Genomic DNA, 144,179 nt, shown 5'->3' with positions numbered 1-144,179 from the left:
GGATTTCGTAGACTTACAAGGCACATGCACAATATATACAAAATTGAAGCTTAATTAACCTAATCTAATGCTTGAAATTGAAGCACACGACAAAAATTAAACACACAACTGCATTTAAAAACATGATTGAAATTGGATTTCATAAATTAAATTAATCTCGATATATGAAATTGTGAAAAGAAACAAAGGACAAGTAACAAATAGCAAAAACAAACACGTGTGAGCTCATATTAACAATAAAGAAATCTCAATATATTACATCAAAATGACTTACAATCCTCTCCAACCATAACATAACATAACATAAAATAACATAACATATTCAAATAGAAAGAGAGCACTCATATTTATACGTGAGTTGCTTTAACAAGGAGATAAGAAACTCGTAAATACAACTCCACTTTTTTCTCAACCAATTTGACACATATCCCTTTATCCATGATTTTTCTCTCATGAAATATGTTTGACACCTATCCCAAATCTTCTTCAATCTTGAAGAGAATTCGAAATTGATCTTTGGAGGCCACATAAGAGTGTCTTGGAAGCTTCCAAATCACCTACACATATCACCAAACTTATTCCACCTTTAGGTATAATTAAATACATGTTATTTTTTTAACTTTTAATCATAAATTAACTTAAAATGCATGAAAATAAATAAAATGGAAAATAATAAGGGAGAACCATATTTAACATGAAAATGGTGTGATAAACGGTGAATGGAGAAATATAATATGGATAAATGTGAGGAATAATGGAAGGAAAAGAGGAAAAATATGACAATTTTGATGAGCACCATTATTGCAGCAAGGATGCTACAGTTCTTGGGCTACCAACTTTACTTTATCAACCCGGGGTTCGTACAAACTTGGAGGTGACAATGTTGTATAGACAAGTAAAAGTGATGGTTTTTCCTGTTGTCATTGTTTAGCTGGTGAGATACCACTGGGGTTTGAACCAAGACTTCTATAGAGTCAGAAGAAGCTTGATTTATTGATGGAAGAAAGGTAAATCTACTCTAAGAGAGAGCTACTCTACTACAACAATGGAGAAGGTTGAAATTTAATGCTAAATCACACCATTTCCTAATTAACTGCTAAGAAACTATGCTTTGCAGAAACGCTAAATCAACATGAACCAAATGCTACTATCTAAGTTATAGAAGCAAGAAGCATCAAACATCACTAATGTGCAAGTAAAGGGACTGAACTAAATCTGTTTTTTCCTTTTCCTCTTTTCATGCAAAATCAAGTATGCAAACTAATTTCTTCTGTTGATGTGGCATATGAATTAAATATATTTGAGGGTGGCTGGAAGGTTTATGAGATGGTTGGATGGTGTGGGATACCCTTGGGAGGATTTTGGTGACTTGCTATAGGTTTTCCCTCAATTCAACCTCAAAACAGGCCATTTCAAGAAAACCTACAGGATGTACTAGAAACCTACAGGATTCCCTGTAAACCTATAGGATACAGCCAAGAGCAAAATGTGAGGTTTTGGAGGTGATGGAAGGCCTTGGAAAGGTGTTTGATGGGTGGAATGTAGTGGCAAAAGGACTAGGATCACTTGGAAGTCAACCACAAATATAGGAGATGGTTGGATTCGCTCAATGTGCTTGGAAGAATTTCTATGAAAAATGATGAAAACTAGTGAAGGTGATGGTAAAAATAAGGGATGGATAAGGTGGATGGAATGGAAGGTGGCTGTTAGCTATAAATTCTTAGTCTCCTCCTAAAGCACCTACTCTGCATAAACCATGTATATCTTCCAAAAAGCTATGTAAAAAATAAACATTCTCATAAACTAGAAAAGCAAAATTAATGAACTAATTGCCTTCATTATGCATGAGGAAAGTTGCTGAAAGGAATGAAAGCATAGATGAGATATACTACAAAAATGAAGATGAAAAGGATGGAAATTGAATCCTACCTTGCAAACTAACCAAATACTATTTTAAAGACAATAAAATCCAAAGCCCATAAAAGAAATAGAAATATGTGTTTTTGGGGATGCTTAAGGGTCCCTTCCTCAAGTCGTGATTCCAGAGGGAGGAATTTAGGCCAAGACACCTGGTGAAAACCTTATGATGATCCTTTTTATCCCTACTAACCTACTACTGAAGTAAGGCACAAATGGAATCAAACTAATAAATAACCAATCCAATCTACACTATCTGCAATGGAAATGCATCTAAAACCAAATTAACAATGAAGCTATGAAACTACACTATACATACATGTAAAAGAAAGAGGAGCCTTGGCTGCTAGGGTTGGGTCCTAACCCAAGAGCTTTAGCCCTCTGAATTAACTCAATGCTGGCTCAAAATAAAACTCATTCGTATTACCAAAACAACAAACTACATCAATAAAACCTTCACAAGTCTGGAGCTCAAAATTAGCTTAGAGTTTTACAACAAAAATCCAAATCCTAACAAGGATCTAGGCTTCTCTACTTATACAATTTAAGTCCCCAATGACTTCCTTGAAATCAGGGAGGATGATCTCCTGAAATAGAGATAAACTAACTCTTTGTCTCTCACTTGCTCAGTTGCCTTCTAATCCTCATGGCTTGGCTGCTTACACTCTGATCTAGTATGATGGATGGAGGAATATTAGAAAGGGAGATAAGTAAATGAGGAGGATTTACCTCCTACAATCCCTCTCCCTTCTCCCATGTGAGTTTGAACCTTAGTATTTGCAAAAATTCCTTGATTTTGTCCTTCAATCCTACATTCAATGTGCATTAGTCCACTAGGCATAATATCCAACTCTAACCCATCTCATAAACAAAATATAATAAAAAAATGTAATAATTTGTTAGAAAAGTTGGTTTGACTGAACTAGGAGGTGAATTAAGGCCCATATAATTCCCCACTGATGAGACTCATCATCAACTCCTACTGAAAGTTTTGCTCATCCTTCGAAAAACTCAATCAATATCCATATCCTTCATAGCTCTAGTGGCCTTCCTGACATCCCATGCCTCTGCTATGGTTTCCTCTTCTTGTTCATAGAATCTTTCTTTCCTTTCTACCTCCTCTCACTGCCTCCTTTCTTCTTCTTCCTTCCTTTCTTCTAGCATTCCTAAGAGTTGTGGTGGACTGAGTTTCAAGCCAATCCAATGACTTTCAGCCTTTGCATAGATTGCTTGTACATGAGTATCATTTTTTTGCTTCTCCTAATCTTTCAGGAGAGTGGTACTCTCTTATCTTTAAGCTGTATGGAAATGTGTTGCATCTCCTTAGGCAAGCATGTATGCTATCATCCCCTAGTAGCCTGAAAATTTCCTCAAAATGTGAAATTTCTTGCTCTTGAATAGAAATATATCTAGGTGCAAGTTGAGGATCATTTGCAATCAAATTATGGGTACTGATGAGGGCCATGGGATCTAATTGTTCATCTCTGATCATAAGAGGTTGAATTTGTTCTCTTTCCAAAATCTTTTTCATCTCTATAGCCCTTGACTCCTCATGGGTCATGCATGATGCCAAAGTCATCAAATGTAAATATCCTAGCTTGGAGTTAGGGTCCCATACATTCATGTCTGTTAGGGCCATGTTGTGCAAAGAAAAATCAGCCATATTGGCCCTATCATCTAGTGTGCCATGATCACAAAGATCAATGAACTGTCTGTAGTCCCCAATGGAATGGTGCCTCTCCGTGCTAGGGTCTTGATCTAGAACTGTAACCTCTATTCCTTGAGGTATAGGGCATAAAATTTATCTAGCATCCTACACTTGATTGCTTCCCAAGAGAGATTGACCATACATGCCAATTGATTCTCTCTTTCCTAAAGTTGTCCTCTCAACCATGGATTTTCTATCTCTAGTTAATTTTTCAATATGGCCTCTCTATCTCTCAAGCTAGTTAGCTCTCTGCCCATATCCTTGAGCTTCTCCTCCATGTGCCCAACGACATCCATCGGTGAGTTCTGGCCCTTTCCTTCTCAAGCTCAAAGAATAGTGGAATAGCAAATTTTTTAGGTATGAGCCTGTTTCCTTCAATAAACCTATAGAAGGAGTCAAGGTTAGGTTGGGGGCTAGGTTCTTTTGTCTTTGGGTCCTCTTCTTTAGTTTCTTGCTACTTTTGTACCTCCCTTTCCAATTTTTGTGCCTCCTGTAGGTTTAGCAGAGTATCCTGTAGGACTGCTTCTACTCCTCTAGATTCTATTGTGTATCCTATAGGATTTCTTTTCCCTTGGAGGAGGTTGATCTAGTCATGGGCTTTGTCACATAGGTGATAGGAGACTTAGGGGAAGGAATTTTCTCCTTTTGTTTAGGGGAGTCTTCAATCACAATAGGAATTTTTTGGGTTGTGTTATATTCATTCCACGACTAACCTACGTAGTGAACCGGGGGGTTAGAGGGGGGATGGAGCACCCCCTTCGTTGTGCCGATTGTATAGTAGGGGGGTAACAGGGGGGTTATAGGGGGGCAGGTAGCCCCCCTCTACAAGGTCTAGGGCACCACCCTGAGAAAAATATTTTTGGACCCTATATTAGGTTGGGTAGACCTACCTATGGTTTTTCAGCCCATGGTTTTTGGACGTGATGGTTTTCAGTCCATGGTATTGGATGCTTCGTCATGTATAAATATGTATTGTAACATTGAAAGGAATAATAATGAAAAATCAAGATGGTAGTCCTGGTTTTGGGATCCAGGGGAAAATCTCTGTGTATATGTGTTTTATGTGTTATGCTCTCGCATTGTTTATTTTCTGTGTTTTAGAAGTCATATGCAAGTAATTTGTGTATCCTGTAGGATTGCTTTTCCCTTGAGGAGGTTGATCTAGTCATAGGCATTCTCACATAGGTGATAGGAGACTTAGGGGAAGAAATTTTCTCCTTTTGTTTAGGAGAGTCTTCAATCACAATAGGAAATTTGGTTGGTGTTTGGGGTTTCCCCTATCTTACTCTTGTGCTTTTCCTTGTCCTGAAATATAAGGGGGTCTGCCTCTATCTTTCGTATTTTTGCTTGATGGGGGTTCTAAGAGCAGTGAAGGCATTTACTGCCTCCCTCTCAGCGGGTTCTGTAGACACCCTATGTGACTCCTCCTTGTTTTCTGTCCCCTCTTCTCCCTTGCTTTCTTCACCTATGTCCTTCCTTTCTTATTCCTCTTGTAGATCCTCAACATATTTATCAGTTTCCTCCTTAACATACTCCTTTGTTTATTCATCCTCCTCATTTTCTTCTGTCTCATCTCCTTTTTCATCCATCTCATCTTCATCTCCTTTTGTTTCTTCTTCTTCTTTCTCTACTTCTTCTTCCTCTGATTTAGTCTCTTCCTCTTCCTCTTCACTAATAGTAGGACTAACATCGTGTGTGAGAGCTTTGATGTCTTCCTCTGCCTGCATGTCTCCGAAAACTAACCATGTTAGAGGAATTCTAAGCTTCTGGAGGGCATCTTCTATAAGGATTCTAATTAACCCATGGTGAGCTAACTATTGGGAATTTCCCTCTTTCACTTTGATGCTTGAGTCTATTAGTGATTGCAACAGGAAGTATGATATGTTGAGCCTATTGTGAGGCGGTGTTTCTGCTCCAAATCTCAATTATTCAAGAAGCCTAAAATGATAGCCATATACCACACTATACCTACACTCACATGAAATGTATTTGATCAGTTGGTAGCTTACCTCGTTCTAGGGATATGGCAAACTTACTCTCCTTACTCCATTTTTTTCCTTAGTGGGTTCCTCACCTTCTAAAAAGAATTTCCTTTTGGCAACTTGGTTATCTCCTTTGTCTTCCTTCCTCCATGGTATTCCTAGGGGAAGTGTGGTAACTTTGCTGATGAGTTCAAGAGTGAGTTCTATGGAGAGGCCTCTTACCACAACAGCAGCATGGATTCTGGTGTGTGGAATGAGGGAGAGAGAAAAATCTTAGGCCACCTCATCATCATACCCTCTGATTTTTTCGAAAAACCCAATCCAATTATACCTAGTGAAGATTTCTATTACATGAGGATGTTGTTGGATTCTCACAGTGTTTGTGGGCTCCCTCTTATTAAACCCTCCTGTCATCTTAGTTGGTGAGGTTTTGAGGAGATGAGATGGTTGATACAATGTAGAAGTAAGAAATTGAGATGACTGTGTTGACAATTCTCTTGCATAGCTACCAAATTCACTTCAAACTAGAGGTTTTTTTTATCAATTTACTTGGAATGAGGAATATAATTACAGAGCCTACCTCCTCATAATGTTTTTTGTGGTCAAACCCCAAGATTTCCCCAATGAAACTCCTCTCGACCTATCCTGTAGACTGTCTCTATTTATCCTGTAGGAATTCCTGTGCACGATCCTGTAGGAATTCCTATGCAATCCTGTAGGAATTCTTGTGCAAGAAAACAATGGATTTTTTATTTCGGTAGGTTGCCTAGCTATGAGAGTGACCTGTGAGAGCAAGATTCGAGGAAGTGAATGCATGAATGCATGGGGATGATGATTATTTCCTCTTATGGTCATTCAGGGTGAGGTGGTTTGCTAGCAGCAGAGGTGTGTTTCCATTTTTGGACCATTGGTACCCACTACCGCCTCATCACTCCCCACTCCTTGTAATCATCTCCCACCATATGCATCTGTAGCTTTAACTTATTTTTTCCTTCTCCTTCACTGTTTTTGATTTGACTACTGCCATGTGTGAGAGAACATCCTGTTTTGTCTTTGTTGACTAAGCGAAGGTTGCCAAGTTAACTGGCCACCTTTTCGCTTATAAACCAACTTCCTCGTAACCTTTACATTTTTTTTACTACATGATGCATATGAGAGCGCGAGCGGGATACTTACCTATGGTTCCAATACCTTGTTGAAGTTGTTGAATACTAGAGGTGCTTGTTGTGTGTATTGGCTGCATGCTATTCTTCTTGTTGGCAGCTTTATGATGATCCTTTTGTTTATGTAGGTAATTGTTGTTGAAGATGGTGGTGGTGTTGTTGCTTTGGTGCTCCTTCTACCCTTCGATCATCATGATGGAGTCTTTCTGTTATTATGATTTGTATTATGTGGGATAGGATGCTACAAGATTTCCTACAGGATGTCCTATAGCTACTTCTCCCTCAGAACTCTTAATCATACACTTTTCTGGGGTTGTGAGGATGGTGACATGGATGGAGAGAAAGACTAGGAGTGTGGATAAGAAGGAATACTCAGGTGATTCTCTCTATTCCTCCCTGTTTCCCTTCTTTTTGAAGACTGTAAAAAAAAAAAAAATGAAACTAATTTTTTTTAAGGGTGAATAGAGGGGTGATGGAATGATGGTGAGTAACGTATGGTGATGGAATGATGATGAAGGGGGTGCTATTTCCTTGGCATAGAAATTCATTTCTTCTTTAGGGTCACTTCCTGTAGGATTTCTAGGTCACTGTGATTTCTATAGGATCATCTTGTAGGTTTTCAGGGGATCCTGTAGGCTCACAAGGGATCTTATAGAAAACACATTCTCCTTGTAAACTGAAGGAAAGGAGTGGAAAAAAATGAGAGAAATGGTAGAGTGACAAGTTAAAATGAGTGGAAAAATAAAAAGTTAGTGGAATAGGTATCTTGGTGATCCTACTTTTCTTCCTGATCATCCTTCTTGCTGACCTGTAAAAATAGAAATTTTCATGATTTTCCTCTTCTTCTTTTTTTTTGAAACAACGAGGCTCCCTCTGAGAAGTTTTCATCCTAACTATTTGCCCTAGGTGCCTCAAGAGAGGTTTTCACCTAGGGATTTTTTTATTCTCATTTTTTTATTTTTCTTATTTTTTCATTGACACTATTATGCTGCCCCAAGAGGTTTTGAACCTAATAGTGGGACTCAGGCACCTCATGGAGGTTTTAACTTGAGCCCTTATTTTTTCTCAATGATTTGATGAGGCAGGAGCTGAAACTTCCTCCACTATCATCACTATTTTATTGATATCATCAATGAACTCTTGTCTTGACAAAGATCTCTTGTAGATTTTCAATCAGTGTCCATTAACAAGTAAAGGAATGGCCTCTTCATCTATAGTTTTGATCTACACTGAACCATTATCATGGCATCTTTCTACAGCATAAGGTACTAGCCATCCTGTCCTTAACTTACCTTTGAAGTCTTTCTACCTAGAATCATATAAAAAATGCCAATCACCTTCTTGTAATTGCTTTTCCTTGATGTTCTTATCATGCTAGATCTTCCTCTGTAGTTGGATTGCCTCTGTATGTAGAAGGGCCTGCATTTTGAACTCATCCAAACCATTCGACTGGAACAATCTCTCTTTTTGTGTGCTGCTGAGATTTAAATCTAGTTGGGATTCCATCCTTAATGTGTTATACTCAAACTCAATGGACAACAAGGCCTTTTTCCCATAGACCAGCTCATAGGGTGTGAATCCAGTGGTGGTCTTCCATGTGGTATTATAGGCCCAGGTGGCCTCAACTAGTCTATCTGCCCAATCCTTCCTGCTGTTGCTTACCACTTTGGTCAAGATGCCCTCTAGTTCTCTGTTGGTCATGTCCACTTGCCCATTAGCTTGTGGATGATAGGGAGTGGGGGTTCTATTCTTGACCTTGTGCTGGCTAAGCAAGTCTTCAATCATGTTGGAGGTAAACTAGATGCCTTTGTCTGTGACCATCTCTCTAGGGTACCCAAATTTGTAGAATACATTCTCCCTTAGGAACTCAGCCACCCTCTCCTCTATTGCTACCTTAATTTCCTTGCTTTCAGCCCACTTAGTCAAATATTCATTGCACACAATGATGTACTATTTTTTCTTGGAAGGAGGGTCAATAGGCCCAATGAAGTCCATGCCCCGCTTGTCAAATGGCTCGAAAGTCACTTAAGGTTGCAGAGGCATTTCATCTCTTGGAGTAGGACTTCCCATCCTTTGGCACCGATCACACTAACTATTATATATTTTCACATCATGATGAAGAGTGGGCCAATAATAGCCTACTTGTAACACTTTGAATGTTGTCCTCTTTACTACAAAGTGACCTCCACAAGGCCCATCATGATAGATCAGAAGGATGTCAAAGACTTCCTCCTCACTGACACACATTCTCAAGATTTTATCTTGGCCAAGTTTGAAGAGATTTCCCCAATCCAATTGAAGGGGGTGCTCTTCCTTACTATCTTTCTCTTTTCTTAGGAGGACAAGTTCGGTGGAAACTGTGTCGATACCAAATAGTTTTCTATATCAGCAAACCATAGAGAGAGAATTGAAATAGCAAATAAGTGCTCATTTGGTAATTGGTCATCAACCATTCCTTCTTCACCTACATGTAGATTTAACCTGGACAAAAAGTCTGCAACAACATTTTCCTTACCAGGCTTATCAACAATCGTTAGATCGAACTGCTAGAATAAAACTAACCACCTTATAATCCAAGCATTCATATCTGGTTTATTCATTAAATATTTGATTGCAGCGTGGTCAATATGCATGAATGTTTTATAGTCTATAATATAATGCCTGAATTTGTTCAATAAATGCACAATAGCTGGTAGTTCCTTTTCAATCACTATATAATTTAGTTTATCCTTTGACTGATTCTTACTGATAAAATAGATAGCATAAGGAAATTTTTCATCCTATCTGACCTAGGGCTGCACCTATGGATTTATGTGAGGCACCAACATGAATATGAATGGGGAGGGCCCGATTTGGGCCTCGGATAATTAGTGCAGTTGTTAACTTGTCCTTTAGGATGTCTAAGGCCTCTTGACAACTTTTTGACCATATAAACTCAGAGTTCTTCGCCAACAAACCAAATAAAGGAGAGGCTAACTTTCTGAAGTCCTTTATGAACCTTCAGAAGTATCCAGCTAATCCTAGAAAAATTTTGACATCTCTTTGCTTTTGAGGAGGTGGAACCCTTTGGATGATAGCTATTTTGTTTGGGTCCACTTGCAGTCCTAGCTGAGATATTGAATGACCTAGCACAGTCCTTGCAATCATTAAGAATTTACATTTTTCGGGACTTAGAGTCAGGTTCATTTTAATGCATTTGTGCATATTTTTCCTAGGTTAGGCAAAGCTTCTTGAAAATCACAACCATAAGGTGTAAAATCATCCATATAAATTTCCACCGCGTTATGGACTAATTCAGTGAAAATACTCAGTACTGCTTTCTGGAAAGTGGCAGGAGCATTGCATAGGCCAAAAGGAAGGACCCTATAGGCAAAAGTACCCTAGGAATGAGTGAAGTTGGTTTTATCTTGGTCTTCTAGGCTGATCTGGATTTGGTTATACCTATTGAATCCATCTAGGAAAGAGAAAAACCTTTTCCCTGCTAGGCCATCTAGCACTTGGTCAATGAAGGGTAAAGGGAAATGGTCCTTGTTTGTGGCTTTGTTCAAATCCCTCCAATCGACACAAATTCTCCACCGACCATTTTTCTTTGGAACTAACACCGAAGGAGAGACCCACTCACTGTCAGAGATAGGGTAAATGAATCCTGCATCTAGAAGTTTTTGCAGTTCTTCTTTGACTAGATCTTTAAGAGCTAGATTCATCCTCCTTTAGGGCTACCAGACCAGCTTGCAACCTTCTTTGATGTATACGTGGTGAGTACACACTAAGGGGTGTACTCCCTTTATTTCTTTGTAACTCTAAGCAAAGGCTTCTAGATTTTCCCTAAGCATGTTGCATAACTTCTCTTCTTGGAGAGTAGAAAGAGATGGATTGATTTTCAAGGTTCTCTCAGGGCTGAATTCTATGGTTTTTACATAGAGTGTGTTGGAATAGGCCAAGCATAAGTCAATTGGATGATTTTTCTAGGTTTCCCTTACTACATCTTCTAAGGGAAATGAACTGGTAGTTGGACTTTGAAGTAGGTGTTCAATCAAATCATCCTCATCCTATTGTCCTCCTCCCATGGTTGTTTCGAAAGTATAAAGTTTGGTGGAATAAAATTCATGTTCTTCCTCCTCCTCCAACCATAAAGGTAAATCATGCTCTAGAGATGGCTAAGATGGAGGGTATAGGACTGATTGCTTGGACATATGCCCATTCTTAATGGTCATATTCCCGACTCTACAGCTAATGTAAGCATTGGCAGTGGCCAACCATGGTATCCCAAGGATGAGAGGGTAACCAGTAAGCTTAGACTTAGGTTGGATAATTAGGAAATTTGTAGGGTACTCCCAAGAGTCAATGGAGACCATCACATCCTCCACAATCTCATTTAGGGTTATTGTGGAACAGTCTGCAAGTTGCAGAACTGTTGTGGTCTTCCTCAATGAAACTTGGAGGTTGAGCTTGTGCATGGTTTCCTTGGTCATCACATTAATGGTAGCCCCAAGATCGATCAAAGTGTGTGGGACAATGGTACCATTGATGTGCACATCTACTACAAGGCTTCCAGGGTCCAAATATTTTGGATAGATTACCTGCCCCAGCATTAAGTCGGATAGGTTTCCAATAACATTAATGGTAGGGGCATCCCTTATTCGCCTCCTTGGATGATTGAATCACTTCTCATTATTCAACTTATTGTAAATAGGAACATATTTTATTGCTTGGAGAAGTGGAGTATTTACACATAGATTTTTCAATCCTCCCAGAAGTTCAGTCTCTTCTGGGGTAGGCTAGAGTGGTTCAGTTAATCTCTCAGGAAAGGGTGGATTCACTTTAAGAATGATTTCCTCTCTTTCTTCATCAACCTCCCTAGGTGTAGGTGGAGGTTGTTTATCCGAGAGAACTCTCCCATATCTCATGTTAATCTCCTGCATTTCCACAGCATAAGCTAGATATGATGTCTCTCCACTGTATACTTGTTGAGCCTCTCTATTGTTCGGGTTCGCATTTAGCTGGGTAGGTATCTGGGGTTGCTTGGGTGGAGCAGAGAGTGTAGTAGTTGTGGTTGGGTAGGTGGTGGAGGTAATAAATCTAGAGCATTATTGTATTGGGGCCACCACCCCTGGGGCGGTGCATTCCACTGAGGTTGTGGTGGAGCATAAGGTTGAAATGATTGGCTCGCTAGCTGGGAGTGATATTGAGATGCAAAGGACTAAGGAGGGGGTGTAGACCAAGAAGGATGAGTAGGGGGTCCCAAGGAAGGTATAGTTGTGGTTTGGTTTGGGTAGTAATAGACATGGGACGACCCTTGCAGGCCCTGCTGGTATGGTCAAGGCCCATGAGGTCTCCTTTGGTTTATATAGCAGAGTTGCTCAGTGACCCCTTCAGCTCCTTGATATACAACTTTGAGTCTAGGAAAAGAATGGAACTTGTCCGTGGAGTGGTTTTCTTCACAAACTGAGTAAATTTCAATAGAATTCAATGGACATTCATTCCTAGGATGCCTCCTGGTGTATCTAGGAAAAAAAATGGCCAAGGCTCTCTATTATTCCTCCTACTTTCTCTTAATGTGCATAGTATCCATTTGCAAGACACGGGTTTGTGGCATCTCACTTTTGAAATCTTCCAACATGTTTCCAATTTCACCCTTGATGGATGAGTTGGAAGAGGATGTACTGACGATAGGTTTAATACCCCTACCCTTCTTCCTAACTGCCCTACAATGGTTTCTAAAGACAGTGTTGGGTTGTATTATTTTCTTTCCAGATAGTTAACAGGGGGTTTGAAGGGCACCCGTAACCCCAGTTTATGGGGTCCAGGGCACCACCCCAGAAAAATTTGGTTTTGGACCCTGTGTTAGGTTGGGCGGACCCACCTATGGTTTTGTGCATGATTTTGGCACATGTTTTTTGGATGCGATGGTTTTCAGTCCATGGTATTGGACACGATGGTTTTTGGTCCATGGTATTGGATTATTTGGCATGTATAAATATGTAATGTAACATTGAAAGGAACATAATGAAAAATCAAGCTGGTAGTCCCGGTTTTGGGATTCAAGGGAAAATCTCTGTGTATATGTGTTTTATGTGTTATGATCTTGCATTGTTTATTTTCTGTGTTTTAGAATTCATATGTAGGTAATTTCTGTACAGGGTTAAAAACTGTATACAGTCTTGATATACTCATAGGATAATTGGTAGATATCTCCTCCTGCTAACGTGCAGGGTATCCAGAATATCTTCCCTTACTCCACTAAGCAGGACCAACTTTAGTGACTTAGGGTAAAGTGTGTGCCTAGCCCTTTTGTAACTAAGCTGGAATCTTTCTTTGTAATCCTCTAAGGATCCATCATTGTGTTAGGGTCCAACCATAACCCCCTTATTTATGTAATAAGGTTGATCCATAGTTATATCTAGTTAAAGAGTCAATAAATCCCATATTAATGATTGTAAGTGGTTGACCTGCATTTAAAGAAAGGGACCACAATTAGTTGCAAATGGGCAATGGTATTAGATAGACGGTATTAATAGAACCATGGTACTGACCCATGGTATTGCATGTATGAATCCTATATAAAGGATAACAGAGACTCCCCATTGAGGAGCATCGTGTCTTATTCTGTAATCAAGCCCTTCTTTATTGGAGGTTTCCCCCTCGAAGAGGCAAGTGAACATTGCTTTCATCTCTGAATAATAAAATACATGTTGTTATTTCTCATTTTGTTCTATGTTCAGGGTTGTATTTCTTCACATATTTGGTATTCTAGCATCTTCTTGTAGGTCAAGAGCATAACAAGTGGTATCAGAGCACTTTCTAGGGTCGATGGTATCTCCTTTTGTAGTAGAATTTTATTTTTTGGCTAGAGACGCGTTATGGCATCTTTAAACCATGAGATCTATCATTGAGCGCATAAACCTGCGGATTTGGGGAGGCATGCACGCAGGAAATACAAGAGGTGTTCACACTTGTTGGACTCCATTGTAACCCATGTTGGTACCCCTTCAAGTAGTAGCACATTAGACAGAACCACGCATGGACTGTCTTCCACGTACCCTATGGGTATATTGGAAGCCCCCTAGGCTCACCTGAAACCTCGTCGTAGATAAACCGTTGACCATCTTGCTACTATAGTACACCAAGAACAACACTCTGGGAGATTACTCATGCATACGATAGGGTAGTCGGGTAGTACGGCTAAGGGTACGGTTAATCCTCCTTAGTTAGTGCCCTGAAATATTGGGCGGAGTACTATTATTGGACCCTTATGTATATTGTGATCTGTAGCACCTGACACTCCTTGAGACCATAGTTCCCTTATCTCTCTGAAGATCTCCCATCATCTTATTTTCCAAATCAAATCTAGCAGTTTGGGTTCTTCGCCGCTGCAACAATCAGATCCACCAGAATACCATTCACATCTAGTAGTGGGGGTTCAGTCGCTGCAATGTTCCTACTCACACTCTGCAGTTGAGGGTTTCGCAGACATATCTGGCCATTATGACATTGGGAAGGATTAACTTTTCTGGGAATCGGCTACTACAATATTGATAAGAGGGGAGTAAAACTCCTTTCAGAGACGCTTATAAGAGACTTAGCTCATAAGATTTAGGATGACGGGTTGAGCAAGGTGATACCATTCTCTTGTCAGCTTCAATTTTCGAGCAGTCCCAAATTTTTTCACAGTGACAACAAGTGAACTGAATTTGTGTATGGTAGGAACCAAAGTTCAAGCTATGGCCAATGACAAGATGGAATCCCTTGAAAAATGGTTGGAGGAGTTAACGAGGTAGATCCAAAACTTACAAGACACATTCACGAAGGGCAAGTCAGCATTACAATCAGAGGCATATGCTTTTAATGAAGACCATGAATGAGAATCTAGCCATTCTCTTCACTTCCATGGAAACCACCAACATTCCCACCCTTGACCACCCAAGCTGGACATGTACAAATTTGATGGCTCTAATCTGGAAATATGGATATCACAAATGGACCAATATTTCATGTTGAATCACATTCGAGATGATGAGACTAAGCTACATGTGGGGTACCTTTAATACTTGTACCAAGAAAGATGGCAATGGTGGTAGTGGCATCAAAAATGCTATACAAGGCCAATTACTTGGCAGGCATTCTCAAAATCCCTTTGTGACCACATTGAATGTGAAATCAATTTTTTGGGTTTTCTTACTAAGCTCAGATAGACAGGTACATTACATGACTATATCACAACCTTTAAGGCATTAGTCTTCCACACAGGAGGTCTGGCAGATGAATTATACTTGAAATTTTTTATCAGTGGTCTCAAAGAAATCATCCAAGCTCACATCTGGATGTACCACCCACCCACATGGTTGGAATCTTGCACAATGGCTCGCGAAGTGGAACGCGCTTTAGCAGCCCAATTGCCTCATCCAAATTTCATAGCTAAAGGACACCCCACCTAGGCTCCAGGCACTACCCAAACACTTATGGTTCAAAAGGTGCCACCTGCAGAAATGGCGGAAAGAAGAAAGAAAGGATTGTGTTACTACTGTGATGAAAAATACTCACCAGGGCATAAATTCAAGGAACACAAATTATTTCAAATTGATGCTATGGATCATAGTTCATCTAAGGAAGCCCCATCCTTTAAGGGACTGGAGGAAGAAGATGAGGACAACTAGCAGGACAATGAGCTCCCGGCTACACCAGAAGAACCAGTTATCTCACTCCATGCTTTGGCAGGCATTTATTCTCCCCAAACTCTCAAAATCAGAGGTTTTATTAAACATCGCCCTGTAGTAGTCTTGATTGATAGCGGCAGCATGCATAACTTTATCCATTAGAGAGTCGCAGAAGTCGTGCATTGTCTTATTATAGTAGTCTCTAATTTCCACGTACAGATTTTTGATGGATGAAATGTGACAGACACTGTGAAAATTTCAAACTTCAGATGGGAGATTACCACCTAGACACCCACATGTTTGTCATCAACATGGGTGGGTGTGACATTGTCTTGGGTGCTGAATGGCTCCACACACTCGGCCTAATCATAATGGATTTCCAAGAGATATATATGAGCTTTAACCAAAATGACCACACGCATACCCTTCGCAGACTCCAAGCAGGTACTCCTTCTATCATCATATTGCATTGGATCAAAAAGTTGTTAAAAAAGGGCCACCATGGAGTTATCACCCAATTTAATGCCATTCAGGCCTTCGAGCCCCATACTCCTCATATTCATCTAGAGATGCAACAGGTCTTAAACAACCATATGCAGGTCTTTGACAAACCTCATGAGCTTCCACCATCGAGAGGAGAACATGATCATAGCATTACTTTGGTCCTAGGGGCACAACCACCGAATGTGCCCCCATATAGATACCCTTCCGCCCAAAAGAAATAAATTGGAAAATCATCAAGGAACTCATGGAAGCCGGTGTTATTCATCCTAGCATTAGTCCTTATTCATCGCCTGTGGTCATGGTGCTCAAGAAAGATAGGGAAGGGCATATGTGTCCAAACTTCAGAGCCCTTAACAAGCTAACGGTCAAAGATAAATTCCCCATCCTAGTTGTAGATGATTTTCCAGATGAACTAAATGGGGCTCAGTTCTTTATTAAGCTAGACCTTCGCTCGAGCTATCACCAAATTCGCATGAAATAAGTAGACATTCCAAAGATTGCTTTCCAAACTCATGAAGGCCATTATGAATTCTCGGTCATGCCATTTGGTCTCTGTAATGCCCCATCCACTTTTCAGAGCCTCCTGAATCACCTGCTCAAACGATATCTCAGAAAATTTGTCCTTGTTTTCTTTTATGACATTCTAATTTACAACCTCATCAGGGAAAAAATCTTTAGCATGTAGACCCGCTCTTGCAACTGCTCGAGAAGCATAAATTATTTGTCAAATTTTCCAAGTGCTCTTTTGGCATGAAATAAGTCAATTATTTGGGCCACATTATGGGGCATGAAGGTGTCAGGGTGGATCCCAAAAAGATCTAAGCAATGCAGGATTGGCCCCAACCAAAGACCTTGAAGAGCTTGAGAGGATTGTTGGGTCTCACCAGCTACTATCGCAAATTTGTATGCAATTATGGTCACATTGCTAGACCCCTCACTCACCTTCTCAAGAAAAATTCATTCCTCTGGAATGATGAAGAATAACAGGGGTTTATAGCTCTGAAACATGCCTTTTGTTCCACTCCCGTATTGGCACTACCCGACTTCATAAAATATTTTGTGATTGAATGTGATGCTTCAGGTATGGGTATTGGGGCTATCTTAATGTAGGAAGGTCAACCCTTGGCCTTCACTAGCCAAAAACTAAGTGGGAAACATCTAAGAAAATCTACCTATGAGAAGGAGATGACGGCCATCTTACATGCGGTGGATACCGGGAAACCATACTTATTGGGGCAGCACTTCCAAATTCGCATAGACCATCAAAGACTTGAATATTTTTTGGAGAAACGCATATCCTCGCCACATAAAAATAAATGGCTAGCCAAAATTTTGGGATATGATTATGATATAATTTACAAGAAAGGGCATGAAAATGTCGTAGCAGATGCTTTATCACACCGATTTGAGGAGGACAACACCCTGCTAGTGATCTCTTTTCCCATTCCAGAGTGGATTGAAGAAGCTCGCAAGGAATGGTTTTCACATCCTTTGCTATCCCAACTCATTCATAACTTGCAAGCAAATCCAAATTCCATAGCATGCTACTCTTGGAAGGATGAGATTCTTCTCTACAAGGACAAAGTATTGATATCACTGACATCCACCCTCAAAAGGTACATTTTGGCAGAGTTGCACTCATCTCCCATTGCAGGCCATTCAGGCTTTCAGAAGACTTATGCTCACACAAGTCATTCCTTATTTGGGATAGGCATGAAAAAGGACATTCTTACTTTTGTAGTTGAATGTGATGTGTGTCAGTGCCATAAAGGAGAAAAAATCAGGTACCTAGGCACTTTACAACCATTGCCCATACCTACCTCAATCTAGGCAGATGTTTCTATTGATTTCATTACTGGTCTTCCAAAGTCAGGCAACAAGTTAGTCATCATGGTGGTTGTGGACAAACTTTCTAAGTATGCTCATTTTTGTGCCCTACCCCACCCTTTTACACCCACTTTGGTGGCTCAATATTTCATGGACCAGATCTTCAAACTCGATGGCATGCCCATTTCCATTGTGTCTGATCGTGACTCAATCTTCTCTAGTAACTTTTTGCAGGAACATTTCAAGCTACAAGGAACCCAACTCCAACTCAGTACTTCCTATCATCCCCAAACTGATGGACAAACTGAAGTAGTCAACAAGTGTTTGGGGACCTACCTCAGGTGTTTCACTTCAGAAAAAACAACATCTATGGGTATATTGGTTACCTCTAGCCGAATGGTAGCATAATACTAACTATCATGCCACCACCAAGATGACTCCATATGAAGCAGTTTATGCTCAACTTCCCCCTTCACCTACTTCTTATATCCCTAGATGCTCTAAGGTACAAGCATTGGATCAACTCCTATAGAACCATGTAACCATGCTTTCCCACCTTAAAGATAATCTCCATCAAGCTCAGAATCGCATGAAGCAATAGGCATACCAACATCATTCAGAGCGCACATTTCAAGAAGGGGATCAGGTATTCTTAAGGCTGCAACCATACAAGCAAACATCACTCAAAGACAAGGATCATTAGAAATTATCTCCAAAATTCTATGGGCTATATCAAATACTTCAACGCATTGGAGAAGTAGCCTACAAGCTAGCCTTGCCACCCACTACAAAAAACCACCCCGTCTTCCATGTCTCATGCCTTAAGAAAGTGGTAGGGAACAATTATAGAATTCGAACTAGTCTACCGGAATTGGATGAAGAAGGTTCAATCTGGCACCAACCTGAATAGGTTCTTAACACACGAGAACAGCACTTGCGTAGCTGCACAATCAAGGAAGTCCTCGTTAAGTGGAAGGACACCTCTCCAGAAGATGTAACCTGGGAACCAACCACTATTCTTCATCAGTTTCCACAGCTTCAGCCTTGAGGACAAGGTTGTTTTTATGGGGGAGGGCATGTTAGGGTCCAACCCTAACTCCCTTGTTTATGTAATAAGGTCGAGTCATAGTTATAGTTAGTTAAAGAGTCAATAAATCCCATATTAATAATTGTAAGTGGTTGACCCACATTTAAAGAAAGGGACCACAATTAGTTGCAAATGGGCCATGGTATTAGATAGATGGTATTGACCCATGGTATTGCATGTATGAATCCTATATAAAGGATAGAGACTCTGCATTGAGGAGCATCATGTCATATTCTGTAATCGAGCCCTGCTCTATTGGAGGTTACCCCCTCGAACATGCAAGTGAACATTGGTGTCATCTCTGAATAATAAAATACATGTTGTTATTTCTCATTTTGTCTTGTGTTATGGGTTGTATTTCTTTGCATATTTGGTATTCTTCCATCTTCTCGCAGGTCAAGAGCATAACACATTTCCTATGGTCATCCTAAAAATTTCCTCTTTAGTATCCTTTGACCAACATTAGTATCCATATTTGTTGTTAAAGGCATGATGCATCTAAGCCCAGGTTGTGATGTTATCCCCAGGTAAACCAATGAACCAGTGCAATGTTTCTTCCTTGAGGGTGGATGGAAATAGTTTTAACTTCTGCTCATCATTTGTATAGTCACAGGTTCGGCATAGAACAACGAACTCAAATAGGAAAGTGTTGGAGTCCTCTGTGGTCAAGCCATAGAAGTGAGGTAGGACAGAGGGGCTTATATTTTTCATATTAGTGTCCCCATTTGTTTCCCTAATGGGGAAATCACCCTCAACTCTCTCCCTATTCCCTCTATCATTTGTGTTTTTAGCCATTGGTTCACTAGGAATGGGTTCTTCTTCTTCTTCTTCCCCTGTAGGTTCTTCAAATATATCAGGTTGCTCACCTAAGGCTTCCTCTAGTTCACATCGATAGAAGAAGAGGGAAGGTTAGTTGTTTGATGCAGTGGGGGTATTTGGCAGAAAATTCTCTACGTTGTCCCTATTCCTACGTGGCATGAAAGTAAATGTTTTTGGTTTGGTTTTGTGTTTTTTTTTTTAAAACTTGGAAAGTACTTTGCAGAATTGAAATTGTTGATTGAATGAAAACTACTGAATGAATGAAAAATCTAATTGCTAAATTGAAATATTGCTTGCAAAATGGAAAGGAAAGAAGAAAATGGAAAATGGAAAAAAGGAAACAACTAAATTAATTTTGCAGAAATAAACTAATCATAGAATATTGAAGACAATAAATAGAATAAAAGAAAGTGGTAATCACATTTTACTCAAACACCTCCCCATCAAGGGCACAAAAAATTGATGAGTGCCAGTATTGTAGAAAGGATGCTGCAACTCCTGGGCTACCAAATTTACTTTATCAACCCAAGTTTCGTACAAACTTGGAGGTGACAGTGTTGTATACACAAGTAAAAGTGATGGTTCTGCCTGTTGTCACTATTCAGCTAGCAAGAGACCACTGGGGTTCAAGCTAGACTTCTATGGAGTAAGAACAAGCCTGATCTCTTGAAGGAAGAAAGGTAAATATACTCTAAGAGAGAGCTACTCTACTGCAATAATGGAGAAGGTAGAAATTTGAGGCTAAATCACACCATTTCCTAATTAACTGCTAAGAAACTATGCTTTGAAGAAATTCTAAATCAACATTAACCAAATTCTGCTATCTAAGTTATATAAGAAGTTTCAAACATCACTAATGTGTAAGTAAAGAGACTGAATTAAATCTGTTTTTTCCTTCTTTTCATGGAAAATCAAGTATGCAAACTAATTTCTAATGTTGATGTGTCAGGTGAATTTTGGTGTGTCAGGATGTTTGTGGATGGTTGGAAGGGTTATGAGATGGTTGGATGGTGTGGGAGACCCTTGGGAGGATTTTGGTGACTTCCTAGAGGTTTTCCCTCAATTCGGCCTCAAAACAGGCCATTTCAGGAAAATCTACAGGATGTACTTGAAACCTACAGGATTCCCTGTAAACCTACAAGATACAGCCGAGAGAACAATGTGAGGTGTTGGGGGTGATGGAAGGCCTAGGAAAGGTGTTTGATGGGTGGAATGGAGTAGGAAAAGGTCTAGGATCACTTAGAAGTCAAAAACAAAGATAGGAGATGGTTGGATTCACTCAATGTGCTTGGAAGAATTTCCATGAAAAATGATGAAAGCTAGTCAAGGTGATGGAGAAAACAAGGGATGGATAAGGTGGATGGAATGGAAGCTAGCTATTGGCTATAAAGTCGTAGTCTCCTCCTAAATCACCTGCTCTGCATAAACCATGTATAGCTTCCAAAAAGCTATGTAAAAAAGAAACATTCTCATAAACTAGAAAAACATAATTAATGAAGAAACTACCTACTTTATGCATGAGGAAAGTTGGTGAAAAAAATGAAAGCATGGATAAGATATACTGAAAAAAATAAGATGTAAAATATGACAATGGAATCCTACCTTTAGAAACTAACCAAATACTAATTTAAAGACAACAAACTCCAAAGCTCATAAAAGAAATAGAAATCTATTTTTTGGGGCTACTTAAAGGTCCCTTCCTCAAGTCATGATCCCAGAGGGAGGAACTGAGGCTGAGACACCTATTGAAAACCTTATGGTGCTTCTTTTTATCCCTATTAACATACTACTAAAGTAATGCACAAGAGGAAGCAAACTAATAAACAACCAATCCAATCTACACTACTTGCAATGGAAATGCATCTAAAAGAAAACTAACAATGAAGCTATGAAAATACACTAGACATACATGTACAAGAAAGAGGAGCCTTGGTTGCTAGGGTTGGGCCCTAACCCAAGAGCTTCAGCCTTCTAAATTAACTCAGTGCTGGCTCAAAATAAAACTCATTCATATTACCAAAACAACAAACTACATCAATATAACTTTCACAAGTCTCGAGCTCGAAATTAGCTTAGATTTTTACAAAAAAAATCCAAATTCTAAGGAGGCTCTAGGCCTATCTACTTATACAATTGAAGTCCCAAATGACTTCCTTGAAATCGGGGAGGCTTAGCTCCCAAGCTCGAGATAAACTAGCTCTTTGTCTCTCACATACTCAATTGCCTTCTAATCCTCATGGCTTGGTTGCTTGCACTTTGATCTAGTATGATGGATGGAGGAGTATTCAAATGGGAGATAACTAAATGAGGAGGATTTACCTCCTACAATCCCTCTCCCTTCTCCCATTCGAGTTTGAACCTTAATATTTCCAAAATTCCTTGATTTTGCCTTTCAATCCTATATTCAATGCATATTAGTCAACTAGGCATAATATCCAACTCTAACTCATATCATAAATAAAATATAATAAAAAACATGTAATAAGTTGTGATAAAAGCTGGTTTGATTAAGCTAGGAGGTGAATTAAGGCTCGGATAATTATCCAATGATGAGGCTCATCAAATTCAAAGCCTCATCAATAATATTAATATTAGGGTTTATATTCATAGGGTTTAATATTAATCTTAGGATCTAATGTTATTCCCTTGGGTTCCCTCGAGTTTTTCATATTAACTTAATGGGTTTAGTAATTCCTTGGGTTTATAATATCGTTCCTAGGTTTCTAATATTAATCTTAGGGTTTATATACTTAAGGTTTAATATTAAGAATATGGTTTATAATATTAATCTGAGTGTTTAATATTAATCCCTTTAGTTTATAATCCCATGGTTTTATAATATTAATAACTTTTTTTATTAATATTAGGGTTTATGTTCCTAGGATTTAATATCAATCTTAATATTTATTGTTATTCCCTTGGGTTTAAAATCCATTTAGTTTTTAATACTAATCCATTGGGTTTATTAATCTAAGGCTTCATATTTCTAGGGCATAATATTATTCATAAGGTTTATAATATTAATCCTAGTGTTTAATTTAAATATCTTGGGTTTATATACAAATTCCTTTAGTTTATTAATCACATGGTTTAGAATATTAATATCTCAGGTTTAATATTAGTATTAATCTCTTGGATTTATTTCAGTTTAATATTAATCTCTTAGATTTATAATTTGTAATATTAGGGCTTGTTAGCCTCCTGTTGCAACAGGTATTCATCTTTCATGATCGACATTTTTACATGCCAAATATGTCATACTTTGCATGCTGCAATGTTCCATATTTCCTTAGGAGGCCAAAGAAGAGGCCATGAAAGTGTGCTAGTCTAAATGCCACTGCTGTACTCCAATTTTGATGAGTCATTCCATTTTGAAGAATTTCCAGTTAAGGGAAGGCCAAACAGTTTAATCCTGGCTTCCCTAGGTTTCAATTTCTTGTTGTAGAACATAGAGAATGGATATCTGTCCAAACAGCTTAAGCTTGGCAAATCAGTAGCTAGGTAGAGAAATAAAGGAGCCCAACTGCTTAATCTGGGCCCTTGGAAGATATAAGGGTACATTTGGATAGGAGGGTAGTCAAAAGAAAAGAAGATAATCAGGGTCTACAAGTCTAAGTGCACCCAAACCAAAAAGAAGAAAAAATGTTAGGTAAGTAGGCTGGGTAAGTAGTTTTTGAGGTTGCAGAATGAATAAGTGTGATCAATTTTGTATCCCAAAGTGTTATTTTACTTCAGATCACAAGTGCAAGGCAATTTTCCCTTGGAGCAGCTCAAGCGAGGCATGACTAACTCCCCCTTATTCTTGTTCCCAAAATCATTCCCTAACCTCCCCAAAGAGGTCAAGATCTACTTGATATCTCTTAAGTTTCATCATTTGTCATATCATTGCCTAAGTAAAGATCTGCTTTGCTTAAGGATGCTTATATTTCTTATATAGGTCTGGTTTCCCCTTTAAAGCCTAAGATTCATATCCTTAGCGCTTTCTTCACAAGATTCGTATTAACTCTTAACTCTATTATGTAAATCCCTCCTTATTTCCCCTTCCCATACTAAAAAATATAGTAAAAATCCCCATTATTTACATATCCCCTCCTCTGGTTGAAATATAACCATAAATATGCTTGGGAATTACTAAGTTTGCCTGAAACTTAAGTAAGAACCCTTAGTTTTTCTTCCTAAACTCCCTCAAAGTGTCTTTGGACTCCTTCCAAGGCTTGAAGTCCCTCTTTTTTGGTTATCAGACCCCTTCCGAGGCCTCAAGAACCCTTCCAAAGCTTTAAAAAGCCTTTTCTGATCACATAAAGCATCCTCCGATTGCATTAACCCTCCTCCGATGAGTTTTCCTCCCCACCGACGCGATATCGCTATCGGAGGTCGCAGCATCCATTCATCGGCCCCCTTTTATAACTCCCCGATATCATTTCGTCGATCACGATATCGTGATCGGCAGTCGCAAAGTTTTTGTACCTATATACATATGCCCCCCTCTCATCCGCCGATGCCATATTGCTATCACACCCGAAAGCATATCGCATCACGATCCACTCATTATCGCAATCACATCATTTATCCATATATTCCTCTACTTCCCTGTAAAACTTGGTTATATTGCAAAACTTAAGTTTTGCCGCTAAACTCATTTTACCTCAATATATGGCATTTCCGTAAATATTTCCCATCTTTCGCACAGCCGCATGCCTTATCGCTTTTTTGATATCGGCGATCGATCCCATCGAATCACATATATAAAAGCCATTGTCCCTTGTCCCCGCCGATTGACGATCACCGATTTAATCCCTACTGTACTCCCACATCACCTTGCCACGTCACTGCCGTACCGGGACCCCCCGCTGACATCATCACTGAAAGAAGGCACGAAGGGCGAAAATCGCAACAAAGAGAGCCCAGAATGTAAAACAGAGGCAGTTTTCCATGCGTGATTAGAGCTTAGTGCTAATCGCGCATCATTGAGAAAAAAGGACCAAAATGGAAGGCTTCATATCGCTTGGCTACTAGCAAGCCCGAAAATTCGCAGTTTTGACAGGATTTCTTCTTTTATGTTCGTATTCAAATCAGCCAGCACCAGTAGCATTCCAGAGGCCACGGAAATCATTTACAGCAGCCATTTTTACCTTGAAAGGACAGAAAAGGGGTGATTTGACAGTTTCAAGCATATCAGGTCGAGAGAAAGTGGCCCGATTCAAGTATTAAAGAGTATCAGAGGAAAGATAAAGCCCAAATTCAATTAAAGAGTATCAATGAAGCGGCAAAGTGTATCAGGTCAGCAATACCAAAGCGGGTGAACATTAAAGGCCCCCAAACAAAGTCAAAGAAAGCGGTGAAGCCATTTAAAGGCTCTCAGATCATAGTTAATGCACATCAAAACCACTCAAGAGCAGGAGATCAAAGCCCAAAGCACAGTTATGGCTAAATGAACAGCACAGAGCCATAAGGACACCATATTAACTCATTTTGATACAGCTGCCTCCAGCGCAGCTCAAAGATATTTTCTTGCATTAATTTCAGGGAAAGATTAGGTTAAAGAACTCATTTCCCTCAGATCTGTTTAAGGTCTGCTGTAATAGATATTTCTAGATATTTTCCCTATACAAACCACCCTAATTCATTAATTAAAGGGTGGGTTGGTTGATAATCTTCATTCTGGACTTGCACTGTATGTTTGAGAATTTCCATAATCAAAGACTGCTGAAAAGCTTGGAGGATGGACTTTCTATTGTGTTATTAATGGCTGAAGAGTGAAATATAGAATTCTTGCACTGCTACATGGCCTAATAAGTGTTTCTTACCTCTGTTTTCAATTCATATATGTTTAGACCATACACATATCACCATCTAAGTTACAGAAAGAAATATTAGCTTAGAATTTGCCTGGCTGCACTCTATGCTCAGTTTCTGTGACTTCTATATGTTTTCTTCTGATTTAGGCATAAATATGAATTCCTCATGGCTCATATTTGCTCTATTTCATTCATGTATGACTGTTATTTAGGAATTCTTGACTGCTCCTAGATATAGTTCACTCACCTTCCCTCTGTTAAGCTGAATGAGAGATTCTTAGTTGCCCTTTGTTCCTTAGCCTTCATTTCATCCTTTTAGCTTGAATGATTGTTGCATGTGTAGCTATCCTGCTCTATATTCCTCTTGTGACCAAGAAAACACACCAGCAACCCAACTCCATGACTCCATGCCCAATGGTTTGAACCTCTCACACGATGCATGCCTCCCTACTTGAAAACATCAATCATCCCACCAAAACTTAAACAAAATCCAAAGAAGTCCATAACTAGCCTAAAATCAACCCAAAAACAAAGTTAAATCAGAAAGAGAGAGCCCTCTCTGATTACAGGTAGGCTAGGACCTGCAGTCCAAAGATTGGTTTGTGGTTACCTCGGCTGTATCCCTTAAGGAGCTAAGGGACAACCTCAGTGATAACATCATTGGCGACTCCACTGGGGAACTTATTCAGAAAATTCCAAAAAACAAGTTAGAAGCTGGCTCCTAAGAAGAAAACACATAATACCAAGTCAAACCTAGACCCAAATCCACCAGCTGTTTTTGAAAATCCCAATTTAATCTCTAGAAGCCTCAGCAAGCAAAAACAATGAGAGCTTGTTGATTCCAGTCCTAAAACAGTTTAGCCAAGCCGTTTTCCAGCCCCAGTTAAAGTTTTGTTTCGTTCAAACCCCACTTCCCCTTGTTCATCATCCACTTCTCCAAGCACCTCTTCCACACCTCCATTCACTGTGCAGACTACCACAACCACCACTGTTATTATAGCTGTCCCAGCTATTTCAGTCATTCCACTTATCCCTGTAAATATGGCTAACAGATATGCACCTTTACAGTTACCTGCAAATCCAGGGGCTATGCCTCAGGATTATGAAAGTAAAATCACATATTTTTATGCTACTGGTTCTGGCATAGCCCTGTAACATACCAATAAAATGTAGGACTTTTTTGAGAGTTATGAAATAGATGATGATAGTGTAACAATGAAGATATTTGTCCAAAGTTTAACAGGAGATGTAAGGCCTTGGTTTAGTTCACTTGCTGCAAATTCCATAGCTAACCCGGAGACCCTTTACCAACCATTTCTTAACAGATGGGAGAAGAAGAAGGACCCTCTGCACATATTATCTGAGTATGACACTATCAAAAGAGGCCCTCAAGAAGCTGCCTTCGACTATTGTGCCAGGTTCAACAATGTTTACAACGCTATTCCACAAAACCTTAGACCTCCACCTGATCTTGCTTTATACAAATTTCCTAATGGATTTGATTCAGACATGGCTTATCAGTTAAGGGAAAGAGCCCCTCAAACCTTATCAGACATGCAGAATGTAGCTGTTAGCGTGGAGGCAAATCTGATTGCCAAGCGAAATAGAGCAAGAGCTGAGAGAAGAACAACTTTCAAAGATGAATCTTCAGCCTTTGAGCAAAAATTGGACACAATCATCAAAGGTATGGACAGCTTTGAAAATAGAATGGGGACATTTGAAAGAAAAGCCTCATGGGAAGGACAGCAAAACAACCCTATCAAAAATCCAAACTTTAGAAAAAATCAAAACCCCAACGTTGGAAGGGCAAGTCCTGACCATGATATAAGACCTCCTTTTCATGAAAACTATGCTGAAGCATCCACATCTAGCGAGCAGGTAGAGGACACTCACATAAACTTGATGGGTCTGAAAAGTGAACAACAAGTATTCCTAACCGAAGAAGACCAAGATGACCATGATATAGGTCAATTTCAAACCAACTCTGGAGATTCATTTGACTTCAAACAAGGCTATGATTCAGCTGTCTATGAGGTCCACAAATAGTATAAACTGAGAACTAGAACAATTGATGTGCCCGAGACCATCAAACAGAAGGAATCAAAGAAGCCTAAGAAGATCAAAGAAAAGGTTGCCCTCATAGAAACTGCTAATAAAACAGTCCCAAATCCAAAAGAAGTGACCATAGAGGATATCACAGATGTTCAGCCCTCGGAGAATCAGCCTTTTGTATCTTTTCCCTCAAAGGAAAACATAAACAACACTCTTGAAAGCCTTTCCAAGTCAAAAATAGTTCAAGAAATCAATGAAGAACAAGAGTGAATCACTGATACTCCCATGGAAAAAGGGAAGCCTGCCTATCACAACACTAAAACCCAATCACAGAGAACATTTGATTTAGAGGCAGAAATAGGTAAACTTAAGATATCCATCCCTCTATCTAAACTTGCTAAGCATGATGTATATAGGCAACAAATCCAAAGATCACTTCAAATGCCAGAGAGCAAGGATGATGTTAATGTCTTAGATAATCAACCTGAATTACTTTTTGGTCCTGAAGTCAATGGTAAATCAGGACATGGAGCTGTTCTACCCTTTTATGTCAGTTTGCATATTCATGATAAAGTGTTACACAATGCTATGTTTGATTCAAGTGCTTCACACAATCTGATGCCCAGAGCTGTAATGGAGAAGCTAAACCTTGATGTCACTAGACCCTACAAAGACTTGTTCTCATTTGATTCTAGTCAGGTCAAGTGTTTAGGCTTAATGAAAGACCTTTGTGTGTCTTTAGTCCAATTTCCCAACAAAACGATCCTAATGGACGTGGTGGTTGCTGACATTCCACCAAAGTACGACATGCTCTTATCAAGATCTTGGGGAGCAAAACTCCAAGGATCTCTCCAACTAGACCTCTCCTATGCCACTATTTCAGTCTTTGGACAACCAAAGAGACTGTACAGAGAAACGCTGATGAAGTATGTGGTAAGTAGTGAGGAAAAACCCCAAAACTTTCCCATTTACTCAGTCCATTCTGATATGGATTCCTTTATATTGTTCAATGATAATAGTTTCCCTCTCACTAATGAGGTGCCTTTACCTTTAGAACAAGAAACATGCATAAATCAAGAATCGGTTGCCCAGACCCGTGCAACTATTAGTACAACCAGCATACAAGAAGAACCACATGAAGCACAAAACCAAGGTCCACCCAATCGTAAAATGACTGAAACTCTTAATACGAACCACAAGCAAGAAATCACATGGTATTTAGAGTTTGATGGTTCTGTTAACAAGCTAGGAGCAGGGGTAGGAATATGGATTCACAATACACATAAAAACCATGCAGAGGGTCGTGCTTACAAATTAAACTTCAAATGTACCAATAACATGGCAAAGTATGAGGCTCTCTTATTAGGCCTTAAACTGCTCAAAGCTCTAGAAGCTGCAAAAGTGTCCATTCTAGGTGACTCCGATTTGATCATTCAACAGATAAAAGGTGACTTTGTTACTAATGACAATAGGCTGAGAGCTTATAGGTCTGCTGCCACAGAAATACTAAATTCCTTCACCGAATCCAAGCTTGCCAAAATTTCTAGAAGCCATAACATACATGCTCACAACCTAGCCACTTTTGCTAGTACATGCAAGCTTCCCTTTGAGCCAAATCACCATTTCACTGCTGAGATAAAACAGAGGCCTGCTGTCCCAAATAATGTTAAAGATTGGCAAGTGCTCGAAAATGATACCTAGATTAACAATTTCCTCACTCTTGAGCATGAGTTTTCAAATATTAACATTGACATGGATGCTATGACAGATGAACAACAACAAACAAATGAAAATCAGAAGGCTGTAACAACTGTAACAGCCAAACAAATGCTAAACCCAACTGTTTTTGACAATGCAAACATAGAAGAGCTGAAACAAATGCATTTGGAGGAAATATCCAAAACAGAGGTCGAGATCATTGATCTAAAGGATAACTTTCTCCCTGCTATCCTCACTCCATTAGAAGATATGTTTGATGCAAATGATGTTCCCAGAAAGCCAAAAATGTAGCCCTTAAACGCTGCTATAGAAGAACAAAACATTGGGACAACAAAGAAGCCCAAAATGACCAAACTATCTCAATCCTTGCCACGTGATCAAAAGCCCAAATATGTTGATTTGTTCAAATAATTCCAAGATGTATTTGCTTGGAGTTATGAGGACTTGAAGTCCTATGACACCTCAGTGATCCAACACACCATTCCCTTAAAACCAAACCAGAAGCCCTTCAAACAAAAAATAAGGAGAATCAATCCTGTGCTTCTTCGTTTAATTGAGAAGGAATTAAAGAGAATGTTTGAGGCTGGCATAATAACACCCATCAGATTTTCTGAATGGGTATCCAATCTTGTTCCCACCAGAAAGAAAACATGTGAGATTAGAATTTGTGTAGATTTGAGAAACTTAAACCAAGTCTCCCTAAAAGACCACTACCCATTGCCAAAAATGGACCACATCCTACAAAGAGTAGTGGGGTCATCTAGAATCTCTTTGCTAGATGGCTTTTCAGGTTTCAACCAAATATTTGTTCACCCGGATGACCAAGACAAGACAACCTTTACAACACCGTGGGGAACATTTAAGTATGTGAAGATGCCTTTTGGCCTAAAGAATGCAGGTGCTACCTTTCAAAGGGCAATGGACATTGCCTTTGCCAAGGAAATCCATGATTTCCTGGTTGTCTATCTTGATGACCTCACCCCTTTCTCCAAATCTGATCAAGAGCACCTAAAACATTTGAGACAAGTGTTCCTAACATGTAGGAAATATGGCATTTCCTTGAACCCCAGGAAGTCTTTATTTGGCCTTGAAGAAGGAAAATTACTAGGCCATATCATTTCAAAAGAGGGGATTAGAATTGATCCTGAAAGAATTCAAGCCATCCTTCAAATCCCATATCCAAGAAACATAAAAGAGTTGCAAGCATTCCTTGGAAAGATCAATTTTCTTAGGAGATTTATCCCAAACTTAGCTGAACTAATAAGAATGCTAAGCAACATGTTAAAGAAGGATGCCAAGGTAAAATGGTCTCTTGAAACCAAGCAAGCCTTTGAGAGTATCAAAGCTACCTTAACCCAAGCCCCTGTCCTCACCAGTCCACAATTTGACAAAGATTTTATCATTTTTTCTTTTGCATCTGATCACACCATAGCTGCTGTCCTTTTACAAAAGGATGATCAAGGAAATGAAAAGCCAATTGCATTTTTTAGCCGAGCCCTTAGGGATGCCCCTTTGAAGTACCAAATCATGGAGAAGCAGGCCTATTCCCTTGTGAAAGCAATCAAAGATTTCAGAGTTTACATTTTATATTCACGTGTGATTACCTATGTCCCAAATGTTGTTGTAAAAGACATATTAACCCAAGAGGGATTAGAAGGCAAAAGAGGTAAGTGGATTGCTAATATCCTTGAGTATGACATTGAGATAAAGCCAACCAAGATCATAAAGGGACAAGGTTTAGCCAAACTGATGTCCGAAACAAATTTTCAGGCCCTAGACATTAACCAACTGGACAATGAACAGGAGCTGGCGACTCCACAGATCAATGAAACCTTCTTGCAATCCCCATGGTATGTTGATATTTGTTTTGTACTTTTAAACCTGTTTGCTCCTCCAGGGTTGTCCAGAACCAAAAATATATTTTTAAAGATGAAAGCATAAAAGTTTTGTGTCTTAGATAGTGCCCTGTTTTGGAAAAATCATGAAGGAATATTGCTGAATTGTCTAACCATGAATGAAACTAACAATGTCATGAAAGAATTCCATGCAGGGGACTGTGGAGGGCACTTATACTGGAAGTCCACTGCTGACAAGATACTCAGGGCTGGTTTCTATTGGCCCTCTTTGTTTGTTGATGTAAAGAAGTTTGTTGTTTCATGCCACAAATTCCAAATCTTTGAGGGCAAAAGAAAGCTATTGCCCTTGCCCCTTAAGCCCATCTCAACCGAAAAGCCTTTTCAACAATGGGGTCTTGACTTCATTGGAGAAATCCATCCCTCTTCCTCAGGCCAACACAAATGGATTCTAACAGCCACAGACTATTTCACCAAGTGGATTGAGGCCATCCCATATAGGCAAGCTAATGACACCACCATTATCCAATTCCTCGAATGCAACATCCTTTCTAGATTTGGCTGCCCTGAGAAGATAATCACTGACAACACTACTGCCTTCAAATCCAAAAAGATGATCAATTTTTGCCATAAATTTCATATCACCTTAGGCCACTCTACAGCCTATTACCCTCAAGGTAATGGCTTGGCCGAATCATCCAACAAGAGCCTGATTAATATTATCAAGAAGATATTAGAAGAAAACAAGAAGAGCTGGCATAAAAATCTCACAAATGTCCTTTGGGCAGATAGACTTTCAACAAAGAGATCCATTGGTATGAGCCCTTATGAGCTGGTGTATGGCATGGAGGCCAGGTTTCTGTCTTCTTGGGCATTTCCATTATGAAGCTATTACAAGAGATTCAGGCAGAACCAAATGATATTCAACGAAGAATAAATCAGACCATCCATCTTCAGCAAACCAGAGAGCAAGTGTATGACAGGCTCAAATTGTGCAAGAGAGGCTAAAGAAAGCATTTGACAAAAGGACCAAGGCTGAGGATTTCTGCATTGGCGACAAAGTTCTAAGGTGGGACTCACGAAGAGAAGATAAGGGAAAGCATGCAAAATTTGATTTTCTATGGAAAGGCCCATTTGCTATCAGCGTTGTGCAAGGCAATAACACATATTTTCTCAAATCTATAGATGACAGCATAGTGGAAGACGGCCCTGTAAATGGCCGAATGTTGAAACATTATCGAGATCCCTTTTAAGGGATACAATGCCCCTGTGTATATATTTGTATATTAGTGTTTGTATATATGTCAGCGCTTTCCTTTTTATGTTTGTATAAGCAATCTGATTGCTTGGAACCAAGCAGTGCTGTTATATCAAATCAAATTCAGTTAGAAGTGCTACAATCAAGCTTCCCACTTCAGTCAATAGTATCAAAACAAAGGAGCGTTTTAGGTTTCATATCAGCACCCTTGGTCAAAGGAAAAATAAGGGAAATACATCAGTTTTGATCCATTTTTTGAGACTATTTCAAAAGGGCAGTGCTCAGGCAACATTGTACATAACATTAAGCACGCAGAAGAAAGCAGGCGATGCTATATAGTTCACAGTAATTCAGTCGAGGAGAGTGCTGTTCAAATCTCAAAATTCCAGTCTTTTAGCAGCCAACGAAGAATTGTTTTCAGTTCCACAACAACAATAGAAGATCAAGGCAGTTTGACCTGCTGTTCTTGGCTTTTCACAAGGAAAAGTCATCCCCAAGTGGAGCCACTGTTAGCCTCCTGTTGCAACACGTATTCATCTCTCATGATCGACATTTTCACATGCCAAATATGTCATACTTTGCATGCTGCAATGTTCCATATTTCCTTAGGAGGCCAAAGAAGAGGCCATGAAAGTGTGCTAGTCTAAATGCCACTGCTGTACTCCAATTTTGATGAGTCATTCCATTTTGAAGAATTTCCAGTTAAGGGAAGGCAAAACAGTTTAATTGTGGCTTCCCTAGGTTTCAATTTCTTGTTGTAGAACATAGAGAATGGATATCTGTCCAAACAGCTTAAGCTTGGCAGATCAGTAGCTAGGTAGAGAAATAAAGGAGCCCAACTGCTTAATCTGGGCCCTTGGAAGATATAAGGGTACATTTAGATAGGAGGGCAGTCAAAAGAAAAGAAGATAATCAGGGTCTGCAAGTCTAAGTGCACCCAAACCAAAAATAAGAAAAAATGTTAGGTAAGTAGGCTGGGTAAGTAGTTTTTGAGGTTGCAGAATGAATAAGTGTGATCAATTTTGTATCTCAAAGTGTTATTTTACTTCAGATCACAAGTGCAAGGCAATTTTCCCTTGGAGCAGCTCAAGCGAGGCATGACTAACTCCCCCTTCTTCTTATTCCCCAAATAATTCACTAACCTCCCCAAAGAGGTCAAGATTTGCTTGATATCTCTTAAGTTTCATCATTTGTCATATCATTGCCTAAGTAAAGATTTGCTTTGCTTAAGGATGCTTATATTTCTTATACAGGTTTGGTTTCCCATTTAAAGCCTAAGATTCCTATCCTTAGTGCTTTCTTCACAAAATTCATATTAACTCTTACTCTATTATGTAAATCCCTCCTTATTTCCCCTTCCCATACTAAAAAATATAGTAAAAATCCCCATTATTTACATATCCCCTCCTCTGGTTGAAATATAACCATAAATATGCTTGGGAATTACTAAGTTTGCCTGAAACTTAAGTAAGAACCCTCAGTTTTGCTTCTTAAACTCCCTCAAAGTGTCTTTGGACTCCTTCCAAGGCATGAAGTCCCTCTTTCTTGGTTATTGGACCCCTTCCGAGGCCTTAAGAACCCTTGCAAAGCTTTAAAAAGCCTTTTCCAATCACATAAATCATCCTCCGATCGCATTAACCCTCCTCCTATGAGTTTTCCTCCCCTCCGACGCGATATCACTGTCAGAGGTCGCAGCATTCATTCATCGGCCCCCTTTTATAACTCCCCGATATCATTTCGCTGATCGCAATATCGCGATCAGCAGTCGCAAAGTTTTTGTACCTATATACATATGCCCCCCTCTCATCCGCCGATGCGATATTGCTATCACACCCGAAAGCATATCGCATCGCGATCCACTCACTATCGCAATCACATCATTTATCCATATATGCCTCCACTTCCCCATAAAACTTGGTTATATTGCAAAACTTAAGTTTTGCCGCTAAACTCATTTTACCTCAATATATGGCATTTCCGCAAATATTTCCGATTTTTCCGCATGCCTTATCACTTTTCCAATATCGGCGATCGCTCCCATCGCATCACATATATAAAAGCCATTACCCCCTGTCCCTGCCGATTGCCGATCGCCGATTTAATCCCTGTCGTACTCCCACGTCACCCTGCCACGTCACTGCCATACTGGGACCCCCCGCTGATGTCATGCTGATGTCATCACTGAAAGAAGGCGTGAAGGGCGAAAATCGTAGCAAAGAGAGCCCGGAATGTAAAACATAGGCAGTTTTCGATGCGCGATTAGTGCTAATTGCGCATCGCTAAGAAAAAATGACCAAAATGGAAGGCTTCATATCGCTCGGCTACCAACAGGCCCAAAAATTCGTAGTTTTGATAGGATTTCTTCATTTATGTTCATATTCAAATCGGCGAGCGCCGGTAGCATTCCAGAGGCCATGGAAATCATTTGCAGCAGCCATTTTTGCCTTGAAAGGGCAGAAAAGGGGCAATTTGACAGTTTCAAGCATATCAGGTCGAGAGAAAGTGGCCCGATTCAAGTGTTAAAGAGTATCATAGGAAAGATAAAGCCCAAATTCAATTAAAGAGTATCAGTGAAGCGGAAAAGTGTATCAGGTCAGCAATACCAAAGCGGGTGCAAAGTCAAAGAAAGTGGTGAAGCCATTTAAAGGCTCTCAGATCACAGTAAATGCACATCAGAACCACTCAAGAGCAGGGGATCAAAGCCCAAAGCATAGTTATGGCTAAATGAACAGCACAGAGCCATAAGGACACAATATTAACTCATTTTGATGTAGCTGCCTCTAGCGCAGCTCAAAGATATTTTCTTGCATTAATTTCAGGGCAAGATTAGGTTAAAGAACGTATTTCCCTCAGACCTGTTGAAGGTCTGCTGTAATAGATATTTCTAGATATTTTCCCTATATAAACCACCCTAATTCATTGATTAAAGGGTGGGTTGGTTGATAATCTTCATTCTGGACTTGCACTGTATGTTTGAGAATTTACATAATCAAAGACTGCTGAAAAGCTTGAAGGATGGACTGTCTGTTGTGTTATTAATGGTTGAAGAGTGAAATATAGAATTCTTGCGCTGCTACATGGACCAATAAGTGTTTCTTACCTCTTTTTTCAATTCATATATGTTTAGACCATACACATATCAACATCTAAGTTACAGAAAGAAAGATTAGCTTAGAATTTGCATGGCTACACTCTATGCTTAGTTTTTTTGACATCTATATGTTTTCTTCTAATTTAGGCATAAATATGAATTCCTCATGGTTCGTATTTTCTCTATTTCATTCATGTATGACTGTTATTTAGGAATTCTTGACTGCTCCTAGATATAGTTCACTCACCTTCCCTCTGTTAAGCTGAATGAGAGATTCTTAGTTGCCTCTCATTCCTTAGCCTTTATTTCATCCTTTTAACTTGAATGATTGTTTCATGTGTAGCTATCCTGCTCTATATTCCTCTTGTGACCAAGAAAACGCACCAGCAGCCCAACTCCATGACTCCATGCCCAATGGTTTGAACCTCTCACACGATGCATGCATTCCTACTTGAAAACATCAATCATCCCACCAAAACTTAAACAAAATCCAAAGAAGTCCATAACTAGCCTAAAATTAACCCAAAAGCAAAGTTAAATCAGAAAGAGAGAGCCCTCTCTGATTGCAGGTAGGCTAGGACCTGCAGTCCAAAGATTGGTTTGTGGTTACCTTGGCTGTATCCCTTAAGGAGCCAAGGGACAACTTGAGTGATAACAGGGCTTATAATATTAATCCTAAGGGTATAATACTAGTCTATTGGGTTTACCAATCCCTTGGTTTTATAATACTAATCTATTAGATTTATTAATCCCTTAGGCTTATAATATTAATCCCTTGGGTTTATTGATCGTTTATGTTAATAGTCCAAAAGTTTATAATATTAATCCTTGTGTTTATAATATCACTAATTCATTGTGTTTATTAATCCTTTGAGTTTTTAATGTTAATAGATTGGGTTTATTAATCCCTTAGCATTTTAATATTAATCCCCTAGGTTTTAATCTATTTGTTTCTTAATATGAATAATCCCTTAGGTTTGTAATATTCATCTTTTGGGTTTATAGTATCAATCCATTTGGTTTGTAATATTAATCTCTTGGGTTTATTTCTTCTTTGGTTTATAATATTAATCCTTTGTGTTTATAATATTTGGGTTTTAATATTGGGTTTATAATATCACATTTAGTATAAGGGTTTCAAATGTTCATTTTTTAATATTGGGGTTTATAATATTGAGTTTTATAATTTTAGGGTTTATAATATTAATATTAATGCCTTAGGTTTATTAATACCAAGGGTTTATAATATTTATCCCTTGTGTTTATAATATTTATAATCCCTTGCAAGGTTTACAATATTAACCTTATGGCTTATAATATTGAGTTTGATGATGTTATGGTTTATAATATTCAATTTAATATTAAAGTTTAATATCATGATGTATCACATTGTTCTTATTAATAATGTAACATTTTAATCCTAGGGTTTATTGTTTTTCCATTTAGTTTATTTTCCCTTGGGTTTATAATATTAATCCCTTGGATTTGCCATATTTCATTTTTTAATTTTGGGTTTATAATATTGCATTTGGGTTTTTAATATTGGGATATATAATATTGGGTTTTTTAATGTTAAGGTTTATAATATTAATCTTAGGGATATAATATTAATCTTAGGGTTTATAATGTTGGATTTTATAATATTAGGGCTTATAATAATTGATTTAATATTAGAATTTAATATTTTTATGTTGGAATGGTTCATAAATCTATCATTATCTATAAAATATATTGATAGATATATTAATATGTTAATAAATGTATATTAATCATTAAGATAATAGTGAGGGGTAAATACATATTACTAGTAACAACTCTATACTATTATAATATTATGTTAATTTTGTTGTTGTTAGATGTGTGTGTGTGTGCACGTACGTGTGTGTTTGATATTAACTATATGGTTATTAATATGTACAAATAGTTAATCTCTAATTGCCACATTAACAATATACATCGAATAATTATTAATGTGATTGCTAAATTCCTATCAACATATATAAACAACATTTACTAATACGATTGTATCCATTTTATCTCTTTCTATCCATTCTTCACTACTTCGCTCATCTATGAGACAAAATTCACTCCAATACAGAATGGAACCCTTTTCCTCCTACTAGTCCAATTATAACATAACATGATAGCCTATTACTAGTTAATTTTGACTCCAACACTTATCTGGAGATACAATATTGACTCTTTTAGAGCCATCTTCAACATGGTCATGTGGATATCCAATTTTCCATGAATAATGGGGAATAGCATGACATCCTCTCAAATCATGGTGGTCAAAAATAGGAAAATCAACTTTTATGTGGCATAACATTTGCATACGGACTTCATTTAAGGTCTTTCTCACATTGTTGAAAACATAATTAAATGTAGAATAAAGATACACAATTAAGAAATAATGTTTTAACCCCACCCTCACCCCCACCCCCCAAAAAATAAAAATAATAATAAATTAAATAACATTTAATGCCTCAAACTTCATGCAAAAGGTTTTAGACCGTAATTCACCAAGCTGGGAGCAATCAATAAAAATGATTTAGTGAGAAGATTTCTTAAATTTTTCCTCTCTAAAATCATCAAAATCGATGATGAATAATATAATGATCCAATCTAGATTATACTTCCCCATTTTGAAAGGATTTTTTCCCCAAAATATTTTACCGAATGAGGTGATGAAAATTTTCCTCTACCTTCTCACGAGCATACTACTTATCCATATATGGAAGCTACCCTTTAAACCCATTCTACCAATGGTCATGTTTCCCTTGTCTTATAGCTCTAGACCTATTATACAAAATTGTGTCCTCTCTCAACTCTTCTTGAGCGTCTAATGGTAAGTCCTCTATAGAAGGGAGGACTTGTTCCTTTTCTAGATCCAACATTGAAGCGTCATAATGTCAGCTTTTCTACATCCAATATTGAGTAAATGCTCATGTATGGGTGTAGAATTTAGTTTGTACACATTATCTTCCACCCATTATAGTATCTCAAAGTGACCATATCACAAACACTTAATTTTCTTACCAAGATGCTATAACCTCTTTGTGCTCAATCATAACAATACTCAATCTCCCACTCTTAATGGCTTCTCTAGTATGAGCTAATTACGACTGGACTTCTAGTTTTCATGTCAATATTGTAATGTCTCCTATACCTGTAGATGGATCTTCTTGATCTTCTATTATGAAACCAACTCACAAAAAGATAGTAAAGATAGATGAACACCTTAGAAATAAGCCTCTTCAAGGGGGAAACCTCCTTTACATTACACAAATGAACAATTCTTCGATGATACAAATGAAAACACCTCCTTTCTATATATAAGAGTCTAAGGGGTCATAATATAATCAAAGCCAACATAACAATAATAATGTAGGGGTACAATAAAAACAATAGTGGGCTTCTATGGGGAACAATAGTAACAATATGGAGACTACATGGGTAGAACAATATAATAAGGGATTGTACTAATAACAATAATGGGTTACACTAGTAGTATAGGGGCCTAACATGCCTCTCCCCTTGAAAAAGTGTTGTCCTCAATGTTTGAGTTGTTCTTGATGCTTCTATATAAAATTATTGTCATCCGATGTGGAATCTTCAGCGGGTAAGTTCTTCCACTTGATGAGATACTCTGAAATTGATTGATTTTGTGTACCTGTCAGGTTCTTGTTTTTCTGACTGATCCAGGGTCCAATATGATTTTTCCATCCTCTTCAAGTTCTGGAAATATTGTTTGAATTGGGATCTTCTGCAACTTTTGAATGAGTCACCATACTTATTTTTCCTTCTTCCATTCATCCCTTGCTTCATTTATCCAATCTGGTTGGATAATAGAAATAGCACAAAACAATGCTTCCACATCCTCATCCTTTCTTGAGAGTGCATCTACAACAAAATTTTGCTTCCCTTTTCTATAGATGATGTCAAAGTCATAACCCAACATATTTGTGACCCAATTTTTCTATTCTTCTAAAGATAATAGTTGTTCTAAAAAGTATTTAAGACTATCATGATCCATTTTTACCTTAAAGTGTCTTCCCATTCAGTAAGGTTGCCATTTCCTAAGTGCACGTAGTATTGCCAAAATTTCCTTCTCATAAATAACTTGCTTGAGATGTAGCAGTAAAAATACCCAATCACCTACATCAAAACATTTTTCACTATGATGTTGATCTACCTGTTGTTTCATTCGATTTTGCACCAAAGTGGCGTTATCCTTTAAAAGTTGGAGAACTTGTTATTGATGCTCAATGTGATCTTTCACTTCTTCAACATTTTTTTCTTGATATGTCCTTCTATATGGATAGTTTTAGGAATGGTAATTCTATCCAATTCATTACATGATATAGTTGGATTCATTTCTTCTTTCTTGATGTGATCTTTCACTTCTTGAACCTTTTTCTTCTTGATATGTCCTTCTATCTTGAGAGTTTGAGGAGTGGTAATTCTTGCCAATTCTTTATGAGATGTGGTTGGATTCATTTCTTCTTTCTCTGGGGTTGTGTCCTGGCATATAGCCTCTTCTTTTGATGTTTCTTGAGACTTTTCTTCCTCCTCTTCATACTCTATGTAAAATAATTTCTTCTCAACACACTTATGACCTTTAGTGCATTTGCTATCACAATTGTAACAAAGCCCTGTTTCTCTTTTTTCTTCCAATTGTTGTAGTGTAACCGTTGTAGGTTGTGGAAGGATAAGAGAAACAACACTTCCATCTTTATAGTTGTGAGGATTAGAATTCCTTGTTGCCATAATTTTTCTTTCCACTTTGTAAAAAAGCCTTTTTTCTCTTTTTTCTTCCAATTGTTGTGGTGTTTCTCTAAATAAGGTGTTGCTATTTGTATTCTCATAATGTGCTATAATTTCTTCCATGAAAACTGACCACGAAACAAGATGTTTACGAGAAAAAATCCCTTTATACCATAAAAATTGATCTTGTTCTAATTACGAAGATGCAATATATACCTTTTGTAATAGTGGTACACCATGTAGATCAAAATATTTCTCCATCTGTAGTATCCAGTTTACTGGATCCTTGCCATCAAACTTCCTCATCTCACCTTTTTTTTTTTTTTTTTAGGAGCTTGATCTTGAAACGACTGTAACTCTGTACTTTCAGATCTTTAAGTTCTGAAATTGCGACTTACAGTACACCTCTGCATCCTCTTTCTAATGCCACTAGTCTGATCAAATTTAGATTCTCCAAGAAAGAGTTATGTACAATCTCCCAAGATGACCTGATTATATACCTTTTTAGAAGAATGAACTTGTATGAAGTGCCACGTTTCATTGTTTTGACCTTTGGATCTGAAAAATGTATACAAGAAACTACAGTCTGTCCTTGTTCTGTAACTTCTTACGAAATTTCAATTTGATGCTCAAAACAAAAGTTATGACTATTTTCCCCAGGTCCCCTGTTTGGAATGTAATTCAGGAGTCTACAAAAAGGCCAACTTCCTCAAATCATATCTCCATAAATATATCGCTAAAAGTTCTGAATTTCGATCCCGAGCTTTAGAACAATTTCAACCCAAATGGGGTTTTGTTTTAGCACCTGAAATGTCGTAGAAAAAAAGTTATAGCGCAAATGACATGATGACCTGTTTGAAGCAGTGAAACCCTATGATCCAAAGCTCTGATACCAAATGTTATGAAACCAACTCACAAAAAGATAGAAAAGATAGATGAATGCCTTAGAATTTAGCCTCTTTGAGCAGGAAACCTCCTTTACATTACACAAATTAACAATTCTTAGATGATACAAATGACAAGACCTCCTTTCTATATATAGGAGTTTAACAAGTCATAATATAATCAGAGCTGACAATAACAATAATAATGTAATGGCACAATAATAACAATAGTGGGATTATATGGGGCACAATAGTAACAATATGGGGACTACATGGGTACAACAATATAATAAGGGGGTTGTAATAATAACAATAAGGGGTTACACTAGTAGTATAGGGACCTAACATCTTCTGAAGAATCTTTTCTACCTCATGGCATCCCATTTGATATCCTCCCTCCCTCCTCCTTACTATCCATATGCAATATCCGAAGGTATAAAATGATGCTCCTTGGTATTCCAAAATGTACCTAGACCTATCCAAAGAGAATCTTCATTACTTCTTGCCTATTGATGGTATTTTTTAGGGAATTAAAATGCACATCCTGCTAAGCCTATCAATTACCATGAATAGGTAGTCATTTCCCTTCTTGATTGTTGGTAAACCTCCCACAAAGTAATGGAAATTATTTCCCAAGGATGAGTGGGTATCGAAAAGTGAATTTATAGAATAATTTTTTTGTTACTAAATGTACTAGTACAACAAAGCATGTATTATGTTATGAATCTAGATATATTTTCTTATATCCTAGGCCAGTACACATACCTCCTCATATTTACTATCCCCTTCCCTACACAAAAATGTCATAAAACCTTGTAGGTGTGACCCTCACTCATAAAATGCAATTGATCACATTTAGGAACACAGAACTAATCCTTATTATAAAGTAACCCATTCTAGGGATGGAAGTCAATTGTGCTATCACCATAATGTCAATGAATCTAGCTCGACAACTACTGAAGGAGGTCTTTGAATTCCTCATCCTCTATATATGCATATTTGTATACATTGTAGTAGAAAGGATCCATGTTCATCAAAACTCCTAAAGATGTGTTCTTTGATGTGGGTGACCTTAAAATCATGTCATCTAACATGTTTGTGCTTCCCTTCTTATACTTGACTAATAAATAAAGCTTCTATAGAAACTCCATCAAATTGTAATGATTCTTCTAATGTATCTTACTTCGAACATGTGGGTACTATGGTAGCCAATGACTATTGTAGATTATTGTCTCCTTTCCCATAAGATAGCATTCCACTTATAGTAGTTTGTATCACATCATAGAACTCCTGCTTGTATATAGGGTCATTAAGAACCGCCTCATGAAATACTTTAGAAAGGTATCATAAAAGCCTTATTCCCTACATCAACAATGCTCCCATAACATACCCACTTATATATACCTCAACTTCAAAGGCTTGCTAGAAGTTCGGTAATGCTAGAAGTGATGCTTCACTAGTGTCCTTCTTTAACACCTCAAAGGCCTCCATTGACCCTTTCCTCACTAAAAACTCTTATCGCTCATTGTTATGGAATTAAGTGGTGTTTCTAATGCAAAAGATGAGGCTATGAATTTTCCTAGGTATTTTGTTGCCCAACAAAACTCCTAACATGATTGACCACTTCATGATTTCCTCCATCATGTTAGTATCTATATTCAACTTTCCTCTACTGTCACATATCCTAGATACACCAAAGGCTATTATGAAAACTCATGATTCTTTATATTTTCCAATAATTGGTGCTTTCTTAATGTTTTTAGCACGTGGACCAAATGTTAGATGTCCTCCTCCTAGGTAGCATTGCATGCTACTATATCATCTAAATAAATAATAAGAAATGAATCTAGAAAATGGTGCAATATATATTTCATTAACCTCATGATTATACCATACATTGCATAAAGAAAATGACATAACTAACCACTCATACAAACCTCTTCTGGTTTTGAAGGACATTTCTAGGTACCTTTTTATCTAACTCCAATCTAGTGATATCCTAACTTTATGTTTAGCTTGGTGAAGTATTTGGCTTGTTGCAGCTAATCTAGAAAATCAACTATCTTTGATAGGTGTTACCTATTGTTGGGTGTATTTATTTTTTAATTTATGGAATCAATGTACCTCCACCAACTCCCATCCTTCTTAGAAAAAAACGTAATGGGTGTCCCATATGGTGATGTACTTGGTTGAATAACACCCAATTCTAGTAGCTAGTGCAACTACTTCTTCTCCTTATTTTATTCTATAAGAAACTATTTGTACAACCCAATGTTTGGAAACATAGAGTGTGAAACAACTAGATTTCATGATCCACTTTTACCTTGGGTGGTAACCCTTTAGGATCCTAGAAAACACCCCTATATGGTTATAATAACTTCTCTATATTTTGTTTTTTTTTGTCGGTACACCCCTCTAAGGATGACTTAGCTCTCGTGGAATCTTCTATAGAGTAATATTTTCTTTAATAAAAACAAAACAAAAAAACATATTTCTTGCGAGAACTTATTAAGTTTTTTGTCTATTTAGCATTTACGAGTGGGATCTTTGACTTGCTCTCATGTGGAATAATGATGAAAAAATTTCTTCCTTAATGATGCAGGTAATAATTATATCTCCACATGAAGATAAAATCATACATGTATATATAGGCACTCGAAAACACAACCTCTACATACATAAAGTGGAACTACCTCCAATTCTTCATCATCAATCAAATCAACACTAATAGAAAATTTGATTCTACATTGTTTGTTTACCATGATGGAAACAAAAAGATAGCATGAATCCATCACGGTAGTGGTTGACAAGTTGAAAAAATTTTCTCACTTTATTCTATTTAGTTCACTCGATAAGGAAAAAGCTATAATAGAAATCTAAATGAAATAGGTTGTTATATTCCATGAAATACCCACGGTCATTATTTCAAATAAAGATCTTAAATTGATTTTAAAATTTTAGAAGAGGTTATTGAACGATATTGACATAAATTTGAAATATAATACAACATTCCATTTATAAAGGATAGGAAAATAAAGAGAGTTAATCAAGTAATTGAAGATATGTTGAAAATGTATGTGATGGAAAAGCCTTTTAAGTGAGATAATTATTTATGTTTAGAAAATTTCACGTAAAATAATATACATCATACCTATCTTAAGATGAAGCCATTTTATGGTTTCTATGGTAGAGAATACAGCTCCTTGATAAATTAGGATAACCTAGCTAATAGAGTGGTACATGGGATAGAGATGCTCATGTGTTGTAGGGAAAAGTATCCGACTCGGATGACCCTATCCCACTCTAAGGGTGATAGTACCTCAGCAACAACTGTAAACAAAACTACTAAAGGTTTACTTCTTTATGAAAGCAAGAGAGAATGAAGAAATGCACTAACCGTTGCCTTGCGCTTAATATTTGCTCCAATCTCTTCTCTTTGCTGCTTGCTCCTAGCTCTTTGCTCTTTTGCTGGCCCAGCTACAATGAGATCCTGCAAAATAACAAAGAAGGAAACTACAAGAAGCATGCATTCATAACTGATTCAAGGATTAGCATAAATCAAATATACAATCATTGCAATACATCATTGAAACAAATGCATATAGAAGAACCTCAATAGCTTTTATTAATGGAAGAAGTAAAGTTCTGAGAAGGTTACAACCATTGAAGGCCCCAATCCAGCAACACCTCCCAGCAGAAAGAATTTCTCCTCTTCACCTCCTTCAAGCAATCACCCAATAGTTCTATAGTGAAACCAACAGCATATCATTACTTTGCACAAAATTCCAGCCCCCTGAGCTCATAGGAGAGAGCTCAATATATAGATGAATTGAGAAAGGATGAGTCAGCTTGCAACTGATGTGTAGCTGCCTTGTGTCCTCTCTCTCTTCAGTTGATCTTCAGTTCTTGAGTCCACTTGGAGAACCTTGCTTCCACTTGGGGAAACAGAGCCTCTGACTCATCACAAGGCGAAATCCCTGATCCAAGTGTCATTTTTGGAAGATTCCAAAGCAATGACTCAGTGTGCCACTTGTCCCATCTCGCTCAGCGCAGGTGGCCTTTGTTCTACCTGCTTTGCAACGCAGGTACACCATGGAGGAGTTGAGTTTCAGCACAGAAGCCTAGTGGAGCACCTGCTTTGATTTCAGGATTGCTTGTTTTTGAGTGTTTTCAGGTGGAGAACTGATCTGAGAGCTGTTGGTTTGCTGACCTTGTTCCTCTAGGGGTAGGAACATCATGTTTAGGGACTTTGGATCCCTTGGATTATTGACAATTCATGCCTGATGCTGCAAGGCACAAAATTGTCTATAACATCATGAGAATGCAATAATAGGTAGCTAGTATTAAGTTGAACCTGAAGGAAACATAGAACAAGAAAGCAATTTTCGTAGATAAAAGCATAATATAAAGGAAATTTAAACTTGTAGAGCATGTGTTCCTAAAACTTAAACAAAAATAATATTCTTTAATATTAGGGACTTTTACTATGTTCGCAACCAAATATTGTGGGCCTTTTTAAATATTTCATAAGATAGGACCAATTTCATATATTATTGAGGTACCTATTTACATAAAGGACCATAATATATTGCATATATGTTTATTAATAACATGAATTCATGATCCTAACCATATCATTGTGTTATGAAACCAGCTCACAAAAAGATAGAAAAGATAGATCAACGACTTAGAAATCAACCTCTTCAAGGGGGCAACCTCCTTTACATTACACAAATGAACAATTATTGCATGATACAAATGACAAGACCTCCTTTCTATATATAGGGGTCTAACGGGACATAATATAATCAAAACCGACATAACAATAATAATATAAGGGCACAAAAATAACAATAGTGGGCTTCTATGGGGCACAATAATAACATTATGGGGACTACATGGGCACAACAATATAATAAAGGGGTTGCACTAATAAGAATAAGGGATTACACTAGTAGTATAGGGACCTAACATGCCCCTCTCCTTCAAAAAGTGTTGTCCTAAATGCCTGAGTAGTTCTGGATGCTTCTACATAAAATTCTCGTCCTCCCATGTGGAATCCTTAGCGGGTAAGTTCTTCCACTTGATGAGATGCTCTTAAATTGATCGATTTCGTAGCTTTCAGGTTCTTGTTTTTGTGATTGTTTTAGGTTGAAATATGATTTTTCCTTCCTCATCAAGTTCTAGAAATATTGTTTGAACTGGAATCTTCTCACATATAACCTTCTTTAAGCATGAAACATGGAGAACTAGGTGCACTTAGGAGGATGCAGGAAGCTCCAATTTGTATGCCATAGTATCGATCTTTTGTAACACCTTATATGGACCATAATACGTTGGTGATAATTTATTATCCTTATTAGCTTGCTTGAGGAACATTTGTTTGTATGGTTGTAGTCGTAGAAATACACAATCACCTACATCAAAACTTCTTTCGCTGCGATGTTGAGTTCCCTATTGTTTCATTCTATTTTGCACCAAAGTGAGGTTATCCTTTAACATTTTGAGAACTTATTGTTGTTGCTCGATGTGATCTTCCACTTCTTGAACCTTAGAATTTTCTTTTAAAGATGATGTGATGTACGGTGGATGATATCCATAAAATGCCATAAATGGGGTCATTTTTGCTGCAGTATGGAAGGAAGTGTTATACCACCATTCAGCCAGAGGAAAATAGTTGAACCACTATGTTTGTTTATCAGATAAAAAGCAATAAAGATATCCTTCCAAACATTTGTCACTATCTCAGTTTATCAGATTGAGGATAATAAAATAAGCTATGAACTAACTGACTACCCAAATATTCCACCTCTTGTACTCCAAAGAAAGATTTGGATCTTTTTTCATATAATGATTTCTCCTACAACAGTTTGAGCACCCTATCAACATGTTGAACATGATCCTTCCAAGACTTGTTGTATATTAGTATATCATCAATAACATCTAACACAAATTTTTTGATTTGATGATATCCTAAACAAAGATACGACTTGGTAAAGTAAATTGCTCCATGTAATTCATCTAATAATTCATCAATCACAGGAATGGGAAATTTATATTTAATGATAATCTTGTTGAGCTCCCTATAATCTAGACATATTCACCATGATCCATCCTTTTTGTGACCCAATACCACTGGAGCAGAGAAAGAACTTTGACTAGGTTGAATTATACCAACCTCTAGCATTTATGCGACCATGCATTTAATTTCACTCTTTTGGGCATATGGATATCTGTAAGGCCCGATGTTTGGGGGAACACTTCCTGGAATAAAATGAATAGAATGATCATGATCACGAATAGGTGGGAGGCCTTTGGGAGTCTCAAATACCTTGGAATGATTGTCCAAAATGTTTTGGAGATCTGGAGAAATAGATGATTTTGATGTGGGAAACTTAATAAACATAATTGTTCAATTATGCACCATTGTTATTTCTTTAGAATCTTTTTACCAGTTTCCTTGCGATACCACTTAATTTAACTTCCTTTCCTTCCCAAAAAAATTTCAAGAAAATTTCTTGAAAATTAAAAGCTATCGTACCCAAAGATTGTAGCCATTGGATTCCTAGTACAACATCTGCACCACCCATTGGAATGGAAAGCATTGGACTATTCAAGACATATTCTCCCATGGACAACTTGATATTATGGCACTTTCTAGAGAAATTTATGGTTCCTCCATTTGAAACCATTACTTGACACTATGGTGCTGGATATAGGAAGAAATTCAATTCCTTGGCTATCTTACAATGAATAAAATTATGGGTACTACCCGAATCAATCAACACTATTACCTTTTTCTTCTTGATATGCCCTTCTATCTTGAGAGATTGAGTGGTACTTCCTGTTAATGCATTACAATATATGGTCAGGTTCATTTCATCTTTCTCTAGGATTGGTTCCTGTTGTATATCCTCTTCTTTTGACATTTCTTGTTCCTTTTCTTGCTCCTCTTCCCCATCTATGTAAATTAATTTCTTCTCACCACACTTATGACCTTTAGTGTAGTTTCTATCACAATTGTAACAAATCCCTTTTGCTCTTTTTTCTTCCAACTATTTTGGTGTCAACTTTGTAGGTGGTGAAAGGCTAGGAGCAACAACAACTCCATGTTTATATTTATGAGTGGTAGGCTTCCTTGTTGCCATAATTTTGCTTTCAATTTTTCTTGCCAACCTGTATTCCTTTTCCAATGAATTAGGTTCCCAAAGGCACACCTCATTTTGGATGTTATTATTTAAATTCCCTATGAAGACTTCAATCCTATGCTTCTCTGGAATATCATTTACCCTTGTATTCAAATTTTGTAAGTTCTCAATGTGCTCTGCCATTGAACCCTTTTGTTTGAGATTTATCAATTGGCTAAAGAAGGTGTTTCTCTTTGTATCCTCATAATGTGCTATCATTTCCTCCATGAAAATTGACCCAGTGATAAGTTGTTTATGAGAACAAATCCCTCTATACCATACAAATTGATTCGGTTCTAACTATAAAGGTGCAATACATACCATTCGTGTGTTTTACACATTATGCAGATCAAAATATTTCCCCATCTATAGTATGCATGTTACAGGATCCTTGCCATCAAAATTCCTTATATCTATCTTTGGAATATGTTGGATATTTAATTCAACATTAGATTCTATAAAATCATGATTAACATTACTTTTGTTCTCATCATGAGTTTCCTCTACTATGTTTTTTTCCATTAGGAGACCTTTTTGTAGCAACTTTGTTGCGCCTTCCTTCAAACCTTCCATGTCTTTCTTCAAATATTCCATGCCTTTATTCCAATATGATTCCATACCATCGATATCAACTTCCATGGCATAGATAAAACTATTTATCTTAGCTTCAATTGTAGCCTTCAAATCACCCATCCAATTTTTCTTACTACGTGTTTCTATTTTCTTGATTCAAGCCATTCTTTCTCTTTCTTTTAGCAGCTCAATCTGAAATCTGTTGTATCTCTAAAATTACGGATCTCAAAGGTCTAAAATTGAGATCTGAAGTAGCCCTCTGCATCCTCTTTCCAATGCCACCAGTTTGATTGAAATTGCATTCTCCATGAAAGTGTTATGCCCAATCTCCCAAGATGAGCTCATTATATACTTTTTCAGTAGATTGAAATTGTACGAAGTTCCATGTGTCACTATTTTGAATTTCAAACCTAAAATCGATACACAGAAAAGTACATTCCATCTTCTTTCTATAAATTCTGACGAAATTTCAATCTGATGCTCAGAGAGAAGGTTATGAGGATTTTTCCAAGGTCACCTATTTGGGATTTAATTTGGGAGCCTGCAAAAACCATAAATGTTCTAGACCATATCTCTGAAAATATAGTGAAACAAGATCTGTAATTCAGGTCAAAGCTTCACCAAGATTTCAACTTATATGGGTTTCAATTTTAGACTCTGAAACTTCGTAGAAAAAATATTATAGTGAAAAATTCCACAATGACCTATTTGAGATGGAATTCTCGAACTTGCAAAAACCCTCACTTGCTCAAATCATGTCTATGAACATATATCGAGACAAGATCTTAAATTTGGACCCAAGGTTCAGAATGGTTTCAACTCAAATAGGTTCTTTTTAGCTTCTAAAATGTCATAGAAAAAAATTTATAGCTAAAAAATGTCACAATGACTTGTTTAGAGCAGAAAAACTCTAGAATCCAAAGCCTCTGATATCAAATGTTATGGACCAACTAACAAAAAGATAGAAAGGATAGTTCAATGACTTAGAAATTAGCCTCTTCGAGGGTGTAACCTCCTTTACATTACACAAATAAGAAATTCTTGGATGATACAAATGACAAGACCTCAATTTTATATATAGGAGTCTAAGGGTCATAATATAATTAGAGTAGACATAATAATAATAATGTAAGGGCACAACAATAACAATAGTGGGATTCTATGGGGCACAATAATAACAATATGGGGACTACATGGGCACAACAATATAATTAGGGGGTTTCACTAATAACAATAAGGGGTTACAGTACTAGTATAGGGACCTAACACATTTATTGAGATTTGATGTCAATGGAGAATTCCAAATACAACTAGTCTATATTCTAGATAATAACGTTAGTTTACTTTGGAAAACTATTCAAGTAAAGATCAAATAGACTCATTACATCTCTATTGCGGAAACATGGGAGTTGGATGATGATATGTGGGAATCATCCCTACGTTTTTTTTCAAAGTTTTGATGTTGTAGATAGTTCATATTGTAATAGTAGAATATTCTCTTTATGGATGTGTTTTATGCATATTATAAGTTTATGTAGTTTTATTACTTATGTGGATTATTTATGTTGAGTATTCTCTTATGAAAATGCATTGACTTATTATCTTTTCTAATAGTCATTGTGGAATTGAAACAAGGAACTTCATGAGGTGATGAGGTGTTTTCCAATATATTAAATCTTTCATCAAACATAAGCTTTATTTGTGGTCTACTATTTTATTTTATGTATAATAACGTCTCATTTTCACCCTCATTGGTACTTATAGAAATTGTTTCTGACACATTGAACTATTTCTCATATTGGTCACTTTCTAATTTCTTCATCACATTTTGATTCACTATTTTCGTTAGATACTTCTTATATTTCATATACTATTATATATATTTTTTAACATCCATGAGATTATTGGTACTACTAATTTGAGGGTTCAACTTAAAGAAATATGGGAGGATTAATTAGTAGTTTTATATTGGAGAATTTTTTCGGTTGATGAGCATACAACTTCCATGCCATCATCAATTATTATAGGAAGGATACAAAAATTACCTTTTGTAAGGTTGGAACTTGGTGTATATCAAAGAATTGCTCCATTTGGAATATTCATGTTATAGTATCTTTACCATTAAGCTTTCTCATATTAATTTTGGGAATTAAGTAGTCCCTTGGTGATAATATCAATTCCCAATGATGTGGATGTTGGAATCATGAATGATCATGATCCTAAGATTCAATATTTGTGTTTCCCAATGATGTTCGAATATTTCCAATACGTAAGTGAGGTTCAATGCTATTTTTCATCTTATTTTAATGATTTACTTGAATCTCCATATCCCTTTTTAGGAAACTTCAGAAGTGAATGCTTTGCATGGAATTCATGGGACTTTGTAAACATTCCATTTTTTGATAAATCAATGTTTCTATTTCCCTTTTAAATATTTCTTTGGAACATGGTAAATCGAAAAGTTTCAATGTACAACTACTCATTTCATCAACTTGGTTGATAAATTGGGATAAAAAAATTTCGATAAGTACACTTTATCTAGATGCCAAGTGTCATATTTTAGGAGTATTAATTATTTTAAAACCATTTGCCACATGAGAAAATTAATAATACTCCTATTTTCACCCTCTTTATCAATTTTTTAAATCATTAAAAGGATATCTTCCAATCAAATGTGATTCCAATTGCAAGTTACACACATTTGAAACCTTGATTTGGAGATTGCTTTGAGCCTAATGTTTCTCCTAGTGTATCTCTATAATTTTAGTCTTTTTGAATTTACAAATTTCTTAAATGGTATGTTGATATTTCTTCTATGTAATACCGCAAGTTTAACCAAAATTTTATGTGCCAACTAAATGTTATGATAAATTACGAAAACTTGTTGATTCTAGTCTCTTTCCAAAAAATGAAGTTAAATGGAATTACACATGTTCAATATTTCATATATACCTAAAAAAATATCTAAAATATTATGCTCTGTATTCTTTCCAAAGTAGCTAATAGCACTCACTTGAAAGTTTTGAGCTTCAAATATTACATTTCGAGAAAGAACACCTATGTTAATCCATCAAAAAGGTTCCTTGTAAAACCTTTGAAAGTGAATTATATTTATATTTTATATTAGTTTGGTTGGCTACATCCTTTAAATATAATTTTACATTTTTGTCTCCTATACAGAGATATACATAAACATATGCAATTAAAGCCTAGTTTCCTCCTCTTACCTAATGAATTAAGTTGTTGTAATATGATTTTCCCCCCTTGAAGTGGACATTTGTTTCCAATGGAAAAATAAGAACTTTTTATTGAGATAGTAAAAAAGTTACATGTTCACATGCCATAAGGAATTCATCTTATCAATCACCTAAGTGGATCCCAAAAATATGGGCTCCATACATACCAACCCTATGATCATCCAATATCAAGAAACATTTCCTCCTCATGAGATGAGAAAGGACCAAAAAATATAATTAAGTCCATCATAGCACGCACACACACACACATATATATATATATATATATATATTCAAAAACTTGGAAAAATTGAAATTGTTGCCAAGAGTACATGAAAACAAAAAAATAGTCTAAAATCATATGTAAATAAAACTATAAATACATGTATCATAGCTCAGAAAATGGAGGATGTTGGTATGTTTGAAAAATCTTGTCTATTGACACGCTAATCTGCTATAATTCATAAGCCTATTACACACCCTCCTTAGAAAGGAGGTCCTAGTCAACATGTTTCTCCCTGTAAATGTGCAACATGTAATGAAATCAAAGGATTGTTTTAAAAAAAATATTTCATCAATAATATGAGACAAAGTGTGGGAGTGACATCTTTGGACAATATTAAACCAATTGATAACATTGAGTGAATCTCCAAAAACTTGGAGAGAGTGGCATTCATTTTCCAAGGCCCAACATAGAAGAAGATTAAAAGATAGTAGCTCAACAAAATTGTTCATTCCTATTTTAGACAAACTTTTCATCTTAGGGTAGTTATTCATCGAGTTTTTTAATCGATTTCAAGGCATTTGTTTCATAAGATTTGGTATCAAAGGATACAATTATATGATTTTTCTTCAAACTTGCATTCTTTTCTATAATATTTTTATGAGATATCTTCGATGCTAAAATTTTGGGAAGAATTGAGAAAAAAATATCAAGTTATAGCTAGTCAAAATTTCAATTTTTGGCTCCTTAAATTTTCAGGAATGTAGCCTGTGAATGATATGGTTTGTGAAAAATCTTGAAACCAATTTTAAAATACTAATCTTGGAGTTTTATCTATACAATTTGATATGGGAAGTTTGAGGTAGTAAAATTTGTTGAAGGCTAATGAGAAATATCGTCATACATTTGGTCAAAAATTTTGGTTCTTATTCATTATAATTTGGATAAATAGTGCATGGAAGATAGAGTATGACTAATTTTGAAATCGATTTGAAAAGTGTCATCTAGGAATTTTTGCTATAAGCATTTTCAACGATGTTATAAACTATAAAATTATCATAATATTGAGATAACATAACTATTTACATGTGGGAAAATTTTCATATGTTTACTCATTATACGTTATGAGATATATCTTGTAGGAATTAAGGTTTTCTACTAGTCCTAAAATTATTCTTAACATTCTCATTTTTCACATTTTTTCTATAACTTTTTTGCAATGAATTTTTCGAAGTTTAACAAGTCATATCAAAGTACTAAAAGCTGAAATTTTAAACTTATAAGACATCAATTTTTTAATCCATATCAAGAAAAATTTCAACCATGAAGACAGTCTAAAAATTAGGGTTTTAATTGTGCATAACTTACGAGTGGCATAACTTTAGATTTGAGGATACACTTTTGGTGATTGACAATTTTTGATAAGGAAGAGTAGTAATTATTTTTCATATCGGAATGGTTTTTTACAAAGGATTCTATTGGTACTCCTCATAAAAACTCATACATGACATCTAAAGGAAGTGAATGCTTAGAAAAGACTAACCATGTTAAAGGACCAAGTTGATCAAATAAGTGGTAGTATGTTGAGACAAGTGGATTTATGATGTTCTCATCAATACCTTATAAAGAGAATGCAATATCAAACTAGAAATATGATGATGAAATAAGGAATTCCATATAATCCATTCTCTTACAAATGTTATCTAAATTGGTTATGGAGATATGAGGAAGTAATGAAAATAAGGAGAAAATTTTCTTTTACACTCAAACACATATGGGGAATATCAAATATTGAATCTCAGAATCATGATCATTCATGAGTCAAAGATTAACATGATCATGGATCCAAGTCAGAACAAAATAACTACATTTTGAAGACAAATGTGAGAAATTTTGATTGTAATGATCCTATTACATGGATATTCTAAGTTAAGAAATTATTTTATTTAAACCAAGTGTCGACATTTGAAAAGGTAATTACTGCATCCTTGTATTCAAAAAGTGATCAATTTGTATCATGCCAATGGCTTTGTGAATAAATAAAAGTTTTTTGTTTCTACATATTCCATATGTGTAGATGAATTTATAACACGTTATGGTGATAAAATAAATTCATTATTTAGTCAAATGATAGGTATTCAAAAAAAAAGTTCCAACTATAAAGCATATTCAGTAATTCCAAAAACTAAGTCTTAAGGTAAACAATATTCCAATGAATAATCTATTAAATATCTTTATGAGAACTTTTAAGGAAAGCACCCAACATGAAGTGTGTCTCTTTGATCCTAAATCGCTAGAACATGATTTCGTCCTAAAAAAGAAGATTGAAGCTAAAAAATATGTGTACTAGAAGAGTGGTCACTAAAAACTATAAAGAGCACCATACACTCTCTTTGAACCTAATTCAAATAAGGTTGAGTCCTTAGCAAATGGATTTAAGATGAGAAATTGTTTCTGATTCAATTATGGTAGAAACTACAATAAGGGACACAAATGTAGTGATAAGAAATTATTTTGTGTAGGTTGTGAAGAGGAAGAAGATAAATAATTGGAACCATCATAAGATTTAGAGATAGAAGGGACTACTCCAACAAAATATTTGTTGGAATAGGGAATTACAAGGGGGGAGGGGGTAAATAAGTAATAGTGAAGTTCTTTAAATTTTAATTATAAATCTTTAACTCTTTTAACTATGGTTAGTTACTTGTGAGAGCTTTCATACAAAATGAAAACTATCAAAAATATACCACATTCACATGTACATACAATCCATCACATCAGAAACATACACTTATTGACATAAGTATTTTTACGTGGAAACACAAAGGGAAAAAACCACAAATTTGTTTTTTATTATGATGTAAATTAAACATCTAATTAATTACATTCAATTTGTTTGTGATAACCCACTCACAGGAGGCATCAAACCCCTTAACATATTGATCACCTACTTGCCAAGAAGCCCCAACCTCTTATGAATGTAGGCCACCACTTGCTCTAGCCAATTTTTATACCTTTCGTGCAATTTTCAAAATGAAAATAAGGGAAATTACATATACAAAGAAATAAAAATCAGATTCAATATAGTATTATGATTATGCTCTTAGCCCTCTGCACTTCCACTTGAAATCTCAACCTCACACAATAGTATTGGCCCTCTCCACTACTTTTCTCTGAACTATGATCCTTGCTACTCCTTCATCTCTTAATCACAACTCTCTACAACACTTTGTCTCAGTTCAACACTTGGGCCATTTTATCAAAACTCGTATGCTGCACTCCACCCTCTTCATCTCACACAAGAATATTATATCCCCCACTTTACTCAGTTACGCTCTTATTTTTTGTTCCTTTACACGTTAGTTGATTCTACCTCTGCTACCATTCACAATTCCTGAGAGTGTGCTCTTCAACATGGTTCTCCATTCTACTATTGTATCTAACTTGGCCACTGATCCTATATTAAACGTTGGGAATGGGCTCCTAAGAATTTCTCTATATTGCCAATTAATTCCCATTCAAACCACACACTTCAAACAAACTCCCCATGCTAATTAATTTCCCATAGAGCTTGAAAGGTACTTCAGCATGGCCTCTCTGTTCTTCATTTAATTCATTGAGGTATGCATGATATCTTTTTTGGGCCTCACATATGCCCATTTTTACATCATACTATACCACTATTCATAACCTAAATTCCTATATTTTTAACTCATTTCATACTACTATTCCACAACTTGTCACTAATTCATATCTTACACTTCATTGTGGATTATCATTAGTTTTCTTAACTTTTCAATGATTAGAGATGACTTTTATATGATATTCTAATGATGTTTTTCCAATTATATTTACTTTAGGGACCCATCACCGAAATTATTCATAAGTAAACTAATCTAGTTGGTACAGGTTAAGTACCGATGGATAAATTTCAGTAGTTAAAAATCTCAATTTGTGATTAAATGAAGAATAATCTCAGGATTCTGAGATGTGGGTTTGTTTAAAATGCAGTCATTCAGGTAACCCAAAAATCGTCTGTCAAAATTCATCGCCACGAAGAAATTATGGTCGGTGAGATTCCTAAGTATCAAAATTCTAGGTTTTAATTATTCCAAGTTAAGTATCAGAAATCTAGGTTTGACAGTTTCAGATATTTCATACCAGCGCGAAGGATATGAATTGAAGACTTATTTCGTCTCTTTTTCAAGCTATGTGGACCTGTAATCATAAATTATAGATCTAAATCAAGCTATGCAAGGGTCACAATATTGCCAAGACAAATTTTCCATAACCAAATTCCATAAAAAAATCATTTGAAATGTATTTTGTAATATTTTTGGCATATTGTTGGCATATAACTAAGATCAGATCCTTGATTTCGGGATCTCAAATTGTAAATGCATAGTTTATATATTGTAGTCACTCAGTATTGAGGGAGATTTACATAGGGTAAGAGAAGCATAATTACATATGTTGGTTGTTGTATATTACACTCTATTTTGGTTGAAGGAATAAAAGGGAATGAAGTTGTTGTAAGATTTGGTGCCCATTTCATGAATTGAGCTTAACCTACAACACGTGGACAGGAGGGGTCATCTGAACCCATCTCTTTTACAGGTTTAACATAGATTTTGTAAGTGTGAATTTTACTATTTATTTCCTTTTTAATATTTTATTTCTTCCAATTGGTTTGAAGTAGATTCAATTTCCTTTGTCAATTTATTTCTTCTTTCCACAATTTATTTCTGCATTCTACAATTTCTTTTTGCATTCTAGATTATGTAATTACTTTCTTATTTATGGTGTGACCCTAGGGATAGTAGTTTATTTGAATTTGATTTTAGAATTAATTAAAATAGTTGATTGATTTCTCATTTACTTTCATTAGTGATTTTTAGAATTTCTGCACTTAATTTCGTACTTAAGTTTCCTTCAATATTTTCATAGGTTTGAGTTAAGGATAACGAGTGTAATGTTATTTGAGTTTTGAAAGCCTATGCAATATTCTTATGAGCATACTCTATATGTGACAAATCCATTATTATTCTTCCAAATTCATGAATATTGGAGAAGTAAGTTTCGATTTCAAATAAGTTTCTGAAGGAGTAATTTTCATGTTTTAAACTGAATTTTTTTCATTTGTTATGAATCCATATGTCAATGGTGCAAAACTCTTATAGCTTATGCTTTGTTTGAATATATAGAATCAATTAGGAACCGAGTGACTTATTAGTGCAATTTTCAAGTTAACACTGAGAGGATTGCATGCCATTTACAAAGTGTTATTTGATTTTCTTGAGTCGTAGTGCGTTAATCATTAGAGTAGATAATTTGTTATTTCCTGATTCCATAATATGATTTAATTATATTTATTTCTAAAACTATGTTTGTTGATTCAGATTGGTTCTAAACTAGGATCTGTACCTAATTCTGTAAACTGATTTAGAAACAGAAATCTCGTTTTGTACCTAATTATGTACTAAGCAGTAAACTGATTTAGGAACAAAAAATTCGTACTCCATTCAATTCATTATTCCAGAATTTCTAAGATGTTATTTTGTTATATGCTCTGATCTTGCGTTACCTGTGCTTGTTCCTCAAATCTTATGAGCCTCTATTTGTAATTAAATGTTTGAATTAGAACACATATCATTTTTCCAACGTTTTTGGTGTTGTTGTCGAGGATGTGCTAAAGGGATTAGAGCATAGTTTCTTTCACAAGTTTTCTGTCTCATCTTAGTTGTAGGGAAACTAGAGGGCAGAGAATATGGTAAGACGTGAGTGAAGAGTCATGCATCCGCTTTAGTTCAGGGTCTCTCCAAAGTCTGGTTGTCAAAGTAAGCGAGGAGGTAAAGTTTGGTAAGTTTTATTGCAATTAGTAGTTTAATTCATTTAGATTGAAATTTCAAGCTATTTCAAGATAAAAAATTCTTGGGGTTCTGTAAGAACCCTTGTGTATTTATCCATGTTGTGAGACAGGGATCATCAACCAACATGAGAAATTCAAGAATGATAAAGAGCTTGAAGAATGTCCCTCGAAGTACTTTATCAAATCCTAGCAATAACTAGGATATCTGCCTCCGAGGAAGAATTCATCCTCACCACATTCAAGAAATTATCTACCTCTCTCCTACCAAAAAATTATTTGGAATTCTCCCTTGGTTCATCTTGCCTATATACCTACGAGATTGGGAAATCATGTACCAAATCTGATGGGGAGAATCTAGCTGAACCTGAGATCAAGGAACTTTCACCATGCCCATCAACAAGCCTTGAATGCACTCTAGACACCAATTATCAAATTTTTCTTGGCATGATCAACGAGGGATTTCATAGTGGTCCAAATGAATAAATGGGAAATAACATTAGGGTTACATCGAGCATTGGTTCCATATCACAATCTAGTCAAAGTACCACTCTTATCTTCAAATACTCTTTGGATCACATCTTTTAAGATTGTTTGTTTTTCATCCTTATGTACCTATATGTTAAATTTGGGCATGAATATATCTTTGTACCTGATCTGCACATGGCTTCATTGGAATTTAACTTTCACTCGAATGAGGATGTCTTTTCTCTAGTGAAGTAGGAAAGTTAGTATTGTAATAAATAAATAAATGAAAATAGTAAAGAGAAAATAAGTCCTTTTATGAAAACCCGTTTGTCTCGCACAAGTGGACATGGAAATTTGTTGAAAACTAGGTAACTTGCGAGAAATGTTCCCAATAAAGTTTTTAAATTTGTATGAGTCCTTCAAATCATGTATCTTTCTAGCCATTATGTTTATACTCGAGTTAGTTTATGTGGGATCCCTTAAGGCCCACTTGCCAATAAGCCTTGTCCCATCGACATCAACACATTATCTGAGATCAATTTTAGAGTTAGATAAAGTACCTGGGAGCCTACATACCTTAACAGTAGGTATCCTTGTCATCTACTAAGGAAATAAATCAATGTTTCTTCGTAGATGAATTTTGTAGTCCATTCAACTTCGAAAAAATCCATTCATGGCTGGTAGAATGTACCTAGGCCTTGATTCCCATTAACATCAAAGGTGGGATATATCTGGTTGGTTAAACCAATGATTCTTGCTTATGTTCGATATCGATACTATTTATTCACATATGCAAGATTGCACATGGTTGTGTAGTGGTTGAAGACTATATGGTTTTGTGATCTCAACATAGATTTGCAGAAGTTTGAATTTTTTTATCAGTATTTCTATTTTCATTTGCACCAGTATATTTATTTCAATAAAGGCTACCATATAACAACCTGGTCATTCATTTGCAGCAGCAGTCAACTTTACTGAGTTGTTTGGGGACATATAACTTCTCACGAATGGGGGAGAAGGGGACCTTCAATTCATCCTTAAGCCTTCTCCAGTAGATCAGATAAGCAGTCAAATCAGCTCTACCAAGTCCATCCTCCACTTAATCTTGCAGCACCAAGAACATCAACAGAAAAGGTAAAAGTTGAGGTAAAGTTGGCTTAATATTCTCTCATTCATTGGAAGATTTAATAAACTTAATGATTAACCACTTCTCAATCCACACATTTTATATTTCATAAATCATTATCCTTTTGTTTTCCTTCCATTCTTTACTCATAATAAAAAGACTTATACTCTAATTAAAGACTGTTTAAAATAAAATCCTTATGGTATATTAATAAAGGAAGTCTCTATAGTGTCTTATCCAAGCATTATATTCAGTGGATGAAGTCATTACTTCCATGAAATGATAAAGGAAACCACATATAGGCATTGGCCTCATGATGACAGAGTATGCAAGCATCCATTCACATACTTCCCATCTACATCACCACCTCATTTCATCCATCATCTCTTCCTCATCCATCCCTCTATTTTCCTCTATTTGTATTACTCTGTAAATTAGTATGATATGTCAAATGTGAAGAGTGACTTTCCACAAGAACCAACACCTCCAAATATTCAAGCAATGTTTCTCTGCAAGAACCAACACCTCCAAATATTCAAGCAATGTTGCTACACAAGAACCAACATCTATAAAACAATGTTAAGGATTTGCTAATGAGTAAGGGATTTGTTTGCATGATGACATGCCAATCCACAGGAATGGGGGGATGTTGGGCATCAAATATGCCCATTTTTACACCACACAATACCACTATTCATAACCTAAATTCATATATTTTTAACTCATTTCATACCATAATTCCACAACTTTCTGCCAATTCATATCTTACACTTTGTGGTTGATTATCATTAGTTTTATTAACTTTCAATGATTAAATATGAATTTTCTATGATCTTCTAATGATGGTTTTGCCAAGTTTATTTACTGTAGGGACCCATTGCCGAAATTATTCATAAGCCAATTAAGCTAGTTGCTACAAGTTAAGTACAAAATCGCTAAATTTATGTAGGTAGAAATCTCAATTTGTGATCAAATGAAGAATAATATCGAGATTATAAGATGCAAATTTTGTTCAAAGTACCCTCATTTAGTTAACCCAGAAACTATTTGTCAAAATTCATCACCATGAAGAAGTTATGGTCAACATTATTCTTAAGTACCAAAATTGTTAAGTACCAAAATTTTGGGTTTTAATTATTTCAAGTTAAGTGTTGGAAATTTAGGTTTGATGGTTTCTAATATTTTGTACCATCATGAAGGATATGAGTTGAATATTTATTTTGTCGCTTTTTCAATTTATGTGGAGTTTCAATCATAAATTCTAGATCTCAGTCAAGCTATGCATGGGTCACAAGATTGCTAAGACAAATTTTCCATAACCAAATTCCAAAAAACAATCATTTGAAATCTATTTTTTGTAATATTTTTGGCATATACCTAAGATCAAATCCATGAGTTTAGGATCTCAAATTATAAATGCATAGTATGTATATTGTAGTCAATCAGTATTGGGGGAAAGTTATGTGGGGGAAGAGAATCACAATTACATATGTTGGTTGTTGTATATTACACTCAGTTTTGTCTAAAGGAATAGAATGGAATGATGTTGATGTAAGATTTGGTGTTCATTTCATGAATTGATCTTAGACTTGCATCTCATGGACAAGAAAGGATGCCTAAACCCATCGTGTTTTTAGGGGTAATATAGGTTATGTAAGTGTACATTTTATTGTTTATTTCCTTTTTTATATTTTATTTCTTGCAAGTGGTTTGAAGTAGATTCAATTTTCTTTGTCAATTTATTTATGCATTCTGCAATTTATTTCTGCATTCTAGATTATGTAATTACTTTCTAATTGATGGTGTGACCCTTGGGATAGTAGTTTATTCAAATTTTATTTTAGAATTAATTAAAATAATTAATTGATTTTTCATTTACTTTTAGTAGTGATTTTTAGAATTTATGCACTTAGTTTTGTACTTGAGTTTCCTTTAATATTTTCATAGGTTTGAGTTAAGGATAATGAGTGTAATTTTATTTGAGTTTTGCAAGCCTATGTAATATTTTTAATGAGCATGCTCTATGTGACAACTCCGTGATGATTCTCTCAGATTCATGAATATTGGAGAAGTTTTGGTTTCAAATAAGTTTCTGAAGGAGCAATTTTCATGTTTTAAACTGAATATTTTTCATTTCTTATTAATCCATATTTTAGTGGTTCCAAACTCCTGTAGCTTATGCTCTGTTTGAATATCTAGAATCAATTAGGAACCGAGTGACTTCTTAGTATAGATTGTGTGTTAACACTTAGATGATTTCATGCCATTTACAGAGTGTTATTTGATTTGGTTGAGTTGTAGTGTGTTAATCATTAGAGTAGATAATTTTTTATTTCCTGATTTCATAATAAGGGTTAATCAGATTTATTTCTGAAACTAGGGGTGTTGATTAAGATTGGTTCTAAGCTAGGTTCTATACCCAATTCTGTAAATTGATTTAGAAACAGAAGTCCCATTCTGTACCTAATTATGTGTTATGTAGTAAACTTATTTAGGAACAGAAATTTTGTACTGCATTTAATACATTATTCCATAATTTTAAGATGTTATTTTAGGCTAGATGTTCGGATCCTGTGTTACCCACACTTGTGCCTCGAAGCTTACTAGACCTGGATGATAATTAAATGGTGGAATTAGAACACATATAAATTTTCCAACAATATTAGAGGAAGCACTCTTTCAACTCAAGACAGACATGATGCTCTTCTCTGCAAATCATGTTCCTCGCTGCCTTGAATTGGTGATCTTTGTTGTCGCCATTACTCCTGCAGCACCAACTGTTCTGCAAACATTTACTCAAATTATGACTCATCCATCTAGATACACCTATGTGTTGCAATATCGAAGCCCAAAATCTTGTAACATGACACCACAGTGAAATTTTAGAGCCAAAACATTGCGTAACTTTATTAAGAAAATGTTACGATATCACGAAAACCCTACTAGCCCTTAGCCCACTTCGATTAGCCCCTTATTTTTTTTCCTCCATGGGACCTTGTGTTATTACCAATGACATATAACCTAGGTGTTAAGACATTTAGGCTTTTGTTGGGGTCCCTGTCTCCTTATATATTTCCTCTCGACCTTGGTTCTTTGAGTTTTCACAACGAAAATCCAACACATTGGAACCCCTTTCATCGTAACTTTTTCAAATATAATTTACACAGGAGTTACGAGATCTCCGAATTTTGATATACCAACCTCCAAGATGACAGCATGTTGATGTCATCATCTCCATGTGGTGCCTCCTTAGTGGTGACATGTGCACACATATTTTCCCTATTAGGCCACCCAAAATGTTGAATCTGGCTGCCATGTGTCCTCCGAACAGACATGTCATGTTGACGCCATCTGCCACTGCCAGCTACTTAGGGCCAATCACTTGTTTCCATTTGTCCTATCACAAGATAGATAAAGGTTTCTTATTTATTTGGTTTTGAAACTAATTTCCTTTGTAATTTATATTCCTCACAACCCTTATCACTTTAAAAAGAAATCAATTATTAAGAACTTACGAGATTTCAATCCCTAAAATGTAAAAATTCACCTACTTTGAGGTTTCAATATGTTTCCTACTCTGAGGTTTTGATATGATTCCTGCTTAGTCCTTGTGATATCGAGTCCCAATGTTATGCCTGCTTTGATATTATAATTTCTCTTATTGCCCTGGTTCCAAGTTCCTGGTATTCGGGGTTTGAAATTTGGCCCTGCTGCCGTGGTATCAGATCAGAACATTCTTAAAATGGAATTACATTGATATTATGAAGTTGTAAGGTCCTGATGCTTTGAGCACTCTGAAATTTCAAGGTTCTTCCACCATCTTCGTTGAGTTTAGCATCTGCCAACTTTGGCTATATGCTAGGACTCCTCCAATCGTTGTTTAGCTTTTCTTTCATGGACTTATGTCACTAGACTTTGACAAGGAATAACTCCTAATCCAGGAGGTCATTTTCATACTTCTAGATAACGTTGGAAATATATTTTAGATACATTTCTAGTGGAGAAGGTTTGATGTAGTCGTTGAGCCCATTTTCTACCTGAAGCATGGTTGCAAACTCTCTTCCTAGACTCTTCCTCAATTCTATTTAGGTTGACATCAATGGCAACATACCAAGTACCACCAATAAATCAGACAATTTCAATTGTCCAACAACCTCCCCCTTTGGCATGGATGGAAACAACATAAGCTCCCCCTAGAATTAGACATGATCTTCTTCATTATTGTTCTTGTCCAATGCAGCAGTAATAAACACAAGCTCTACTCGGAACTAGGCATGGTATTATTCATGGTTATTCTTCTCTGATGTTATAGTATTCCTCTCCCCCTTTTGCATCAATGGGAAAGGATTATCTTGAAACCTCCCCCTAAACCATTTCAACCTACTCTTCAATTGATCCCACACGATGAGTAGCTACCAACACATATTATAATTAAGTCATTTAGGAGGAGGAGTCACAACTCCTATATGATGTTTGAGATATGAAAATGGTTCTCTTTCCACTGGATTAGTAAATATGAATACAAGATGGTATTTAGTGGCCACATATTCAAGTCGAACAACATTAGATGCAACCCTCTCTCCTAAGAAATGGAACTTGATAGGGATGTTATTGGTCTTTGAGTGCATGAAAAGATTCTTATATATTCTTATGGCATTATTATTATCACACATGATTGAAATGGGATCAATCAACTCTACCTTAATTGCCTTCAAATTCTTCTTCATCCATAGAATTTGCGAGAGACAAGTAGCAATTGCAATATACTTTTCTTCAACGGTTGATAAATAAATGGAGTTTTCTTTCTTGATCGAATAGGACACTAAGCAGTTTCACAAAAAGAATGTTGCACCAAAGATGCTCTTCCTTTCATCAATACTTCCTACCCAATCAACATCAGTATAAGCCTTCAAATTAAACTCACTACTTTTAGCATAGCATAGTCAATAATGAGTTGTTCCTTGAAGATATTTGAAATTGTTTTTGAAAACAATGACATGACTTTCATGAGGAAAAGCTTGAAATATGGCCACAAGACCCACTACTTGCATGATATCTAGTCTTGAAGCTGTGAGATACAATAATGTTCCTATCATTGATCTATACTTATTCTAATTTACTAGTGGTCTATCATCTTCTTCAGACAATTTGTAACCTATAACCATAGGAGTGCTAATTGGATTACAATCTTCCAGTAGAAACTTCTTTATAGTTTCTCGCAAGTACTTGGATTAGGAGATAAATACCCCATTTATTTTATTGTGAAATTTGTAGTCCTAAGAAGAAGGACAATTATCCAATCATGGGAATCTCAAACTCTGTCTGCATATAGTTTGTAAATTGGCATCCTAATTATTTTAGATTGCTACCAAAGATTATGTCATCCACATAAACAATTACAATTAGTAGATGATTTTCTTCAGACTTTATGTATGCATTTTTGTCTACAGTACATTTATTAAAGCCTTGTTGTTGAATGTATCGATCTAGTCTTGCATACCATGATTTGGGAGCTCGTTTGAGTCCATATAAGGCCTTTTTTAATTTTCACACAAATCCTTCATTTTTGGTGAGTGTGAATCGTTTTGGATTCTCAATATAAACTTCCTCTTCCATATTTCCATTAAGAAATGTCGAATTCACATTGATATGATATACCTTGATGTTTTTATGACTAGAAAAGGTAAGAAACATTTTGATAACTTCCATTCTAGCTACTAGTGCAAAGGTTTCATCAAAATCTATCCCTTCTATCTAGGCATACGCTTTGTAACCTAATCAAGCTATTTACTAATTACTCAAACCTTCTCATCTAGCTTATTTTTTATTACCCATTTTATATCTATGACATTTTTCTCTTTGGGTATTGGGAAAAGCTCCCATGTGTCATTATTCTCAATTTTTTCAAGTTCTTCATTCATATCTCTCACCTAGAACTTGTCCTCAGTTGCCTGGCTGAGATTTTTGGCTCGACCTGAGATAGCAAAGCAAGATTTACACAACTTGAATGACCAAAGAATTTCCTCCTGGTCTAAACACCAAGTCTTTGATCTCCAAGAATTATAATCTAAGGATGTTTTTTTTGTACATACCTCAAAGGTGTTTTAGGCTTTGGAGTCATGCTCATTTCCACATATTCATTATTTGAATCTGTTTCATCTTGATCTAAGGGCCTAATGTCTAAACTCTATTTTCCATATGAGTTCATGTTTCCTTTGGAGGGCTCAGGTTGTGAATCTATTCCATATACTACTACATGAATGAAAGTTTCAACCCTCTTTGTCTCTTTGTTGTAACACTTATATTCTTTACTTTGAGAAAAGTGCACAAGTAATATACCCTCATCGACGTGTGAATCGAATTTTTCAGGATTTTTATTCTAACACCCTCCTCCCAATCTACCAAAGTAACTGAGAAACTGGGCTAAAATTGTGACAATAAGTTACTGTTATATGATTTCACTCATAAGTCACGTTAAGGAAGTGGACCCAATAGAAGCACACCGTACTGACCTTCAATATCAGCGATAGGACCCTTAGGAACCATCCCAACTTTTCTGCTAACTAGCCCCTAGGTCCCACTAAATATTTAATCAATTAAAACTCTAGATGCTCCCATGCTATGTGCATGCTAGTGTCCAAAGAGCTCTAGATGCTCCCACAAGCCTGCATCCAGCGATTATTTCCAGAAGACCTCTGCTAGAGTCTGGAGTATTTAAGGCACTTTTCAAGCCTAGAATTTAGGCCACTGCCCATAACTTGTTGTAACTTCTAGAATCCATTAAACACATGCTAACAAGACTAATAAACCAAAAAATAACCACAAGACTAGGCTTTCCCATCCCCAACTAGCACTAACATTATATCAAACACTTAGCATGAATGAAATATATAGGCTTAAATAACAGATCGGAACATAGGGTTCTTACACTTATGTGAGAATCTCTAATAATCATTGTTTCCTTACCTCATTAGCTAAAATACCATCAATTAGGTCATAGATACATTGTTTACTCATTTATAGGTAAAATCATGATGAGAGCCATACATAGCTATTGTCATAAAACGTAAACATAACCAGCATAATAGCAACAGAAATACCAAGGAAATCACAACCATATAATCCACATATAAACTAGTATATTACTCACAGAAATACAAGAAGAATTAACCTCATATTCATGATGCAAAATCAAAACCCAAGATGGGACTTCCACGTTCCACCTAACCGTATAATAGTTGAGCCAAAAGTCTCTTTAACCATTCACCCCTATTCCATTTCCAAGCATGAATGTGGGATCTCATAGAACGCATCAATCCAAAACAATCCAACACTTCCATAGGCCATCCACTTCAACTTCCAGAAAATATAGAAATCCCCTAACATGTGTGTCATATGAAAGAATGACTTTATTATATTTATGAGTGGCATATGGAAAAATAACTTTGTCTGTAACTAGAATAAGTTGATTGAAAACTACAATCCTTGAATTTCAAAATAAAAATTATTAAGGTGTAAGAAACAAATAAATTTCTTGTCCCATCATTAGGGTCCAACCCTAACCTCCTTACTTATGTAATAGGGTCAGGTCATAGTTATAGTTAAGTAAAGAGTCAATAAAGCCCATATTAATAATTGTAAGTGGTTGACCCGCATTTAAAGAAAGGACCATAGTTAGTTGCAAATGGGCCATATTATTAGATAGATGGTATTAATAAGAACAATGGTATTGACCCATGGTATTGCATGTATGAATCCTATATAAAGGATAGAGACTCCCCTCGAGGAGCATCATGACATATTTTGTAATTGAGCCCAGCTCTATTGGAGGTTCCCCCCTCGATGAGGCAAGTGAACATTACTTTACTTTCTAAATAATAAAATACATGTTGTTATTTCTTATTGTTCTGTGTTTTGGGTATATTTCTTCGCATATTTGTTATTTTGATATCTTCTCACAGGTCAAGAGCATAACAAGTGGTATCAGAGCACTTTCCAGGGCCATTTTTAGCAAAAAAAAAAAAGTTGGCTAGAGACATGTTCCAACGTCTTTAAACCACAGGATCTGTCATTCAGCGCATAAACCTACAGATTTGGGGAGGCATGCACGCAGGAAATACAAGAGGTGGTAACGCTTATTGGAATCCCTTGTAACCCTTGGGGTACCCCTTCGAGTAGTAGCACATTAGATAGAACCACGCATAGACTGTCTTCCAAGTACCCTCTATGTATATCGAAAGCCCCTTAGGCTCTCTCGAAACCTTACCATCAATAAACTGTCGGTCATCTCGTTGCTACAGTACACCAAGAATAGAACTCAGGGAGATTACTCGTGTGTACGATAGGGTAGTCAGGTTGTACAGCTAAGGGTATGATGGGTCCTCCTTGGTTAGTGCCGTGAAAGATTGGGTCGAGTACTACTGTCAGAACCTTATGTATATTGTGATCTGTAGCACCTGCCACTCCTTTAGACCATAGTTCCCTTGTCTCTTTCTAGATCACGCATCATCTTTGCCAGATCAAATCTAGCAGGTGGGGTTCTATCACAGCTGTAACAATCAGTTCTACCATTCAGATCTCTCAGATCTGCCATTCAGATCTATCAGATCTGCCAATCATATCTATCATATCTACCATTCAGATCTAGCCGTTTGGGTTTTACTGTAGTCGCCACAATCAGATATGCCATTTAGATCTAGTAGTAGGGGTTCAATCACTGCCACATTCCTACTCATACTCTGCATTTGAGGGTTAGCCAACAAATCTGACTATTTGTGTGGGCCCCTGTACCTAGGTGTGATTCTCGTAGGACATTGGGCATAATTTACTTTCTTGGGATTCGGCTACTGCAGTATTTCTAAGCGAGGAGTAAAACTCCTTTCAAAGTTAAAAAAAAATACCCTCATCGGACGCTTATAGGAGACTTATCCCATAAGAATTAAGTCAACTGGCTGAGCAAGGTGGTACCATTCATTTGTTAGCGTCAAAATTTCGGGTGGTCCCATTTTTTTTTTTTCTTTCGCAGTAACAACAAGTGCACCGGATCGATGCATGGTACAAACCAGATCTCAAGCTATGGCTAATGAGAAGATCAACACCCTTGAACAAAATTTGGATGCATTATTGAAGATGATCTAAATCTTAGCTACCACAATGACAAAGGGAAAGTTAGGGGAACAATCGGAGGCATATGATTTTAATGAAAACGTTGAGGGCAAGTCTAGCCATTCTCTTCACCTCTTTGTAGACCACCAACAGTCCAAACCATGACCACCCAAGCTGGACATGTATAAATTTTATGGCTCTCATCTGGCCACATGGCTAGCACAAATGGAGCAACATTTCATATTAAATCACAACAAATATGATGCGACTTAGCTAAGTGTGGGTAGCATGTACTTGTACAACAAAAGATGGCAATGGTGGCAGTGGGATCAACATTGTTATGGAAGACCCTTGACTTGACAGGTATTCGCAAAAGCCCTTACGGATTGCTTCAACTATGAATCTAATTTTTGGGTCATCTTACTAAGCTCTGATAGACAGGAAGAGCGTAAGAATATATCATAGCCTTTGAAGCCTTATCCTTCCACACAGGAGGTCTACGAGATGAGTTCTACTTTGAATGTTTTTTCAGTGGTCTCAAAGAAGCCATACAAGCCCACATCCAACTGCGACACCCAATCTCATGGCTAGATGTTTCCAAGATAGCTCATGAATTAGAACGCACGTTAGCGGCCCAGTCGACTCGTCCAAATTTCATAGCCAAGGGTCACCCCACCCAAGCTCCAAGAACCACCCAAGAACTTAAAGTTCAAAAGGTGTCACCAGCGGAAATGGCAAAAAGAAGAAAGCAAGCATTGTGTTAATACTACCATGAGAAATACTCCCCAGGGCATAAATGCAAGGAACCCAAATTCTTTCAAATTGATGCTACTAATCACAATTCATCAAAGGAAGCCCCACCATTTGAGGAACTAGAGGAGGAAGATGAGGAAAACCAGCTACACCTAATGAACTAGTTATCTTGCTTCATACTTTGGCAGGGATTTCTTCTCCCAAAACTCTCAAAATCAGAGGTTTTATTAAGCATTTCCCTGTAGTAGTCTTGATTGATAGTGGTAGTATGCATAACTTTATCCATCAAAGAGTCGTTGAAGTAGTGCATTGTTTTGTCAGAGCAGTCTCTAACTTCTAGGTCCAAATTGCTGATGGGGGGACAATGAAATGTGAAGGTCACTGTGAAAATGTCAAACTTCAAATGGGGGATTATCAGCTAAAGACCCACATGTTTTCCATACACATGGGAGGGTGTTACATTGTCTTGGGTGTTGAATGGCTCCGTACACTTGGCCCAATCACAATGGATTTCTAGGAGTTATATATGAGCTTTAAGCAGAACAACCACACACATACCCTCCACGGACTCTAGGCAGGTGCTCCCTCTATCGTCAATTCACATAGGATGGAAAATTTGTTAAAAAAAGGGACACCATGGAGTTATAGCCCAATTTAATGCCCTCCAGGCCTTTGAACCCACTTCTCTTCATATTCATCCTTAGATGCAACAGATCTTGAATAACCATATGCCGGTCTTTGACAAACCTCATGAGCTTCCACCCTCGAGAGGGGAACATGATCATAGCATTACTTTGGTCCCAGGGGCCCAACCACCAAATGTGTGCCCATATAGATATTCGTTCGCCCAAAAGAATGAAATTGAAACAATCATCAAGGAACTCCTGGAAGCAGGTGTCATTCGTCTTAAAATTAGGCCATATTCATCGCCTGTGGTCATGGTGCTCAAGAAAGATGGAGAAGGGCATATGTGTCCAAACTTCAGGGCCCTTAACAAGCTGACGATCAAAGATAAATTTCCCATCTCGATTGTTAATGATTTTCCAGATGAACTAAATGGGGCTCAATTCTTTACTAAGATCAACCTTCGCCTTGGCTATCACCAAATTCACATGAAAGAAGTAGACATTCCAAAGACTGCTTTCCGAACTCATGAAGGCCATTATGAATTTCTAGTCATGCAATTTGGTCTTTATAATGCCCCATCCACTTTTCAGAGCCTCATGAACCACCTGCTCAAATCATATCTCAGAAAATTTGTCCTTGTTTTCTTTGATGACATCCTCATCTACAGCCACACCTGGGCCACACATCTTCAGCATGCAGATCTACTCTTGCAACTGCTCCAAAAGCTTAAATTATTTGTCAAGATGTCCAAGTGGTCTTTTGGCATGGAAGAAGTTGAGTATTTGGGCCACATTGTGGGGTGTGAAGGTGTCAGGGTGGACCCAAAAAAGTTCAAGGCAATGCAGGATTGGCCTCAACCAAAGACCTTGGAGAACTTGAGAGGATTTTTGGGTCTCATGAGCTACTGTCACAAATTTGTCCACAATTATGGTTGCATTGCTAGATCCCTCACTCACCTTCTCAATAAAAATTCATTTCTCTGGAATGATGAAGTTCAATAGGAATTTATATCTCTTAAACATGCCATGTGCTCCACTCTTGTATTAGCACTACCTGACTTCACCAAATCTTTTGTGATTGAATGTGATGCTTCAGGTACGGGTATTGGGGCAGTCTTAATGCAGCAAGGTCGACCCTTGGCCTTCACTAGCCAACAACTAAGTGGGACAAATCTGGGACAATCTACCTATAATAAGGAGATGATGGCCATCTTACATGTAGTAGATATCTGGCGACCATACTTATTGGGGTGGCATTTCCAAATCTGCACAGAACACCAAAGCCTTAAACATTTTTTTGAGCAACGCCTATCCTCGGCACAACAAAATAAATGGCTCGCCAAAATGTTGGGATATGATTATGAGATAATTTACAAGAAATGGTGCAAAAATGTCATTGCAGATGCTTTATCACGCCAATTTGAGGAGGAAAGCACCATGCTCACAATCTCCCTTCCCATTCTAGAATGGATTGAAGAGGCCCAAAAGGAATGGTTTTCACATCCTTTCCTCTCCCAACTCATTAATAAATTGTAGGCAGATACAAATTCCATAGCGGGCTACTCTTGGCAGGATCAGATTCTTCGCTACAAGGACAAAGTCATGATATCACCAACATCCACCCTCAAAAGTCACATTTTGGCGGAATTGCACTCATCTCCCACTATAGGCCACTCAGGCTTTTAGAAAACATGCTCGGACTTGATGTTCATTCTTTTGGACAGGCATGAAAAAGTACATTCTTACTTTTGTCACTAAGTGTGACGTATGTCAGTGCCACAAAGGAGAAACATTCAAATCCCCAGGAACATTACAACCATTGCCCATCCCAGCGTCAATCTAGATGGAGGTTTCTATGGACTTCATTACGGGTCTTCCAAAGTTAGGCAACAAGTCAGTCATCACGGTGGTTGTGGACAGATTTTCTAAGTATGCTCATTTTTGCGCCCTACCCCACCCTTTTACACCGACTTTGGTGGCTCAATCTTTCATGGACTAGATCTTCAAATTCCATGGCATGCCCACTTCCATTGTGTCTGATCGTGACCCAATCTTCACTAGTAACTTTTGGCAGGAACTCTTCAAGCTACAAGGTACCAAATTACAACTCAATACTTCCTATCATCCCCAAACTCAAGGTCAAACTGAAGCAGTCAACAAATGTCTGGAGACCTACCTTAGGTGTTTCACTTCAGAAAAGAAACATCTATGGGTACAGTGGTTACTTCTAGCCGAATGGTGGTATAACACTAACTATCATGCTACCACCAAAATGACTCCATATGAAGCATTTTATGGTCAACCCCCTCCTTCACCTACTTCTTATATCCTAGTATGCTCAAAGGGACAAGCAGTGGATCAACTCCTATAGAACCGCACAACCATGCTCACCCACCTCAGAGAGAATCTCCATCAAGCTCAAAGCTGCATGAAGCAATAGGCAGATCAACATCATTCAGAACGCAAATTTCAAGAAGGGGATTAGGTATTTTTGAGGTTGCAACCATATAAGCAAACATCACTTAAAGGCAAGGGTTGTTAGAAATTATCTCCAAAATTCTACTGACTGTATCAAGTACTTCAGTGCATCAGAGAAGTAGCCTACAAGCTAGCTTTGCCACCCACGGCAAAAATCCGTCCAGTCTTCCATGTCTCATGCCTCAAGAAAGTGATTAGGAACCATTGCCGAATTCAAACCTGTCTACTGGAATTGGATGAAGAAGGTTCAATTTGGCTCCAACCTGAATAGGTTCTCGACACACAAGAATGACACCTGCACAACTGCACAATCAAGGAAGTCCTCGTCAAGTGGAAAGACACCTCTCCAGAAGATGTGGCCTGGGAACCAACCACTATCCTTGAGCAGTTTCCATAGCTTCAGCCTTGAGTACAAGGCTATTTTTATGGGGGAGGGCATGTTAGGGTCCAAACCTAACCTCCTTATTTATGTAATAGGGTTGAGTCATAGTTATAGTTAAGTAAATAGTCAATAAAGCCCATATTAATAATTGTAAGTGGATGACCTGCATTTAAAGAAAGGACCACAATTATTTGAAAATGGGCCATGGTATTAGATAGATGGTATTAATAAGAACCATGGTATTGCATGTATGAATCCTATATAAAGGATAGAAACTCCCCTCGAGGAGCATCATGTAATATTTTGTAATTGAGCCTAGCTCTATTGGATGTTGCCCCCTCAAAGAGGAAAGTGAACATTGATTTCCTTTCTGAATAATAAAATGCATGATGTTATTTCTTATTGTTCTGTGTTTTGGGTATATTTATTCTCATATTTGGTATTCTGGTATCTTCTCGCAGGTCAAGATCATAACACCAATTTACTACTAAACAAGTTGAGGTTCTACTGGAAGAATTTTTTTCTTACTAAGTAACATCTAGTCATGGAGTCCAATGTTTGAAACAAAATAATTCATAGGCCTCCATTATCTCCACATATTAATGAAAAATAAGGAAATTTACTCATTTCTATTTGCTATGCTCTGATAACTAAGCGATAACAATGATTTAATATTGTACATTTCTTCAAAGCCCTACCAAGTGAACACTTATGTATTGACACTGTGATTTGGGCCCTCAATCCAATACCTCTAGCAAACTATATAAATGGAATAAGATATTATCAAATGGATGCTAACAATATATATGTCAAAATAGCTAAAACTTCACTGAGGTCAACGAATCAAAACAGGTTATGCAAAGCATATAACATATTAGTTTGATAAAAAACGTTTTTTCCCATGTGAGTGTACAGTCCAACAAATGATAATTCATAATCATTGTAATGTCAAACAGAGCCACACTTTCCTACAGTTGAATCAAAATAACTATCAAAATTATGGGTATAAAGCTACAAATTCCTACAATTGAGTCAAGGTAACCATTGAAGTTATGAACATAATGCCATTGGCATTTGTAATAAGGTATATGGTACTAGCACATGAATACCAAAAAACAGAGTTTTTAAGTGGCCATTTGAATGGGGACCAATGTCTTGCCTTTCTTTTGGACCTGAGTATTGAAAAATCATAATACCTCAATATTTGAATCAAATACCAAGAACACTAACATGGTGTAAAAGGTGTCAACTTGAAAAGTGTATTGCAAAAAGGAAATGAAAGGTAAAACTCAATGCCTACTTGTAAAAGAATATTCCAATGTCAAGCATGGACAATATCTTAGTACAATGGTTGAGTGACAAGAGGACAATTGGGTGGGTGAAAGTGGGTACTCTTATATCCTCAACCAGGGCTTGAATCCTCAAAATTAGCTAGCACACTGTTACAATAGAGCATAAGAAAACTGCAGGAAGATTTCCTTAAAAGATGTTTGTTGCAATACATGCCATGCACCATTCCTAAAAACTATGATTTGTAGTGGTTTAACAACAACAAAAAGATAATTTTGTAACTTCACCTTTATTTTACTAAGGGTTTTAAATGGGATATCAATAAAGTAGTTTTTAAACATGTTCATTGCTAGCCAAACCTTGAATGGTCACCTAAAAATATGGACTACAACAACCAAAATTTAATTTGTATCATTCCCTATACTTTACTTATTAAGGGTTTTAGATGAGGCATCTATAAAATAGTTTTAAAAAAATGTCCATTGCTAGACATGCCATGACCCATCCCTACCAACCATGGATTGTATTGGTTAGTTTCAATAGCAACAAAAACTCAATTTTGATTTTATAAGGTATCTTCCTATAGTGTTACAAGGGATATTCCTATAGTGTTGTAATCCAACTACTCTAAATTGTAATATACCTAAAGTAGTACGGTGATGGTCAGAAGCATCTTGTCAAAAAAACAATGAAACAAAATAAAAGAACAAAGATAAAAAAAATGTAGGACCTTGATACATATACTCCACCTGCTAAGCCATTGGAAAATAGGGATTTAAAAATGGTAAGAAAAAAATGTCTAGGGGCCTTCAAGCCTTGTTTGGATAACTTTTCTTCCTCAGCTTGATTCACAAATGTGGAGACTATGGATTCTTCATTTTTTGCATACTGTGGAGTTTTGGAAAAATGTGACTATGTTTCTCCCTCCCACTACATCATTTAAATCCACTACAATTGAAATTGTAATTCCAATCCAAACAACCTCACTCCCTCGCCTCTAAAACCCTCAGCCCTAAAAATCACTTACATCCATTCACCAAATTTTGGAAGTTTAAAAAATCTTCCCCACCTCCTCCTTTTCTCCCTCCTATCCTTTGTATCTTCCTTTAATGTCATGGAATTCATCCCTCCTCTGCATGGGAAGGATTGAAAAAATATATGTTTCCGCTCAATAGGGCTTCCCTTTTTTTATTACTTTCCTCTTTTTTAATAACCCTAGTGAAAATTCCATGTAATAAAAGTTAATAAAGTCAAAATAATAACCATGGTTGATGGGACACTTATTCCAAGTTGAATGCTGGGAAAATTTATAGTGATGGGGATCACTGTTGATTGATTAATGGCTAAGGAAAATGGAAAACGCAATGGAAAATGCTTTTCAAAGGAAAAAGAGCATTTTGGAACATTTATTTATGAAAATAATGGAAATTAGGAGAAAAGGGAGGTGAAATATCATAGGTTGCATGTGAAGAGAAAAATGAAGGAAAATAATGGAAAATTAATAAAAGAGAGGCCTAATTAATAAAAAGGCTTTTGAGGATCAATATACAGACTTTTATCTGTTTAGTTTTGGAGCTCTCTCTACTCTCTCTCTCTCATACTCTTGGACACTTAGAGTTTTCTTGGAGCACTCTTGGAGAGTGTGGCATACTTGGAGTTTTGGAGAAACAAGGCAAAGGAAGAGATGGAAAGTGAAAGAGGACATCGGGATGAAGACCTACAATGGGTTTTTTTTTCATGTACCAAGTTTTATGTATGCTTTCTTCATTATTTTTCACATGAATGGCATATGCATGTGGTTATTTTCTCATGATCTAACATTTTCATGGAGGATTTCCTAGATTGAAAATGGATTTTCTAGCTTTCCATTTCCTGGATAGCCATGGTGTTGTGGGTTCATTTCTTTGTTTTTTTGTTGGTTCTCATGTCTCCTTTACCTTGGGTTGAATTACTATTTCTTGGAAGCCCTGGTTGGACAAACACTCTAGAAGCCCTGTAACAGTTTGGGTTGAGTTACTAGTCCTAGAAACCTTTGTTGAAAAAATGTTTTGGAAGGCCTTGGTGGGTCAATTGACTAGTCCTAGAAGCCCTTGTTGGAAAAATCATCTGGGAAACCTGATGACATTTGTGGGTTGCTTTACTAGTCCAAGAAGACTTGCTTGGAACAAATTCTTTGGATCACTAGAAGGCTTGTTTAGAGACGAATCTGATGATGGTTTTCTGATTTATGACCGTGAGGTGGAATCATTATTTGATGGGTTGAGGTGGTTTGGCCTCCGCAAGCCCTCAATGGTTTTGATTTATGTGTTTTATGAGATACCATATTCATGCTTGGAATATGGCATGGGGGTGACTGGCTGAAGATAGAATTGGCTTAGCCATGTCTACGGTCGGGTGGTTCGTGCAAGTCCCATAACCAGTTGGCCTTTGCATAATTAATATGAAGTTATTTCTCCTTGTTATTTCATGAGTATTATACTTGATTATATGTGGATGATATGGCTTTGATTTCCTTGGTATTTATGTTGCTAGTATGCTGGTTATGAACATGTATTAAGACAATGGATATGTATGCCTCTCACCAATTCCTCTTAGCGATTATCATATGAGTATGGGGCCCCTAAACTCATATTTGTATCGCTCTCAACAAATTTTTTGAGGCATCAATATGCTTCTTAGAGATTCTCATATCAGTATGAGACCCATATGATTAGATATGTTGTTTAAACCTATAGATTACATAACTGTGACATGTTTGACGAAATTCATGTAATGGATAATAGGGGTCTAGTAAAGTCCTTGTTCAAATAATTGCATTTTTTTCCCTTGTTATTATATTTCGGTTCTGAAAGTGTCATTGAGCTTTTGGTAGTGACCTGACCTGGGCTCTGGGCCTGAAAAATTGGCTCAAATCCCAGAGACACGGGCACAACACTAGGCATAAAACCCGAATGCATGCATACCCATGTTGTGAGAGCATCTAGAGCCTCCTTGATGCATACTTGTCAATATCAAGGGAGTGTCTAGGGGTTTAATGGTTCAAAAACTCAATGGACCCAAGGGATGGCTGCCTGAGAGGCTGGGATGCTTCCTAGGTGTCTTTTTGTTAATTTGGAAGGTCTTTATGGTGTGTTTACGTCGGTTCCACTTCCTTATGTGAATTAGGAGATCAAATCATCTAATAGTAACTTCTTATCACATGTTCACCCTAGTTGTCTGGTTACCTGGGTAGATGTATGAGGAGGGTGTTACAGAGTGGTATCAGAGCATGGTTCACCCCTTGGGATGGATGGGTTGTTTTTTTATCATGCATTTTATGTTGGTTACGTATGTGTTGCATGTGCTGTGATACCATGTTCATGTTGCATTTTTATGGCATGGGTTATGGTTGTAATGAGGTCGCCATGGGAATTTGATGGTGTTTTTGTTGAGTGTGTTGTTGTGAGTGTATGTTTGATTATGCATTGTTTATGCATGTCAGTATTCACACGTGATAAAGTGTATAGTAATGTGGTAGTTGTTGTCATGCATGAGGTCACAATATGTGTAGTTGATATGGTCATGCATTGATGACTGGACTCTAGATATAATTATGACTATATGGTTATATTCTTATGTTTTATATTTCTATATGTTGTCATGATTATGGTATACATACATTACTCTAATTTGTTGATCTTTGAGACGAGGTATCCTCCCCGAATTATAATAAGGTATGTTGGTTTGTTGTGATTTGGTTTTGCTGATATGATATATCTTGTAGGAAGAATATCAAATATGACTATCAAGATTGTGTACTATAGTTCCTGAGACCCTCCCTATGGATCAGATGAGAATCATGGTGTTGGAAACTCTTATGATTGGTAGAAAAACTGAGAAGATTAAAGGAATAAATAAGGATTTGTAAGGCAAATAATGATAGAATCATACAGGCATAGGAGAAACAAGAAGAGGTAAATGTAGTGATACTTTAGAATTTCTCAAAATTGCACTGATAGGGCCCCCGTTGGATCAACGATGGGAAGGAGGAAAGAACTAAAGGGGAATATGTCAGTAGGTCTCATGGTGAGTATAGGTCAGATAGAGATGACACGATCAGAGATGTCAGGTCCTTGGATGCACCAGATAGGAGAGGTGATGGGTGCAGGTATGATTCTAATTCTAGTTCTGACAGAAATTACAATCGACATTGTTACCATCCTTACAGGAGGAGTGACAGGGAATATTTTCCAGCCAATTTTAAGAAGTAACAACTTCCTACATTTGATGGAGAGATGAACAAATCATGGGATGGAGAGTCATGGTTTCTTGGTATGAGGAAGTTGTTGGATTAGTGGGTCCTGACCCAGGTTCAAAGTTAGTTGTGCTAATCAAATCCCTACACTACTCACCCTTTCAGCATCAATCTGTGGAGAGCAGATAGAAGTCTCACCCGAACTAGTATGGGGGGATGCTGGAACCAAGTTTCCGCACCCAGAGATCAAAGTGATGTCACTTTGTGCCCTAAATCTATCTTTGTGCAAATCAATAAGCCCTTATGGATCATCGATATAGCTTCCTTTAACCAATATCTAGACCTCTACGAAGTTCTACGAATATCTTTCGCGGACCTTGAATAAACTAATTAGCTACTTACATGCACTAAAGATCATTCTTAACCCATTAATTACCTCGATTGGCTTAAGTGTTCGATAACTTCAACATACAACAAGATAATCTTCGTGTAAACAGCGAAAAATAATTGCGTTCATATAACAATACATTCATGTAAAACCGAGAATCAGTACATCATTATTTCATAAGCCCAATATTCATCATATCATAAGTGCATTCATATAAAATAGAAGTAAAGATATAAACATGGGAATTTCTGCAATAATCTTCTTTATTAATACTCAGTTAAGATTATAGACTCAAGACTTCCCTGCACACACAGCTGCAGATCCTTTCTTCCTGCTCTTTTGCACTAACTTTCTAGACTTCTCCCATAGGAAAACTTCATTACTCCACCTTAAACACCCTAAGACACATTTATTTATAAAATCCCATGGTCCACAGACCATGGGTGGATCCTCAAAAAGTCGACTCAACTTACATAAAGAAGGGTAAAACCCTTTATGACTCTTTAACTATCTATGCACTCTGCGACCACAATTTGCGGAGACTTTACATTTTTATACAATGAAACTTGGGCTTTTGCCCCAAAATTGACCCTTGGGGACCCCATCCCAACAGGCCCCGAACACAAATATCGTGACTCACCCTCGAGTCACTCTGCTAGCGCAAAGATCATACTATGAAGGTTCCCCAGCTCCGCTTGTGTAACTATTACCTCAGTCATGCTCTATATGGATACTTGCTTGATCTGCTCTTCTAGATGCTTTGTGGCTGGTTCTATACTGCCCCACTTCATTTTCTACTGTGTACTCTACAAGTTTGCCAATTTCTCCTGAAAGTTGGTAGAGACGATGTAGGCCTCATCCAACCAAGGCCCTAATATAGGCTTAAGGACTACCTCTTTCTTCTGCATTGCTTCCACCTGTGTAAGCAGCTCCTTCGTCATCTGCAACTTAGCAAGGAATTTTGTTGTAGCAACGGTGCACGTCATTTCCCTTACTTCATCATACTGTTTCTGAAGCTCACACAATTCTATATTTGGAAGTTGCATGGTGGGATCCTCCTATAGGGTTGTCACTACCTTCATATCCTTCTCAAAAAGCATGGTTCAGTCTACCACCGCGGCATCCACCATCGCAACTTCATCCTTCACAGCGACTTCATGTTGTTCCCTTACCTCTGGCAAAGTTGAAGGTTGTGACTTCAACTCCAACTCTGTTATCTTCAGGTTCAGCTCGAACTAAACTCTAGCCACTTTCATCTTGGCATCACCATACCTACAACCAAATTTCTGATCTTCGCTTCCAACCATGCTTCCTCCGGTATATGCAGTTTAGGCACTGTTTTCTAGGATTCTACCACTGTGGCTGTAAGCTGGGCATTCTGCACCTGAATTTTATTTTTTGCTTCCAACACCTCTGACTTCTGAGTTAACATTAGTTCATTGTTTACTAAATACTCACTTATGAGGCTTAGTGCATGTTTCTCCCGCACCTGGAACTCTACTGTCACACCTGCCTGCAGTGTGTGAAGATACTCATTTAAGAGTGCAAACATGTTGAGGCTGATGTTTTTCAAAGAACTCACTATTTCCTTGTCATTGACTGCCTCTGTGCTCAAGGAGCCATATGGTAGCACAATTGTCCAGAGATCCAACAATTGAACCATCTTTGTTTCCTGAGTGATCCCTGACGCTAAACTTGTTGGTGCAACACTGATCTACCCTACTCCTACCTAGATCCTATTTTTCTGAATATATAGCTCACACAAATCCTTCAGAATGGTGCTCAGTGCCTACTATTGTTGTTGCTAAAACTATTGTAGTAGTTCTATCAGTGTATCCTACACCTTGTCACCTATCTCCTCTAGGTCATCGTTTGTCAGAGTAATTGGATCCAGTGATGTCTTGGTTTCCTTCCATTTCTTCCACAACCCTTCCTCTCCTTGTTCCCTATTCCTTTTAACCTAGAAGGGAGTGCTTGTCTGCTCCTCCTAACCACCATCGCCCTGCTCTAACTGCTCCTCCTCCTCTGTTTGGGGCGATGGATACTTTTCACTCTTCTCAGAGCCACGCTCTTCTTGTTCAGCCTGCTTCTTTGCGACGTGCTCCACTTCCACCTAGGCCTTCTCCTCGGCCTCTTTTTTCCACTTCTCATCCAATTGCTACACCTTTAGCTTGGCTGCTTCTATCTTCTTCTTCTCTGCGGACTTGCTAGTACGTACAGACAGATTGAATGGAGAATGCCAATCTGTCAGCTAGCACTTGATGACCTCTTCAATAGTGTCATCTATAACAAGGTAAGGTAGGTCAAACCATTTTTGTTGTGGATCCTTCATTTTCCAGATGTATACACAGTGGAAGTCTGAAAGTTGTTCAAGCAAGGTAGGTGAGAAATATGGCTTCTGGTTGATGGCCATGCGAATTCTCACCTCCATTAGCACCAAGAAAAATTTGGTCTCTATGATGCGCATGACATTATTTGTTGCCCAAAGGCATGAAAACTTTGTAGCCTCTAGTAAATCCTTATCCACAAGAGGAAATTGATTGTCCTTTGGCAAATCCCATGTGATGAGCACAATGGAGAGAAAAAACCATGAGTAGTGGAATGTTTTATTCTCGTCATGCACCTCTTGACAATTCGCGAGGAACTCACTATAAAGATAGTGCACCCAGTTGAATTATACACCCTCTGCGTATTGGGAAGCCAAAGAAATCACTACTACCAGAACCTCGTCTGTGCAACATTTTCTTATAATTTTCCTCGAAAGGATATGTGTGGCAATATTTACTGCGGGGTCAGTGATTGAGGTAATAGAGTACCCGTACAACTTCTTCTCGAGCTTGAATTTGTCCTTCATTTTCCATGTGAGGTCATGCTCGCTCATCTTTCCGCCAAACTCCTTGGCCAGATTCAACCCTGAGTGCGGAAATAACATGATCTGATGGATGAACATGTCGGTGATGGGGATTAGCATGCTCAACCACAAACAGTCGTCATGCACTACGGTTAGCAACTTCTTGATCAAAATTAAGTTGATGTTGGAGCGGTGGTAGTGGGGCACCCATAACAAGTTCAACAACCCCGAATGATTCACTCCACGAATCCACTCCATCAGCTCCAGCGTGGTGACACTTGATTCTTTGTAGAACACCCTCTTTGTTTGGTCAATTTAGTGTCCTAAATTTCTCTACATAAATTATCAATCTAGGTATCGTAAACTGATGAAGTGTAGTACACTATATGTGCTAGATGACCCTTCTTACTTCATTGTTTTTGAGTTTTATGTTGTTTTGGGGTTTTTCATATTTTAATCCCTAATGATTTATAATGTACTTAACAAAATTTTAAATCTACTTCTGTAAAGACTGCTAAGAACCTAAAGAAATGAGAACTAAAAGAGCTTAAACAAGATTTGGAAGCAAAGTTTAATTAAGAAATGAAAACAAAGTCTCTATTTCTAATCATATCATTAATTCCAAATCATGAACCAAAAGAACTTAAAAGTGAAATTCCAACTACTGTTAATCAATTATAGAAACAAGACTAAATGAAATACTAAAACTGAAAGTGAAATTGCAACTACCTATTATGAAAACAAAACCAAAATGAAATATTGAAACTGAAAGTGAGATTACAACTAATGTTTAGTCTATTGCAAAAACAAAACTTGATGAAAAACTGAAAGTGAGATTGCAACAAAACTAAATGAAATACTTAGTTACTCTACCTCTCAATTTTTGAAGACAAACATCCTGGGGATGATATTTTGAGGAATTATGTACTTCATTATTCTAAGAGAAAATAAATACAAAAATGCAGAAAAGATTCGTTGCATGAATGAGGTATTCAACCACTTAGTTTAAGATGAATTATCAACTAGAAGGGCCTTTTACAAACATTCATCTACACTATAAGTCACTAAACTAGTAATGAAATGACAAGAACAATAATCGCATTGATCAATTTAATTGAAAGCCTAAAGACTAATGAAATAGAAAATGAAACAAACTACTCTACACTACTGAATTCAACTTCTAATTACTGATAAAAATGAGAAAGAAATTAAGCAAAGAGAGAGCTATTCTGTACTGAAAGAAGTTATTCTGCATTAGTAAGAAAATAATAAGAACTGCATTATAAACAAGGTTAGTAAATGGTTATGAACACTATGGAAGAAACGATGAATTTACAGCTAACTAGAAAAGATAAAACAAAATGAAATAAAACCTCAGTCATCACAGGGGCCCTCCTTAATCAAAACTCCAAGAAATGCTTTCAGGTATCCATAAAACACATGATCTTCATATTAAAAATAGAGAATGAGTTTTCAAAATTACAAAATAGTAGTCTGAGCTTAATACATCAAGAAATTCGAACTTAGTGTTGAGTTCTTTACACAGGTATTTATAAGAAAATTATGAAACTGTTTGTGGAGAAAAATAAGCTACAGCCAAAAACACGTAGCAGACAGGCACACAAAATTCTCTTCCTTGGCTACTAAAGACATAAATCTAAGATGATGGTTGTTTGACTGAGTTTCACAGATGGCTATTGGAGTTTGTGGGCTCACGAAGTTGTTTCAGATCTCATCATTGTGAAACGTGTACATAAGAGAGTCTTGTTTGCCTTTGGTCTCTATGTTTGACTTCTCCTTTGACCAGAGTCTTGTACCATCTTCCTTGCTCACCTGGGCTAGGTGAATAGGACATGATCCATGTCATGATTTTTTCCAAGCTACCCATGTAGCTAGTTTCTCCTTCTGACACATGGAACCTATTAAAGCATGGAAGTAGCTGTGGAACAGCTGATTAGCTACAGAATAGGCTGCGTTCTGTAGATAAAAGATAGAAACTTATTCAAATATAAAAACATGAAAAAATAATATGTAAATCACTAAATGTCCTCCTTAAGGCAATGTATATTGGTCATTGATGATAGGAATGCATTTCTTCATGGAAAATCAAAGAAAAATGAATGAGAAAAGTTGTTAAGGAAAGTGCAGTTTTGAGGTTCAACACTCTCCATGTAGTTTTCTATTGCCAAGTGGGGGAACCTCTCATGGTCTGCTAGATCTTAGTCTTCAAGCTTGAGGTGGGGAATCTGTGCGAAGCAAGGACCTTAAAAAGTGATGCTCTTCAGTAGCAGGGGTGTATTGAGGAGCAATTTTCCCACATCTAGGTCCATAGGGACCTTCACTTTTCCCTTGCACAGAGGGATAAATCTGGAAACTTGGGTATTGGATCCACCCCCTTGGTGTCTATGTATTCCACATCCTCTTCATCCTCTAAATCCACCACCTTCCCCTTATCCTTAGTGTTAGTATTTTCTTTCTTCTCGGCCTGGGTAGCAGCATGCTTCCTCGGTGACTCGTGCACTAGCATGGGCTTCTTCTACTTGTCATTATTAGGGTTGGAAACTTCTCTCACTAGTGTGGGTTTCGCCCTAGGTGACATCGACACCATAGACACAATAGCTGGAGCCTCCATGCTCATCACCTCTGGAGAAGCTCCCTCAGAGGTGACAACTCCTCCAGTACTAGCACTCTCTCCTAGTCCAGACATCATGCTGAGAAAAAATCGTTGGGTATCCTCAGGTAACTTATCCAATACAGAAGCAGTGACTAAATCAATGGAAAACTGAGGATTCTTAAATAATCGACAGCTCAACACAGAAATTCTAAGAATGTAAAGTGTTTTTTGTTGGATGGCTATGCGTAATTTATAGGCAAATTCAAATTCAAATTCAACCATTCCCCCTAAAATTTTCTCATAAATGATGAATTGGCAATAGATTTCCTAATATTTCACTCTAAAATTCATCCTTAAATGCCTTTAATTCTACCCTCTGCCTGCCTGCACTCCTCTTAACCATCTCCTCACTCTCAAATCATGAAGAGTGACTGTAACGATCACTTTTTGGCTATGTTGTGTGGTCTCTCCCCCTATAGCACAACTCCCTTCACACTTCTCCTAGTACTATGACATCATCCCATTTCACACAGCCCCCCTATCACGTAGCTCTACAACCCGGGCAGTGTAGTTTATAGTCCCATGCCCCCTTACAGTTGCCTAAAGCAGTAAGACTATGCTATCATCATGTACTCATTGGGATGGATCCCCAATGTATGGATTCAAGCGGCTTCCATTTACCCTTCCAGGAAATGGGTCTCCATTCAACTTCGCAAGTTGAACTTCTCCACCATCTATAATCTCTTTGATAACATATGGCCCTAGCTAGTGCATATGAAATTTTCTTGGAAACTTATCAAACTTACTGTCATATAATAAAACCAAATTATTTACCTTAAAGGTGAGTAGTTTGATGTGCCGAACGTGCCAAGATTTTTCACATTCCTTCTCAACCTGCTGATGGAATATAGCCAAAAACATATCTTCCTCGAGATTTGTTAGCTGTGCGAGCCTTTCTTCTAAAGATTTGCGGTCCACCATTCCAGTGAAATACATTATGCGTAGAATAGGCACAATGTATTCCATAGGCATTACAGCTTCTACGCCATAGACCAGCCTAAAAGGTGTCTGACCATTAAGCTTTTTACAAGTATTTATTTAGGCCCATAACACCACTGATATGTGCACGTCCAAATCATTCTGTTGCACATTGCAAACCTTTGTCAGCGCATTCTCCAATATCTTATTAAAAGCCTCAATTGTTACATTAGCCTTGGGATGGTATGGCATACTCTTCTAATGGTAAACCTAGAATTCTTCTATTAGTGCGTTGATCGTCTCATTTAGAAAATGCATACCACGTTCACTCATCAAAACCTTTGGGCAGCCAAACCTAGTCAACACATATTCAAATTGAAATTTCACTATTGTTTCCCCTATACAGTCCTTCATAGGTTGTGCCTCCAGCCATCTGGTCAAATATTTGGTCGCAGTGATGATATACTGAATACATGTTTTCTTACCTAGAGGTTGAAACAATCCTATAAAATCAATTTCCCATTTCTCAAATGGTTGTAATGGCACCTATGGATTCAAAGACAACTCGTCCCTTCATGATGGCCTGCCCATCCTCTGACATGCATCGAATTCCCTATAATATGCTTTAGAATCCTTATGCAACGTTAGCCACCACAACCCAATGTGTAAAATCTTTTGTGATGTTGCTTTTCTTGCATAATGTCCTCCTGTAGCTCCTCCATGAGATTCAATGAGGATATTGTTTCTTTCAAAGTCAGGCACATAGCATCGAAGTATTTCGTCCGATCCCATCTTATACAAATGGCCTACAATAACTGAAAGGTCTGTTGCGCACACCAGCAATTCTTTCTTTTGTTGACTGGTGTATCCCTCTTGAGTCATCCCTATGGTCAGAAAGAGGAAAATGTCCACAAAGTGATCATCCTCCATGCACACCATGAAGAGTTGTGTGTCAGACAACCCTTCCTCCAAATTGGTAGGATCCTCCGCTGTTTCAATAAGCAACAAATGGTCTGGCCCTACATTCAACCTTCCTGGCATCACAATCACCTCGAAATCATACTCTTGCAACAACAGCAACCATCGGAATATTTCCCCCCCAACATAGGCTTATTAACTAGATATTTCAATCCAGAATGGTTTGTGTACATCTTAAAATGTCCTCCTAGCAGGTAATGTCTGAACTTATGGAGCATGTACGCCATAGCCAAACCTTCACGCTCTGTCGTTGAATAATTACTTTCAGCCTTAGAAAAATTCCTGCTCGCAAATGATATAGGGTGATCCAGTTCTTCTTCGCCAGCCTGTGTCAGCACTACTCCTAGCACCATACATGAGGCATCTACATGCACATGGAACTCCTTCCTCCAATCCAGGAATACTAAGATCAACACGGTGGCCATTCTCTCATTCAGTACATCTAGGTTACACTGACATTTTTCGTCCCAACAAAATGTAGCATCCTTCTTCAGTAGCATCTCCATAAGCGCGGTAATCTAAGCATAACCTTTGATGAAATTTTGATAGTATCCAAAATGGCCTAGCATTGTGCACAGTTGTTTAACACTTCTTGGTGCCTCCAAATTAATTATTATCGTGATCTTAGCAGGGTCCACCAGAAGCCCTTGCCTGCATACCACATGACCTAGCAACATCCCAAAAGGGACACAAAACAAACATTTCTTCAAGTTTATTGCAATCTGATACCTTTAGCACACATCTAACACTAAGTGCATATTGTTTACATGGTGCTTGACTAGCCGAAGTACTGTCCAGTCGTCAAAATAGACCTCCAAGAATTTTTGAATAAACTCTTTGAACGCCATGATGACTACGCACGAGAAGATTTCTGATGCATTCTTGAGTCCAAAAGGCTTCACTATATACTAGAAACATTCCCACTTGTTCGTGAAGGTGGTCTTACTCCTATCTTCTGGCGCGCTCTTTATCTGATGGTATCCAGAGAACCCATCAGTGAATGAATAGACCTCCTGCCCGCCAACATTATCTAGTACTTCATCTGTGAACAGAGTTGGAAAAGGATCGTGAACGTAAGCATCGTTAAGCTTCCTGAGATCTACGCAAATCCTTATTTCATCCTTCTGCTTCTCTTCCTTAATGACCATGGGACTCACCTAATCAGCTTCCTCCACTAGTTCAATAATATCCATTGCAAGCATATTGTCCAACTCCAAGCAAAACTTTTGCTTGAATTTGGGATTAAGGCAATATGGCCTCTACTTAATAGGCTTCACGTCCAGTTTCAAATTTATTTTCACCACTCCCAAATTGCCTATGATGCCTTTCAAGTCCGAAAATTTGGTAGGGAATAAATCTTGATATTCATGAAGCAACTCAACGACTTTGTCCACTGTAGCATCATCCCAGTAATCCCCTATCTTTTCAAATTTTGTTTCGCTTCTGTACCAATGTTTACTTGCTTATTTTTCAGTGGCGCAGTGATGTCGGGGTTCTCTATTCGCAGTCCCTCTACTTCGTAGTGGCCTTCTGCTTCGAGGATTTTAATATTCCTTGGATCCTCATCCTCTCCTTCATTAGTCATATTATTACATTCCAACGCATGGCGCAGCTGGGTACTCCAATCCGACTGAACCAATTCGAAGGGATTTGACGGAATTATGAATATTGTTTCCTTAACCTCATGCAGTGCTTCATCAATACTTTCGAATCTGTCTTCAAAGCTGAATGTCCTCACAAACCCCTCTCTTAAGATATCCCATTCCGCGGTGCCATGGTGGAGCTTTGTTTCCAAATACTAGTTCATAGGGATGATGTCCAAAGTGTGATAGAAAATATGCACCCACTCTGGCTGTGGCTGCATTCCATAAACCTTAGTCCACTTTGCCAAATGATCCCACAGATCATTTCTCCCATCATACTTCTCAGTTAACCATACCTTGGGGCGACCAAATCACATCCTGATTGTCCTCCTATAGTGGTGCCATTCCTCAAAATTGTCTTTATGCATACCCCACCACCATGCAAGCGTAGTGCGCAACACCAAATCCAATGCTTGTAAGCAATGCATCTCAGGAAATTCCCTTTCAAATGCATCCATAAATTTATCTAAATTAGTTAGACCATCATAATAAGGAAAACTTATTACCTGAGATGATGCACAACACATTTATTTAGTCATCATATTACAACACATCATAGATACTTCATGCAACCTATTTTTCCAGTGCTCCATTTCTTCGTCTGAATCTAATGCACAAGAGCTTTTGCGGTCCCATGCGATTCATCCATCGGCTATTGGATTAACCCAATATTGGTCTCACGATTTTACTTTATGGATCTAATCTAAATCATCATCATCGTCCTCATAGTCATAGACCGGTTTAGTATAGTGCGGTCCTTCTGCAGGATCCAATGGTACTACCATGTGGAGCATTTTCCTTTCAAACAATATTGTCCGCTTCTTCAAATTTATGACCCCATTCATGTCGATAACCCAATAAATTTCAAGGAGCACAGGATATGGATTGTTTTCATCAACAATCTCTATTACTTAAAAGTCACCCAACATGCTTACACCTTCTATATCTACAGTCAGCCCATGCAATCTCCCCATAGGGATAATATTCTGTTGATTTTTCATTCTTAATTAAATCAGATACCACTGCAGCACATGCCTAACTATTCTTTCCCAAGTTTGTTTAGGAAAAAAATTTGCATCGGACCCCAGATCCAAAATAACATGATCAATCTCGTATTCTCCTATTTGCGCGGTGACCCTCATCTCGCACCCTGTACTTGTATTATGTCTACCAATCTTTCTGACCACGTGGTGCCCATCATAAGAATTATCCCTACCAACACATTTTCTTATCAACTCCTCTCATCCTTTCACAGCCATGTTGTTGTGTAGAAGTTTCATTCAAGTCTCCAAGAAAGTAGTAAGCATGGAGGGGTCAACTTCTTCAGACAGCCTATCCTGACTTCCTGAGGTAGAGGCTTCAGCAAAGCTTTTCTTTGCTTCCATGAATGTTTCCTTTGTGCACTCCAGATCAAACCCAACTTCTTTTTATGTAGCCTTGCGGGCCCATCCACCTCCTTCGAGTTGTTTTCCCTTATCATCACCAGTCATCATACCAATTCACAACACGATATTCACATCGAGATCCTCTTTGTGAGGCTCGACCCTATTGTAGTGGCTACAACCACCCTCCAAAATTTTTCCTTAGCCTATTTTGGAGACTCTTTACCAACCTTACACAACACTTTCTCTTGCTTCGTCAAGTACTCAAGATTCAAAGTTTTTCTCGCAGAAAGGTAGCCTCTCGATCAAAGTTGATCATTCTCCTCACAAGCTACTTACTAGGACTTGGTCCTGCTGTAGGCTGAGCATATTCCCATATGAAATTGCCTATTTCTGGAGGTAATCCAACCTTCCCTCCATGAATTGCACAATCCTCTCTAACTGCTTGTTGGGCTCCAAGATTGCACAATCCTTCCAGCCAAGCCTCCCAATAGGATTTGCACAAATTTTCCTAGCAGTAGGCTATTCAGCCCAGAATTTGCACAAATCAGGGCAAAAGTCAGTTCCTCTCCCTAGAAATTATGCAAACCTCCCACACATTTGGCCCAATTCTAAGCGAGGAATGCGCATTTTTCCCAAGCAGTTGAGTACTTGCATGCATGAACAATCCAGTTGACTAGTTCCACCCAGGACCAAGGAAACTTGACTTGCATGCATGTATGACTTGATCTTCCCAGAATAGCAAAAGACAACATGAAAAATTCAGGGAGCTATTTTTAGCAGTCGGGGGTTGCATGCAAAGTTTTTTAGAAGTTTCCCTCCAAGTATTGCTTTTTCCTAGATTTGTGGCATGCACGTCATGAGACTAAAATTATTTATTCAATGCATCATATTTCATTCATTCACATCGATCTTGGATCTCTGACATCACACAGCACATCTAGGACTCTTTGACACATCGAGCTTAGCTATTCATAATAAAGTGGCCTCAACTTGTCTTTCTCAGCATTTCTATCGTTTTTTGTGTATTCGCTTGTGTGAGTATTGTTTTCTTGATTCTTTGAATGCTCACTGTTGTTTACATATATTATATCTAGTCCTAACTCTATTTCAGTTTTCATCGCTATCTCAAAGCTGTTGCATGCATGAAACTGTTTTGCATGGATGTTTTCCCAACCAGCGAACGACCTCACCCACATTCATGTTGATGTGTTTGCTAAATCTTCCATTCATGTTTTGCAAGCACTGTCTATCAGTTCTTCTATCACTTCTTCTAGTACTATCTATCACTTCTTCTATCCATTCATTGACTTACTTGTTTTCAGTTGCCCGTTGGCGAGTTGGGCCAACCTTGGCTCGGTCTCTTCCTTCACCAATGTTGCATTACACAATATGGGGAAGGAAGGCTCACCTTCCTCTCCACATTTTTTCATTCTAGCCTAGCGCTAGCCTCCTAGACTGTTTTGCACATTCCTGGAGGATAGTGGCTACTTGAACCAGGAAATTGCGCAAATCTATCCCTGGGTCAGCAGTCCTTCCCGACTAGAATTGCGCATTGCACAATCCCAACAGCCAGCTGCCCAAATGGATTGCGCATTTCACAGATCCAATAGCTAGTCCGGCCTCCCAAAGAGTCCAGACTTCCTTTTGCACAGTTATGGTAGCAAGTCGCTCAGCCTCCCAGTGAAATTTGTGCAATCTTGCTCATTAGTTTCCCAGGTATGTGTTGTGTCCCTCCTCGGATTTGCTTTGTTTTCACTGACATATTTCTTGCCATGCATGCTTCCTGTTTCCAGATATTTTAGGTGTTAATCTATCTCAATGTCTTCCAAGAGAACAAGATCTCAGGACACTGATGGTATGGCAACTGGAGCAATAGTTGAGCAGGTATCCTCTGGTTTGCCGATCTATGAATATACAAAGTTTTATCTAGAAAAGGACCTCAAACTGAAGTGGCAAGAGGTGAATGAAACATTCGCAAGTACTTTTGGGGAAGAACTTGAAGACCTTCAGGTGTATGTGAACATTCATAAGTCTAGATTGTATCAAATTACAAGCAGATATCGTGTGTTCCCATGCACGAACATGATTCACTAGATCGTCTCTCACACTAACCTCGAGAAGATGACCTTGAACAATGTCAATAGGATGAAGCTTGCAACCTTCTGGGCATGATATTACGATGTGATGTATCAAATGACTAAGCCCATGACTGTCATGACTCCCCCGTTCAGCTTGCTCAATAGTATAGGCCACTCTAGAGACATTCTAGAGGATTGGATAAAGGAGCCAGCTCGTTTCACGATGGCCCCCAAACAGATCTATAAGATGAAGATATTGAGGAGGCATACCAATACTTGGTCATATTCACATGTTGACTAAGTGGCCAAGGGAGCACTGAGACCTTCCCTTAGAGTTGGGTGGTCACACTGGTCCAACTAGCTAGAGAAGGAAGACCATGCAACTGGTCCGGCATACTAGCTCATCAGCTGAAGGAGAAACTCACGAAGGCTTGACTATCACTTGAAGGCATGCATGTAGATATTTACAGTTCACCTACATTCTAGATGTAGTCTGTGCCCGACATGATTTCCTGGGCTTAGAGTGAGCATGGTCAATAGTGGAGACTATTGTGAACACGTATTTCAAGTTATTGTTTGAGTGCAGCTTCAGAGGAGTGATCATATGGTTTTCCAACCACTTTCTCACCCCAGTGTCTAGATTGATATTCGAACAGGATCCACCCTGCATGTCAGAAGAAGTAATGAAGGAATTGTTAGTCATTATAGATTGGTATGCCTCATCGACTGACACATTCATCTGAGTGTTCAGTGCGGAGAAGCCTCCGCATGTTCTACCAAAGTTTTCATTAGACATGCTTATCATGCAGGAAGTAGCGTATCATATCTCAGTGGGATTGACATCTAGGCTACAGTGGAAGAAGAAGGAACCTTGGCCCACTCTTCCATTATGGATTGGGTTATATGAGATCCGAAGCATCAAGCAAGCAGATGTGGAAGCTGAATAGATGAAGAAGTACCCATTTGACCTCCGAAGCTTTAACCGTATGACCCACATTGCATTACGAAGGATCACTACATGAGAGCTCAGTTCAATTAGATCCATGGGGCATTTCATTAGGTCGAGGAGGATTCATGGAGATACTGTCACAATTCCTCCACACCCGATGGACAAGTTGGCTTCACCATAGAGTGGTTTGTAACATAGCATGAAACAACACAACGAAGATCACTACAAGAAAAAAGGTCATTAGTGATGGTCAAAAAATTTTACGACGGTCAAAAGAGCCCTCGTCACTGAAAATTGAACGTCACCAAAGGTGGCGTCGCCAAAAGTATAGGTGTTGTGCTGACATTCAAGGTCCATCACCAATAATGATTTATAATGACAGATAATGACTGTCACCATTTCATATGAGCAATGGTGACGGATCTTAACCTCTGCCACCAAAAAAATGAATGTCACCAAAGGTGTAGGTGCTATGGTGGCACTCAAGGTTCATCACGAATAATGATTATCATGATGGATAGTGACTGTCATCATTTCATATGAAAAACAACGATTTATTGTGATGGAATCATGGTCGTCACTATTAATGCATATATATGGTGACATTCATTGACCGTCACCATTTCATATGAACAACAACAATTTATGATGATGGACCTTACATGGTCATTACTATTGATACATATATATAGTGGTGTTCTTTGACTGACACCATTTCATATTTTGGTGAGGATAAAAAAATGTCACCATAATCTTATCGGTGATGGTCAAAAGAGTCTTCGTAACCAAAAACTAATCATCGTCATTTCATATCAATATCAGGGCACGATGGAATCAAAACACCAACCTTTTGCTTACAAAGCAAGTGCTCTTCCAATGAGCTAGCAGCCTTTAAAAAATTAGATTTTAAAAAATCAGACCTTGAAACTTTATAGATTGTAAATTCTACAACTTTGAACAAATTATAAAACATTGTAAGGTCTTGGAAAATATCTTAATAAACAAATAAAATAGCAATGAAGTTGTAGGTCCCTACCTAATGGTTATGAAAGTTATAAAAAGTGGGTGGAAGGAAAAATAATTACATATAAGATACTCAATATGTTTAGCTGAATACTCAATTAGAAGTGAAACTTTGAAGACATTTATAACCTATAATTATCAAACCTAAAATATGCAATTACATCAAATATTGATTTCTCACCTTGTGAATCATGTAAATCTGTTGTGACTGATTTGCATGCCAAAAAGTAAGAAAAATGAATATTCATGATGGAATTATGACTAATGAGCTACATGCTTGAATCCTACTGGCTATGGGGTCTAGAAAACTAATTGGGAGTGCTTCTCATTATTAATTAATTCAATATGTCAAAATACAACAATCAATAACAATGATCCTGAAATGTAACCAATAAACATATCTTAAAATTGTAAGTACAAAATTTTGGCTAATATCCATAGTGCACACCAGGATACACAAAACAAAAAATAACACCTACACTCCATAATAAATAAATTAATTAATACTACAATTTCTTTAGCACTTAACATATTATATTAACATAAACGATGCACAATAGTTCACAAGTTCCAAATGACATGCATAGTTTCTAATTTATCTGTTAAGAAATTATAAGTAATTGAAGAGCCTACCATAGGACAAACTTGAAATAGAGAAGCATAAATCACATTAGTATAAAGTACAAGGATATAAAAAAATTAAAAAAAAATCATTGCAAGGACATCAAAGCACTTATTTTCACTTTGTAGCAAAACTATTCCATTCCATACATTACCATATCTATCTCATCATTACTAGTTTTCATTTTCACTTCCATCTCATTCTATTTTATTTCCATTCCATATTCATCCTTGTTCATTTTTAATAATTTTTCATTAAACCCTATCCACTTAAGAAAAATTCCCATCTAATTGTTCACCAGCAAGAAAATTTTTGCAAATTATGTTTAGTTCTATAGGGAGGGTATAGGATTGATGAAAAGCTACAAATAATTGAAAATTTCATATCCAAGCCTTCAAATTCTAAATAGAATATCCTAGAGGCACGACTTATATATATATATATATATATATATATATGAAAATTTGGAGTATCTCAACTTCTGCATGGTACCTTGTACCTCCATAGGAATCCCTATAGGTAATCATGTCACCGCTCCAACATATAAAATGCAACATTGTAAATAGTATACATCACACCATTATCCACTATGGGGCTCATGTCTTATGCATAAGAAGTGACATGAAGAAATTATAAAAAAATTTCTCATAATTTGCAGAGATACCATAGTCATATGAGACAATCAACAATATTCATCGAAAAGATGACACAATGTCACATCACCAATCAAGGATAAACTAGAAAAAATATACTTTAATCAAAGAGTTGATAAAGTAAAGTGAAAGGACAACTAAAGACAATACATGACTAAAGGTTATGATTATATTATCGATGTTGATCCATTTCATTTTCACCACCCTTTTTTCTCAACCATGCCTACATGCCATTCTAGTTCCTAACAATTTGCTACAAAAATAATAAATATTTCTAGAGAATTAGTTACATGAACGACTATAAGATTTCAATGATCTACAAGACACTCCAGATAGGAAGTACAATAAGTTAAATAAAATAAAAGCACAACAATGGAAAGTCATTTCGTTTTGTTTTCCCTCTTCTTTGACTTTTTTTGGGATTCTTCTACTACAATTGTTGCTAGAATGCATATGTTGATTGTTCAAAATTTAGAACCCTTCCTATAAGAATTTCCATAAAAAAAACTAAAAGATACTAAAATCAAGTTTACAAGGCAAGGAAAAACAAAGATAAAACAATAGGATAACCCCCTTTCTTTCCAAAAAAAACCTTCTATGTATGGAGAAACAAAGATAAAACAATAGGATAACCCCCTTTCTTTCCAAAAACAACCTTCTATGTGTTCTTCTATGGAATGGGAGTAGGGTTTAATGGAAGAGAGCCCACAAAAGATGCTAGATTTTATCAGAATATTAGGGTTGTAAACATTTTTTCAGAGAAGTAGATGGTTGGGGTATTTTAAGAAGAGATTATGATGATGATGATGCGGCCCTTGAATTTTCCTCAACTTTCAGAACTACAAGGGGAAAAGTATGTGACTGCAGTGAGAAGCAATACATAAGGACTACCACTAAATATTGGAAAGATTTTAAAGTTGATATTGTGAGGCATGAAATCATCTAACAACAATTATTCTTTACCTTTTTGGGCTTAGATATCATTGTCATATTTTCTACTTGAAGTGGATGAATGAAAGCCATGATTGAACAAAAAAATGGAAACAGAGGCAATGTTGAGAAGCCAAACTCAAACTGCGCAACAAGCACAATATTATATTAGTCTCCAAAAGCATACAATTTAGTACACATATCAAGCTGAAATTTATATAAAGTCCATGAAATAACAAAACCTAAAATAACAACAATACAACTCATGAAAGGAGTTTTTCTTTAACAAATATGAATCCTTTCCTTTTCTTGAGTCACACTTACTACTTTTATGCCCTAGGGTCGCATTTTCTTGAGCCAAAGCATGTAGTCATCTCAGGGCCCAAACCACTTAGCAAATAAAAAATAAAACAATCAAGCAGCCAAAAAATGTATTGGATTTTGGATATGCAGAGACAAACTGAAATATGTTGAAACACAACAAATGCATCCCAACATATATCCTCTTTTTGTTAAACAATCATGTTCTTTTAGGACACTTTCCACTCATAATAATTCAAAATCATGCTAGCAAACAAAACAAACTCCAAGCCTATCACACCAAGAATAAACCTCCTTGGAGTTACCAAATCTTGTCCAACACTATGGTTTTGATTTCAAGTCAATGTTATAAGATACAACCAAACTAATAAAACATACATGAAAATACATCAAAAGTTGAAGTAAAACAGTGAATTTAAAAACTCTAACATACACCACAAAAACTCTATGATAAAAGAAAAAGAAAATATGGCAATCAACATTGGCTCAAATAGAATCCACGGTGAGATGAGCTCTAACTGGCAACAAAGAATAGAAAGAGATATGCAAAACATCTTGATCTCGTTATGAATGCATAAGTAAGAACAATATTGAAATGAAAATAACAAAGCCATAAGATAAAATCACAACCTAACACTAAATATGGACTACGAATTCATTCTGAGTTTTCTCCACTTCTTGCGAACACCCTTTTACCTAACCACTCTCATACAATTCAATATTTTCTGGAGTGCTTATTTGCACATAGCTTAACAACAACTGGTAATTTAATAGTAAAATAAGTTAAGATAACATATTCTGAATATGGAACACATGCTAAAATGTACTCTGTAAACCATGTGCCCTTTATGCCCATGACATCTTGCCTACAATTGCCCTCACATATAGTAATCATACACCATAATTATAACACAAATTTTCTCTATGATTTGGCCAACCTAACTTTAACTCCATACTTAATACCAACTAGTATCCTCAATTACCACAATGACTTATGTTTATTCTCATCACATCCCCTAGAGAAAGAAGCTAAGGTATTTGATTATTCAAAAGGGTACCTTTTAAAAAGTAGTGACAATAAACTAAAAACAAGACAAAAAATGCTAGAAACAAGTTATTTTGCCAACCTTGCTCCAAACTTATTCTCATCAATTGCCAGAGAAAGAAGTTAGAAGAAAAATAATAAAGGAGATCCAAAGAAAAATGCTCGCAGATTCATAAGTGGTGTTTGACATATAGTGGAAAACAAAAGATCAAAACAAACATTTCAAATATATATAAATACAATTGAAAATGAACTAAAACAAATGGGAGAAGAAGAATAAGAATGAGCACAAACCTAGGATGTGTAGTAAGACCGCATGCCAGTTAGAACTCCCGATGATGGAGATGTCCCTCGGAGTTTACTTTGATGAAATGTAAGGGGGAAATGACTTGCTCCATCATATGGAGTAGTTTGGGAAACAGATGAACTTGAATAAATCCCATAGTGAGATGTTGCACCTCCAAAACTACTATATGAGTGACTTCCATATCCGGAGGATCCATATGGACCAAGACCGTAATTGCCTGCACCTACTGATGCTTGACCAGAAGTTGTTCCTTGGAGAAGAAGTTGGTAGCCCAAGTCCAACAGTGCTGAAGAGTTTAATGAATAAGGGAGGTTTATTGCAACAAGGTCTATAGACAAACTTGGCAGTGTTGCATCACTTAATCCATATGGATTTAGACTGGTAACTGGTACTGATGTTGGGTTCACAATATTCTGATGACCAATAAGTGGCAGGTTGACTGGCCCATGACCCAATCCACCATATTGTGAAACATGATTTACATCACCTTTATCCTTCAAATTAGGAACAACTTGGCCCTGGTTTGCTGCAACTTTCTGCTTTTTCCCTTCAAATGCTGATTTACAAAAAAGTTGATGCCCATCTATTGATTTAACAAGGTCTTCCAGGGTTCGATTTGTTGCTTCAATTATTTTGTAAAGAATAAGGGAGTATCCTTTAGACTTACCAGTTTGTCTATCAACCACCAGGGCCTTCTTCAATGTCTCCATAACGAGAGAAAAAATTAGTCATTCTAGCATGTTGCATGTGTTCAGGAACATTACCCACATAGACCCTTCTTAAGTTAGGATCCGTTGTAGCTGGTTGAAAGGGATTAGCTGGTTGTATGGGTTGTACAGGTACCATGGGTGGAAGAAGGTGTTGTTGGAGTTGAAAGGGATTAACTGGTTGTATGGGTTGTTGAAGGAGTTGGTTCAACTACGATTGTTGCTTCCCAACAGCAGCCAAATTACAGACAACCATTCTACCATCAATCATCTTGATGGGTTCTTCCAACACACTCAAGGCACAATCAACATGTTTATATGTGATAAATCCAACGCACTCAAGGCACAATCAGCATGTTGGAAAGATTTTAAAGTTGATATTGTGAGGCATGAAATCATCAAACAACAATTATTCTTTACCTTTTTGGGATTAGATATCATTGTCATATCTTCTGCTTGAAGTGAACGAATGAAAGCCATGATTGAACAAAAAACTGGACACAAAGGCAATGTTGAGAAGCCAAACTCAAACTGCGCAACAAACATAATATTATATTAGTCTCCAAAAGCATACAATTTAGTACACATATCGAGCTGAAATTTATATAAAATCCATGAAATAACAAAACCTAAAATAACAACAATACAACTCATGAAAGGAGTTTCTCTTTAACAAGTATAAATCCTTGCCTTTTCTTAAGTCACACTTACTACTTTTATGCCCCAAGGTCACATTTTCTAGAGCCAAAGCATGCACTCATCATAGGGCCCAAACCACTTAGAAAACCAAAAATAATACAATCAAGCAGCCAAAAAATGTATTGGATTTTGGATATGCAGAGACAAACTAAAATCTATTGAAACACAACAAATGCATCCCAACATATATCATCTTCTTGTTAAACAATCATGTGCTTTTAGGACACTTTCCACTCATAATAATTCAAAATCATGCCAGCAAACAAGACAAACTCCAAGCCTATCACACCAAGAATAAACCTTTGTGAAGTTACCAAATCTTGTCCAACGCTATGGTTTTGATTTCAAGTCAATGTTATAAGATACAACCAAACTAATAAAACATACATGAAAATACATCAAAAGTTGAAGTAAAACAGTCAATTTAAAAACTCTAGCATACACCACAAAAACTCTATTATAAAAGAAAAAGAAGAGATGGCAATCAACATTGGCTCAAATAGAATCCACAGTCAGATGAGCTCCAACTCGCAGCAAAGAACAAAAACAGATATGAAAAACATCCTGATCTCGTTATGAATGCATAAGTAAGAACAATATTGACATGAAAATAACAAAGCCACAAGATAAAATCACAGCCTAACACTAAAGATGGACTATGAATTCATTCAGAGTTTTCTCCACTTCTTGCAAACACCCTTTTACCTACTTGAGTGCTTATTTGCACATAGCTTGAGATAACATTACCCTGTAAAACAAAAGAATCATGAACAAGATTACTGTAAAAAATTTGAACATTTTGGGAATATAAGAAAAGTTGACTGTCAACTTTACTTTATATCTCTTAGATACAAAAAATCTACAATCTACATTAAAAAAAAATATCTATGTATCTATAAAATTTAACATCTATATACAAAACAACAATCATATAATATATGAGATTTGCTGAGTGAATCTGAAATAATATATATTATGATATCTATAGAGTATATATTATTATGAAAGTTCATGTCCACAAACAAACATAAATTTATCGAGTGAATCCCACCAATGATAAAAAGCCATAGATTTTACAAATGAATCCAAATCCAACATATACACATTATAAAATCCCCCAAACAAAAAATCTCATGTCATAAATTTATCTAATGAATCCAACAATGCTATATCATGAATTTACTAAATGAATCCAGCATATACAGACATGGCTTAAAGAAACAAACTTCTTAAAAGAGAAATCAGGAGCCAACTTCCAGTAATAACAGATAAAAACTCTGGAATATACCTGGGCATTGACCATATACTGTCTCCACAGATAGAAGATGCTTAAAGAAACAAACTTCTTAAAAGAGAAATCGGGAGCCAACTTCCAGTAATAACAGATAAAAACTCTGGAATATACCTGGGCATTGACCATATACTGTTTTATCTTGGCCCCCTATGTCCCAAACAGTGAAGCTCAGATTCTTAAACATTACAATCTCTATATTGAATCCTATAGTGGGCATTGTTCTCATGTACTCCCCTAGTTTGAATTTGTAGAGAATTGTTGTATTTCCTATTTACAAATCCCATAAACATATTATAGTCTTACAAAGCCATTCAACACCATAATTATATAACATATAATACAGAGGAGTGTCCAAGCATGATTGAATTTCGCATATAATTTTGGTGGGCAGTTACATCTTCTCAATATTTCAATATGATCAACAAAACCAAGGACATAATGTAGGAGTTGTATACAAAGTTTATGCATTCAATGCCAAAACCTTCGATGAGAACAAAGCAGACCATGAAAGAACAAGAAATGCAAATGAATTCCACAAACAAACAACTATTAGGCATTGAAACAACTACCGGTTGTCGATGGCATTACGTAAGCTTTTGCCCTAGCTTTCCTGAGCTGATTCTTCATCATCATAGTATTCATCATCCTCTGCACTAGCATCCTGATATTGCATGTATTCAGACACCAAATCATTCATGTTTCTCTCTGCTTCAGTGAATTCCATCTCATCCATGCCTTCACCAGTGTACCAATGTAAGAAGTGTTAGAAAACTAATAAACTTAAACAGCGATTCTGCATGCGGAAAGAACTGAAAAGAATCACTGAAACTTAATGCCCAGGGATACGAATTACCTCCAGCCATTGGTGAAACTGTTGATGCAATTTCCTTCTGAAACACCACGCTCCAGCTGCGCATGCAAAAAAAATAGAAAGAAGACAACTAATCTGAAGGCACTTCCAAGCTCTGCTATCTCAGCTAGATGGTGTAGAACTGAAGGGGATTGAGAGATGAGCTTGGGGACCAAACAGATGAACATATAGCTAAGCTTCCATCAAGCTTCTAAAAGCTATGTGTTAGAAAAACCACAAATCAAGGTAGAGATCAGATCAAAGTGATGGACCACTTTAGTAGCTCCCAATTATAAATTTAGTAATTGCAGTTGATTTTCTTAACTTAAGGAAACTACTGCAGTTGGTTTCCATAAGTTAAGAAAAGCTGCGATTCCATAAATCAAGGTAGCTTTTGTGTAAATCAATGGAGCTTAACATTCTCCCACTTGGTCCATACTTCCAAACTTAATGTCTCAACTTAAAAACCATTGATAATCTGTATTAAGTAATAGGTACATGAATCATGGCGATAAGTCCTCTAATGACGAGTATTATCTTCCATGTATTACTATGCATTTATTCTTATTATAATTTATGTGGCAACAATATCTTAATGAATAAACCTTATGTTTATTCTTGGTCCTTCTTAAATGAATTTTCTCAAATCAACTTAAGGTGCACATAAATATGAGAAAAAACATCACAATAATTAAGAATTTCATTAACATTGTCCATACAATGAAAAACTGCATAATGGAACCAAGTCCCATATTCAATACATGATCCTTGAAATTAAACAGTGGCATGCCCTTAGTCAAAGGATCAGCGATCATTAACTCAGTGCTGACGTGCTCAATGACCACTTTATTTTCTTTAACATGTTCCCTTATAGCTAAATACTTAATGTCGATGTGTTTATTTCGACTCCCACTTTTTTAGCCATAAAACCAGCAGCTGAATTATCACAATATATTCTCAATGGCTTAGATATAGAATCCATAATTCTAAGCCCAGAAATGAAATTCTTAAGCCATACACCATGTAAAGTAGCCTCAAAACAGGAGACGAACTCGGCTTCCATAGTGGAAGTGGCAATCAAGGTCTACTTGGCAAATGTATCCTGATGTTGATTTGCGTGAATCAACACATTCAGCAAAGTCAGAATCTGAGTAGCCAGTTACTTCCAAGTTGTCCGTCCGTCTATACATAAGCATGTAGTCTTTGGTCCCTTGAAGGTACCTCATTACTTTCTTTGCAGCTCTCCAGTGGTCTAAACCTGGATCACTCTGATATCGTCCCAACATTCCCACAACAAATGCAATGTCAGGTCTTGTGCAGAATTGAGCATACATTAGGCTTCCGACAACAGAAGCATATGGAATGTTCTTCATTTGTTCCCTTTCAAAGTCGTTCTTCAGGCACTGGTTCAAATTGAACCTATCACCCTTCACAATGGGAGCTACACTTGGTGAACAATCCTTCATCCGAAATCTCTCTAAAATTTTATTAATATAGGTTTCCTGGAACAGACCCAAGATGCTTCGAAATCTGTCTTTATGGATCTTAATGCCAATGACATAAGATGCCTCACCCATATCCTTCATATCAAAACTTTTAGAGAGGAATTGTATCACCTCATGTAGCAAACCCTTATCATTGGTTGCTAGCAAAAAAGGTCATCGACATATAAAACAACAAAACAAATTTTACTCCCACTAACCTTCAGGTATATACATTGATCCATAATGTTTTCTACAAAACCAAAAGAAGAAATTACATTATGGAATTTCAAATACCATTGGCGGGATGCTTGTTTTAAACCATATAATGACTTCTTGAGCTTGCAAACCAATTGCTCACCATGACTAGAGGGGAATCAATGAAGATGTGTTATTAATGAAGAAGTGTTGTCAATCATTAATGACGAAGTGTTATTAATGAAGAAGTGTTAATAACCATCGTCTTTTAGTGCCAGTGTGAACATGCATTGAATCATATGTGACATTGTTTTGTAAATTAATGCAGTAAAGACCATTAGACAAAATACCATTCCCAACATAATCAGATTTATAGAATAGACTGAAAGATTCTTTTCTGAAAAGTTTAAGGAATATCCAAAAGGTACAAGCCTTGAAACTGAGATCAAGTTTCTAGAAAAACTTGGAACATAAAAGGTCTTTTCTAACTCCAAAATAAAACCGCTACTTAATGCTAAATAACATGTTCCTATAGCTTCCACATGCGAGCTCATCTTGTTTCCTGATAAGATGCTTTGCTCACTTCCCACTGGCTTCCTTAGGTTTTGCAAACCTTTGCAAGGAATTCGAAATGTGAATTGTCGATCCAGAATCAATCCATCATGTGTTAATATTAACATTAAACATATTAGATTCATAACAAACAAATGAGATTACTTCCTTAAGTTCGGGAATGTCAGAACGAATTCCAGAGAAATTTGCAGGTTGTACTACTGCATCAAAATAAAGAATCACATGCTTATGTTGAGGTTTAATAAACTTTCATGTTTTACCAATGTAAAACATGCTAAAAAGAATTGAATCAAATGACATGAAAATTGCCTATGGGCTAAATTTTCAATTCAAACAGATTCAATAAAACTTTATGAACTTTCATGTTTTACCAATGTAAAACATGCTAAAAAGAATTGAATCAAATGACATGAAAATTGCCTGTGGGCTAAATTTTCAATTCAAACAGATTCAATAAAACTTTATGATAAAACTTATTAATTCATAACTCCTGTGGGTAGGTTATGAAATTTTATCCTAATTAATCACATAAATATAATAAAAATTCCTGTGGGATAAAATTTATTATATTCAGTGTAATTAATTACAATTTAATGTCTAAATAATCTTTATGTGATCTTGCCAATCAATATATAATTTTATTTAATTAAAGATGCTGTGGCTATTCTCTAATTAATTAAAATTATATGGATCACTAGACATTATTTTGCTGTATAAACAAAACTTAACCAGAGAGAAAAATAATGTTTACTGAAAGGAGTAAGTCAAAATGACATTTTAATAAACTCCATATAACTGTAATATTTTTCCAGCAAAATCAAATTTACATTCCTTAGTCTAACTGTCCCATAATTTATTTAAGACTAATTCTTAAATTAATTACAAAATGGGCTCTAAACAATTTGGAAATAAAACTGCAAATTTGAAATATTCAAAACAAAAGACTAAACTCTTATATAGGCTAAAATTGGGGTTAATTTTAACCGTCGGAGTTTGAACATGTGACAAGTGATGAATCGAAGGTTCTGAACCATATCATAGCCATATCGCAACGACCTTATTAATATCGTAACCATATATTATACGATAAACAAACTTTAATGCCAATCATTAAATATATGATATATATAATGCGTTACAAAATGCAAGAGGAACATCGGTCGGAGGATTCGACCCGTCGACCTCCTTTCACCACATATGGCAATGCCAATACATCATACGACGGGCTTCATTGCGGCTGCTAGATTCTCAGGAACGGCGACATAGCCGTCAATAAAACGCTGGAGATCTTCCCCATCACAGCCTTAGCCTCTCCCTTTAGAAAATTCTAATGGGCAATTCAGAGAATCCTGTTTCTAAAATGAAGAAACTAGTACTTAAGTTAATGAACCAGAGACCAAAAAAAAAAATTGTTTCATGCACCATATTAAAGCGCCTTGGGGTTCATAGCTCCCACTAGAAAACACTAGAAAAGAGCATTCCCCTACGTGAACCACTATTGGAAAACACTTTACAAAATATCAAGAGATCAGAAACAAGGCTCGCATAAAGCACTGAATAATGGATTAAATATATATGATAACGATTATTATGTTACCGATTCAACTGTCATTGTTGATTAGCAGAATCAATCAGTTATGATTAACTTGCATCGATTCGAAAACCAAATAAAGAATAGTAATATAAATACATTTGCATTGATGGCAATTTTAATAACCTTTTGCCACCATGCGAATTACTGCAATGAATCTTACGGATTCACTGGATCGAATTCATAATTCCTATACATACTCCAAATTTGAACCATGGAACGCTAAATTTTGGGACTAACCTTGGCGCTTACTCTAACAAAAATAAGTTCAACAACTCATAGAAAAATACAACAACAGCTGAGTTTCATGGAAACTATAAAACGAGGAAGGAGCCATAAAAAGCAGAAAATGTTACTGTACACCTTGCCCCTAATTTATGAATTGTCATCATTTTCAGAGACGAAAGATAAGAACATGGAAAAACTTTATGGATTGCCCTCAATTAGGCCGAGCCATCCAGTCCCCATACACAGCAATAATAATTGAAGTTTTGTATGGATCGGATTCGCGGGAAGACAAAACTCCTCCGCAAGAATTGAACTCTTGACCACAAATTACCCTAAGATTTGAGCTATTTCATAAACTGCGTCATTAATGCGCGCTGGCAATATATGAGCCTTGAGATAACAGGCGGATTCAAAATTCCCCTGTTTTTAAGGTTTTGACGATGTAAATCGCCCGGGACAAAACTGCAGATAAAATATATTTTCTGCAAACAAAATTCCCTCTAAATTTCTGATAAAAGGATCATTTGTAGCCAATAATCGTCCCAATACAACATCTATCAGAAAATTTATAAAGGAAATTGAACGAAAATTCAAAGAAAATTCAACCTTTTGTTTTGCATACACTTGCGCGCGATCGACTCTGACTTCCAACAACAAAATGGTGATAGTTGCATAGAACGAGGATATTGGCCAATGCACATAATACACAGGTCATGTATACGACCCACGGTTTGCGCAAAAGGAAATAAATTATGGAACGAAACGGTGGATCGAAATTTGTTTCTTGGCCAACACACAGCAAGGCAGAGGTAAAAGGGCTCTGATACCAACTGTTAGAAAACTAATAAACTTAAACAGCGATTCTGCATGCGGAAAGAACTGAAAAGAATCACTGAAACTTAATGCCCAGGGATACGAATTACCTCCAGCCATTGGTGAAACTGTTGATGCAATTTCCTTCTGAAACACCACGCTCCAGCTGCGCATGCAAAAAAAAAAGAAAAAGAAGACAACTAATCTGAAGGCACTTCCAAGCTCTGCTATCTCAGCTAGATGGTGTAGAACTGAAGGGGATTGAGAGATGAGCTTGGGGACCAAACAGATGAACATATAGCTAAGCTTCCATCAAGCTTCTAAAAGCTATGTGTTAGAAAAACCACAAATCAAGGTAGAGATCAGATCAAAGTGATGGACCACTTTAGTAGCTCCCAATTATAAATTTAGTAATTGCAGTTGATTTTCTTAACTTAAGGAAACTACTGCAGTTGGTTTCCATAAGTTAAGAAAAGCTGCAATTCCATAAATCAAGGTAGCTTTTGTGTAAATCAATGGAGCTTAACAAGAAGGCCTTCCTCCTAAATATGGTAAATATGGCAGTGAACTGCTCGCGAACTCTCCTGCGACTTTCCAATTAAACCAAGACCTTGTTGACAGGCCTCTTATGTTTACATTGTTTTGTTTTCACCATAAGATGAACATAGGAAACCGAGTCGCGATGTTTTGTGTAGGATGAGTGCTCATCATGTTTCTATTCCTGTGAAGGTCCCACAATTCTGTATCTTGTTAATAAAAGAACAGAACTTTAGGTCGAACCTCTGTTGACAGGCCTCTTATGTTTTTATTGTTTTGTCTAGAAGTTAAAGGGAGAAAACTTAAGTTATGAGGTTGGGCGAAGAGTATGGGCTTATTTCAGAAGGATGTTACTTTGAGTGGTTGGGTAAATAATAATGGTGGTTGATGTTTCAAGAAGTTAAAGATAGAAAAAGATGTTAGTTTGAGTGGTTAGGTGAATGATAATGGTAGTTGGATATTTTAAAAAATTGAAAATAGAAAATTTAAGTTACCAGGTTGTGTGAAGAGTCTGGACTTATTTCAGAAAAATGTCAGGTAGTGTGAAGAGTCTGGACTTATTTCAGAAAAATGTTCGTTTGAGTGGTTGGATAAATAATAATGGTAGTCCATGTTTCGAAGTTAAGTTTCTCCCCAGACCCTGTTGACAGGCCTCTCATTTTTACGTTGTTTTGTTTTCCCCATAAGATGAACATAGGAAACGGAGCCGCGATGTTTTGTGAAGCATGAGTGCTCATCATGTTTCTATTCCTGTGATGGTCCCGCAATTCTGTATCGGGTTAATAAAAGAACAGAACTTTAGGTTGGGCCTCTGTTAATAGGCCTCTTATGTTTTTATTGTTTTGTCCAGAAGTTGAATATAGAAAACTTAAGCTACGAGGTTGGGTGAAGAGCGTGGGCTTATTTCAGAAGGATGTTAGTTTGAGTAGTTGATTGAATAATAATGGTAGTTGATGTTTCGAAAAGTTGAAGATTAGAAAATTTAAATTACGAGGTTGTGTGAAGACCGTGAGTTTATTTCAGAAAGTGTAAGTTTGAGTGGTTGGGTGAATAATAATGGTAGTCAATATTTCAAAGTTACATATTCTCTTCCTCCTAAATATGGCAGTGAACTACTCGCTCACTCTCCTGAACATCTCCTGAATGGATGTTGAGTTCCCAATGAACGTGGACGACATGGACAGGCCTTTTGGCGGGATATCACATGCACTGGATTTCACATTGTTGGGGATCCACTCCACAAAGAAGAGGAATTCTTGTTCTGAATATTCATCATCTGTTCATCCACCTCTTTGGTGCTCATCTTGCCTCTGAACATGGCAGATGCAGTAAGGTACCTGCTGTGACGTGGATCTGCAACATACATCATGTTCTTGTAATCCCACATCTGTTGTGTCAGTTCCAGAATGGTGAGGGCTTTGTATTGTTGTGAACCACGTGAAGTCAACGGACAAATCCCACCATAAAGAAGTGAAGATGAAGGAAGGGGATCAAATTCACTGCCAGTTTCCTTAGATCTGAGTTAAGCTGACCAGGAAACCTCAGGCAGCAGGTGACTCCACTCATTGTTGCAGATATCAGATGGTTCAAATCACCGAAGCTAGGAGTTGTGAGCTTGAGAGTCCTGAATCAGATGTCGTAAAGGGCTTCAATGTCCAGTGCCATACACTCGTATGCAGGATTGGAATTTGACGTCTTGTAGGTATTTCGTGTTCCAAGATGTATTGGACGGCCATTGAAAAAATTTCCATGTCAACCTTGACGTGGGTTATATACTTGTAACTTGTCAAAATGACGTTTAATTTCAAATTTCAACTGTCAATTTTGATAATACCTCTACAAATCAATGTAATGCTTAGAATTATGAATGGACTGAACTGTTATAGAAGAGTGTTTGTAATGCCTAGAATTATGAACGGACTGAACCGGTCAAGAAGAGAGTTCAAACTTAGTGGGGTATGGTTTTGGTTTGGAAAGAAAAGGGCAAAAAGATATAATTTAATTTTATGATGATTAAAATTTTTATCTATTGAATATTTATAGAACAAAATATATAAACTCATCACTGGTTAATATTTAAACATATTTATTAAATAGTTAAAATTAAAATTTATATAAATTTATATATCATTTAATTTTTATTATAATATATATACATTCTTTTATTTTTATAAAAAATATATGTAATTTTATATATTAAATAGTTATAAAATAAAATCAATTATTGATTTTTCTATATTAAATATCCAAATCACAACCCTGTCATGTCTACTTTTGCTTTCTATATTAGAGAAAAGATTATTAAACCTTCATGGGCCCTTCCAACATTGTTGTTGTGCTCCCCTATTATTCTCCTATTCACCTTTTCTTTGTTTAAAGCAAATTTTTCAAAATTAACCTCTTTATATTAGAGAAAAGATTATTGTTGTTGTGCTCCCCTATTGTTCTCCTATTTTTCTTTCCTTTGTTTAAAGCAAAATTTTCACGATTAGCGTGCTTAACATAACTATTTTGTTTAGCTTTTCACAAGGCTTCATGTTGAAATAAGCCTTTTTTGTTTAGCTAATTTAGGAAAAAAAACAAAAATACTCTGGGAAGAAGATTAATCAATTCTAAAATGTAAAAAGTAGTTGAAAAAGAGTTTTTGATAAGGGGAGGTTGATATTCATAAATTTGCTTAAAACGTGGAGATTAAAAGGCGGAGATTAATGAAGGTTGAAATGAAAAAAGTATAAGAAGGAATTTCGGCGTAAATCACATTCAGAAAATCTTTGTCGACGCGTTTCGAACCAGCTACTGTGGTTCATCCTTAGGACAAGTTGAGGAGTCAGATCATGGCTGCATATTAAATAGGGAGAGCAGATCCTCCAAACGGCTAGGTTGACTAGCTTGACCAACAACTGCTATAAAGAAAAACGACTAGATAATATTATAATGTTAAAAGGTGAAAAAAATAAAAAAATAAAATATTTCACTGTAATTGTAATATTAAAAAAAAATTATGGAAGATTTTGAAGCCAAAGCTTTAGCCTCGGCTCGTCTCCTTCCCAAGCTGTGGAAAAGGTATGTAGATCACACTAATGTCATATGGTCCCATGGCCAAGAGGAGTTGGATCTCTTCTTCAATCACCTCAACTATCAGTCCTCTGCCATTAAGTTCACCATGGAAAAAGAGGTCAATGGTTGCCTCCCTTTCCTAGATATTCTTATATCTAAGAATAAGGATGGTTCACTCTCCCACTCAATGTTCCAAAAGAAAACGCATACTGAGCAGTATCTTCATGCCGATTCCCATCATTTCGCTGCTCAAAAGATGGGTGTTCTTAACACCGTCGCCACTCCTGCCCTTAGGATTTTTGATAATGAGAGCTTCGATAAGGAGAGATCCCATCTCATTAATGTCTTTATGGAGAATGGCTATAATAGGTGCCTAGGTCAGAAGGCTTTCCTTAAAGCCTCTAAAAATTCGTTAATTAAAAAAGAACCTAAAGAACGCCGACTAGGTGTCCATCTTCCCTATGTCCAGGGAACCACGGACAAAATTGCTTGGATCCTTAAGAAGTATGATATTCCCTCAACCTTTAGGCCCCTCAACACCATTCGTAAATCCCTCTGATTAGTGAAAGATCCCATTGACCATAAAGACATGAAGGGTGTCTACTTGATCCCTTGTTCTTGTGGGACCCCCTATATCGGGGAAACAGGGCGCTCCATCCATCAGAGGATCAACGAACATGCAGCTGACCTAAGACATGGGAGAACCAAGTCTTCAGTGTTAGCAGAGCATGCATAAAATACCAAGCATCAGGTTTGTATAGAGGAGGCCAAGGTTATTGCCAAGGTTGTGTAGTTCCATCACCGTAAATTCAAGGAAGCTATTGAAATTGAAAGAAGGCTTAACAATCTCAATAAACATGATGGCTGGAAGATCAGTAGTTGTTGGATCCCCACCCTTTCTTCCTAGTCATGCTTTTCCTTTCCCCCACTTTTTTAGCTTTTTCAAGCTTTTGATGTTTCTCTTGGAACCTTGTCTTTTCCTTCCTCCTAGGGTTTCTGCTTTTGGCTCGGTGGTTTACTAATGGTCCTGTTCCTGACCTTCTTCTTTTTTAATATGTGTCATTCTATTTATTTTTTCCTGAAAGATATAAATAAATAAAAACTTAACTAATATTCTTTAATGGTTTATTATTTCCATTTAATAAACTTTATTAAAAAAGCCCCCTTTTTTACTCATCCCTAGTGATATAAATACTTATTTAAATAAATTAATTTAACAACCTTAGAATATTAAATAAATAGATTAAATAAATAAATATTTCTATTTGTAAATAAATAAATAGAAATTTAACCAATATTCATTAATAGTTTATTATTTCCACTAAATCTATAGAAAAACCCCCTTTACTTTTCCCTAGTGATTAAATTAATTTAATAACTGAAGGAAAACTTTCTAAAATAACCCCCTTTACTTATCCCTAGTATATAAATCAATAAGGAATTAAATATATTATTGACCAAAGAATATTATATGAATAAAATGGAATCACTTTCGGATATATAGTATATTAAAAATAATAATAATAATAAATTAATTAATTAAATTATAATATATTATATATCGAATGTAATACTATTTATTTTAGCCAAAAGGTAATAAAAAAAATTAATATTATAATTATAGTGAAATATTTTATTTTATTTTTTATTTTTTCACCTTTTAACATTATAATATTATATAGTCATTTTTCTTTATAGCCGTTGTTGGTCAACCTAGTCAACTTAGCCGTTTGGAGGATCTGCTCTCCCTATTTAATATGCAACCATGATCTGAATCCTTAACTTGTCTTGACGATAAACCACACTAGCTAGTTCAAAACGCGTCGACAAAGATTTTCTAAATGTGATTTACACCGAAATTTCTTCTTATAATTGTTATGGATCACAGAAGCCTCAATTCAACCATGAAAAAAGACAGTTTTTTTTTATAAAGAGAGGTTGACACTCACAAATTTGCTTAAAACATAAAATGAGAGTCATGAAAAATAAAGTTGAAATGCAAAACGTAGCTAAAAGAGAATTTTTTGATAAAAAGAAGTCGACACTCACAAATTCGCTTAAAACGTAAAAGGAAAAGCGTTAAAAATACTAAAACGTCATCAAATTTTCATTTGACGAACTGCAAGAATTTGAAATTCCAGGCCTGCTTGTATGGTTTCTCCACCAACTGATGCATACAAAGCGTGGAAATGTAAGGCTCCACCATTGTGTCAGACACCTTGGGAGAAAGGAAAACAAAGAAGGTAAGCATCATTCTATCAGGGTACTCCTCCCTAATCTTGGCGATCAAAATGGTTCCCATGGGAGATCCATGGAGACCAAAAGGGTTCCCATCAGGCCTAGAATTTCAAATTCTCTATGCCCATCAAATGAAAATTTGATGACGTTTTTTTCATTTTTCATGCCCTTCATTTTAGATTTTACACACATTTGTAAGTGTCAAACTCCCCTATTTGAAAATTATCTTTCAACTACTATTGTATAAAGTATAAATATTGGGAGAAAAACTATTACACTGAAATGATGGCCTTTGTCTTCTTTCCGAGATAGCCATTGGAAAATGAGAGAGTTTCGACATATATCGGATTCTTCATTGGTTATTCAATCTTCTTTTAGAGATAGTCGTGGGAAAATGAGTGAGTTTCGACATATATAGGATTCTTCCTTGGTTATTCAATCAATGAAAGGGAAGATACAAATTCACTAGGTTCCGCTGGAAGATTTGGTAAATCGGTGAAAAGAGGCATTACATGTTTGAGACAATATCATTCGCTCATTTAATCGTGAAACAATATCTTCGTTCTGCTAGATGAACTATTTTGGAAGACTCTATATCTCGAACCTTCATACAATCAAGGTATTCTATCTTTTGATTTGATGTCTAGTTTTGATGAGTCATTTTCACTAATTTTTTATTGTCTAATTATAATATATACCTTATAACTCAGAACTGCCATGAGATTTATATTATAGGGGCTTATTTTGGGAGGAAAGTTTCTAGAGTGGACTGTAAGGCTCATGTAATCGTGAAACAATATCTCGGTTCTACTAGATGAACTATTTTGAAAGACCCTATATCTAGAACCTTAATACAATCAAGGTATTCTATTTTTTTATTTGATGTCTAGTTTTGATGAGTCATTTTCACTAATTTTTTATTTTCTAATTATCATATATATTCCTTATAACTCAAAACTCTCATGAGATTTATATTATGGGGGCTTATTTCGGGAGGAAAGCTTCTAGAGTTGACTTTAGGGTGGGATTTTTTATTTTTTTGATCCACATGTATTCAGGGAAAAATATTAGTCTTTTTACTTTCAACTACCTTTGTGCTCATGCTTAAAGCACATTAGGCATGTGATTTCTAGATGTGATTTCTATTCCTCTTTTTGAATAGAAATTGTAATTTTTTCCACAAGGAGATTTAAAAAAAAACCATATAAAACTTTAGCACATAGCTTCCACTTGATACTAGAAAATATATCACTATCACCATGCCCTCTTTATACTCATTAAGATATGTTAAGATATGTAGCAGCATTCAATATGCATTAAGATATGTTAGGATATGTAGCAACATTCGATATGCATTCCTGTATTATCTGTAAATATATCATAACATTTAAAATTCTTCATTGTATTATTTGGAAAAGATGTTGTTTATTATGAACAGTGGAAGCAGAAAGAAGAACAAAGACTATGTAGAGAATCTTCAATATATATGCAAATCTAACTAAAATGAGTTCCTATGGGCCATTAAAAAATAAATTTACATAATAACATATAAAGTGAATCAGTAGAGATTGTGCTGAGAGAACATTGACATCCTTGACAATTACTATAAACTAATTCCAATTTGTTTTCCTCAAACATAAGTTGCAAAATAAAATACTAACCGTAAATTAAACCCTTAATAAAACAGGACAATCCATAACTTGAATACCTAAAAAAATGCTCAAAAACTAATTATACCTCAACAAACAACATAATGAATAATTTATAAAGTGATCGACACTAACTAGGCCAACCACATGAAGGAGATTGGTGAAGTCGGGTTATAAAGGCCCAACACTAACTAGGACAAGCAAATGAAGGAGATTGGTGAAGTCGGGTTATAAAGGCCCAACACGTTCAAGCGGCTACTTTATGTGGAAAAGGAAATGTCAAATCCTTGGATAGTTGTCACCTAGGCTTCTCTACATTAATCGATTTAATTCAATGTAGTTATATCTTAAAAGATTGTATGTTCGGTTGTGGTTCAAAAAGAAGTTGGGGCACTTGTAGTGAATGTGCTAATGGACGAGGACACGAGTGCAATTTTTGATGATTTTGATGGGATGAATACCCCTTAATTGTCATAGATTTGAACAAGATATTGTGTTTTCCAGGATAAAAAATAATTTAGCTCAAAAAAATTAAATAATTGAAAATAAAAGCTAATTTCACAAATAAAACTAAAACCATTTCTTAAAAATAACAGGGTAAGTAGAAACCGCTCCATTTTATTATTTCTCCAATTTCCTTTAAACAAAATCCACATGTTCATAAGTTTATAAACCTAGATTGGAAGACCAGGGAATAGGCAATGAAAGTGAAATTTCAAATTATGAGACAAACCAAAAGACCATGGAACAACAATTCAAATTATGATGGTTAGTGGTCAAATTTAATACCTGACTAGGTTGTCGACTGTTCAAATCTTATTTGGAATACATTGACATAGGACAAAAGAACAAAACAAAATTTAGGGGCACATAAGCCAACGATTTTTTTCGAATCTTTAAAAAAACTAAAAGGGAATAATCCATGAGGTGTTAGAGATAAATAAAAACAAGTGACCTTTGATCCAATAGAGAAGCTTATTCTTGTTTGCCGTGAGGAAAGTCTCTGTTCAACCTTGATGTTATTATGGAGTAAATGCTTCCCAGGGGGCAACTTAGTCGCAGCGAGCTGCTGCTTCTGTTTGAATGGATTGTTTGCAAAACATTTACAAAATTCTGAATGCTATTCACAGTTATAGCAGCAAAGAGCTAAATAAGTAGGGATAAGAAACAAGACCTCCCAGTGAATGCAGATGATGGAGCTACCACCATGATCACTATTATGCTAGTTTCAACGGGTGGGAATAGTAAGTCTTTGTTAGTATGGCCGAATTTGAATACAACTCATGTGATAGTATGGGTGGATTTGTTTGGAAAAAGCGGTCTACCCTGTAGGTATTTCGCTCTCTCAATAAAGTCAAGAAAAATAAAAATATCCAATGTTGATGACTCATAATCAATGGATTATTAATGCAAGCGTCATATGTTGATAGTAATTGAAATGCTGAGGAAGGTTGTAAGTTGACGAATTGGCCTGAATAACTCAGGCTCGTTATTTTTAAATTACAAGGGCCGCCTTAACACTTCTTCATGAGGTTACACTATTCCAACTACATGTTTTGGCGAATTCAAAAAAATACCGTGCTTGAAGTTCGAAGTCGAACTCTATCCTCGAGTGTCCCATCCATTCATAATTTCACATTGCTTGTAACTTTAGGTAGGATGAAGGTATCATAAATTTTTACGGTTTACATTTGAAATCAAACGTCAAAATGACGGGATGAAGAAATATAACACAAGTCAAATATGACGGTGAAAAAACTTACAATAATGGTCAAATACATCTTCCAATGCAAAATACGTCCTACAAGACGTCAAATTCCAGGCGTGGTTCCCATCACAGATCCAGTACCTCCTCCCAAAGAATGACACACTTGAAACCCCTAAGTAAGTTGAAACAATCAATTAAAATTCAGTTGAGTCTCAACGCGCAGACACTAAAGTGTGCAAAAGGTCACGGTTCGTTTGTCTAGCAATCTAATAGGAAAATAATTGTGCTCAGCAGAAGAAAATTAAGTTTGAAAGTTGAAACAATCATTCAAAATTCATGCGGCCTCCACCCACAGAGAGGACAGTGGGCAAAAGCTAGGCCCGACATTATAAGTTGAAAAAAAAGGTAAAAAGACGCAAAGCAAAAACGCTCCTCCTACCATACATTTCTTCTGCTTTTATGTGGCAACTATACAAAATACGGCAGTGTGGAGGACATCGTGCGATATTGATAGATAGACGTGGTAAATAATTTTGTCACAGAAGAATCTTTTCCAGGGACATTAAGCGATCTATGGTCACGCACTGTGATCCCATTTGGCAGTCCGCAGCCTGTAATGACATGTACAGTTTTAATGAAACAACAGCGCGGATATTTATGACTTGTAGCTGCCTCCTTCCTGACAGACGTGGTAAATAGTTTTGTGGCAGAAGAATCTTTTCGAGGGACATTAAGCGATCTATGGTCACCCACTGTGGTCCCATTTGGCAGTCCGCAGCCTATAATGACTTGTACAGTTTTAATGAAACAACAGCGTGGATATTTACGACTTGTAGTTGCCTCCTTCCTGACGACCCGGCTTGGAATTTGACGTCTTGTAGAACGTATTTCGTGTTCCCAGACGTATTTGAGGGGCATTGGAAAAATTTCCCCGTCAAATGTTATACACTTGTAACTTGTCAAGTGACGTTTAATTTCTGTCAAAATTGATGATAATACCTCTATAGACAAACATAATGCCTAGAATTATGAATGGACTAAACTGATATAAAAGAGTGTTTGTAATGTTTAGAATTAAGAACAGACTGAACTGGTCAAGAAGAGAGTTCAAACTTAGTGGGATACTGTTTTGGTTTGGAAAGAAAAGGGTAAAGAGATAGAATTTAATTTTACAATGATGAAGAATTTATCTATTGAATATTTATAGAACAAAATATATAAACTCATAACTCGTTGATATTTAGACATATTTATTAAATATTTGAAATTAAAATTTATATAAATTCATATATCATTTCATTTTTATTATAAATATATATATTTTTTTATTTTTATAAAAAAATATATGTAATTTTAAAGTAAAATCAATTATTAATTTTTCTATATTTAGGCCGATAGGCTTTCCTTTGAAAGAGACTTTCGTCGTTCTTTTGTTTCTAATGTTGACACCTGGCGTCCACATTCAGTGGGAAATTGTTCATATGTGTCGTGCAATTTCTGTTTATTCTCGACAATTTCGGAGAACAAGCGCCACCATTCTGCTTTCCACTGACATTTGTGCACATTTTCAAGATATCCGTCATGGTCTCCTTCAATTACTCGTCATAGTCTGCATGCACTTGTCTGCACAAACTCCTCCCTCTACATTCGACACTACCCTCGCTCCCTTCATTGCTTTTCCAACCTCCCAAACCCTCCTCATTGGCGGTCCAGGAAAATGGGAAGCACTGACGCCAATAAGCCTCTCAAGATCATTGCAGGAGCTGATGACTTCGGCTGCGCGCTCAAAGATTCCCTTATCGAACACCTCCGATCAAAGGGTATCGAGGTCCAGGATCTCGGCACCGATAAGTATTACAATGTCGGCTAGACCATAACAATGCCCTGTATAGTACTTTTTATTTGAGAAGTTTTATCTCCTGAATTTCAGACCCTAGACCATAAAAATGCCCTGTATTGTACTTTTTCTGTTCGATTTTTTCAGGAAGTTGTTGGGCGTTCTCAACTGTGGCGGCCGTTGAAGGAATCAATCAAATCGTGACCGGCGATTTGATTTCGCTGTCCGAGCAAGAACTGGTGGACTGTGATACTTCTTACAACCAAGGATGCAATGGTGGCCTCATGGATTACGCTTTCGAGTTTATCATAAACAATGGTGGACTTGACAGCGAGGAGGATTACCCCTACACGGCCTACGATGGATCATGTGACGCTTACAGGGTAATTCTCATGGTCTTTTGTTTAAGCGGGATTCGATCCCGCTACCTGCTGATTTTTCTAGTTTATCATGACTGATAAATTTGCATGCATATGTGTAGAAAAATGCCCATGTGGAGGGAAAGAAAATAGAAAATAGATGAATCAAACCTTTTAGTGGAGTTGAAAGGGAATGAAAAGTTAGGAAGCAGGCAGCCAGGTCTCGCAAGGTTGGACCTGTTGGTATCCAGTGTATCGGGTACCTGTAAGGAAATTCTTGTTTTAATTAAATAGCGGTAGATAATGAAAATTCATCTAGACGTTACTGATCTCATTGAACAAAATCCAATAGAACAGGAATGCTTAATAACTAATTGGCCTCCACACCAACTTAATCAAGGATTGCACAAGTATAATTGATGGCATACCAAGCAACTGATAGCCAACTGATTGGCAACAAATCAATACTTCTTAAGGTTTTCATCTATGGAAAGTCCTTGGCAAGATCTCCAATCTGCAACATCTAGTTAACAGATATTAATTTTAACCTCGCAATTGAAACTACACTATGAAATAAAACATTCCTCAAAATAAATGAATAACTGAATCTTACCTTGTCAGCCAGAGGTTCACGACTATATGGAGTTGCTCGATAAAAATATTGAAATGAAGGGCAACTGCGTCCTTCACCATCATCACTAGAAAAGCCTTTTTGTGCAGCTTTAGAGTGACTTCTATTGCCCCACCCTATTTTGAGTCTCACTCTCCTTCATCACTATTACTACTACCTTCACTACCTGTATCTCTATAATCATCACTTGCATCACTCTCCCCACCAGGGGACCTGCAAAAAAAAATAGAGCATGTTAAGGACTCAACTGAGCCAGCATGAATCATGTGCCCAAACGTTATCAAGTTTTAATTAGCTAGTTTCGTTTAATTAAGCACAAGCCATCCATGCATTATATATGTGCATATCCCAAACAAAAATAAGCTAAGCACAACCTGACACTCCTTAACTTCTTCCGTCCCCTTTGGCCGGCCACTCCTCTGGGCCAGCAAGCATCATTGTAAGAATCCAATAAGTATTGGTGCCCCCACCTAATTCACACACTTGGTTTCTGTCTGCGAACTTCCTATGGCGAACAGAAAACGGACCATGCTCCAATGAAAGACATGTGCATTAACATTGAATTGTGACAGGCAAAATCTTGTCTCAAATATGACACAACTGATATAGAGAGCCGCCGAAGCATGCAATATTTTCATCGTCTGGAGCAACCTTAGAGTAGAATCATTTGCAAAGATAGATTTGTCCAAAAAAAAATGTTAAACAACAGGAGCTAAATTCTTAAAGTTAAAACAACAGGAGCTACGGTGTATATTATGCCTTATTTACCATATTATTATTATACAAAAGCATTCAGCTGTGGTTAGATTTACAAAATATTAACGGACCTCCCTTTGACATGAATTGGAACCTCCCTTTGACATGACTTGCTATGAAAATAACTGGTGAATTGGATAATCTACCTGGTGCAAATATTAGGTCCAGAAGGGTGAGTGTAAAGTTGAATGGCAGAAAGAGACGGTACATAACACTACATAAAAGTGTCGCTTCTATTCAACACTATCGGTACTCCAGCACCATATGCACTCCACTCGTTGAATGACTCCTCTTCCTCCTATTTAACAAATGGCAATTCTTCTTTTCTTTTCACTTTTTTTCCATCAATTTTCTCTTACAGCAGACAAGCCAAAGGTTTACTCAAAAACCCATTCTCTCTTAAATATACCCTTTTGGTATGAGTTTTGACTCGCATTTTTTCATTTTCTATTGCGGAACTTTTTGAGAATGTTTATATTTTTATCTTTTGACTATATTGAGGATATCATAGAAGAAGATTTGTGAACAACCCTCAACTTGCTTGTTGACACACTCCATTGACTCCTGGTATTTTGCCTTACTAATGGCTATAATAAAAAAAGCCATTCATAACCCAACTAATTCTTTCGTTTCAACAAAAACCCCATTGTTATGGATGTTCCTAGTTCATCGTCCATATGAAGAACCATGTGAAAGGAAAAAATCATAATCTCGATGTTTCATCTGATGTAATCTCAACCATTGATCAGCTAACTGAAACAAAGAGTTATCCTGCTGTCGTTCACAGTTGCCATTAGTACTCCACATTGTCCCCTTAAACTTCTAAGAAGCTAGACCAAATACTGGTAAAGCTATCTTTGGAGAACCCCCAGAATTGTTTATCGGAGTGATAGGAACACTTTTCCCTCCAGTACTTACATGAATACTGCCACCATTTGCCAAAAAATCAGTTAGAGATCAAATGTGGAGTGAGAAAATCAGAATTCAAAAAGCATCAACATGCTTTACTAATATGAAAACTATGTCAACATAGTAGCAACAAGATGGAGGGAAAGAAAATAGAAAACAGATGAATCAAACCTTTTAGTGGAGTTGAAAGGGAATGAAAAGTTAGGAAGCAGGCAGCCAGGTCTCGCAAGGTTGGACCTGTTGGTATCCTGTATATTGGGTACCTATAAGGAAATTCTTGTTTTAATTAGATAGCGGTAGATAATGAAAATTCATCTAGACGTTACTGATCGCATTGAACAAAATCCAATAGAACAGGAATGCTTAATAACTAACTGGCCTCCACATAAACTTAATCAAGGATTGCACAAGTATAATTGATGGAATACCATGGTTGATTGTAGAAGTCAAACCTGCCCTCCTTCTCAGCATTCCAGCTTGCGTCCCTGGAAACAAGCTTTAAATCCCTGCTCTGTGAGGCTATCAAAGCATTTATAAACTCCACAAGAGATTGACTAAAGCCCAGATAAAATTCTCTTCTGCGACGATGCTCATGAATCTTTCTAATTGCTCCACAAATTGCTTCATCGCAGGCATCAATGTCCTTGTTCTTCTCAATATTAGCCAAGAACGCACTCATTTCCTTCTGCAATGGGAAAGGAACATCCACTAAAACATCATAGCAAGCATGGCCAACAGGACTATTTCCTAACAATCTTATCTTGTGCTCTAACTGGATGGGCTGCAGAGGATAGAGATGCTAAGAAAGCTTCTGGGATATAAAAGAAAACTTAATCTTTTTGCCCCCGAAAATCCTCTGCAATGGTGGGTCACAGTTAATGACCGATGGATCAGAAGGATGTTGAAGCTTCTTAGCTTTCACATACTGCCAAAGTGCAGCAATGATTCTCGGCCTTGTATCCACCTCAATGCCGAGAAGTTCAGTCAAGGAAGGCGAGAGCTTGAATTTATCTGGAACATAATTCATTTCCAATCGAATAGATGCAATGAATTCTTTGCTACCCTTCCGCTTTATCTCAAACCCTTCCACAGGAGTCAGTGATCTAACATTATCCCAAATAATGACAGGGTTATCAGGATACAGACTAGGATCCAAATTGACTGTGATCCTCTTAAAGAAAGACGAAAACTTGGGAAACGATGAACTCTGTTGCTTTGGAATAGTGCCAGCGGAAGCAGAAGCATCTGTCTCTATGCCATCCTCTAGAATCCTTCCGAGAATTCTCAAGGTCCACGACGGTTGCTCCAACATATGTTGTTTATCATCGGTACCATGGGCGTGGTGGTTTTGATTTGCAAAGGTGTTGAAAACATAGATTCGCAGCGTGCGCTGAAGGGAGGGCGTATTTTTCAGGGCTTCCTGGATATCAGTCTTCTTTCTGGCCAGGGCCGCGTCCACCCTAGCCTCAAATTCAAGCAACTGGGTATACAAAGCAGACTCCGGTAGTAGCGCAGCGACTCGGTCGGGAACCTGCTTCTCGGGAGCCTTGCGCTTCTTCCTCCGAGGGGCCGGGGCTAACTCTGTGGGTTTGAATGGGGACGATTGAGGATTTCCAGTTAGAGATGTGGCTCCCATGGGGCGGACAGGAGGCTTCTGCTGACCACGCTTAGGGTTTGCAGAATTAGGGTTGACGGGGTGGAAACGCCAGGTTGTGGTGGCGTAGCAGCCAACTGGGATTGGGTCTGTGACTGTAACTGTGGCTGGACCTAGAAGTGTGAGGATGCAGGAGTCGAATGCGTAATTGTTGAGTGGAGGTTTGTCACGTGTGCGGTGGTGTTAGGACCAGGGTTTGAAACCCCCGCCATATTTGTTGCAATGGAAGAGGGATTCGGCCCAGTGGGTAATCCAACACCACCTCCTCCTATGCGCCCGGCCAGGTTGCTATTATTGTTATTATCAGTAGCCATGGCAGAACCCTAAACCCTACACCATCAACGAACTCGAATGGAAAAACAATTGAGATTTGAACCCTCACTTGTCCGTCTTCTTCACCATAGTTTGTTTCATTTCTGCAGGTTGGTCAATTTCCTAGGACTCGATGACAAACACCCTGCCCTGTTTTCCTCACTCGGTTTAAATAAAATATCTGAGGTGATGTTAAGCAATTCACTTTGTTTGCTTGATGCTTTTTCTCTAATGGATCTTTTAAGAAACATGTCCAGAGGAGATGCACTGCATAGTATGGCTTCCTTTGGCTTACAAGCCATGTATGAGGCATGTCTATTTTGCTAAAACAAAACCACCAACCAAACATTGCTTTTTGCTCCTTGTTTGAATCGATTTTTGTATCCACTTTCCACTGTGGAGGATTTGGCAAAGGGATCTTGATGTTCTGTGGTCTTCTTCATTTCTTTTTTTCACAAATTTGGTTGTGGTTGGTTTTCTTCTCCTGGTTCCTGTTCTCAAATCTGGTCTTCTCCTGTGCTGAGACTCGAGAGTCTGTAGGAGTTTTCTTCTTTCTTCATGGGCCTCCTATGTAGCTGTTGTTTCTATAATTTTGGTTGCTTTCCTTTTGGTTGTCTTCTAATCTAACCGGGTCTTATTTTCATTTTCTCAACATTTTGGATCCCACTACAGGCCATCTATGGGGGATCTATTATGGCTCTGAATGTCCTTCCACTTGCTGTACCTTTCTTGTGCAGGCAGTCATTAGACGGCCTGCATCTTGGCAGAGTGTGCATTTGAAGATTGTACTTCCATAGTCATCAGGCTGGGTTCATTGAGATCCTTTCAAATTTAGGTCAACCCTATGAGGCATACCTTTGTTGACAGTTCTATGCATGTTCGGGTGTAATTGAAGATTTTACTCTCCTCGTTGGTCTTATGAAATTTTATAAATTGACCTAAGAAATATATGAACTCTTCCATAAGAACTACTCTTTTACATTACCCCATGAAGAAAGGAGAACCCTTACCAGATTACAATGCTTTCTGCTATGATAAGCATTCTTACTAACAAGATTATGTCTCTTATTAGTTGATATCCATACCCACTTCTAGAGCTAGCTTCGGATTACCTAGCTATACCGGGTGCATTTATGTTATTTTTCTCTTGCTCTGATACAAACAACATCAGTGGTTTCAGTGTCTTGCCTTGTGTACCATGTCCGACTTGTACTTGTTATATATGTGATGACAAGCTATCTTATTATAGTGGAATACCTGATATGATTGATATGATAAAAGTCAAACAGTTGACTTTGTTCATGTCCATCAAAAAATTAGTTGACTTCGCTTAAAGATCAATTAGCTTTGCTCATGTCTATTAGAATTCTGGAATAGTCATACCCCTGTATTGAGATTTTATTCCATATGATCAATAATCCCCTTCTTGTCCACCTATGGCTTTACACGCAATACCGTCCTAAAGCTTTATCATGTAGGTACACTTCCTTGCACAGGTCCTCATTAGTGTCCTTTCTCATGCTAGCATTGCTTGATGTCTTTGTATGTTTACGTTATCCATTCCCTTAGCTTAATGGATAATTTCTTTGGGTATTAATGCTTACACAATGCGGCTGTGTAATCTACCACACTAATTTCCTCACAGACAGCAAAGTGATAGCCTATTGCCTCAAAAACAGGTGGGTTATGACAATTAAGTTTGTCTTTGTTTCTTTTCCAGTCAATTTCTCTTGATGCCATTAATTTTTTTTCCATGTGACTTTAACAATTAATTATTTCCCATGGAATTTACCACCTGAAATGCTGTAAATTCCATTGGCTAAGCTTATCTTTCCGCGATTAATGCTTTTTCCATGCGATTTTACCAATTGATTAATTTTCCATGGAATCTACCTCCAGGGTGTGTTCACTAGCGCCTGCGGAACCCAGCTAGACCACAGCGTGACTCTGGTGGGCTATGGGTCAGAGTCGGGCACAGACTACTGGATTGTTAAGAATTCTTGGGGAAAGAGCTGGGGAGAGGAGGGATTCATCAGACTGCAGAGGAACCTTGAAGAAGCTTCAACAGGTATTTGTGGTATAGCAATGGAGGCATCTTACCCTGTAAAGAAGGGTGCCAACCCTCCAAACCCTGGGCCTTCTCCCCCAAGCCCAATAAAGCCTCCCACTGTGTGTGACAGCTATTATTCCTGCCCTCAGAGCAACACCTGCTGCTGCATGTATGACTTCAGAGGCTACTGCTATCCCTGGGGCTGCTGCCCTCTTGATTCGGCCACCTGCTGTGATGATCACTACAGCTGCTGCCCTAGCGAGTACCCAGTCTGCGATCTTGATGGTGGGACCTGCCTCAAGGTAGTACCAATATTCCTAACCAGTCATTTCAAGTTTGCAACTTCGCTAGATTCGATCTCAAATTTCTGATATTGTGTATTTTTTGGGGATAAATTGTTGTTGTCACAGAGTAGCAAGGATCCATTTGGAGTGAAGATGCTGAAGCGTACCCCAGCCAAACCCTACTGGGCTGCTGCTGCTTGAATAGTCGCTGATGTTTTTTTGCAAACCTGATCGTCCAAGGAGAAACTGATACATAAAAAAAGGGTTTGTGTACAAAATACTTCTGCTATGTTGCCGTGTCTGGCTTGGCTTCTCCAGATGGATCAGAAACTGCTCCTGTCCTGTCATCAATTCTATCCCTTTCCATTTATACATGTACAGCGCTTGGCTATGTTAGCCATTGTTATTGTTTGTTCTGAGGCTTATAGTCTATGAACAAAACAGCTTTATGATTACGGAAGCTATTATAGATCTTAACTCCAGGAGTTAAAGGTAATGTTCCATATTTTTCAATTGTTATTGTTATTTCAGGTCAGTAAGATTATTCCCAACCTGGGTGCAAAAGGTTCAGGTGTAATCCCCCATTGTTCTGTGTACTATTTGGAAATTAATATCTATTACTCTTCATGTACAGAATTTGTTCATTTATATTTGCTCTGTCTTCTTGTTAATCTATGAACAAAACTTGCTTGCATATATTAGTTTGAGATTGTTGTTGGCAACAGGTCACACACCTGTGCCCAAACCAGTTACCAATATAACTACGTCGGGCTGATAAATAAGTTAGACAAATATCTCACGCGAAATCTCTTATACGATTTACAGGCCTGCTAAAATTTTCGGCCATGGAACAAAGATTGGGATGTTAAAATTATAGTTGCCAAATTAATGGAATTTGTGTGGAGACAAAAAGTGAGTGTCATATTTAAAATTCCAAAACGAAGCACAAACCTAGGATTGGGAAGGTTCTCTATATCAGAGCATGAGCAGTCGAAGCTAATGAATTTAAAAGCGAATGAATTTACCGAAAAGAAGGATAATGACCCTGGTTTATTTCATGGGTATTTTTTGTCTATTCTTCAGTATGCCTCAATTTGGTGCTCGTTTGAGTGTTTTTGGGGATATTTCGTTTCTTTTCTTGCTTGGGCATAACGTCTCCTAATTTGCAGTAGTTGAAATATTTAATCTGCTGTAAATATCACAGAGATTAGCTTTGTCCTTCTGTTATTAATGCTGCCCCAAGACCCCCAAAACTTCATCAAATAAAATTGCCATTGCCCGTCAATCTCTTTGGGCATTCTTATTTATCGTTACTGCCAATTTTCCGTGCACATTCTTTAAACGTCTGTAAATTTTGCACCCTGGAAGTTGAATATTGGAGCATGCGTTTCATCACTCCCTATGCCACATGCGTGCTCAAGTGAAGCCGGGTCAGATTGTGAGCCAATGGGATTATAATTGACACCTTTATGGACTCAGATTGTTCATTGTATTTTTCCTTGTAGTATTTTTTCTTGTAAATAACGCTACGTTTTCTATTTGCCACACGATACAAAGAAGTGCTTCTATTATTGTTGCTACAGGTAATGTTAGCAGCGATTTGGTATTTTTTTATTTTTGTTTTTGCCTTTCGGCCTCCTAATTTGGCATTGACCATTTTTTAACGTCTCTATAGACATGGTCTTCGGAATGGCTGTGGTCATTTAATTTCCAACTTCTAAATTCTCCCTTTGACATTTAAGGTTTGTAATGTCATATTTAGCATGGTTTCGAATATTATATTTTGACTTTCTAATCGCACTATACAATTATGGTTTTCAATGTAGTATTATTCTATATATGTATATTATTCTTTATAAAATATAATAATAATATCATGGTTTCTAATGGAATTAACCTTTTAATAACAATATATCAACATGTTTTCTAATATTATGTTTTGACTTTCTAAATGCAATATACAATTATGGTTTTCAATGAAATATATTGGTAGGGGATAGTCATGGTGGTTATTGCTTTGGTCACTAGCAAGCTTCGTATATGCTTGGCCATCTATAGAGGTTTCTTGATTTTGGGTAATTAACTTACTCTAAAATGAAATAAGACATTCAATGTGTTCCTTGTAATATAGATATAAACAAAACATCTAAAGAAAAGTAATTGCACAATGATGTAGTGCAAGAAAACAAGGTTTTCCACAAACCAATTAAGTCATTCAACCTTTTCGGCTTATTTGCTTATATCAAACATTTGTGCGGGGTTTCAACCAATTAAAATTTCATTGAGTATGTATTTACAAATCAATGATTTTGGGATCAGATCCCACAAAGCAATTCTATACCTGCTCTTCAAATTCCTCTGCTCTAGATTCTCACATAATTGCGGCCACCTTTTACCTTGAATAAATTTATTTTCAAAAGAAACTTACATGTTCATGGTTGGGAAAAACAAATACCACAGAGCTTTTCTTGGAGGTCGCAATTTATTCTGGAAAAAACCGAAATCTCAGGAATTGCACTTAAAGAAGCTACTCAGGTTTGTTTTCACTTAGGTTTGTTATCAGATAGTTATTAGTCATAATACAAAGGTCAATGAGTCAACTAAGTCTCAGATTAACCAAATTTAACTAGAAATGAGTCAGGATCATGTTGTTTGTTGGGAATTTCATAGGGTAAAACGAGCATTCATTGAAAGATTAATTTATATTTCTCATTATCGTGGAATTCGTCATCGAGATGGATTCTCTGTAATGGTAAACACACGTATTTTGCTGGTGACTGTGGTTAAGGCGTCGTTTTTTACATAAAATTAGTTGCATCACTAGCCCTTCTCTAGCAAATTCTGAATTTGTGAAAAATCATCTTTATTTTTTTGAAAATCTGTGTTCACTGTCTTGCCTCTGAATATAGAAGTTGACCCAAAGTCACCATACCCTATAATTCATTTCTAACACTGTTTTTCAAATAATCTAGCTATATATCATATGTGAAATCTAGGCTTCCACTGAAGTTCTTTGTTTGTTGCTAAATGATACACAGAGGTGATTTCTATTTTATTTTGTCAATGAGGTTTTACAATGATGAAATGACATCTAATTTCATTTTATCACTAACGTTTTACAATGATGAAATGACATCTAAATGTAACAATATTTCATATTGCATTGTAGAGCCTTGTTACAAAAGGAGAGAGATTTACCAGAGTTAATGGTACTTCTGCAGAGTAAAGGTGAACTTTACACGCTAAGATCAGAAGCAGACACAGATAGATTCCTTGACACATATTAACATTTTGTGGGCTATTTTGGTGATATAAGTATTTTATGTTGTAGATTTTCTTTGTAGATGTGAAGGGATCATTGTTGAGGCAACAACAAATCTTTTGCATTCTCGCCTTCAGCATATTTGACCCTTAAGATACTTGTGAGAGAATATAGTTACTTTGTAGGAAATTCTAGACTGGGCTTCAAGAACAGAACATAATATATTAAAGTTAGTGATGTACTTTTCCAAGGCTTAGACAGAATGGAGTTGTATGTTTTCATGTTGATGTTCCTGAAGGAACACATTTATAAATATGCAATAGTTGTATTCCTAAACGAATACACCTCCTACAAAGTGGTTCTTAGTTGATTAACAATTATCTTGCAATGGACATAGTTTTACATCTACAAACAGATCATATAATGTGGAATGGACTGGAAATCTTGTTGACAACATTTGATTAGTAATTTTAACCTAAATTGGACGTCAACGAAAAAGTTATAGGCTTATAGCCACTCATTCTATGAAGTTATTCAAACAAAGTGATGGCTTCCTCAACATGGATGGAGATAGTTGCATTTCTAATAGTGTGGTATTCATTCTCTATTTGTAAACTCTATTTGTATTTTATTGTTCTCTATTTGTAAACTCTATTTGTATTTTATTGTTCTCAGAATATATTTCTTTGTTATTGTTAATAAATAATTCTAATAACAATTCAATGACACCTAAAATCAAATGTTTCAATAACAACTAAAATCAGAAGTTACAGCTAACAATAATGCTTACATTCAAGGTCTAAATATAAATGATCTGAAAATGAACAAATAAAAAAGAATGCACACAATAACACATGGCATTTTGTCAAGAGAATTTTCTAGTGGTATAAAAACTCCACCATACATGATACTCTATTTTACCATACGAAAATAAGTATGGCAGAGTGCTCTGTTTCATATTAACGGTACATTAGGCTACACTGATTGTATATGGAGGATCTCGAGTCCCTTATAGCAACGTCGTGAACTCCCTTTTCACATTTTTCTATTTTATCTGGATGAAAACTCAATCCTTTGTTGCTCGAAGAAGAAAAATCATTATTCCGATTGTCTTCTATTTCCAATATTAAACAGATCTACAACCCACCAAATACACTTCATTTCGTTTCCCACACAGTGAAATCTTCAATCTCCAACTGTAATTATAGTTATTTTCCCCACCTGTGAACTTCACCCTTTAGTTTTCAATCTCAAAATCTTGATGTAGTATTCTGGCTGGACATTTTACTCTTAATAAGACAATTTAGAATTTAAATCTTCTATGGTATATATCTCAATAGGAAAATTTCCTGAATTTATGTAATGTTGTTGTCGAATAATCTGGAATTAAAAATTGAAACTTGCAAGAAATAATTTACGCAGTAAAACGTTTTCATAAACGAAGTTATTTCAGAAATTTCATAAAAAAATTATGTCCAATATTCCATAATACCATTCACTGAAAATAATTTACTGTGATAAACCCTAGATACCAAATAAAAATATTCCAGATACAATAAATTATTCAAAACATAGCATCGATTCTGAATGGGGATTTTACTGGACATTTAATAATTATTTCCAAACCATGTCTACCAAATACGAAATAATACAATGAAGCTCCTCGCTGCAACGGCCTGTACGGCTCCTGCACAACTGTTACTGATAATGAAGCTTACTTGTGGACCTTGGCTAAACCCACCTAAAACACTGGTAGTATTGGGTTTTCGTTGTCCAGCGATCACAATGTCAAATTATTAACAAAATATACTATATAAATAACAAATTCAGGAGGATCTAAATATCTGGCTCTTCCTCATTTTGAATCTTTTGAAAGGCGGGATGGGAGTATTTTTATTTTATTATTATTATTATTTCAAATTTATTTTTTTATATTTTATTTATGTGATTTTTTTAATTTAACTGATTCTTAAGACTATTTTTCCTCTCTAATTGCCAGAATTGTGGGAATTGCCGAGAACTGCGGGAATTACCGGGAATTCCTTGAATTGTCGGAACTGCCGGGAATAGCCGGAACTGTGGGAATTGCTGGAATTGTCGGAACTTCCGGGAATAGTCGGAACTGCCGGGAACAATCGGAACTACCGGGAAAGCTAACGCAAAGGGAAAAAGCTGGAACTGTTGAGAAAAGTTGTAACCGTCGGAACTGCCGGGAATAGTCGGAATTTTCGTAACTGCCGAAACTGCCGGGAACAGCTGAAATTGCTGAAGCTACATTTAATAATTATTTCCAAACCATGTCTGCCCAATACAAAATAATACAATGAAGCTCCTCGCTGCAATGGCCTGCACGGCTCTTGGACAACTATTACTGATAATGAAGCTTACTTGTGGACCTTGGCTAGACCCACCTAAAACATTGGTAGTATTGGGTTTTCGTTGTCCACTGATCACAATGTCAAATTCTTAAGAAAATATACTATATAAATAACAATTCAGGAAGATCTAAATATCTGGCTCTTCCTCATTTTGAATCTTTTGAAAGGCGGGATGGGAGTATTTTTATTTTATTATTATTATTATTATTTCCAAATTTATTTTTATATATTTTATTTAAGTGATTTTTTTAATTTAAATTATTCTTAAGACTATTTTTCCTCTCTATTAACTAGCAATTGTCCCAAAAGGTACAAAGAGAGGCCCATAGGATTATTAAATTAGAATTGTTGAATTTCTCTAGAAGAGATGTTGGTTCAAGCCTAACAGATGAGCAATTTGAGCTGGCTAAAGGCCTTCTAATTGTTTTTTATATCCCTAGCTACCTCTCGTCTCTAGCTACGGAGGTGAGTTCAGTACCATGTTGGTTCATGGCTACCAACCCGTAGCAGCTACAAGGCCGGCTCTAGCTACCAACCCTATCGGTTAAAACTAGAGGCGAGCTCAGGTCAGGTGGTTGGCCTCCTCCCCTTGCCATACCCTGGATTGAAGGCTCGTTGCCTTACCATAGGTTTTAACAACCCTGGGTTTAAACCCATTCCCCCTCTAACAAGGGTTAAGTGTTTATAACAACAATGCAGAGAGGGCCCAGCTATTGGTATAATCATTTCCGGGGTGCGACCATCCCATCTCCCTATTTATTATTCAGTTAGTCATTACTAACCGTGGAGAAGACAAGCTTTAGGGGTTTTACGGGAGTAAGGTCTTTGGTTGAGCCCACGACCATACCTCACCCTAATGTGAGGTGACCTCAGAGGATGCGCGTTAGTATTACATGATGTGTCCAGTGGGATTCCTAAACGGAGTCCACACGAAACTATCCATCAATTTTTCTTTCTTGCTATGATAATACCCTGCATCAATTTTGCTTGTTGTATAGTGTTTGTATAAGAGGGACATCAGGACTCTTACAGGATGCCTACGACATTTTGGCTAAGGTCCACCTTTGAGTTTCTCACTATTGGGATTTCTATATCCCAGATCAGGAAGAATACACTTCATTGTTACTGTTGTATATGAGGCTCATAACCATTATAAATTAAGACAAGACAAGTGTGTTACTTTTAACACAACATATATTATTAAACACCAACATATAACTATGTGTCTATCAATGAACTTATGACCAAAATGAGATCAAAGCATTGTAGGAGAACATTGCAATATTATCCACATGAAGGGATAATGAGAAAAAACTTGGTTAAAAATAATTTTATTTTAGGTTGATAACCTTTCATATATAATGCAAATTTCATTATATATTTTCAAACAAAAAATTATATTATGTCAAATTGTAAGAGGCATATGTTTTTAAATAAAAAATCACATTAACATGAACAAAACAAAAATGATAACTAACAATCTTACACTTGCAGGACATTTATACAACGAACAAGACAACCATGATAATTAACAATCTTACACATGTAGGATATCTATACAACTAGTGTTCACCAATTCTCGTAAGTGATGATACTTACAATGATATTACACCAAGTAAATGATCCCATAAATGTCCAAATGATCATTACCAATTGTAATATGGTGTATTGCAAATCATTAAATAATCATCGTCAGTTGTATTATGGTATATCGCAACTCATTTTAATTGATGAGTAAAGTGCTCAATCCTTATTACAAAATGGGACTAGATTTATGTCATTAAACATAGAAATCCCTCTCATCTATATTTTAGTAATTCAAAAAACTAAAAAATTCCTTCTCATCTATATTTAAGTAATTCATAAAACCAAAAAATCCATCCACACCATGCATTATTGGGTAATCAAGTTGTTCAATGAGAAAAGCATTATTGGGTCATAAGTTGTTCAATGAGAAAAGTGTAATATCCTAAGATGTCCCTCTAGATAGCACTTCATTGTTTGATTATTAGCTTAACATTTTTATTTAACACATAGGAAAAAGTCCATGATCGTAAATTTGGAATTCTTTATATCATAATGCACAAATTCCAATGTCCCTTCATGTTATATTTGTTGTCATGCTAAACTGTAAAATTGTAAACCTTCAGTGAGGAGAGATTAATATTTATTGATATATTGTGCCTACCTCTCCTTGATATCTCCTATGCTATTTGATAGCATAGAGAAGGTATCCTAGGAAAAATTATTGTTCAATATGGTGGGGTAGAATTTTAGACCAAATCCCTAGGCAAAATTGTTGTTTAGTATGGTGGGGGTAGAGTTTTAGACCAATTTTTTCTCAACAAAAGTTGTGAGTTCAATCACATATTATGGTAATAGTGTAGGATGTATCGTCATTAAATTTGATTCTTTTCACATCAAATCTTCAGACAATAGTTTTATACAATAATACAATACATACATGGTGATTGATTAATTTTATATATGTTTTCTCTCCACCCTAAGTAAATATAATCTTTTCATACCTCAAACAACTAAGCTGACTTAAAAATTAATTTATATTTCTTAAATCTAAATCAAAAAATATACAATCTAAACATCTACCTACATTGTTGATAATAAACATGTAAAAAATTAAGTTGTATTTAAAGAAATATGGTGTCAAAAAAGCATAGAACTCAAAACATCAAATCTCTTTGCTCCTTGTATTATTTACAATTTTTTGGAAATAATTTTTCAAAAAAAAACATAATAACAAATATTTATTTATTATCTATTATTGATTATAAATAGAAATAAATTGCTTCAAAATTACATAACTATAAATATTGATTTAATTTAACTAATATATATATATATATATATATATATATATATATATATATATATATATATATATATATATATATATATATATTTTAACAAATTACTAATTAAAATCAATAATAGTAAGCCCCAAGGGTTAACTCAATTAGTTGAGTTCCCATCACTAAAGCACCTTGCTAATGAGAGGCCACAGGGTCAATTCTCCTCGACACCCTTGTAGTTAGGCCTGCTAATAAGCTGATAGTATGGATCTACCTGGATATTTCTTCAAATAAATAAATAAATAAAATCAACAATAGTAATTTAACAACAATATAAGTAGAGTGAAAAATAATTTTCTTTCACCACCCTTTCTTGGATTATTTATCAACAATCAAGTAAATTGAAGATTGTACTTTAAAAAATAACAAAATAACATCATGGGAAAAAACCTAAATTGGTATAGCAATAATTTAAATGGTGAAAAAAATATCAGTTCATTTACTCTTTGCTTTAATTTGCGGCATTGTGCTCATGATGTTATAATAAAATTTTCAACTGTGTTAATATTCAATTTCCCATGGTAAGGCAGAAAATTAAACCAACAACTTAACACTTAGGAGTGTCTTAACAATACAAATCATGTCTACAAATGCATTCCACTTAAACAAATGAGTATTTATATTTTTATTAATTTTTCATCAAGATTTCTTAATTTTTAATGTTTATTTCTTTACATAAAGCCATTTTTCATTACATGAGACAAGAAACGTGAGATTTATTTCTTCATTATTGAAATACATTTCAGTTTCTTTGTCTTTACATATAAACCACTCTTCATTATTTTCACTTTGAACAAGCGTACAAAGTGGATCCATTTAACAAATTTGTGTGGACAACTTTCTTTCTTCTTGGTAGAGTATTTGGATTTTGCTCTATGTATGTGCATAATTCTTTCCAAAGGCAATTTATTTGTGTAATTGGCTTGCTTCTCCCTCCCTAAGTATTCAATCTAGTTGGGTAGAGAAACATTGTCAAATGGTAGGGGATAGTCATAGTCATGGTGGTTATTGCCTTGGTCACTAGAAAGCTTCATAGATGCTTGACCATCTATAGAGGTTTCTTAATTTTGGGTGATTAACTTACTCTAAAATGAAATAAGACATTCAATGTGTTCCGTGTAATATAGATATAAACAAAACATCTAAAGAAAAGTAATTGCACAATGATCCAGTCCAAGAAAACAAGGTTTTCCACAAACCAATTAAGCCTTTCAACCTTTTCGCCTTATTTGCTTATATCAAACATTTGTGCAGGGTTTCAACCAATTAAAATTTCATTGAGTATATATCTACAAATCAGTGATTTTGGGATCAAATCCCACAAAGCAATTCTATACCTGCTCTTCAAATTCCTTCAAGCTTTTGAAAGCAAAACCAATGAATTATCAATATAATTTTACCATAATAAAAAAACAATTAGAAGGCGTTTAGCCAGCTCAAATTGCTCATCCATTAGGCTTGAACCAACATCTCTTCTAGGGAAATTCAACAATTCTAATTTAATAATCCTATCAGCCTCTCTTTGTACCTTTTGGGACAATTGCTAGTGAATATCCAAATCACAACCCTCTCATGTCTACTTTTTCTTTCTATATTAGAGAAAATAGTATTAAACCTTCATGAACTCCTCCAACATTGTTGTTGTGCTCCCTTATTATTCTCCTATTCACCTTTTCTTTGTTTAAAGCAAATTTTTCAAAATTAACCTCTTTATATTAGATAAAAGATTACTTAACCTTCATGAACTCCTGCAACATTGTTGTTGTGCTCCCCTATTGTCCTCTTGTTTACCTTTCCTTTGTTTAAAGAAAAATTTTCACAATTAGCTTGTTTAACATAACAATTTTATTTAGCTTTCCACAAGGCTTCATGTTGAAATAAGTCTTCATTTGTTTAGCTAATTTAGGAAAAAGCAAAGTACTCTCGAAGAAGATTAATGAATTTTCGAATGTAAAAAGTAGTTGAAAAAGAGTTTTTGATAAGGGGAGGTTTATATTCATAAATTTTCTTAAAATGTGGAGATTAAAAGGCGAAGATTAATGAAGGTTGAAATGAAAAAAGTAGTTGAAAGACAGGTTTTTTTGATAAAGAGAGGTTGACACTCACAAATTTGCTTAAAACATAAAATGAAAGGCATGAAAAATAAAGTTGAAATGCAAAACATAGCTAAAAGAGAATTTTTTGATAAAAAGAAGTCGACACTCACAAATTCACTTAAAATGTAAAATAAAAAGCGTTAAAAATACTACAATGTCATCAAATTTTCATTTGACGAGCAACAAGAATTTGAAATTCCAGGCCTGCTGACAACATCCAACACGGAATCGATGAGCTCAGCCCCTTCGGTATAATTTCCCTGACCCAATTATTTTCATCCCGATACTCGCCAAAGACGAAGTGATAAATCCCGGTCCTTACATTGTCCATAGTCTTGGGCTCAAGATCCATGAGCACAGCATGGGGCACAAATCTACCATAGCTCGCCTCATTGTAGTAAACATTAACCCTTTCGAGCTATAGATCGGAAGTGCCCTGGTATCTCCCAGTGGGATCGATCCCGTGCTCATCACAGACAACTTCCCAAAACTTGGCACTGATCTAGTTGCCACATTGCCCACCCTGAATGTGCAGGATCTCACGCATCTTTGCAATTTAAAACTTGCAACACTGAAAGACCAAACCCTAGAATAAAACCTCAACTGAAAAACAAAGGATTCGCAGAAAACCAACACAAAAAGAAGAGACAGAACAGGGCAATGGGCAGTTACATCTACCAGCCAGAAAAGCCAATCTAGAACTATGAGATGGGTGTGCTCTAGGTGAGGCTATAACTGCTATGTCCTAATAGGTAGTATATAGGTGTCTATGGTAAGATAGACACGAGAAACACATCGCCTCAAACCCGGGTTATAAGTGTTTAAATGTTTTAGGTTTTTAATATTTTTAAGTATATTTTTCTATTGTTTTTTTAAACTTAGTTAAAATTTACAAAGATTATTGGAATTGCAAATAGAATTGGACATCAATGATAATTGCTTTAAAAAATTTCAAAAATATAAAAGAATATAAAAAGTTTAGACTCTTCTTGCATAGATATATCTAATATATAAAGTAAAAGTTTTTGTATGTGTGCATTTTGTGTATAATGCATATTTTTAGTTGAGCATAATATGTTTTTGGTTGGAGACATAGACTATGTGGGTATATGTTTGCTTAAGGAAGGTTGATTGTATCTATTACAACAATCTAGCACCCTTATATAATGTAAATTCCTAAGCATTAAGGGGTTAGTTTTGTGCACTTAGGAAGGTTACCTATAGTGACCACAATAATTCTTCCACACACTTCTACTTGAATCTTGTCCAACTTGAGCAAGACATCTCTAATGATAAGATTACTAAAGTTGTCGAGTGGAGGCACGAGTTGAATTTGGAAGAGTGAGCCTTAACAAAATGGGTAGTAGTAGCATAATGGAATAGTGAGTGGTATGGCAAGTGAAAGATGAAGAAAATTGAAAAAATAGTGTCTACCAAATCTAGGGCAAATAGAGTCAAGGATATCACTCTAAAAAGGGTTGTTTGGTGAATAGTTAAGGAGGAGAGGTTTGCAAATAACATGCCAAAATCAAACTTGATAATGTCAAAAATAGTTATGGTAGTGAGTCTTGGAGAGTCCTATTAGTACTACTCTTGAACAAGTTGGAGGACATGTTTCCCTACAATGATATATTAATTACAATAACAACTTCTTTGATAGTGAGGAATTATTATAGATAGCATCGAGGTGGATTGACAATATGGTAGGAAGGGTAGGTTTTGCACTCTCTCCACCCAATTTCAAATCCCCAATGAGACTTTGGCCCATTGTGATAAAGCTAGAAGGGTAGATGCCCCTCAAATAGAGGTGCACTCCAGTGTGCCTTGAGACACCTTAGCCCTTGCTAAGTCACAAGTTATTGGCATACATGGCTTTTGGGTTGTTGAATATACTCTTAGGTTATAGTGCAGCCAGTTGGTTTAATATCAAGCCTAGCCTAGGTCATTATAACGAGTTACCAATTCCCATGGTTCAAAAAAATGAATTAATATATGCAAATATATAACAATAAAAAGAAAATGAGAAGGAGAATCCCCATACAATACTCCCATCCAAATGATAAATGCCCCATTATAAAGCCTTCACAACATATTCTTTGCAAGATATTCCTACAACTATCCAACAACATTAAATGCATGCAAAAATTAAGCCTCTCATATGATAGAATGATACCTCCAATCTTATGTTAAGATTGAAAAATTCAAATAAAATGTAGCCCAAGGGGAGACCTCCTTCATCCACAAATTCTCCACCATTATAATGGTGAGGGAGATCACCTTATAAAGTGAATATCTTCTCTTATACAACAAAATGTTATATTTTAACTAACTCCATGACAAGTCAAAAAAATATTATAGTGATGGAGTAATTAGATCCCTCCTAAATTTGTGGTGGACCACATTACAACATGTGGAAACTAGCCCTTCCTCACAATTAGCTCCCATCCAAAAATAGTAGTAATATGCCCCAAATAATGCTCTTTAAGGGGATGCACCACCACATATAGGCATCAAACCAAGTCAAATACACGTGTCCACATAGAATGCACCCTCTAAAACTATGCATGCATGCAACCACTTTGCATCTGTGAATTCCAAGGTAATCAACACCATCGATTTTTTTTATCAGGAAAACTGACAAGTTTGTCACCTGTGACTGAGGAGACATGGGAACAAGTCAATGGAATTTCCATTATACTCCTAAACGTAGCACAAATTCCCACAAGCCTTGCTAGACATGTAAACCAAGTTTTGAAGCCAGCTGGGGCACTATATTAGTTGGCAAATGCCTTCCAATGCATGATATACATCCACCATTTGCCCTGTCCCGATGGGCTAACTACGTATATAAATGTGCAAGATGCTAAGTAAATAGAGCACTCCATGAGAAGATAAATGCTCAAAATACTAAAATATAAAGTGGTCCATCTCCTCAATGGAAATCCAAGGAGATGAGGGTGAATTAAGGTTTTTACCATGCCAAAACTCCATGAGATTGTGTGTGTCTATGTGTCCAAGAATAATAAGAAATGTCTCCACGAGTGTGCCCTCCTAGAATATATAAAAATAACAAGAAGAGACCCTCTGCAAGTTCACCCTACAAAAATAATCTCCGAAAGATAGGAAGAAGGCTAAGTACAAGAGCATGCTCAGTCACATGTGTGGCCCTCCTCATGTGCCACAAGTCTTCCAATAGCAACCTCCATAACCACCCCAAATTAAATAATAACAATAATAATAATATTATACTCTTAAGGTCACATCCAACCAAATTAGTGTATGTTACCCCCTTATTCGTGGTACAAGGGACTCCCATGTGCACGGTGATTTGATTGCTAATATCTATGAAGGTGCAGTCTCAAGGTGGAGCTAGAGTGGTTGAGAGAAAAATTTTCTCTCTCATCCACCTAGGTTCAATTCCAAGGCACATGTTTGGTCTATTGTGATAATGCTCAAAGAATAGGTGCCCCCACCCACATGATGTCTCAATTGTTGCTAAGTAATAGGTTATTGGCATATATGTCTTACACATTGTTGGATATGCTCTTGGTGGTATAGTGGCAAGCAGAAGATTTGATCTTGGGCCTCGCCCATATTACTCCAACGTGTTATTGAATCACCATAGTTAAACTATAAAAATTAAAAACTATGAAGGTATACATACTCTAGCAACTACAAGTTATAACAAGGAGCATATTCTGAGATGCGTGCGCAAAAGTTGTCTAGACCCAACAAGTGATTTGGTTAACAAGTAAATATGGGTTCAAACAAATGTGACCCTTATCAAGGTGCACAATATGGTAACTAATAGAATCATCTAGATCTCCAAATCTAACACAAGAGAGAAAAGTATCTGGGTCTCTAAGACTCTAGATTAATGAGTGTTGAAGTAGACATCTAGATATGTAGATTCTATATTTTACCATTTGGTTTCAGGATTTGTGCGAAGGGAAAAGGGTGTTTCGGGCATTTATATTTACTAAGAAAATTGGAAATTACAAAGGAAATTGACAATTAATTCTAGAATGTTATTGTGGATGTAAAAACACAAATTAGTCATCCATGAAGAGGAGAGATTACAGATCTCGCTAAGGAGAAAGTATTCAAAGTACTGACCTAGGAATCAAATTACCTCTATATGCATCAATTTAGGGAGTGCCAGGGAAACACAAAGGAACATTAGGTCAAAATAATGCATGAAAATGAACGATTAAGAGTTTGTGATAGGAAATGTCAATGAGTTCGAGGTGTGCTAACGAGGGAGTGACAACGTATGCTAGGTAGTTTTAGAGGCCAAGGAAACATGCCAAGATCTGTCACATGCTATGGTGTGTCAATGCATGCTAGGGAGTGTTATGGAGTGCCAAAGAAAAACAAGGGATCACTAGTTTCAAATGCATGGAAATGAATGAATAAGAGTGTGTGACAAGGAGTGTCAGTGAGTTCTAGGTGTGATAAGGAGGGAGTGACAAGGTATGCTAGGTAGTGACAAGGAATTCCAGAGTACCAGGGAAACATGCTAAGATGTGCCAAGTACCAGGGAAACATGCCAAGATGTGCCAAGTACCAGGGTGTGCCAATGCATGCTAGGGAGTGTTAGGGAGTACCACGGAAACACAAGGGAGAACTAGTTCAAAATGCATGGAAATGAATGGATAAGAGTGTGTGATAGGGACTATCAGTGAGTTTCAAGTGTGCTAAGGAGGGAGTGACAAGGTTATATGTTAGATAGTGGCAAGGCATGCTAGAGTGCCATGGCATGTTAGGGAGTGGTAGGGTGTGCTAGGGAGTGCTAAAGCATGCCAAGGAATGTAGGGGATGCTAACATGTGCCACATAGTTCCAAGGGATTGTTAGACGTGCTAGGTGTTATGGTATGTCAAGATGTAAACTGTGTTGCTTAGTTCTTTTATGGCCACGGTTGGATGTGAGCCTTGACTTGGTAACTTGTTAAGTGGGATGAGTTGAGATTGGACATGAGTAGCATAGGATGAGTTACGGGTAGTTCTTAGTTAAACAAGGCATATGTTGAATTTCCATGACACATGAGAATATGGGTTTGGTCTTAGAATATTTGATGCAAACATTGTTAAGTGCCACAACACATATAATTTGCACAAAGAAATCTATGCACATTAGCAAATTAGTGAATATGCAAATTTTTAACTTTCTCAAACCCTTCTTTGTTATATTACAAACTTTAATAGAAAATGCTAGAGCTCCCCTAGCAGGGATCATGTCCATTTACAACCACATTGATACAAGGAATACAACTAGGGCTTGGTGTTAGTCCTTTGACAACTAATCTACCTTGAACAAGACAACACTTGAACTACTTGTTGATGGTGGCCACACACAACCATTTCAGTCCACATATCTCGAACACATATAGAAAGCTGTATTACCTTCCATTTTGCAACTCCTCAATCTGCCTCTATCAAAAAACATAACTCTTTTAGGTTACTGAACTCAGCTCAACAAAATTTTCCCGTTAGCTACCTCGTTTTTCCTTCAAGGTATGCAACACTTAGGGTATTCGATCAGCTGCTCACAACTCTGTTTGTGAACAACTTTTTGGTGTTCCAAATTTTTCCATACTGCTTCTCCAAGATGGCAAGTCTAGGGCTATCGTGGCATCCCTTTTTCTCACTAACTCAATCCTCTACAATACTGTGAACTAGGGCTAGTTGGCTAGCCCACTTGATGGCTACTTTAGTCCTTCAAAGTTTTCACATCCTTACGCCCAATACACCGAGCCTTCTACCAGTCTTGTTTTCCTTCACAAGTATAGGACCTAGGGATCTTCTTTGATAGTCACCTAACAACCCTCCAACTGTACTTGGACTGCCATCAATTCTCCCAACCAAAATAAATTCTTTTACTGATCCGGGGGCCACAACACTACCCTCATCTATAGATGAGGTGATCCTTTAATTCTAGTATCTTGTGTATATGGAAAATCTAGTAGATGTTTTTAAGAAGAGGAAAGTTATTATAATTAGTTTCAACTCGACGGGAATGTAAACCCACTTTGAACGCACCAAGGGGGATCTGAAGGGTAGCATCCAGTGCTCTTGTGCATATGTGGTTAAACAAAGAGGCCCCCTTTCATTTGCATGAAGTGTTCCTAGTAAAAATCCATGTTAGAGTCGAGGCCATAAAAGGATAAAGTTTAAGTACATTGAATGTATTGTTCATAAATAACCTCTCTAACAACCTGACAAAAGCATACAATGATGTCATTTACGTTGGAGGTGTAAATAACTTGAATTGTGTTACAAATTTAATCGCTCCCCCACGAAAATGTGTCATGCTTCCTTGTGATGATGCTTCAACCCTATTGGAGAACAGTCTCACAGTGTAAAAGGAATTTAAACATATGTAGCTTTAATAGTGCCCCACATTCACCCCATGGCTCACCACTCATGGCTAATTTAAGGCTATTTCAAGTATTGATGTGGATAGCATAATTTTATTTTATCTTATGTATATTATTCTACATTAACAAAATTGAGTTTAGAGGTTGAGGACTTAAAAATTAGGGAATTTAGGTGTTAGTGGTTAAGGGGCTAGTACTTAAGATGTTTAGGCAGTGAAGGGTTAGGGGTTAAGGGTCACATGTTAGGAGGATAAGGAGTTATTTCTTAGGAGTTGGTTCATGGATTATAGGTTAGGGGTTAGTGTCTTAAGATTTAATGAGTCAAGGGGTTTATGGGTTATGAGTTCTGAGTGTAGGGGTTAAGGGATTACCGATTGGGGGTTAAGCGGATGTGGAATATAGTGGTTGTGGGTTAAGGGCTTATGGTTTGTGATAATTTGACTCTTAATCCCATTATCACCACTATTGGGTGTTCCCCTATCAATTTATCTTGTTGTCTTCCCTCTAGGTCCCCATAAACCCTATGAAATTACGTCCTAAGCCCCCTTCTCATTCTCTAATGCTAGGATTATAGATATTAGTAAACCATGCTTTAAAATTTGATTTCTACCATCCATGCTACCCTTGCATCCCCTTTTCCCATTCAATACACCATAACATACCCCCCACAAGCTTTTTGGTCATGCCATTCTGCTTTTCCTAATGTTATGAACCCCCAAATTTGGTCCGAATGCCCCTACAACTACAACCTTATGCCCCCTTGGCTAAGGGATTAAACACATTAGTGGTTATGGGTTGTGATAAGGGAGCCCATAATCCCCTTATCAAAACTAGAGATAGGCTCATGAACACCATCAATATCTACTGGAGGTGTTGCAATGAAATAAATAATGAATACAAAGTTGTCGTCAACAGGATGATGGGCCTCTAAATTAGACATAAATTAAGACCCATGCCTCTAATTTAAAACATAAATTAAGGCCTATGACCATCCTTTAGCACATTAAACCTCTCTTTTTGAATTAGATAATTTATTTTTAACTTTAATATATTCATTAGGAAGTTTTATGAATAATTGAATATATTATTTATTTTTTGTGGAATATTATGAGAATATTGGGCAGATTATGAAGAGTTAGAGGAGGAGATAATTTAGGGACTTGTTCCCTACTACTGGAGGATCAATAATAAATAATAAATCAACTATATATTATGGAATTATGGCACAAATTGTGGAACTCCAATGATTGAGAAAATCTAGGAATGTGTTCCACTAATCAAGGGAGCATATCCACTAATCAAGGGATTTCGGTGGGGAAAGCTTCGTCCATTCATGGGGAACGATTTTTAATAATTTTTTATAAGTAGCAAGTCGAATTTTCCTCTAGGGAATGATTGAGAAAATCTAGGAATGTTTTTCCTTCCATTTAATGCAAATTCCTAGTATTGGGAACTAGATCCACTAATCAAGGGATTTTGGTGGGGAAAGCTTCCTCCATTCATGGGGAATGATTCCTAATAATTTTGTATAAGTATCAAGTCAAATTTTCCTCTAGGAGGAGATTTTCATTAGTGTTATTATGGAGAGAGCTTGTATTTTTACAGCTCTGTTGTATTTTCTTGCAGGGATGTAATTCTATTGATGAAAATAATGAAGCTTGGCGTCATGTTCAACTTCTAAACCTTATTCTTCTTCATAGGTCTTTGAGTTTCCTTGGGCTTGGCCACCCCAGGAACCTTAGAGCCCTTTTGTATCATTTTCTTTCTTTCTTTTCACTGCTTATTCACATGCATTTCGAATTTTTATTTCTTTCTACTTCTGCATTCAGTATTAATGATTTCTTGTTGTAGGATTGAGTTAAATGGTTGACGTAAGTTGTTTTGTAGGATCACAAGCACTATTTAATCCTTGGAAAATATTTGGAATTTCATATTAATCATTGAGTTTCTTGGATTAGTCTTCTTATTCCCAAATCTAAATTGTTGGACCTCCTTTTTAGCAAAGAACAATAAATATCTGCTATTTTTTAGAGCATGCTAACAAGCTTCAATTGACTTGATTCCACTTGCATCAGATGAAAAAAAATTTCTAGTTCATAACAAAAATCACTCCATTTCATTTGAACTTACTTTGGTTACGCATTTTTTAGATTCACTATCTCACTAGTTCTCAAATTTCCAGATTTTAGACTAGTAATGTTTTTTTTTGCACGTGTTAATGGAGTTACTTTTGAGTGATTCCACTTAGAATGGGGACCTAAGACATCCTAGTTAATACCAAAATTTGTCCCATCTGATTTGTATTTTATTTTCTTGGTCATTCAATGAATTATAGTAAATATGTACATCTTGTAAGAAGTCAGGGGATCCTGTAGGAAATCACTGTAGCATCCTGTAGGAAAGTCTGTTTTGAGGCCGAATTGAGGAAATCCTCTAAGAAGATAGAAAATGGTCCCTAATTGTCTCCCAAGCCTTTGACCATTCACCATCATCTCCAAGCCACCTGCCACATCACCAAAAGAGATTAGCCTTCACACTCTCACATGAAAAAAGACAAAAAGAGAAACAATTTTTTTTATTCATTTACATGCACAGTAGTAGAAGGTTTGATGGTTTGAATCTACATGTTTAGGACAATAGGGTTGCATACATGTTAACTTAGCATTCTTTTGAAGCAAAGCCTCTTAGGAGTTAGTTAGAAAATGGTGTGTTTTAGCATTTGATTTCATTCTCTTTCCTTGTAATTTCTTCTTGCAATAGGTTAAGGTTCCATTTTGAACATTTCATTTTATGCAATTAGTTTAGGATTTGACTTCAGTACATGCACTCCATTACATCATGACAACAAAGGAAGGAGGACATTATATGCTACACATATGGTGCCGATACCTCTTAAGTTTGTATGAACCCCAGGTTGATAATTAACGTTGGTAGCCTTGGGAGTTGCAACATTCTTGTTGCAATACCGAGGCTCATCACTTTTTGGTGCCTTTGATGGGGAGGTGTCAAAGTATGCATTGTTTTCTTCCCTAGTTGATTCATTTCATTTTAATTTTTGTAAAAACAAAAAAACAGTTGCATTAGGCATATTTCATTTCAAAAATAGAAAAGCGCATTGCATTATAGTTTTAATTCAATCATAAAAGCAAAAACAAAAATTCTCCAACACCACCCCACCCCCCCATTTGATCATGTAGTGCAGTAAGAGCTATATCACCATTTACTTTTTTAGGTAGAAGAAGAAGATGATGAAGAACGTAGAAGAAATTGATGGCGATGATGATAATGTGGAAGATCCTATCAGATTTCCCATTCAAGATACTAATGGAAGTGTGCACATGAAGAACATCCCTTCATATTTTCTTCCAAAATTTCATGGTCTAAG

At 36.7% G+C, this 144,179-nt stretch overlaps 4 pseudogenes across 1 annotated transcript; 1 reads left to right on the top strand and 3 right to left on the bottom strand.

Moving 5' to 3' along the window:
• Positions 1-97,382: 97,382 nt before the first annotated feature.
• LOC149236570 (uncharacterized) lies at positions 97,383-100,221 on the bottom strand (annotated as a pseudogene).
• A 424-nt stretch (positions 100,222-100,645) lies between these two features.
• On the bottom strand, positions 100,646-135,113 carry LOC149236567 (tubulin beta-2 chain-like; annotated as a pseudogene).
• On the bottom strand, positions 117,974-121,478 carry LOC149236569 (SWI/SNF complex component SNF12 homolog pseudogene; annotated as a pseudogene).
• On the top strand, positions 123,073-124,446 carry LOC149236568 (cysteine proteinase mucunain pseudogene; annotated as a pseudogene). Its single transcript, XR_016268196.1, has 3 exons — positions 123,073-123,093; positions 123,376-123,828; positions 123,937-124,446. The product of XR_016268196.1 is annotated as a cysteine proteinase mucunain pseudogene (transcript).
• Positions 135,114-144,179: the final 9,066 nt, after the last annotated feature.

This window comes from Pinus tabuliformis, chromosome 8 (genome assembly GCF_031772625.1).
Source record: "Pinus tabuliformis cultivar Carrire ecotype Pingquan chromosome 8, CPIR1, whole genome shotgun sequence".
Taxonomy (NCBI): Eukaryota; Viridiplantae; Streptophyta; class Pinopsida; order Pinales; family Pinaceae; genus Pinus; species Pinus tabuliformis.
Note: the sequence above shows the minus strand (reverse complement) of the source record. Positions and strands in the feature narration are given on the sequence as shown.